The sequence below is a fragment of the Plecotus auritus genome (genome assembly GCF_963455305.1).
Source record: "Plecotus auritus genome assembly, chromosome: 1".
Taxonomy (NCBI): domain Eukaryota; kingdom Metazoa; phylum Chordata; class Mammalia; order Chiroptera; family Vespertilionidae; genus Plecotus; species Plecotus auritus.
In genome coordinates this window covers 188,461,460-188,581,223 of record NC_137770.1, presented here as the reverse complement: position 1 = coordinate 188,581,223, position 119,764 = coordinate 188,461,460, and the positions used below count along the sequence as shown (strand labels likewise).

The window sequence follows — 119,764 nt, the reverse complement described above, 5'->3', positions numbered from 1 at the left end:
TGGCTCTTTGTACAATAGACTACATTTGATTCTTGTTTCCTGCCTTGCTGATGCAAGCTACATTACAGATATATTTATTATTTAGGTATAGCTGCACTATAACTTGTGAGGACAGTTATTGCATGGACTCTATTGCATAGAGTGTGGTTGGGAAGACTTTTAGGGAAACCTGTGTAGGGGTCTCACTGTGGTAGTTCTATATCTCTTTGAATAGTCCTGTAGCTTCACTGGTATAGTAGATTCTCTAAGGAAAGGAACAGGTAGGGAAGAGAGAACTTGATTTACTGAGCACTTATATGTGCCAGATATCCTGCTAGAAGGACTGCATAAGGGTTTTTATACTTCTCTCCTTTTATGTCTAAGGCTCCTCATCTTCCTTCAGATCTCAAGTATTACTTTTTAAGTGGAGCTTTCCAAACTTGACCACATCTCCCTATCATAATTCTCAGAGCGTCAGAAACCTCCCTTCTTGACATTGATCATAGTTACAATAGGACATTTATTTGTGTGATTATTCCTACCAATGTTTTTCTCCCCAAACGGGCTGTAGATTCATGAGGGCAGTGCCCTTGATTGGTTTTGCTCATCATCGTATCTGCAGTACCTACCACAGCACTTACATGCATCAGGTGTTTAAAACATATTTATGTTTATTTGTCTGGTTAAGAATTTGAGTGTGTAGTCAGACAGACTTAAATTCGAGTCCTGATGGAGTAGGCTGAATAATGACCCCAAAGAAAATCAGGCCCTAAACCCTGGAACCTGTAATGCTACCTAACGTAGAAAGGGGTCTTTGCAGATGTAATTAAGGTCCTAGATTATATGATGATCATGAAGTGAAATCACAAGTATCCTTATAAGAGAGAGTCAGAGAGAATGGCCACAAGCAGAAACGGGGAAGGCAGTGTGACTGCTGGGAGGGATGCACAGCACTGAGGCCACAGCCATGGTACACCAGCGGCCACCGGAAGCTGCAGCAGGAAGGAGAGGATAGTCCCCAAGAGCCTCCAGGAGTGTGTGCCTGATGACAACCCGACTTGTCCTAATAAACTAAATTAAAACTTCTGGTCGCCGGAACTGTGAGAGAATAAATCTCTATTGTTTTTCACTACTAAGTTTGTGGCAATTTGTTACAGCAGCCCTGGGAAATACATGCACCTGACTTTACAAATTATTAGATAGGCTGTGTGTTCCTGGGCAAGTTATTTAACTTCTGGAGTCTGTATCCTCATCCCTAATGTAGGGACAATTACATGAGCCCTCAGGATTAAATGTGGTAATCCGTGTAAAGAATAATTGTTATAATTTTTGTTAAGACATTTAACCAAAGTTATCTTCTTTATTTCTCATAGCTCTAGGGTGTTGAGTACCCTATGTCCTCATTTTACAGGTGAGGAAAGAGGCACGGGAAGGTAAATAATTAGTCCAAGTTACATGGTCAAAGTTAAAAAAATATTATGAGGATAATACTTTTGAAATATTTTTAGATGTGTTTTTTTAATATTCTGTGTATCTTATTGCCCTGGGACACCCCACCCCTTGACATAATGGTTTCAGTGTTTCAAGGGGAAGAACAGATATGAATTAGAACAAAGAAGTGACTGTCAAATGGGAATTCTGCATCTCTGGCACAGGATTAATCTTGAAAGCTAGGCTTTGTCAAGGGAAACAGGGTTTTTAATTTTCCTTCAATATGCATTAGCTTATTAAGAAACAGAACTGGTGGGTATGAAGTCTCCTATGATTGAAAGAATACAAAACATATGAACAAAAGCCTTGCCATAAGGGAACAGAGAAGGAAGCTGGTTACTTCTGACCCAGAGGATTATGGGAAAGAAGTGAAGAGATGGCAGTAGTGGAGTAGTCAGAAGCTAGTTAACCTGACTTTCCATTCCAACCTCTGCCCCATTGTTGCTGTTTATCCAGTTCTAACTTAGAGTATCTACCTCTCTATGTTGTGAGGAATAAAGTTTGGTGGAGTTTTAATGGCTTTTCATTGCACTTGGGATAAACTCCTAATTCCTTACCATGGCCTTGAAGACCTTATATGATTTGGCTCTTGTGCCGAGATTTTTACATAAAATAAACCCAACCATAGTAGCGTAGCCAAATAGGGGCTCTCTTCCCACCTCTCATTAGCCCAGAAGCCATAAAAGACTCCAGGCGCCTTCTTGCACTCTATTCTGCCATCCATGTGTGTGGCTGGTCTTTATGGTCTCAATAGAGCTGCTCCTACTCTAGGAATTGTGCCCTCATTTCCAGCAGGAATAAAGGAGGGAGGGAAAATGGTAAAGGGTTAATAGTTTCTGCCAAATAAGCCAGTCTCTTTTCACCGGGAAAATAACAGCCTTTATAGAGACCCACACAGTAAGCTTCACCTTGCATTCAGGATGGTCAGCAAGGGTCATATGGCCCCTTGAGCTGCAGGGAGCACAGGGAGATAATTTTTTAACTGGACACATTTCTACATAGGACAGAGAAGAAGGGAGAATGGGTAAATGGGTATGGGGAAGCAGTGAATTGTGTCTGCCATGCTTCACAGATCATGCACCCAGCTTTCTACTGTGCTTTAGCATATTGACTTTCCCATTTCTTGATTATGGCCAAGCTCTTTCCAACCACAGCGATGTTGCACTTAGAGTCCTCTCTGCCTGGAATGTTCTTTCCCCAGCTTTTCCAGTGGCTGGCAGTGTCATGTCTTTAGGTATCTTTCAAATGGGACCTCCTCAGAAAAGCATTCTCTGACACCCCTCCCCTGTAATCCGCAGTCACTGCTGCCTGTTATTCTTTTCCATGGAAAGTTGTCTGTTTCCTTCATAGCACTTCTCCTAATATGCAATTCCTAGCATACTTACTTATAGTTGATGTCCCTCCCCTAGAAAGTAAGCTTCATGAGAGCAGGAAGGACCTTATCCATCTTGTTCACAACTGCATTCCTGGCACCTAGGGCAGTGCTTGGTAAACAATAAGTAATCAGTAAATATTTGTTGTATCCTATATAATAAAAGGCTAATATGCAAATTGTCCATTCGACTGGGAGTTCGACCAAGGGGCAGGACCAACCAACTGCCTGAGGCCCCTCCCCAATTGGGGGCAGGGCCGGCCAGCCAATCTCCCCCGTCCCCTCCCCTGGGCTGGTCTGGCTCTATTGGCCGCGATTGGGGCAGGCTGGCTGGACCCTACCCATGCACGAATTCGTGCACCGAGCCTTTAGTAATAAAATACTAGTAAATGGAAAAGAAGAACAGTTGGAATTCTTACCCTTGTTTTTAGTATACCTATCAATTCCAGTAATCACATACACTGCTTTCCTATTTAAAAATACCTATTTCTCAGCATTTTGCTTTTCTCAGCAACTATTATAAGATGCCCTTCTTAAAGTTGGTATGTGGCTTCTAAATAAAAAATAAAGTAAAAACAAAAGCCCTCACTTAAGTTCTGATGACACCCATTTAATTTGGGATGTGAATAAATGGACAGTTATATAAAACAGTAAATATTTGAGATGGCATTTTGGTTCTGCCCAAGAGTGGACTGCAGCAAATACTCACTGGATAAGTTCTAGCAGACCTGGGAGTACAGTCTCTGAGGGGAGGAATCCAGGAGACCCAGCTGTCTGAACCAATAGTGTTGCAGTTCTGTGCTATGGAGTTGGTTTTGTTTGCATAGTTATGTGGGTCTTTAAACAAAGTCCACTCCAACCTCCCTTAAGGAATGTAGAGTCAGAAGACCAGGATTCAAAGAAGTTCCCAGAACTCCTTTTCATTTTTCCCATTCTTTGAACAGATGTTTTGTAACTCACTGCCTTACCTCTCTCCTTCCTAATGTCAGCAGACTTTAAAATAAGCTGAACCTTTTATTTTAAAAAAATATATGTTTTTATTGATTTTAGAGAGAGATATAGGAAGGGAGAGACACCTCCTATACGGAGTGGGAATTGAACAGGTGACCTTTTGGTGCATGGGAGGACATTCAACCACCTGAGCCATAATGACCTGGGTGAAATGAGCTGATCTTTTTAAACAGAACCTACCTAATATCTTTCCATCTTAAGCAGAGGTTGATGGTTGTTGATAACACTGCCATCAACAGCTATCTGACCAGAGAAAGCCAAATCCAGATATTTTTTTTAAAAGCAAGCTTTTATTTTATATAAAAGTAAGTACATCTACACTAATAAAAGAGAAAAATGCTAATTGACCATACCTCCACTACGCCCACAGCCAATCAGGAGTATATGCAAATTAAGTCAACAAATATGGAGGGTAAATTTGCATATGCAGGAGGGGTGGGCAGCACCTGACGCCGCCCGCAGGGTCCAGGCAGCCATCGGGGTCGGGCAGGCCTGGCGAGCTGCGCCTGACGCTGCCCATGGGGTCCAGGCTGCCATCGGTAACAGGGAAGGCCTGGCAGGCAGCGCCTGATGCCCCCGCGGGGTCCAGGTTGTCATCAGGGACCTGGGTAAGCGGGGGTGGCCAGGATCTCTGGGATCACTGTCTGCCCCTGGGCCACCTGTGGACACCGGTGGAGCAGGCCCGGGTTGAACATTTTAATGAAAATGGGATGCCTGTACCCTGGCCCACAGCACCCCAGCCCTGGCGAGGAGAGGTTAGCAGGCACCAGGGCTTGGGAGGGACTGGGAGCAACCTGCAGGCATGCTACCAGGAAGATGTGCTGAACCATGATGACGCAGAGGGCTGGCTGATGGAGGCGCGCAAAGGTGCAGATGAGGCAGCTCTCGCTGGCACTGAGCTTGAAAAGTGCATTGACAGCCTGATGAACTAAATCGCCTTTCTGAAGAAGGTGCATGAAGAGGAGATCACTGAGCTGCAGGCGCAGATCCAGTACGCTCAGATCTCCGTGGAGATGGACATGTTTTCCAAGTCCGACCTCTCTGCCACACTCGAGGACATCCGCGCCCAGTAGGAGAAGCTGGCTGCCAAGAACATGCAGAATGCAGAAAAGTGGTACAAAAGCTCCTTCACCATGCTGACTGAGAGCACTGCCAAGAACACCTACGGGGTACACGCCACCAAGGAGGAAGTGTCTGAAAGCCGCCGCCTGCTCAAGGCCAAGACCCTGGAGATCAGAGCATGCTGGGGCATAAACTAAGCTCTGGGAAAGAAGCTGCGAGAGCTGGAGGATAAGCAGAACTCCGATGTTAGTGCTATGCAGGACACAATCGACAAATTAGAAAATGAGTTGAGAACTACAAAGAGTGAAATGGCATATTTAAAAGAATACCAGGACCTCCTCAATGTGGCTTTGGACATTGACATTGCAGCTTACAGGAAACTCTTGGAAGGTGAGGAGACCCAGATCAGTTTCACCAGCGTGGGAAGCATAGCCAGTGGCTACTCCCAGAGTTCCCAGATCTTTGGTCGATTTGCCTAAGGTGGTTTACAGACCAACTCCTACTTGATGTCCACTCGCTCCTTCCCTTCTTAAAACACCAGCCACGTCCAGGAAAAGCAGATCAAGGTGGAGGAGACCATTGAGGCTGCAAAAGCTGAGGAAGCTAAGGATGAACCCCCCCTCTGAAGGAGAAGCTGAAGAGGAGTAGAAGGAGAAGGAAAGGAGAAGGAAGTGGCTGACGAAGAGGAAGGAGAGAAAGAGGAAGAAGGTGCCAAGGTAGAATTTGAGGATCCAGAGGAGGAAGAGGAAGGAGGGTGAAGGTGAAGGAGAAGATGCCCAAGAAGCTGAAGATGAGAAGAAAGATGAAGGTGCTGGGGAGGAGCAATCAACCAAGAAAAGATTGAGCCACCCTTTCCTTAATTATTTCAGGAATAATCCTCCTGAAACCAGGACAACCCTGTCACCAACCGAGCAGTTGAGTTCCTGATACTATATGAATTAAGAAGTCAATATATGTAACATTCTGAGGTGACTCAGGTTGGACATTAAATGTTGTGCTATGACTTTTCTCCTTATGCAGAGTATCTGTTTGCTTGCAGAGTGTCTTCCTGCCAGCCTGTGCATGGTCCATGCTTATGAGTTCAGGATCTATGACAATGTGAATAATTCAGATGTTTACAATAAAAACACATGAATACATGAATTCACTGATGTTAATGTTAAACTTCATGGAAAAAATAGTCCTTTGAATCTTTGGTGGTTAGAAATTAAAGACCTCAAATCATGTGCAATAAACAGTAAATAAAGTTACACTGAATGACAAAAAAACCCCCACAAAACATTAGGGGCCAGGAAACGTTCAAAGAAATGGGGAACCATTCCCAAATCAGGAAGGGAAGTCACAGGGTGTATGTTATTGCTATGAATACGGTATTTCCTACTACTTACAACATATACAATGTAATGTATTAGATGCCTTCCTATCGCATGAAGTATGTATTCTCATAGAGTAATACTGGTACATATGTTATAGTTATGGCAGTATGTCATATCCTATCTATATTAATAAAAGGGTAATATGCTTCTTTTTTTAAAATATATTTTATTGATTTTTTTACAGAGAGGAAGGGAGAGGGATAGAGAATTAGAAACATCGATGAGAGAGGAACATGGATCAGTTGCCCCCTGCACACCTCCCACTGGGGATGTGCCCGCAACCAAGGTACATGCCCTTGACCGGAATCGAACCAGGGACCCTTGAGTCCGCAGGCCGGCGCTCTAGCCACTGAGCCAAACTGGCTAGGGCAAAGGGTAATATGCTAATTAGACCATGAGACCTTCCAAAAGTCCTTCCAGACAAAGCCATGGTGGTGGGGCCGAGGCAGAGGCAGTTAGGGGTGATCAGGCCAGGAGGGAAAGGCAGTTGGGGGTGATCAGGCCAGGAGGGGAGGGCAGTTGGGGGTGATCAGGACAGGAGGGGAGGGCAGTTGTGGGTGATCAGGCTGGTGGGGGGGGCAGTTAGGGGTGAGCAGGCCAGCAGAGGGGACCAGTTGGGGGTGAGCAGGCTGGCAGGGGGGTGCAGTTGGGGGCAATCAGGCCAGCAGGCAGAGTGGTTAGGGGTGATCAAGCAGGCAGGCAGGTGAGTGGTTAGGAGCCAGCAGTCCCGGATTGCGAGGGGGTTGTCTGACTGCCTGTTTAGGCCCAATCCCACAGGGATCTCAGATTAGAGAGGATGCAGGCCGGGCTGAGAGATACCTCCCCCCCCCAAGCACGAATTTTGTGCACTGGGCCACTAGTCATAATAATAAGAGGCCAAGAGGCATCACGACCAAAACTACCAAACGACGCGTCACCAGGAGGTGCATGGAGCACCTCTCGGCCATAGCGAACTAATAACCAGTTGCTATGATGCCCACTGTGGCCAGTGAACGGGATGGATCAGGGGTTGGGGCTGGTGGCCAACCTCGAGGCCCCTCCCCCTTGCCTGCCTGCCTGTCCCTGATCAACAGCCAGGCCTGCAAAAAAAAAAAAAAAAAAAAAAAAAAAGAGCAGGGCCTGCCAGCCAAATGTCTCCTCCCTTCCCTCCTCCCCCTCCTCCTGGCCAGCCGGTCCCCATCAGCTCGCCCCACCACGATAGGCCCGCAGCCCCTCCCACTGGCCGGCAGTCCCTGATCACACCCCCTCAACCCCAATAGAAGGCGGGGCTGGCCGGCCAACATCCTGCAGCCCCTCCCCCAGCTGGCCATGCCCCAGATGGGCCCCCACCACCCTAATCGGCCTGCAGCCCCTTCCCCTGGCCAGCCCCATCCCTGATCTCAACCCCACCTCAGTAGGAGGCAGGGCTGGCCAGCCAACCTCCTGCAGCTCCTCCCCACAGCCAGCCATGCCCCCTATGGGCCCCCACCACCCTGATCAGCCCACAGCCCCTCCCCCTGGCCAGCCACGCTCCTGATCACCCCCCAACCCCGATCAGGGGCTGGGTTGGCCAGCCAACCACCCATGGCCCCTCCCCCAGGCTGCTAGCCCCCAATTGGCACCCCCACCTACCCCATTCAGGGGCGGGGCCAGCCGGCCCAACACCCACAGCTCCTCCCCATGGCCGCCCTATCCCTAATCAGGGGCAGGGCCCACTGGCCACTAGCCAGAGGCCCCTTCCCCCAGCTGGCCCAGCCCTGATCGAGAGCCCTGTTCCAGGCAGGCCAGCCGGCCAACCTCCCACCATCTCCTCCTCCCCATAGGCTCAGCCCTGATCTGCTCTGATTGGAGCCGGGCTGGCCAGACCCCATCCGCACATGAATTCGTGCACTGGGCCTCTAGTTTAATAATAATAATAATAATACTTCACTACCCAAAAGAACTATCAAAGATAAAGCTGTTTGCTAGGTAAAGCTGTAAAGACACATTTAATTCAGTAATACTACTGCATGAACTGAATTCAACTTCCCTGAAACAGAAGGCTGGAGGCATTTGAAAGGGTGGAGTGTGCTAAAGGAAAGGCACTGAGGGGTGTTATGGGGGTGGGTGGATGACCTATGTGATAAGGTCATCTGGGTTTGTTAATTGGCGCTTATTGGTGGAGAAACAAATTTCTATTTTTAAAGCAGGAGGCAGTTGTGCAAGTTGAAGAAAGGTGCCACTTAAGTTGGGCCCTTATCCTTCCACCGGAGCTGGGAGGTAGTACAGAACCATATCCCCCTGAATGTTTGCTTTTCAAAGGGGCTCTCAGGTCCTTGAGAAAACAGTTCTGGGTGGTCGATTACAGCACAAAGGGCAGGGAAAGGATTTATAATAGCAAGCTTTCTAAGGAAAGGGGTCCTGGGCCTATCTGCCAATCGCCAGGTTTTGCATGGAATAAACAATAAATTCTGGCAGCGTTGAGATTTTTGAGGCTGGCATTTTAAGCGGGGACGTGGAGCGTGTGGGCGGGAGTTGTTGCTGGGATCCTCCTAGGACACCCTTAAGCTGCTAGAAGCCACAGCAGCGTTTGGTCAAGCCTCCAGGCGCAGTGGTTTAGATGGAGTCGCTAAGGACAAGAGTTCTGCAGTCTTCAGAGCTGTACTTCTTAAAGTTTGATTAATCTGGCTTTTAAAATAGTGAAGGTTTCATAATGTCTTTGTCTATGACACACCATTGTAACATCTCATTATGTACTTAAAAGTTAAATATTTGCCACATTCATAAGAAAAATCCTGGTTACTAGTTGTTTTTCCAAATTTCAGTTTGGCAGTTTTATCTGATTTTCTTTTTTAAGGGGATCTTTTTTATTCACTTTAGAGAGGGACGGAGGGAGAGGGAGAGAGAGCACCAGTCGGTTGCCTCCTGCGCGCACCCCGCCCGGGATGGAACCCGAAACCCAGGTGTGCATCCTGACCCGGATGGAGCCCGCGACCTTCCGGTGCTGGGACGACCGTCCAACTAACCGAGCCGCCGCCGGGCCATTTGTCTAATTCCTGCCTGGGCGTTGCCCCTTCGATCCTGCTCCGGGCTGAGTGCCTATTTCACAGATGGCTTACTCCTCCGGTTTGTCAGGATCGCCCCCGGCAATGCGTTGCCAAATGTAGCAATTGCAGCGAATAACTGGTTAAAAAAGTAAGAGAAGAGCGTCGGCTCCGCTGATTGCATCCCTTGCCTACCTCCCTTCCCTGTGACCGCTTACTCAGATAGGACTAGGACGCGCGTGATTCAGTACATCAGCTGTGTGTAATCCTTCCTGCCCCCCCCCCTCCAAAAGGACAACAAACTTCTCCTAACCCCCTCTCTCTCTTTCTCTCTTCCCCCTCCAGTTCCTCGCCTTCTTTCACTCTCACTATTCCCTTCCACCGCGCCCCCACCACGCCTGCGCGGAGTGGGAGATCTGAGAAGGCACGCGCGACGCAGCCCGGACGGTCTTTGCTTTGCGGCAAAGCCGTAAAGCGCCGTCACGCACCGGCGGTCCCGGTTCCGGCTTGCTGTTCCCGGACTGCGGGGGCTAGGAGCTTCGGCGTCCGCGGCCGGTCTGGCTACTCTCATCCAGTGGGGGAAGCGCTGGACTGTTATTTTGGGAGGGCTCCTGGTCCCCTTGTGTTTGTGAGATTAGACCTAGCTACTCCCTCTCGGGAACGGGAGGGCGGCCGGGTCCTAGTGCCCGCTGGCTCCCCGGGGCCCGGGGCTGTGGGGTGGGCGGAGGCTGCGGCCCACGCTAAGAGCGACCTCGCCGCGTGAAGCCGTCCGCGGGCGCTGATGGCCGGACGCCTCTTGGGGAAGACTTTAGCCACCGTGTCTCTCTCTGTGGCCTTGGCCTCTGTGACTGTCAAGTCCTCGGGCTTTTGCAGAATCCCGGAGTGCAGGTATCCCCCCCGCCCCCCCCCCCTCCTCGTGCTGGCTCCTCCCCAGTCCTTAGGTTGCCGGTGGGAACCAGCTTCCGGGCCGGCGGATTCTATAGGCTTTGCTTGCGTCTCGGATTTTTTTAGTCATATAGACACGCTTTCAAAAAGACTCAGAATGTTTTCATCTGCCCTTTGAAAGAAACTGGTGCCATCCTTCATAAGTCACCAACGTTGTTGTCCTCAGAGAGTTTAAATAGCACTTGTTCGGTTGTGGTGTTGTCCTGTGCTATTTTCTTCTGGTTAATACTTAAAACATTGTTATTAAAATGAATACATTCATATAGTCTAAATGTGTGGCCAGTATAATTGGTGTAAAATGAAAAGCGAAAGTTGTCATTCTTCCTCTGAACCTCATTGTAGATAATGTAAGTATTATCTACCTCTTTCTTGATTTGTCAACTCTGGATAAATTTAGGGATTTTTGTGTCTCACACTGCCTTCTACTTTTATTTTCCTCTTTTCAGGTTTTTATTCTTCGAGTCCATTGTTCAGGAAACACACAATGGCTACTGAATTATTCATTCAAACTTAAGATCTGTACATTCCGTTAGTCATCTCTATGGAATTGTAAATTTTGACAAGAACCTTTTCTTACTCTACTCTCTTTAATGGGAGCCTTTTCTTATTTTATGAACATAAAAACGTTTTGAAACTATAAAAATGATAAAAAAAATTGCCTTCTTTTTCCTGAATTATCTGTCTGTTTTGGGTAAGTGGTTCTGTTACCATTTGGTTCTTCCCCCTCCCCCCCTTTTTTTTTTCCCTCAAACATCTGGTGGACGCTGGTTATCCATCTATATTTACATGAATATTGAAAATATACAGTAAAATGTAGATAATAAGCATGGTTTTCTCTAAATGGGAGGACTGATTGAATATTGCCAGCATGTACCAGGGTGCCTAGACTGGCAGGTTTCAGTGTGTGTGAGCAGGTGGGTGGACAGGCTGGGAAACTTCCTCCTACCCCTTTTCCCTGGGCCTGGGGTCTAAGCTAGCGGAGCAACTTCTTTGCTGAGCATAGCTGCTTTAACTTTACTTCCTCAGTGTGTTGTAGAAATAGTAAGCCCAAGTTTCTATTGCGCTGACACCAATATTCACAATAAAAGAGTTCGTTCTTAATTTTCTTTAACTTTTGGCGTTATCCTCATGTAACTGTTGCTGACTTTTTGTTTGAAGGGTAGGGAGGGAAGGGGACTGATTTTCATGGTTACTGTCCACTTAGGACATTTGGACCCACTTATTTCAATCTTGAAACCTCTCAGGGTCCTCTTGTAGGAATGGCATCTTTTCCTCACCCTTTTGTGAATATTCTCAAACATAATTTGTTCTGCTTTGGTTTGTAGGTCAGTATCATTCCACCTACTTGGAATCTTTCTGAAATTGGTTGAAATCTCTCCTTCACTTGGTGGTGTCCTAGTCTCTCTTCTTGCTGTGGATGTTGTTGCCTTTTACCAGTATACATCTGTCTATCTCTTCAGTGGGATTTGGGGAGGGAAGGAATAAACATCTATGTTCTCTGGAAGTCACTAGTGCTGCTTTTTGATAGATGCCACTAGAATAATGTAAAATTGCTTGGCCGTTATTCTTCATTTTTATAATGCTGGGAATCCTAGGTGAAGCAGAGTATATCTAAAACCTGTGACTGCTTACTGGCTTGGAAGAAAAAGCCAAAAGTTAAGCCAACAAGTATGTGTTGAGTATCAGGTATCTTATATTGCAAGGCATCCTGGAAGAGACAGAAGAAATTTAGCATCTAGAATTTTACTGCCCTTTAATAATTTGGGTAAATCCAGAAAGTCATAGTTTTGTAGTTGGTTTTTAAAAAAGTACATTTTTTATTGATTTCAGACAGGAAGTGAGAGGGAGAGAGAGAAACATCAATGATGAGAGAGAAACATTCATTGGCTGCCTCCCCCCACTAGTGGAGTTTGAACCCGCAACCCCAGGCATGTGTCCTGAATGGGAATTGAACCATGACCTCCTGGTTCATAGGTTTACGCTCAACCGCTGAACCACACTGGCTGGGCTGTAGTTGGTTTTTGTGGTTTGACTAGAAAGTTGCAAATGCCTATTTTCTAGAAAAAAAAGATAGTATATAAAGATGTGAGTGCTTCCAAATTTTCCATCAATATTTATCAGCAATGTATGGAGAATGGTGTATATTTTATTCCTGTGAATACATGTAAACATATATGTGAGCTGAAAATGTCCAACTGCCTGTTTAGGCCTGATCCTACCAGGGTTGGTCCTAAACGGGCAGTCGACATCCCTCAAGGGGTACCAGATTGGAGAGGGTGCAGGCTGGGATGAGGGACACACCCCCTCTGTGCACGAATTTTGTGCACCGGGCCTCTAGTAGTGAATAATATGGTATTGCATATTAGAAAATGGCTAAGAGAATATATCTTAAAAGTTCCTATCACAAGAAAAAAATTTCTGTAACTGTGTATAGGAACAGGTGTTAGACTTATTGTGGTGATCATTTTGCAATATATATAAATATTGTATCATGTTGCACACCTAAAAGTGGTATGTTGTCTGTTGATTATACCTCAATAAAATACAATATAAATTTATTATTTTATCGTTATTTATAAGTCAGGCACAAGTCTCACTGGGTTAAAACCAACATAGCATACTGACTGCGCTGCATCCCTTCACAGAGATTCTAGAGGCCACCCATTCTGTGGCTCATGTTCCCCTTTCTTAGTCCTCAAAGCCAACAGCAACCAAATTTTTCTCTGACCCTTTTTCAGTAGTGATAGCCCTCTCTGTCCACTTGGGAACACTTCTCCATTTTTAAAGACTCATGGTTAAACTGGGCTCACCTAGATAACCCAGGATACTCATCCCTTCTCAAAGTCCTTACTCCTACTCACATCTATAAAGTCTTTTTGCCATGTAAGGCAACATATGCCCAGGTTTCAGGGATTGTGGACATCTTTGGGGAGCCATTATTCTGCCTACTACAAATGTCTATACTATTTATTATATGAGAATGAGAAAAATGTAAAAGGATCTATATCATCAGGTTCTAAATGTGGATTAGAGAATATAGTGCAGATATGAGACAAAGGAAAAGGGAAGAGGTGAGGAAAAGGGGAGGGAGTAGGAAAAGAAGAGGAAGGAAAAAGGGAGAAGAAAAAGGAAGGGAGACAGAAAAAGGAAGTTGAGGGGGAACAAAAGGTGAGGGGAAAGGGGGTGGCAGAAAAGGGGAAAAGGGGAGAGAAAAGGGAAAAAGGTTGGAAAAAGAGATACGAAAGAAAACAGAAGATAAAGAAAGGAGAAAAGCAAGCAGAGAGAGAGAGAGACTATTCAAACACACCAAAGAAAAGGTGAAATGAGGGATCATATTTATTTATGTATTTGGTCAATGTATGTCATTGTATTTGCATGAAGAAATATTAAAATTCTTAACCTGACCTTCAAGGACTCCCTACCACACTCCTCTTCAACTCTTTGTGATTTTGCCGTGCTGACCCCAGTACATAAAAACTCCCATGTTCCCTCCCAATGTGGAAAGCCACACGCTGTTATTTCTGCCATCCTTCAGATCAAGGTGCACTTCCTCAGGGTAGTCTTCCTCCCTAACTCCCTAGGAGAAGAAGTTTGTTTCCCCTGCTGTGTGCTATCAGAACTCCATTATACTTTTCATTGGATTACCACAATTGGGATTTTACATTTATTAGGGTTCCACCTGATTTTAAGCAAATGGAGAACAAGGAGCATGTCTGTTGTAGCTCAAGGTTATATGCTATGTCGAGACCAAAATTTTGTTTTAATTAGTGAAAAGGAGTTGATTAGGGCTTCATCTTTAAAAATAAAAATTTAAAATAGTTAAATAAGCTAGGTTATAACCATATACATATGTATATATACATATATATAGTAAGTTTTAGAACAGAATTAAATATTTTGTTTTCAACAAATTCGTATAACTTCATAATACAATCTTTTCTTTTTACCTTCACAAATCATAGGGGATAATTTTGGCCAAAATATTAGAAGCCTTCATCAAAATTTTCCCAAGACCTCCTGACAGAGCAAGTTCCTCCTTTATTCTTGCTGTGCCACTGTTGGAAGAACAGGTCCTGATCCTGCCCTACTACTAATAGTCGGGTCTGAGCCATTCTGCCAGGGGATGAACCTTCTTGAACCCTGGGTGGTAGACGAAGAAGCCATGAGAAGTTGTGGGTGTATAAGAGAATCTTTATTATAGAAGCCAGTGGCCGTGTAGCCCAAGTAGGCATTGCTACCAAGGAGCCGCTAGACAAAACAGTTGTTTAAGCAAAGTCCTATATAGTAGGTAGCTGAACACCGGCTAGGTAACAATACATCTTTCCTACATAGTAGCAGCAGCCTCTGTTCCTACAGCCATTATCTGAGCAGCCCCATGCTGCCTCTGTACCCAGCAGATAATGCAGCCTCATACTGGCTGGTCAGTAACAACTTCATACTACTTAAGACAAAAGAGGCTTCTTTCCAAATAGTGGCATCAGTCATCTGGGTTATAGAAGGGCACGCTTGCACAGTGCATAGAGTTTTGCATTCTTGCAACTGCGTATAGTCCTTGGACACCCTGATTATGATTCCCATGCTCAGAGTGGCCTTGAACATCTGGCGTACTCTGAATAGGGCCTCCACACTCTAATTGGCCTGGAGCATCTGGCATACTCTGAATAGGGTCCCTACACCTCCTTTAATCCTGTGATACTCAAATCATTCTTTCTGTAAACACTATCCTTTCTCAACCTTCTCATTTAACAAGATCAATTGTTTATTTTCCATGTACCTGTCTCTGAATTGAAGCAAGCAGCCAAGGACTTTATGTGATAGGAACTTTTAAGATATATTCTCTTAGCCACTTTCTAATATGCAATACCATATTATTCACTACTAGAGGCCCGGTGCACGAAATTCGTGCACAGAGGGGGTGTGTGTCCCTCAGCCCAGCCTGCACCCTCTCCAATCTGGTACCCCTTGAGGGATGTCCAACTGCCTGTTTAGGCCCGACCCTGGTAGGATCGGGCCTAAACGGGCAGTCGGACATCCCTCTCACAATCCAGGACTGCTGGCTCCCAATCACTTGCCTGCCTGCCTGCCTGATTGCCCCTAATCACTTCTGCCTGCCAGCCTGATCACCCCCTAACCACTCCCCTGCCAGCCTGATTGACGCCTAACTGCTCCTCTGCCGGTGTGATTGCCCCTAACTGCCCTCCCCTGCTGACCTGGTTCCACCTAACTGTCTTACCCTGCAGGCCTGGTTTCCCCCAACTGCCCTCCCCTGCTGGCCCAGTCATCCCTAACTGCCCTCCCTTGCCAGCCTGGATGCCCCTAACTGCCCTTCCCTGCCAGCCTGGTTCCCCCCAACTGCCCTCCCCTGCAGGCCTGGGTCCCCCCAACGGCCCTCCCTGCAGGCCTGGTCACCCCAAACGGCCCTCCCCTGCAGGCCTGGTGCCCCCAACTGCCCTCCCCTGCAGGCCTGGTCCCCCCCGACTACCCTCCCCTGCCAGCCTGGTTCCCCCCAGTTGCCCTCCCCTGCAGGCCTGGTACCCCCCAACTGCCCTCCCCTACAGGCCTGCTCCCCCCAACTGTCCTACCCTGCCGGCCTGGTCCCCCCCGACTACCCTCCCCTGCCAGCCTGGTTCCCCCCAGTTGCCCTCCCCTGCAGGCCTGGTACCCCCCAACTGCCCTCCCCTACAGGCCTCCCCCCAACTGCCCTCCCCTACAGGCCTGCTCCCCCCAACTGTCCTACCCTGCCGGCCTGGTCCCCCCCGACTACCCTCCCCTGCCAGCCTGGTTCCCCCCAGTTGCCCTCCCCTGCAGGCCTGGTACCCCCCAACTGCCCTCCCCTACAGGCCTCCCCCCAACCGCCCTCCCCTGCAGGCCTGGTCCCCCCCAACTGCCTTCCCTTGCAGGCCTGGTTCCCCCCCCCCCCACAACTGCCCTCCCCTGCAGGCCTGGGTCCCCCCCAACTGTCCTCCCTTGCCGGCCTGGTCACCCCCAACTGCCCTCCTCTGCAGGCCTAGTCACACCTGACTGCCCTCCCCTGCAGGCCTGGTCCCTTCCAACTGCTCTCCCCTGCTGGCCTGATCACCCCCAACTGCCCTCCCTTGCAGGCCTGGTCCCTCCCAACTGCCCTCCCCTCCTGGCCATCTTGTGGTGGCCATCTTGTGCCCACATGGGGGCAGGATCTTTGACCACATGGGGGTGGCCATCTTGTGTGTTGGAGTGATGGTCAGTTTGCATATTACTCTTTTATTAGATAGGATAGTCACCAAACTGTGTATTACATCCCCATGATATTTATTTTATAGCTGAAAGTTTGTACCTTATGACTCCTTTCACTCATTTTGTCCCCGCTCCCCATCACCAACCCTGCCTTTGTTCTCTGTTTGAATTTGGTTTTTGTTTTGTGTTTTAGATTCCACACATAAGTGAGATCGTATGGTATGTGTCTTTCTTGTCTGACTTATTTTACTTAGCAAAATGCCCTCAAGACCCATCCATATTGTCACACATGGCAAGATATCATTTTTTGATGGCTGAATGATACTCCATTGTGTGTGGAATATTTTCTTTATCCATTTATCTGTTGATGGACAGGCACTTAGGTTACCATATCTTGGCTATCCTATCTAATAAAAGAGTAATATGCAAATTGACCATCACTCCAACACACAAGATGGCTGCCCCCATGTGGACACAAGATGGCCGCCACAATATGGCCAGCAAGGGAGGGCAGTTGGGAGGGACCAGGCCTGCAAGGGAGGGCAGTTGTGGGCGATCAGACCAGCAGGGGAGGGCAGTTGGGGGGAACCAGGCTGGCAGAGGAGGGAAGTTGGGGGTGACTGGGTCTGCAGGGAAGGGCAGTTGGGGGAGACCCAGGCCTGCAGGGGAGGGAAGTTAGGGGAGACCAGGCCTGCAGGGGAGGGCAGTTAGGGGTGACCAGGCCTGAAGGGGAGGGCAGTTAGGGGTGACCAGGCCGGAAGGGGAGGGCAGTTAGGGGCAAACAGGCTGGCAGGGGAGTGGTTAGGGGCAATCAGGAAGGCAGGCAGAAGCGGTTAGGGGCAATCAGGAAGGCAGGCAGGCAAGCAGTTGGGAGCCAGCAGTCCTGGATTGTGAGAGGGATGTCCGACTGTCCATTTAGGTCCGATCCTACCGGGATCGGGCCTAAACGGGCAGTCGGACATCCCTCGAGGGGTCCCAGATTGGAGAGGGTACAGGCTGGGCTGAGGGACACAAACCCCCATGCACGAATTTCGTGCACCGGGCCTCTAGTTGTAAATAATGCAATAATGCTGCAATGAACATGGGGTTGCATACATATATATCTTTCAAATTAGTGTAAATACCTAGAAGTGAAATTGCTGGATTATATGGTAGTTCAGTTTTTTTTTTTTTTTTAAATTTAACATTGTTGAAAGTATGGTAGTTCTATTTTTAATTTCTTGAGGAACTTTCATATTGTTTTCCCTCCTGGCTGCACCAGTTTATATTCCCACTAACAATGCACAGCGTTTCCTTTTTTCCATATTCTTGACAACATACTTGTTATTTCTTGTCTGTTGATATTAGCCGTTCTGACATGAGTGAGGTGGTATCTCATTGTGATTTTGATTTGCATTTCCCTGGTTAGTGATGTTGAATACCTTACATGTATCTTGTCTATCTGTATGTCTTCTTTGGAAGAATACCATGAAATTTTTCCTGTGTTTTCTTCTGAGAGTTGTATTTTTAGATCTTATGTTTGGCTCTTTGACCCATTTTGAATTAATGTTTGTATATGCCGTCAAGTAAGGGTCCATCTTCAACCAGTTGCTTGTGGGATATCTAATTTCCCAGCACCACTTGTTGAAAAGACTGTCTTCCCGCACTGTATGTTTTTGGCATCCTTGTTGAAAAATCATATGACCATATGTGTGTGGGTTTATTTTTGGGCTTTTGGTTCTATTTCATGGGTCTGTATGTCTCTCTTTATGCCAATACTACACTGTTAGAATTACTGTAGCTTTGTAGTAAGTTTTAAATCAAGAAGTGTGAGACCTCCAACTTTGTTTTTCTTTTTTCAATATTGTTTTGGTTATTTAGGGACCCTTGTTCCTGATCTTAGAGGAAAAGCTTTCAGTCTTTAATCAATAAATCAAAAAACTGTGGGCATTTCATATATGGCCTTTATTATATTGAGATAATTTCCTTTTATTCCTAATTTGTTGAATGTATTTTTCATGAAAGGACATTCAATTTTGCAAAGGCTTTTTCTGCATCAGTTGAGATGGTCATGTGTTGTTGTTTTTTTCTTTATTCTGTTTAAGTGGTGTATTACATTGATTGATTTTTGTATGTTATACCATCCTTCCACTCCAGAAATAAATCCCATTTCCTCATGGTGTATAATCCTCTTAATGTGCTGTTGAATTCTGTTTGCTATTATTTTGTTGCAGATTTTTGCATTGATAATCATCATGGATATTGGTCTATAGTTTTCTGGTAGTGTCTTTGTCTATTTTTGATATCAAGGTAATATCTGGCCACATAGAATTTGGAAGTATTTTCTCCTCTTCAATATTCAGAAGAGTTTAAGGAGCATTGGTGTTAATTCTTCTTTAAATGTTTAATAGCATTCACCAGTGAAACTATGTGGTCCTAAGCTTTTGTTTGTTGGAAGTAAATAAATAAGGTTTTAGTATCACCTTTTAAAATTATTTATACAACCCCATTCACATTTCACCACTTGCCCTGCCATTTTATTTTCCTTTATGGTTTAGGAACTAACCCAGGATCAGTGACAGCACTTAGTTTTCACTTTAATGCTCTTTAGTCTCCATCTATCTGTAAGAGTTCCTCTGACTTTATCCTTCATGACTTTATCAATTTAAAGAGTAAAGATTTTTGTTCTATAAGATGTCCTTTAGGTTTGTTCTATATTCCTCATGTCTAGACTGGTCAAATATTCTTATAAGGAATACCTTGAAATGATCACTGTACACTTCTCAATCTATATTATCGAAGCACATGATGTCGACTTATTTTACTACCCCATCATGTCGGTGTTTGCTCATCAACTATTTGTTTCAGGAAGGACAGATTGGTATTATGAGAGCAGGGGAATGGAGTGTGATCACTTTACCATGTTCTCAAAATTCCCTTTTCCACTTCAGATCTCCTAATTTAGGGTCATTAGGAATTTTAATCTTTAAGAATAATGTGAAGGAGGACACATGAAACATTTTTATATATGCTGTGAAATAAAGGCTACAGTTGAGTTTTTGTCTATATTATCTAATTACTAGAGGCCTGGTGCACTAATTTATGCACAGGAGAGGGGTCCCTTGGGGTGGTCTGTGGGGATCAGGCTGAAACCCACAGACCAATGCCACATGCAGCTCCTACCTGTCCCTCCTACTCATCCCGGCCCCACTGCGCCAGCCGTGGGCTCACACTCTATCAGTCCCTATCTGAAGAGGCTTGCACTGCTGCAGCAGCACTTGCCAGCCCTGAGCCCTGCATCTGGTGCCCTCCTGAGGGGAGTGGCCAGCAGGATCAGGTTGAAACTGGCTCTCTGACATCCCCCGAGGGGTCCTGGATTATGAAAGGGTGTAGGCCAGGCCAAGAGACCCCACCAGTGCACAGTCGGGGCCAGGGAAGGACCGTGGGACAATTCCAGGGCGTGTCTGGTCCATCTCACTCAGTCCCAATCGGCCAGACCCCAGCAGCAAGCTAACCTACTGGTCTGAGAGTCTGCCCCCTGGTGGTCAGTGCACGTCATAGCGAGCAGTTGAGCTGCCTTAGCACATCATTAGCATATTACACTTTGGTTGAATAGTTGACTGGATGACCAGACACTTAGCATATTAGGTTTTTATTATATAGGATTTCAGATTTATACCTCTTAATTTTACTTTAAATTTTAGTCTAAAGTTTATAGTTTGTATAATTATCACAGTCTGACTTTAAGAATTATTATATTACTTCATGTACAATGTAGGAACCTTATTACAGTGTATTTATATTTTCTAGTTATTCCTCCTTTGTGCTATTTTTGCCATATATTTTACACATGTCTTAGATTGTAGACTGCTCCTAAAAAACTTATTTCTTCATGTATACTTAAACAATCTTTTACATTTGTTTTTATGGTTGTATTTTCATAATACTAGTGTGTGTAGAGGCCTGATGCATGAAATTCGTGCAAGGGGCTCGGTCCTCGCAGCTGCGACTTGCCTCGGCCCTCGCAGCCCTGGCTTTCTCTGGAAGTTCATCCGGAATGTCGTCTGGAAGGTCATTCGGCCATCTGGTCTAATTAGCATATTATGCTTTTATTATTATAGATACATATACATTTATTTATTTAAAATATTTTTCTTTTCCCCTCTCCCAGAAGCTCATTTTCATCGTGTGGGTTTCATCTTAACTCCAACATCATGTCTGGTTCTAATGGTGCCAAAGAGAATTCCCACAAGAAGGCTCGGACATCTCCTTACCCAGGTTCAAAAGTTCAACGCAGCCAGGTTCCTAATGAGAAAGTAGGCTGGCTTGTTGAGTGGCAAGACTATAATCCTGTGGAATACACTGCAGTCTCTGTCTTGGCTGGACCTAGGTGGGCAGATCCTCAGATAAGGTGAGCAAATTAGCTGGCATTAACTGGGTTGTAAGACTGTTAGAGAAAGTAATGGTTGTATTTGTAAATTATCATTTTGACAGCTGAACTATTTTTATCTAGTGCTTTATTTTATTATAACTTAGTTTCCACATTTGCTTGAATTCTTGCCAAAGCTAGATACTCCATGTTCATTTATTTTTTGGGGACTTTCTATGATGACCATTCTAAATGGGTCCATTTTGCTACTGAGTATTTTGTTTTATGAAATGACAAGTAGTGTCTGTTTTCATTTGTTCTGTCTTGGTTATCAATAGAACATCTCTTGTGGTTGTTTTCCAACATAGCTAGACTTGTATTTGAAGAGGTGAAAATATTTTTCAGAAATATTTTCCAAATTACTAAGAATGGGGTGATGATAAAATTAGAGCAGTGTTGAAAAAATAGAAAAGGGATTGATAAAGGAGAGAAGGAGGAAAGCAAAATAATTGAGCAAAAAATGCTTTGACTAAAGTCATTAAAGTGCTACATAGACTCATATTTTTATACTTATATGCCTTTTAATAAATACAATGATAAGTTTTAAAAAATTTGCTACCTGTGATCTAGGCACTGCACTAAATGTTTTATAAGCATTATTTTATTTTATTCTTATAAGTATTCTGGAAGGCAAACAGGGTTATTATTTCTACTTTATAGAAAAACAAGCTAGTTTTGGGACCCTTTTATATATTTGATTTAATGGGTGAATTTATTGTAAATCATAGTCTTCTTGAGACATCATTTAGTCAGTTAAGTAAAAAGTTTTGTTAGTTGGGTAGATCCAGTATTAGTTTATTAGGTTGTTAAACTTTACCACTGACTTATTGCTGTCATTTGATTTTGACCCACAGTTTCCTTATTTTATCCAAAGATGTGTTTGTAACTTTGTAATAGTACTTGGATTATGAATTAATTATGAAGCTCACCTGTGGAAAAATTATTAACTTTAAATAGTTCCATTTCCCGGATTTTAGAGGATGCACATATTTATATATGCACTATAAATACACATTATGCACAATTAAAATTAATGACATTGGCAGGGATGCTATATAGTATAAATAGAGGAAGATCGAATACATTTTCTTATTTTTCACTCAATTTTTTAACATTTGAATATATATCACCATCTAAATTGAGCTTTATAACTAACATTAATGCTTTAATAATAATTAAATTTGTGCTTTTTTAATTTTAATGGTATATTTCTGGAGTCCCAAGAGCATTGTAAATCTGGTTTTATAATTTTATAATTTTAACCACTTAATTCTTTTTATTTGTGTGTTAGATGGAAGATTGGTTAGAAGTCTTAAGAGAATGTTTGGATTATTCAAACTGGAAATTATTCCCCAACAGAGCACAAATATTCTGTGCTCACTTACGGAAATTAAAGCAAGAAAAAAGTGAAACTTATGTCAGAACTAGAGGCCCGGTGCATGAAATTTGTGCACTGGAGCGGGGGGTCACTCAGCCCAGCCTGCACCCTCTCCAATCTGGGACCCCTTGGGGGATGTCTGACTGCCGGTTTAGGCCCAATCCCCCAGCAGTTGGATATCCCTCTCACAATCCAGGACTGCTGGTTCCCAACCACTCGCCTGCCTGCCTGCCTGATTGCCTCTAACTGCTTCTGCCTGCCAGCCTGGTCACCCCCTAACTACTCCCCTGCCAGCCTGATCGATGCCTAACTGCTCCCCTGCCAGCCCGATTGCCCCCAACTGCCCTCCCCTGCCAGCCTGATGGCCCCCAACTGCCCTCCCCTGCAGGCCTGATCTCACCCCCAACTGCTCTCCCCTGCTGGCCTGATATCACCCCCAACTGCCCTCCCCTGCAGGCCTGATCTTGCTCCCAACTGCCCTCCTCTGCTGGCCAATTTGGTTCTGATTGGTCGGTTTCTATGCCAGTCAACATCAAAAGCTTCGCCCCCTAGGCAGCCATTGGCTCCTCACAGTTGACTCAGATTTGATTCTGATTGGTCAGTTTCTATGCCAGTCAGTGTCTCAGGGTCTATCAAGGGGGCCTGATCAGAAAGGCGGGGCTGATCAGCAGCCCCAGTGGAGGCCTGGAGAGAAATGGAGGCACAGCTGCTGACCAAGCCCGGAAAGAAAGAGAGAGGCAGGTGCTGATCAACAGCTGCCACAGAGGCTATGGATCAGACCCTACTTCTCTCTCAGGCCTCTCTCCAGGCCTGATTCGCAGCCCCCTCAGCAGTCAGTGCTGGGTCAGCGCACCTGCAGCCGCAGCAGTCAGTGCTGGGTTGCCACAGCAACCCAGTGCTGACTATAGGACTGACTTCCGGTTGGTCGAGCCTCCCGGTTGTTGTGGATGTGACGGACCCAGGGTTTTTATATATTAGGATTGTCCAGAAACTATCCACTGCTCTACAACTCTTCATTCACTGACAGTGCAATTATGTCAGTGATTTCATAATAGGGAGGAAAGTAGTTTACTTATATCTATTTTTAAAAGGTTTTTGTTGAGGTCTGGCATAAATGCAGTAAAGTACACATTTCTTTTTTTTTAAAATATATTTTATTGATTTCAGAGAGGAAGGGAGAGGGAGAGAGAGATAGAAACATCAATGATGAGAGAGAATCATTGATCGGCTGCCTCCTGCACGCCCCCTACTGGGGATCAAGCCCGCAACCCAGGCATGTGCCCTTGGCTGGAATCGAACCCAGGACCCTTCAGTCCGCAAGCTGACACTCTATCCATTGAGCCAAACCAGCTAGGGCAGTGCACATTGTTTAAGTGTGCAGGTGTAGGTCAGTCAAATTTTATCTTTATGTCGCTCTGTAACTAATACCCAGATTAAGATCTAGAACATTTTTAGCATCCCTATTTTAATTTACATTATATTTATTATGAAGCTTGTGGGGAAAATTCACTGTTTTGTGGGTTTACTTTGATAAAAATTACAGTCAGTGTACATTTGAGACATCAACATATCAGAAGGAATCTTACTTTTAGAACCACATAGAAATCATTAATTGCCATAATTTGCCCACAGACAATTCCTTCTTACTAATAGTAATATAGACTTTTTGTAGCACATGGGAGGAAGTCCAATTCTTCTGCCATGTGTCCTTCCCAGTTTGATTATGTTACACATCCTTGTATTGAAAAGTGTTTTGGTTAACAGATTTTTTTTCTCAGAAACTGTTTTGAAGGGGTCAGGTAGATTTATAAATAAAAACTAAGCCTTAAAACTTTTAATTTCAGGGATACTACTTATTATAAATAAATAACAGATTGGCATTATTAAGCTGTTGGTAGTACTGGACTATTATTTCTTATTTTGCATTGGTATTCTCGTTACAGTGAAAGTAATTTTTCTCCCAAGTTTAATGAAAAAGATGGGCATGTTGAGAGAAAGAGCCAGAATGGCCGGTATGAGATTGAAAATGGAAGACCTAGGTAGGTACTGGGAATGGAACTTTTTATAATAGTGGGTCTTCAAAAGGTAGAAAATATAGTGAACAGTTATGAAGTGCTTGCATGTGCCAGACATTGTACAAAAGAATTTATATATGTGATCTAATTAAATTGTCACAATAACTCTGTGAGTGGATATTTCTAGTTCCATTTACAGATAAAGAGAGAGAATGTAAGTGATTTGCATATAGTTCAGAAGTGGCAGAGGCAGGATCTGAGTGCATCTTTTTGTAACTCAACCTTGAATGTAGAAATAATTGAATAAGTTAACAGAGAAAGGATTGAAAATTGTATGTTAAGTAGTTATTTATTAAATGTGATAATGCCTTAAAGTAAGAATTATCCAAACATAAGAGTAAAAATAAAAATAACCCAATAATCAAATATCAAAAATCTTTGTATACTTTTAAAAAAGATTTTTCTACACAACTCCAAAAATTTCCATTTTCTTAAGAAGACATTATAAAAGTTTAGAAGAAATGTAAAAATTAGCATGCCCCAAATAAAACAAAGGGATGTTCACAGTTTTGTAATCTTGGTTCTCACGTCTTGCAAAAATGTTGCAATTTGTATTCTTAGTTTCTCTAGGACAAGGAAAGTAAGAGTGCTCCTCTTGCTGCAACCTGGTCCTTTAGTTTTGCTAAATTCTTTTTTTGGTCATAACTTATTCACCTTTGTATGTTACTGGATCTTTTTTAGGTCAAACTGTCCTTGTATTTGACTTATTCCTTAGGTTCTTTTCTTAGTAAAATATATCAAAAGATACGTACACATATAAAAGGATAGACAGCAAAGCCAAGTAGCATGTTGCTCTAGTCCAGACTCTTGGACTAATAGAAACCAACTCTAGTTTGCCTGGAGCAAAAAGTGAGATTTATCTTTAGTCTAGGCCCTATAGGATCATTTCAAGGGGCCCAAAGTAGAATTATTGTCACCTGGCCAGGTGTTTTGTCTTTCTGTCTTTATCTGCAAGTCTTGCTGAAATATTTCTAAGTCCACTACAAAATAATATAAAAATTCATTTAACTTTAATAACAGACCAGAATAAGAAGAGATGGTTGAAAGAAAAATTTTGGCAAGTTATTTGCTTTTATCTACTGGGAGGACAAAAGATACAATGTTACAGAGGTTAAGATTGTGAATTGGGGCATTTTATTCATACTAATAAAAGGGTAATATGCAAATTGGTCAGGATGCCCTCACAGTAATGACCGAGCAGCAGGCTGCGTGGGGCGACCAGGCTGGCAGGGGGGTTAGTGAGGGACAACAAAACAACTGAACAGCAGGCTGCGTGTGGCGACCAGGCCAGCAGGGGGATTAGTGAGAGACGACCAAATGACTGAACAGCACGTTGCTTGGGGTGACCAGGCTGGCAGGGGAGGCAGTGAGGGGCGACCAGACCGGCAGAGGGGGGCAGTGAGGGAGGACCAGGCTGGCAGGGGTGGCAGTTGGGTGCAACCAGGCCAGCAGGGGTGGCAGTTGGGGGTGACCAGGCAGGCAGGGGTGGCAGTTGGGGGCAACCAGGCCTGCAGGTGGGGGCACTTGGGGCAACCAGGCTGGTTGGGGGGCAGTCTGGGGTGACCAGGCCGGCAGGGGGGGACAGTTGGGGGCGACCAGGCTGGTGGGGGGGGGCAATTAGGCCAGCAGGCAGAGGCAGTTAGGGGTGATCAGGCTGGCGCGGGGCGGGGAGTCAGGGGCTATCAGGCATGCAGGCAGGTGAGCAGTTACGAGCCAGCAGTCCCAGATTGTGAGAGGGATCCCAGATTGGAGAGGGTGCAGGCTGGGCTGAGGGGACCCCTCCTCCGTGCATGAATTTCATGCACCAGGCCTCTAGTGAATACATAATGATGAAAGTTGAACATTTAAGGAATATTGATTGGAAGAAAAATGCTCAGGCATGAGTCTTCTTAGGTTTATCTGACAGACTTTGTAATATTGGGTTATGGCATTAGGTTAAATAGTAAGTTGGCATTTTTATAAAATAGGTTTCTTTAAAAATTGAATAATTGAAATACTTGAAATTTTGAGATGTTTAATACTACTACTTCATTTATGCTACAAAATACATGTTACTGGTGATAAAAATTCAGAACACACTGAGGGAAAAATGGACTTCAAAATGTAACAAAAAATATTTTAATGGAAAAGGTTGTAGGAGGGTGGAGTAGAAAGAGAGGCTGATGATAAAGTGAAGAGAAATTTGAGTGTCCTGAATAAATTGTCACTGCTGTAGAGATATACGTTTAGGTGCAGATCAGTTTATCCCCCAAGATTTAAGAGTCCAGTAACATTTTAGTTTGAATTTAGGAGTACAGGTGAAAACTAACAAATTCTTATATCATAGAACAGCTTTGGAAATGATCCTGCTCCTGGTTCAAGTCCAGAGCTGAAGACATGCACAAAGGAAAGTTAAATAACAATCCATGTAAGGCAATATATGTGCCTTCAGTACAGATATGTGATAGTGCTACTGAATTAGGGAGGGGATACTATTTTCCTTTTATTGATCTTACTACCTTCTATTAACTCATATCAAGTTAGGTTAAACAAGATGAACCCATTCAGTTGATTTTGTTCTGTGTTTTTTTTTAGAAATCCTGCAGGACGCACAGGGTTGGTTGGCCGAGGACTTTTGGGGCGATGGGGCCCAAATCATGCTGCAGATCCCATCATAACCAGGTAAGAACTAAAAAACATTTCAGTAGCAGAAAGCTAAGTGATTGGAAAAATACAGACTATAACCATGTGTTTACATAGACAGATATAGGTGTATGCACATATGTATACATGTATTATTTGTGTATACTAGTATACATGTTTATATGTGTTTGTGTGTACAAACATATATACATATGTACACACATAAAATCTATATGTTAAAAGGACTTTATGTAAAATTACAGTGATGTGATATAAGTGTGAAGCTGTAGTTAGTTGTATGACTAGGTTAGGCATTATCTAAACAAAGTTAATTCATCAAGATACTTATTGAGCATCTATCATTATTATATTATGACATATAATAATGATTTCATAATTTAACTCTAGGAAAGCAGCTTATTTTTCTTATTTTCACGTTACCGGAAAGGTTACCAATACTCACCCAATCTGATTCTTTTACTTGACTTTTCTATTCCTCTGCCAAAAGGGATCTTACTCTTAGTCCTTTATACTGCACCTCAGTTTTATCTTTCATCTATCCATTTATCTATCTTCCATCCATCCAGTTATTCATCCATCCATCCATCCATCCATCCATCCATCCACTCAGCCACCCACTCATCTAACTACCTACCTATCTACTCCTGGATCAAGTCCAGAGATGATTGAACCCAAAACCTGTCAACATACCTGTCTATTCATCTAATTTACTTTAGAAACTACAGTTTAAATGAGATAGGAAGAGTTAATATATTCTTATTAATGAATATAAATAAAACAATGTAAGTATTAATGGCAGTATCAGTTTCTTTCTAATTTTGGTGAGGCTTGCTAAAAGCAGGAAGGTGTCAAACATTTGAAGGAGGAATGCTGGTAAGGGGACAAGAAGCAGCAAAGGAAGCCAGAGAATTGAAAGTTAGCCTTTAATTAGCTTATCTTCATCTGTAGTAGACCAAATATGAGTTCTGATTAAACATGGCGATTGTATGTCATGTTTTTTGAAATGTAGACTTTATGAGCATAACTCCCTTATTACACAGATGAGAGAACTGAAGCCTTAGAGATGATGGTCCAGGCTATAAAAGAGCCCACAAGTGGTGGCATCTAGCTTTCAGCTGTACTCCTAGGTTGATGTTCTTTGCTGTGTCAGTAATGCATATATTAAATGATGAGTTCCTCTCTAGATAGAGGAGTGGTTGTGGGAAGGCAAGGAAGCAAAGAATGAAAGATGTTGAAAAATCAACAAGACTAAACAAATTACTAAAAATATAGCTCTACTCTAGGTATTTTGCTAGGTGTTACTAGTTTTTCCATTTGTTTCTCACAAAATTCCTCAAAGTAGGTATTAACACATCTGTTTTGTATACCTGAATGGAGACTCACTGAGGGTAAGTGACTTGCCTAAATCTTGTAGATAAGAAATTTGAATCGGGTATTTGGCTGTAAATATTGTGCTTTCTCTCTTTTTTTTAAATCCTCACCCGAGGATATGGTTGTTTTTTAATTTTTTTTTGAGAGAGAGGAAAGGAGAGAGAGAGACAGAGGGAGACATCGACGTGAGAAACACTGATCTGTTGCCTTCCGTAAGTGCCCCTACCAGTGATTGAACCCAAAACCTAGTTATGTGCCCTGATCCAGAATTGAACCTGAAACTTTTTGGTATACAGGACGACATTCTAACCAACTGAGCTACCTGGCCAGGACTACATTCAGTTTCTCAAACACATTTTATTTATTTTTTTTATCCAGTGAAAGATATTATAATTAAGTAATTTTTTTAAAAAAATCAACAGACTGGGGACTCTGTGTTGAACACATCATTTTATTTTACAACTTCATTTCTCCCTTGTGACTTGTCTGTCTGGCATCCTTAAAAACAGATGTTGTGACCTGGTGGTGTGGCTTAGTGGTTGAGTGTCAAACTATGAACCTGGAGGTCATAGTTTGATCCCCAGTGGGAGGTGTGCAGGAGGCAGCTGATCAGTGATTCTCATCATTGATGTTTCTATCTATCTTTCCCTCTCCCATCCTCTCTGAAATCAATAAAAATATATTTTAAAAAATGTTCTAACCCAGTGGTCGGCAAACAGCGGCTCGCGAGCCACATGCGGCTCTTTGGCCCCTTGAGTGTGGCTCTTCCAAAAAATACCATGGCCTGAGCGAGTCTATTTGGAAGAAGTGGCATTAGAAGAAGTTCAAGTTTAAAAAATTTGGCTCTCCAAAGAAGTTTCAATCGTTGTACTGTTGATATTTGGCTCTGTTGACTAATGAGTTTGCCGACCACTGTTCTAACCTGTAGAGCAGTGGTTCTCAACCTTTCTAATGCCGCGACCCTTTAATACAGTTCCTCATGTTGTGGTGACCCCCAACCATAAAATTATTTTCGTTGCTACTTCATAACTGTAATTTTGCTACTGTTATGAATCGTAATGTAAATAATCTGTGTTTTCCAATGGTCTTAAGCTCTACAGCAGCAGTTCTCAACCTGTGGGTCGCGACCCACAGGTTGAGAACCGCTATCAGGGTCGCCTAAGACCATCGGAAAACAGATATTTACGTTACGATTCATTAACGGTAGCAAAACGGCAGTTATGAAATAGCAACGAAAATAATTTTGTGGTTGGGGGTCACCACAACATGAGGAACTGTATTAAAGGGTCGCGGCATTAGAAAGGTTGAGAACCACTGCTGTAGAGAATTTAAAAAACAAAAAACAAAGGTTTTGTCTTCTTGTACCAATTATTCATTCATTTCTAGTTACTATACTTATCAAACTGTGACTGTGGCTTATACTTTATTCACTTACATGTATGAGGTGTACTGGTTAATGCAGATTTTGTTCAGTAGATGGAATTATACATATTTTGATATATATGCAATTTGATATGTATGCTATTTTGTATTAGACAACAAGCTTCAGAACTTCATTTGTCAAATTTGCTGAAGGTGTTAACATCATAGATATTTTTACGCTTAAAAATGTCGAATTTCGTGCCAAAAAAAGAGCATTTGCGGAAAGTTTTAATTCATTACTTTATCTTGAAGAAAAGTGCTGCTGAATACTTCGGGAATCTTATGGTGAACATGCTCCATCTCAAGATACTTGTGAACGCTGGTTTAAACGCTTTAAAAGTGATGATTTCGATGTGAAAGACAAAGAACAACCAGGTCAACCAAAAAAGTTTGAAGACCAACAATTACAAGCATTATTGGATGAAGATGCATGTCAGACTCAAAAACAACTTGCAGAAAGATTAAATGTTGCTCAGCAAATAATTTCTGATCATTTACAAGCAATGGGAAAGATTTTAAAGGAAGGAAAATGGGTGCCACATCAACTGAACGAAAGACAAATGGAAAACGGAAAAGTCATCCATAAAATGTTGCTTCAAAGGCACGAAAAAAAGTCTTTTTTGCATTGAATTGTGACTGGCGATGAAAAGTGGATTTATTTTGAAAATCCGAAATGCACCAATCATGGGTTGGTCCAGGTCAACCATCAACATCGACTGCAAGGCCAAATCGCTTCGGAAAGAAGACAATGCTCTGCGTTTGGTGGGATCGGGAAGGTGTGGTGTATTATGAGCTTCTAAAACCACGTGAAACCGTTACTACTGATCACTACCGACAACAAATAATCAATTTGAACCATGCTTTAATTGTGAAACGACCAGAATGTTCCAGAAGACATGGCATAGTAATTTTGCTTCGTGATGATGCACCATCACACACTTCAAAAACAGTTAAAGACACATTAAAAGATCTTGCTTGGCACCCCAGTAATTCAGATGTTGGTACACTTAAAATTGTCCCAAAGGCTTCTTATACTATCTACATATTTTTGGATTCTTTTTCCTTTTTGTTTTTCTGGTTGGGTGTTTTTTGTTTCCTCATATTTCAGATCTTTGGATTCTTGGTGTCCTTTGATCTACAGTTGAATTTCTGTATATTCTTTTTTTTTTTCAAATATATTTTACTGATATTTTACAGAGAGAAAGGGAGAGGGATAGAGAGTCAGAAACATCGATGAGAGAGAAACATCGACCAGCTGCCTCCTGCACACCTCCCACTGGGGATGTGCCCGCAACCAAGGTACATGCCCTTGACCGGAATCGAACCCGGGACCCTTCAGTCCGCAGGCTGACGCTCTATCCACTGAGCCAAACCGGTTTCGGCTCTGTATATTCTTTATTTCAGACAGTGTATGCTTAATTTCTGACTGGTCCTTTTCCATTTTTTTGGCATTCTCATTAAGGTCCTTGAAGGTCTCACTAAGCTCCTCGGAGGTCTCATCAAGTTTCTCAGCGGTTTTTAGAAGATTCTTGAGTAACCTTATAAATGTGGTTTTGAACTCTATGTCCAGTAGTTTGCTGTCCTCCATTTCTTTCATTCGTGACATGTTTCTTTGTCTCCACATTTTGCTTCTTCCCTATGTTGATGGAGTAGTTTTCTGTGGTAGGTGACCAGTGGTTCAGCCTCCCCTATCACCTGAGGTGGACACTCTTGGTGCACCCCTTTGTGGGCTGGGTGCAAAGTCTTGGTGTAATTAAGCCTTGATTGCTGTTGGTACACTGGGAGGAATTGACCTCCAGGCCAATTGGCTGTGAGGACCCACTGTGTCTATAATGGAAGAACTGCTGTGCTGGAGACATGCTTATGGGGCAGGACTTGCTTCAGTGGGGCTTTGGTGCTCACTGAGTCTGCCTCTTGAATGTGTCACTTATGGATGTGAGGAGTTGAAATCTGGTGTCGTGTCACACTGACCACTAGGTACACTGGCTTCTGGATCTCCAATGGGGTGCAGGTCAGCTACTGTCTGAGGCCACCCAGCAGGAGCTACAGCGAGAACTACAGTTTTCTCCTCTTTGCTTGGGGTTTGGAGGTTTTGGAGCTGTCTGACCAGAATTGCAGTTTGTTAAGTTAAGTTACAATAGGGCAGACCATTTATATGCAAAAGCCGCTGTGTGGAGCTTGGGTGGGTTTGTAGATTGTGCAGGGCGGGGTCTCAGGGAGTCACTAGGCTAGGGCGTGTCAAAGAGCGATGGCTGCCAGTCAGCCGTCTCTGCGTCTCCACGTTTCCAAGTCCCTGCGTTCCGTGCCCCGCGCCCCAGTGCAGTAAACAATGATTGCTGCGTGCACCTCTGGAAGAAAGCCACCCTCACTTTCTGACCCGATGGCAGACAGTCCAGCTTCTCCCCATAGGAGTTTGGGTCCCCAGCGTCTCCCCAGAAAATGGAGTTCAGAGTAATCAGGAGCTTGTCTTCCTTCAGGTTGAAAAAAGCAGCGCACCCAGTCGCCCACCACCAGCCTGATTCGCGCGCCTCCGTACCTCAGCTCTTCAACACTTGTGCATGTCTCAATGCTCTTTTCTCTTTCCTTCTAGTTGTAGAACTTCCACTCAGCCAGCTTTCCCATGGTTCTGGGTGATAGACATTTTGTCTTTTAGTTGTAGTTTTGAAATTGTTGTGTGAGGCAGCAGTTTAGGTATTTACCTATGCCGCTATCTTGGTTCTCTCGTACCAACATCCAAATTATTGGGGTGTCAGAAGAAGAGAGAGAGCAAAATATTGAAAACCTATTAGAAGAAATAATGACAGAAAACTTTCCCTACCTGGTGAAAGAAATAGACTTATAAGTACTGGAAGCACAGAGAACCCCAAACAAGAGGAATCTAAAGAGGACCACACCAAGACACATCATAATTAAAATGTTAAGGGCAAAAGACAAAGAGAGAATCTTGAAATCAGCAAGAGAAAAACAGTTAGTTACTTACAAGGGAGTACCCATACGACTGTCAGCTGATTTCTCAACAGAAACTATGCAGGCCAGACGGGAGTGGCAAGAAATATTCAAAGTGATGAACAGCAAGAACCTACAACCCAGATTACTCAACCCAGCAAAGCTATCATTCAGAATTGAAGGTCAGATAAAGAGCTTCACAGACAAGAGAAAACTGAAGGAGTTCATCACCACCAAACCAGGATTATATGAAATGCTGAAAGGTATTCTTTAAGAAAGAGGAAGAAGAAGAAAAAGGTAAAGCTAAAAATTATGAACAACAAAATGACAACTAATACATACCTACCAACAAGTGAATCTAAAAATCAAGTGAATAAAAAATCTGATGAACAGAATGGACTGATGAATATAATAGAATCAGGGACATAGAAAGGGAGTGGACTGACAATTCTCAGGGAGAAGGGGGTGTGAGGGGTCTGGGAAGAGATTGGACAAAAATCTTATACCTATGGATGACAGCGGGGGGTAAGGGCATGGGGTGGGGTGGGGAATCAGGTGGAGGGAGCTATGGGGGGAAAAAAAAGAGGAACACCTGTAATAATCTGAACAATAAAGGTTTATTTAAAAAAAAAAAGATCTTGCCTGGGAAGTATTAACCCACCTCCTGTATTCACCAGACCTTGCTCCTTCAGATTACCACTTGTTCCGATCGATGGCACATGCACTTTCTGAGCAGCACTTCAAAACAAACGAAGTGGAAAATTGGGTCTCTGAATGGTTTGCCTCAAAACAATAAAAGTTCTATTGGGACGGTATCCACAAATTACCTGAAAGATGGGGAAATGTGTAGCTAGCGATGGACATTACTTTAAAGCACTTTTGATATTTCTCTTGAAATTATCATGTTTTCCCATTTCTGGAAATGGGAAATTCCCATTTCTGGAAATTACAGTTTGTTGCAAAAAGTAGACATATTTCTAATACAAAATATTTTTTTGGTAAAATCTGTCATTACTAACTGGTACACCTAGTCCATTGCTGGACTATCAGTTCTTCCAGGGGAGGAATTATAGGTGAGATATGATAGTCAGCCACTATATAAAGAAATTTGGAAACATATCTAATCTAGTTTATTTCATTGAGTCTCCTGCAGAGCAATGATCAGATTGTAGGTTTTTTTTTTAGTTTAGTATTAGAAGTTCAGTATCTTTCTCTTTGCCTAAGAAAGTTATTAGAACAATTTTTGAAATTGGGTGGAGGGAGGTAAATGTGGTGGGGGTAGGACAGGGGAAGGGGGGAGATTTATCAATATCTCTGGGGAAGAGGCTGTGGCTAGAAAAAGTGCATTCCGAAATTAACATAGCCTTGATACTATTTAAAAACACCATATGCAAATCAATTCAAAACTTAAAATTAAACTAAGAATAGAGGGAGATATTTTTTAAATAAAAAAGGGGCATAAAGATTGAGAAGCACTACTTTTGAGAACAGCTAAATCTGTGTCGTATAATCTGTTTTTCTGATACCACAGAGTGAACTATAAAAAGCAAATATTACCAGATCTTTTACACTACTTGTAATTCTTAAAAAGGATCTGTGGACTTAAAAAAAAAAAAACACCCAAACTTCTGTAATCCTTCCTGTAATTTCTGTCTTGCTTTTAAACTTCTTTTTTTGGTTGTATTTTAGTACTGTAAAAACTGTTTATATTCTGAATATTCATTATGAAAGTAGACGTTTTTCTAATACAAAATGTTTTTTTGGTAAAAACTGATTTGAGGTAAATTTATATGTACTCTGTTATAAAGAGAAATACATCTTTATAACTTTGACTCAAGCTTGAGCTAGGACCTTGGCTTTTGTTCTAAATTAGTTACGATCTTACATTACTATTTACAGGTGGAAAAGGGATAAAAGTGGAAATAAAATCACCCACCCCATTTCTGGAAAAAACATCTTACAGTTTGTTGCAATCAAAAGGAAAGACTGTGGAGAATGGGCAATTCCAGGGGTGAGCATTAAAATTAAATCAAATTAATGATTTAAGTTCTGTTTAGTTTTATTTGCTTTATTTACCACAAGATCATTGTGTATGGACCTTTTCTACTCCACCTATCCTCCATTCCTCACCATTTCAATTAGTAATTCTTTTGTCATTCATCACTGCAATGAAGTGTCATTGTTGGTAACAACTCTAGGATAATCAATACAACAAGGCTGTTAGAATCTAAGTCTGAATCTGAACCCCTTGGGAAAGAACATGGACTGCGAAGTTAGACCTAGGCTCATATCCTGGTCTTTCCACTTTGAGCTGAGTGATAACGGAGTTTGGACCTCATCTTTATAATAAAGATCATCTTATCTACTTAATAGGATTACTAGAAATAGCAGGCAGAGCAGTGGTTGTAAAGTAGGTACTCACTAATGTTGGGTCCCATCTCAGAAATAAGATTTTTAGCATTTTTGTTGTTGAATTGTGATAACTTTAGAAATAGTAAACTAGATAATTTTTATTACTTAATAATTCTTACAGTATTAAAAATTTCCATATCAGCAGGAAGAGTGTACTTTGACTTCATATCAGTGGTATATATGTAAAAAAGAAATATATATATAAATATTTCTTTTAAAATATATTTTTATTGATTTTAGAGAGGAAGGGAGAGGGAAAGAGCGATAGAAACATCAAAGATGAGAGAGAATCATTGATTGGCTGCCTCCTGCACACCCCACACTGGGGATTGAGCCTGCAACCCAGGCATGTGCCCTGACCAGGAATTGAACCATGACATCCTGGTTAATAGGTTGACATTCAACCATTGAGCCATCCCGGCAGGGCCCAGTGGCATATTTTAAGTGGCTTTTAAGAAATGTATATATGTATGGCAGAAAGTTTTATATTTAATGCCCTAATGTTAAATGGAGATAGTTTTACAAGAGGATGTCTTTTTATACACATACCACTATTTGCAATGTTTTTTTCTTTGTAAGATAAAAATGGAATGGAAATGAATATCTCAGCTGACTGTGATGAAAGCCTAGGCTAATTATTACAAGCCAAGTAGTAAAACTTTGCTCATACTGAGTATAAAATGCAATAATGATTTCATCATAGGATTTTATATTTTTATTCTCATTTGAAATTCCAATTAGGGAATTATTATCACTGATATAATTTTGAGAGTCATTCATCTAATCTGTATATTTTGTCTAACAATGCAGACATTGAGGATGCAACAGAGCAACATGAACAAACATCCCTGTCCTCTTGGTGCTCACACTCTAGTGGGGGAGACAGATAATATAAGATAAATAACTAATTATACTGGTATCTTAGAAGGTGATACATTTTAAGGAAGGGGACCAGGACATGTTTGAGATTTTGCCATTTTAGAGAGGTTAGAGAAGACCTTTAGTAAAGATTTGAAGGAGGTGAATGCGTGAATTATGTGGATATCTGGGGAAAAGCATCTTGGACAGAAGTAATATAGCACGTGCAAAGTCCCTAAGATGAGAGTATGTCTGGCAATGTCTTAGGAACATTGAAGAGGTCAGTGTGGCTGGAATGGAATGAACGATGGGGAAAGTATCAACTTTCTGTATTCTTTCTTGCCTCCAGGCCTTCCTTCCTTAGCTGGAAAGGAGTCTGATTTGCTCAGTTTACCATAGGCTAACCTTGGGCCAATTACTCTAGTCAAATATATCTGTGATACCCTGATAGGCTGCTTCTGCTAGAAACACATGGTTTAGGGAAGAATATATGACAGAAGAATAGGGATCGTGTTTATGGGCAGATAGACCAGGAAAGGTACATGCATCACTCAGTAAATATTTGTTGGATAAATTAAAGCTTATTACTTTTCTTTCTTTTTTCTTTTTAAAATGTGGCCTTAGGGGATGGTGGACCCAGGAGAGAAGATTACTGCTACACTGAAGAGAGAATTTGGTGAGGAAGCTCTCAACTCCTTACAGAAATCCAGTGCTGAAAAAAGAAAATTAGAGGAACAGTTGCACAAACTCTTCAGCCAGGAACATCTAGTGGTAAGAAATGGTGGTTCCCAGGAAGGAATTAGATCTGTGCGTTAGTGAGAATTACTTAAAGTTCACCTAGAAATCTGGTAGATCATTCTCTGAATAAGGGGAAATATTGTATGTTTGTAATACCTGTTCATAAAACAACTTAAAATTGTAGTAGTTCTACACTGTAAATAGATTTCTTTTTATAGCCCAACTTTAGTTCGATTACATCATCTATATATATAAAAGGCTAATATGCAAAGTGTCCCTGAGGGAGTTCGACCAGGAGACCGGGAGTTCGATCGCTCTCTATGACGTGTGCTGACCACCACGGGGTGGCGTGGAATGAAGGAAGGCCCCAGTCAGCAGTCGGAAGGAAGGCCCCGGCTGGCAGCCAGAAGGAAGGCCCCAATTGGCCCTGATTGCTAGCCAGACCTAGGGACCCTACCTGTGACAAATTTTGTGCACTGGGCCTCTAGTTTATTATAATACATTTTTTTCTGTTAGTTTTTGTTCAGACTAGGTATGAGCTAATGTAATACAGAGCTCACCCATCCAACAGAAAACATTAAATTTTTTTTGCATGAATTCAGCTCTTTTGAAAGGACATTTACATTTGAAATTATGTTGTTCAGAGTTCCTCTGGTTTATAACCATTTAAATCACATGTCTGTTTTGTCTACATATCCTTTGTAAAAATTTAAAAATCACCTTATAAGGTATATGTACACTAATAATAAGGAAAAGGACCGATTTTCTTTTTTTTGGTTGGCTTTTTTTTTATTGCTTTGTTTTCTTTTTAGAATTAGGATTTCTTAATTATTTATCTTATCATCCAGTTCACATTTGTGTTAGATAGCTAGATCCAAATCTTTTCATGTATTAATAGTTTAAATATTAGTCTTTACTAACTTTACTTATATATCTCATTTAACAGATACTTAAATTATAAAGACATTTAAAAAAACCATATGGCCCAAATATTATTGTTACTAAATTTTGAAATTAGAATCTGAGATGTTGAGGGTTTTGTGAATTTTAAAGTTGCCTCAAAGGTTCTTGAGAATATTGTTCTTTGGGAAATTTAAAATAAGCATAAGGAATGCTATATTAAAGATGTTATGGTATTTATGTTTATTTTTTTATTGTGGTAAAAAACACATAATTTACCTTCTTAACCACTTTAAGTGAACAGTTATGTTAATTATATGCACATTTCTTTGGAACAGGATATTTACATTGCTGATTTTAATGACAGTAACACGCTTCTGCTCTACCCATTCCTGTTTCACCCTACACTATTTTTTTTGTCTGCCTCCTTTTAAAAATAGATATATAAGGGATATGTTGATGATCCTCGGAACACTGATAATGCATGGATGGAGACAGAAGCTGTGAACTACCATGATGAAACAGGTAATTTTACTTATGTTTATTAAACTGACTGGGTTAGAGGATCAGTCTAAGTCCAGCAGCCTACTAAGGCACAATTAAATCTGGAATATTTTAGTAACTTAAGCCAATCAACTACTAACTATGGGGTTATATTTAAAATAGTTGATATTAAAAGAATACATAGAAGAAAGCCTTGCCCCAGCTCGTTTGGCTCAGTGGATAGAGCATCAGCCTGCGGACTGAAGGGTCCCAGGTTTGATTCTGGTCAAGGGTACATACCTCAGTTGCAGGCTCTATCACCAGCCCTGGTGTGGGAGGCAGCCAATCAATGTGTCTCTCTCACATTGATGTTTCTCTCTCTTTGTCTCTCCCCCTCCCTTCCACTTTCCCTACAAAAAATAAGTCAATAGAAAAATATCCTCAGGTGAGGATTAGCAACAACAACAAAAAAGAAAGCCTTAAAAGTATTTTCTTTAATCCACTGATAGTACATAAAATTAAGATTGAATTTATGGACTAAAATTATGTGCCTTAAAGTTATTAAATTGTATAGTGTGAGTCTATTTGTATAAAATAAAAAACAAAAGCAACTGGAGATTTGGGTAGGAAGTATGGCTAAGATAAAAGAAATGGGATTTATATCTGTCTTATTGTTTGAAATAATTTTATAACAAGTGTGTGTCAACATAAACATTATTCAAACCTGTGGAGAATTTTTGTGAGTTTATCTGAGTCAAACTGTCAACAATTGCCAGGAAGCAAAGTCTCAGCGGGTTGAAAAAATGCTCTGGGAAAATGGCAGTTTTGCACTGTTTCATACATTACTATCAAAAGAGGAGTTGTAAGTGGATTACATGAAATTTGTTGGTTATAGATTAGGGATGTGGGAGAAAGCAAAGTGGGGGAAACCTCTAGGTGAGAGCACTTATTTTTAATTTATTAATGTAATTGATAAATATTTTCTTTTATGGTTTTTTATTTGGTGTCATACTTAGAAAAGTCCAGTTACCCTAAGACTATAAAACAAGTCACCAGTAATTTTTTTTTTTTTTACATTTAAATCCCTAATTTCTCTGGAATTTATTTTGATACAGGGTTTCATGCTTATTTAGTATGAATTTTATTTTAGGATAATACTCTTACTTTCTAAAGAGAAAAGCTATCTTACTGGTACCTCCCCTTAAAATTTAGAAACCTGTTTAAAATATGGGCATTTGGAAAATTTGGAATATCCTAGTTTTTAATTCACTTGGCCACTTAAGACGATGATTGTTTACTTACTTTTAGTAAGAATACTTGAAGATACAGTTATGCTGAAAAATAAATGAATTGCTTTTTCTTGGTGATGTTTTTTCTTTGGTAACCAGGTGAGATAATGGATAACCTCACCCTTGAAGCTGGAGATGATGCTGGAAAAGTGAAGTGGGTGGACATCAGTGATAAACTCAAGCTTTATGCTAGTCACTCTCAATTCATCAAACTTGTGGCAGAGAAACGAGATGCACACTGGAGTGAGGACTCTGAAACTGACTGCCATGGATTGTAGCTCACAGCCTCATGCAAGCCAAAGGCCAACAGAGGAGCATGTACTGCAAAGAAGGCAACATCCCAGAACCCAAATGAGCAAGCAGGGTTGGTAACGTGGAAATTATTTTATTCACTTTTAAAACGATTTTTTTTCATTTAGAATGTTTTACATCAGAATAAAATTAGTAAATATGGTGAAATATAACATGGTATTTTCTGCTTTCCAGTCAAAAGAAATATAAACAATCATATTTTATATATATTCTATTTAAGCATGCTTTTAGCCAAATTTAAACAGCTTTGATGCTCTGAAGAATTGTAATCTGAATAAAGATAAATTTCTGATGAGCCCTGACTTCTGCTTTCCATCTGGTTCTTGTTTGTCAGTTTTGTTTTGTTTTCCATTCCCCTTGCTCTTCTGTGGTCTGAAGGGTGTTCCTGCCAATCAAGCTCCTTTAGGAGGAGCACCACCATCATGCAATCTGAGTTACCTTTTAGTTATTGGCTTTACATCTTGCTTTACATGATCTTGCTGAAGCTGATTTTAAAAAATGGAAGCTTTATTCTTGTCTTTAGAGCCTTCAGTTTTATGAGGAAATTTCAGCCCTCTTTTAGTTAAGTAAGATCAATAAATAAGAGCTCATGTTCTCATTTTGAAAAATTTTGAAGTAAAAATATGTCCAGCCTGGCCAGTGTGGCTCAGTGGTTGAGCATCAACCTATGAACCAGGAGGTCAGGGTTTGATTCCCGGTCAGGGCACATGGCCCGCATTGCAGACTCAATCCCCAGTGTGGGCATACAGGAGGCAGCTGATCAATGATTCTCTCCCATCATTGATGTTTCTATCTCCCTCTCCCTTCCTCTCTGAAATCAATAAAAATGTATTTTAAAAAATATGTCCAGGACATTAGTAATTTGATTTAATATGTATATTTATTTTACTCTACTGTAACTGCATGTTATAAATGCATTAAAATAGATGTTAAAAAGGAACTGAAGTCAGACAGACAGAGGGAAGTCTTTGGGGGGTCAGTGCTTTTGCTAGGTTAGGCATATTAAGGATTGAAATAGGCTTTTGAGGGACTCAATGTTAATATAATTCCCAGAGAAAAGGAAAAGAGATGGTGTTTTGGATGCTCTTGGGAGCAGGGAGGAGGGAAGAAAACAACACTGCTTTGTCCCATGATACCAACTCCTGCCAACCTGAAGGGTCTGTCTCAATTCCATCTTCATTCCAGTTGGCTACAAATGGGCGTTTGACAGAAAGGAGGTTTAGGGGTAGAGACATGGTTGTTGTCTTTTCTTTAGACCAGGGGCGGGGAACCCTTTTTTTCTGCCAAAGTCCATTTGGATATTTATAACATCCTTTGCTTAATCTAAATTTATGTTGCTATGGAAAAAGCTCCTAGATTTATTGAATTTCAAGTCCCACCTGCGTTTGCCTTGGCAGGGCCAGACCAAATGATTTCGCAGGCCTTATGTGGCCCATGGGCCGGATACCCGCCCTCCCCCCACCCCCTGCTGCCTAAGACATTTGAAAACAGTATTAGGCTTACTCTGTAGCTAATGGACAGAACTAGGGCTCAGGTAAATCACAAGGTTTGGGATCCTCCCCCCTCCCCGATTTAGTGTCAAAACTCCTTTGGTGGTAAAACTGGACTGATCTGACTGACAGGAAGCTTTTTCTCCTCGAGTGTGACTGTCAGTTTTGCTGAGAAACATTAGAATGTTTGGTTTCCAGATGTTTGCCTTGCACCCCCCCTGGAAGAGTTATAAGGTTTATGTACGGTATTAATTTTCTAAAATCCATAAAATCCTGGTCACTGGGTATGTAATAAGGGTGAAAAGGATGACATTCTCATCGATGTGCCTGAAAAGGATGACATTCTCATCGATGAGGGATAGGATGACCTGCGCCCAGCATGAAAGAGTCTGATTCTTTTACTGTTTGGCAGGAAGGAATTGCTTCTTTCTGGCACTATATAGAATTCTCTAAATTGAAATGGCTTACAAAAGTTCTTGAGAAAGTTTGATCAATTTCCTCAAGAAATGGCATTTACTTATGTTTAATAGTGTTTTGTTGTTTTTAAAGATTTTTTTTTTTTTTTAGAGAAGAGAGGAAGGTAGAGCGAAATATCGATGTGAAAGCAAAACATCAATCCAGGCTTCTCAGCATGTCCCCCACTGAGGATAGAGCCTGCAACCCGCCCTGTGTGGGAATTGAACTGGCAACTTTTTAGTGCACAGGATGACACCCAGCCAAATGAGCCATACCAGCCAGGGCTATTAAACAGTTTTGATACATTTAAACTGACATTAGTAAAGATACTAGGTTATATTAAAACTTTATTTATTTAAAGAATTACTAAAGCACATGGTCTACAGAGAAATTCTTTGTGGCACTGTGGAGTTTTCACTGGAACATTTACAAAGTTTGAGAAAAGATAAAACTGCTACTATAAATTATAGATAGGTTCTAAGTAGATAATCTTCTGATAACTGAGTATCCAGCACCATCTATAGTAAAGACCAGATTAAAATTTTAGTTTAAGACATTTCTGAAGGAATATCTACTCCTATATTACTAAGCAATCTTGGCTGTGTATTTTGCTTTTTTAAATTTTAGATATAAGGAATATTTTTGTTTTTTAGAGACATTTAAATAAATAGTAATAGTAGATGCCAGTGATCGAATCTACACTATATCACTTAATCCTCACAACAGTCCTGTGAAGTTAGGTAATATTATTCCCATTTCACAGATGAAAATGGTATTTAGAAAGGGTGCCCCAGGTTTATTCACTAAGGGATAGAACTAGGATTTGAATCCTGGTCTGCCTGGTTCAAAACTTACTCTCTGTCTACCATATTCCCAACTAAGGTTAGGAAGCTTTTGTGATTTGTTACGTTAAGTATGCAGTTTGGAAGATTATCTGTTACCTAACAGTAATGTTACCCAGATGTAATATAGTTACGGTTTGTGACTTAAAATTAAAGGCCATATCTGATTTGACTAGCATTGTTGAAATGGGTTGCATAATTTGGCCCAAAAGCAATTTATTTCATAATATCTAAGGATTAACCTAAGGATAATTAGTGTTTGTCTTGCCAGCAGGTATTCTTGAGATTAGAAAGCATTTTAAACTCAAATGGAAGCATATGCTAAACTTACATAAGAGCATAACTATCTAAAAATCTAAATATTTGGTAGCTAAAGAGGGAACTTGAAAATTCTAACCACGTTTAGAGGCTAAATGCTACGTTGTCTTACAGTATAAGGACTTAGGTGATTGGCATATGTGAAGTTTTAACAAACTGATTTTAAAATACATACTTTGAAGAAATCATTTGTATTAATTTGATTTTTTACATCTACTTCTATTATATTATTAATTTACCAATACATCCACAATCTGAAGCTATTAAACTCTTAAGATAAAAATACTGAAAATGTATAATAATGCTAGAAAGGAGATTTCACTAACCTTATATAACTTTTGGTATAGTAGTGAGAGAATTATTACTGAAAAAATAAATGATACAGATTATAGTTATTATAATAGTTTTTGCCATAATTTCTTCTTCACCTCTACCCACGTCTCCCATATTAGGCTTATTTTATTGCTGATGGGTTAGTATTGGTATAATCTTGTATATTAGGAGGTAGAGAATAATGTGATTCTATTATACCTAAATGCTGATACATTGAGTCCTCAATTGTCTTTTCTGCAACACAGACTTAATTCCTCCCACTTGGCTCCTGATGGCCTGATAAGAATATTAAAAGTGGTAGGAGCCTTAGCCAGTTTGGCTCAGGGAATAGAACATTAAAAGTGGTAGGAGCCTTAGCCAGTTTGGCTCGGGATAGAACATCAGCTTGCTCAAGGACACGGACCTTGGTTGCATTGATCTCCAGTCCTGGTTAGGCCCAATCCATGAAGGAGGCAACCAATCCATGTGTCTCTCTCACATTGATGTTTCTCTCCCTCTCTGCCTCTCCCCCTGCCTTCCACTCTCTTTAAAAAAATCAATGAAAAAATATCCTCGGGTGAGGCTTAATGCCGGGAACCAATTCCAGCATGTAATAATTACAAGAGTTCCATCAAAAGGTTGGTGAAGCTTGGGCGGCTCAACAAGGGTGAGCCACATATGTAATTTACCTGTTGGAAACGGCTAAGCAGCACTTCCCCCAAACCTGAATAGGATTGTTAACTGCCAGACAGCTCAGGGCATTTTATTGCCTCCTGTTGGCCAAACACCTGAACAGCTGTAGGCTATTCCCCAAACTGACAATGCTTCTGTAACCTTACCCTTTGAAATGTATATCTCCACCTTGTCTTAGGACAAATTGTGTTTAATAAATACCATGGGTTCCTAGACAAGGAGAGTCTTTAGCTCAGGGGTGGGCAAACTTTTTGACTCGAGGGCCACAATGGGTTCTTAAACTGGACCGGAGGGCCGGAACAAAAGCATGGATGGAGTGTTTGTGTGAACTAATATAAATTCAAAGTAAAGGAGCGGAGGGGAGAGCAAGAGAACCCTCCGCTCTTTCGGCTCCACGGGCCGGATAGAACAGCCGAACGGGCCGGATCCGGCCCACGGGCCGTAGTTTGCCCATGGCTGCTTTAGCTCCTGATCCTCTGACCTCCCCAATGCCTTTCAAAATTATCTTTAGTCTCCGGACTCTTTAATCATCTACTCGCAGCCCCTTTCTCTAGAATGCTGAATCCTATGTAAGGCTGGGAAAAGAACCCCGGCATTATGACGCCCGAACGAGGGACACCGACACTTAACAACAACAAAAAAGTGGTAGGAAACAATAAGCACTCTAGGGCAGTGACACTTGTTAGAATAAAACTTGGGTGAAATCCAATTCCTTTCTCAAGATTGGAATTGAGCGTATTTTGACTCATAGAATTCTCTCTAGGTAGCTTAATACTGTATATAATTTTAATTAACATTAATTCAGATATTTACAAAAGGGATACACCTTTTTGGTCTCTGTTTTTTGTAAATATTTTAAATGAAGCAAACTTGGGTGAGACTCAAAGTGGAGTCTCAAGGTTTGCAGCCTTTCCACCCAGCGAGCTGATGCTCGTGTGTTAAGGAGAGGTGCTGCCTTGCCATCGGGCATTCCGAGGTTTGGTAATTTCACAGCAGGCTTTGCTTACTGCTGACTTAATTGTCCACAGGACAACAATATGCTTGAGGTAAAATTTACTGATTGAAATTGCTTTTTTTTTTTCTTTTTCACTGATTGAAATTTCTTAACCTAATATTGCATATATTTCTGTAAAAGGAAATTTTGTTAAATACCATGGGCATTATGAAAAGAATACCTTTTTAGTCCTGCAGAAATTAAGATCTAAAGATCTTGGAGGAAATTGAGTTTATAATTCATGAGCTCCAATTTGGGTAGATCAGTTGGGTTTGATTCTGCCATATGTTTTTATGGTTCTCAAGAATATGCTTACCTTTTCTGAGGTTAAATATAACTTACTTTTATCAGTATAATCATAGAAATGAAGCCTTACCCCAAGTAACCCCTAAAAATAAAAAAATAAGGAAATATTATCTTAAATGTATTAAGTAGATTTTTAGTTTATAATAGCTTAAAAATTAATATGAACTTACCAGGAGTTGGTTCAAAATAGAACTGATTAACTGTGAGAGAAAAAAAAATCAATGATCATTGCTATAATGGATTTATCTTTAACTTAGTATATATATAAGTTAAAATATTTTCTATATGAAAATGTTTTTAATGAAAAATTAATTCATTTTTACTGCTTAGTTTTTTATTTGCATGATGTAAGATTTTTAAATGAATATGCAATATCTAGGTTCAAATTATCTTAATTCTGTCAACTATAATAAAAAAGTGGAGAAATTGGTTTAAAAAAAAAAGTCACTTGTAATACCAGAAACAGTTTAATATCTTGGCTATCTAGTGACTTGCTTGTTTCACTTAATACTGTTGGTGCTAATAAACAGAAAAAAACCCTGAACAATAAAAAATAAATCTCCTTAATTCACAGAACTATTTTCCTGTAACTGCCTTGTAACTGTATTTACTATATCTAAAACATAGAAAATTGATGTGAATGGTTAATAAACTCACTGTGTACACTTCCATACAAGTGCTGACTTATATTACGCAAATTCCCTGTGTGAATGATACTGGAACCGACATTTTAGGACAACTCTGAGTACTTTGCACCAAGGGTTTGCTTAGACAACCAGTTTAACTGGAAAAGTATTGCTTTGTAGCTTTCACATGGTCCTTCTGTTTTAAGAGGCTGGCAGCTTGCTCAAAGACCATTGACCTTTTGACCAACAAGGCAACGCTGCCAGGTTCAGCACTGTCTTGACTTGTTCTTGACCTGAGTATCGTTTGTTCTCTTAGGATGCTTTTTCCTGCTCTCTGACTTAACTAGGATCACTGGGAGAAAAAAAAATTATGACCATGAAGATATGGCAGTTTCTTTAAATTATTCTGTCAGGATTCTTTCCAGGATGGGTTGTGGCCAGCAGTGCTTTAAAAAAATTCAGAAAAACAAAATATAAATAGGTATTAAGAGTTCAGATCTAGGTAAATTGAATGAGTCATGTGTCTGAGGAGTCAATATTTTCACTGGAGGGGACCTTGGAGCCAAATACATACTAGCACATTTATCCAAGGTCATGTAGATAATTGTAGCAATGAGATTAGAATTTAGACTTTCAGATCACAGGCCAGTGCTCTTTTAGACATGTTTTGATGGAAAGATGAACTTACTAATTTTTGTAATAACTTGCTGATTTTTGTAATTACCAATAATTAGTCATTGAAGGTAGTTTCTTAAAAACTTTTAGTTAGAAATATGCCAGAATTTTTTTTTTTTTCCTTTTGGAGTTAGACAGTAATAGTAATGCTGCTTAAATAGAATGGATTATGGGAAGAGCACTTAGGTATTTGAACTCAAAAGACTTAGGTTCTTATTGAGGTGGGCTCAGAACTACCTGTTTGACCTTAAAGTTTCTGGGACACTTCAATATTCTTCAAGATGGTAGACTTTAAATAGTCTATATTGAAGGATCCTGGAAATTTTATCTTATAATTTAGGCCCAACTTTCTGACATTATTACAAAATACTGCATGTCCCTGATTCTAAGGTACCATAATTGTAAAATGCACCATTTAGTTAATGAGAGCATTTTGAAGAAAAAGGAGATTCTAGATGAAATCTAGTATCTGCTGTGGGATGTGTCTTGATTTCAGAAAATGTTTAAGGGTGAAAAGTATTTTTTAGACCAGGACATAGAATTTTTTAATATCTTTTTTGTAATTATGTATTTATCCTGTGTATCTGTAAACTAAGATTTTGAATAACTTATTGTATCAATAAAAGGCCTCCTTAAAAAAGTTGAATGATGTGCAATTCAGTGAAAAAATTATCTGTTGGGATTTAGACTTGATAATCTTTAATGTATTTATGCTAATGCTTTGTTAGAAGAAGTCTGTTTTACCTCTTCTAAAGCAACTTATTCTGTAACTATTTAGTCTTAATGACTCTTCACTTTCACCCTCATCAATAAGAGATGAGATTGTTTTGTTGATTTATAGTTTGGATTAATTGAGTAAATGTAGAACTATTTGCAGGCATTGAGAATGTTTTTTTGTTTTTGAATTTAATAGTCATGCTTTATTTAATTTCCAAATGAATTGGAATATTAAAGATATTAATTTTCATGATGAAGTGGCTCATCATATGTAGGGTATTGAATGTAATCTATATATATACTAGGGGTCCGGTGCATGAAATTCGTGCACTGGGGGAGGGGGGGGAGTCCCTCAGCCCAGCCTGCCTACTCTCACATACTGGGAGCCCTCAGGGGATGTCCTACTGACGGGGAGCGGGCCTAAGCCGCAGTCTGGCCTCCCTTTGTGGGAGGCAACCGGGCTGATCAAGGAAAGGCACCAGCCCCATCACCCCGCTGCTACAGCCACTGCCAGTCACCGCAGCCACCAAGGTGTTTTCATCAACACGGACTCCAGTCCCTTCACCATGAAAAAATGACAACTTTCTTTAGGAATTTTCAAGATGTGTCTTTCATAGGATATGACGTTTCTTTCTTTGTTTTTTTTTTTTTTTCCTCACCTGAGGATATGTTTTCATTGATTTTTAGAGAATGTGGAAGAGAAAGGGAAAGACAGAGAGAAACATCAAAGTGAGAGGAACACTTTGATTGGTTGCCTCCTGCATGAGCCCTGACCTGGGCCCTAGCCAGGGAGAAGCCTGCAACCTAGGTACATGCCCTTGATCAGAATTGAACCTGGACTCTGCATTCGGCAAGCCTAGGCATTATCTACTGAGCCAAACCACCTAGGGCAGGATATGACATTTCTTAGCCCTCCAGTAGTGGACCTTCATTTTTTTCCCTAGGAGTGTGGTGGAAAAGCCCTAGATCACCTTTTTAGATTCTTATACCCAAGTTACTAAGAATATTACCAGTGGCATACAGGGAGCTTAGCCAATGAGTGGTCAGAAAAGGTGTTTCCTCTGTAGTTCACACCTATCGCCTCCGATCTCCGGCTCCACCCCTGCCAAGGCCTAAAGCCTCGGGCCTTGGCAGGGGCCCCCCAGCTCCCTCCGATCGCGGGCTCTGCCCCTGCCCAGGCCCCAAGCCTCTGGCCAAAGCTTGGAGCCTGGGCAGGGGCCCCCCAGCTTCCTCTGATCACCCGGCTCCGCCCCTGCCCAGGAGCCCCCTGGCTCAGGCCCTTCCCAGGTTGCTCAGGACCCACGCTAGGCCTACCTGGGTTCTGAGAAAGTTCCCAGGACCCAGGCTGCTGGGTGCCTGCATATGCAAATTAACTTCATCTTTGTTGGGTTAATTTGCATACTCTGATTGGCTGTGGGTGTAGCGGAGGTACGGTCAATTTACATGTTTGTCTATTATTAGGTATGATAACCCTAATATGCAAATAGACCAAACAGCAGAACAACTGAACAACCAGTCGTTACGATGTGCGCTGACCACGGGGTGCGCACGGAACGTGGTGGGCGTCAGCAGCAGGCGGCAGAGCACGGAACATGGCAGGCATTGGCCGCGGTGGGATGGTGGAGCAGGTGAGTGGGGGCGCCAGACCAAGGCTGGTTGCTGTCATTGGGGCAAGCCTCTGGTGGTTATTGGAAATTCTTTGCTCCCGCGTGCCGCGGTCCTGCTGGGTGCTCGCACCTGCTGCCATCGCTGGCCCCGCTCGCAACCACTGCCGGCGCCAGAGCCACCGCTCGCATCCACTGTGAGTGTCCCTGAGGGCTTCTCCACCTCCCCCTGCTCCTGAGGGGCAATTGGGGCAGCAGCCACCGCTTGCACTGCTGACGGCGCTGGCCCTAATTGCTCTGCGCTGTCAGCGGGTGCGAGCGGGGCTGGTGCTGTCAGCATGTGGGATTGGTGGTGGGAGCAGGGCTGCCGGCAGACGGGACCAGGGACTGCGGTGGGAGAGGCCAGGCAGGGGCATGGAGTATGGGCCAAGACCTGTGTCTGTGCCCACCACAGCCTTGTGGCCCACAGTTCCTTTCAAGGTGCACGAATTCGTGCACTGGGCCCCTGGTATTGTTATAAACTTTATGGATTAACAAGCTAGAATATATTTACCGCTATAATGATATTAGGTGGCAGGACCTAAAATAAAGGAAACAATCAAATAATTGAGGTGTAATTCAGCATTTTATCTTTTTTATGTTATACATTTTATATTAGCTTGATTAAATGAAAATATGCTTTTTAGAATTCTTAGCATTACTAAAATTATGTCATTGAAATTCATATTCACTAATATTTTAAGTAAATCCCCATAGCCAACTCCCCCATTTTCTTTTGTGAGCTCCAGATGTAGTAGGGACTTTTAGGGAAGATCATCTTACTGGGTTGGGAAAAGGCTATATTTTGGGATTACTTCTTTATGAAAGAAAACTTTAATGTCATTCCCTATGATTTTAGGAAAGATTGCTGTTATGTACACAACTTATTTTTTGATTTGTGAATGAGTCAGTCATCATTTGTAATTATTCCTCATTCAACACAATCCCTTCAAAAGTAAAATTTAAATAATCCTTTATACCATGACCATAACCTTAAATTTAGTTCAAAGGCTTCTAGAACATATTCCATTTTAATAAGAATGTATTTTCCTTCCACTAATGGCAAATGTAAGCATAAAATTTAAGAGGTAAAATGGACTTTATAAATAATTTTTACTATTTCAAGAAAGTAAGGCTCAAAGTGATATGGTTAGCTAGTTAATTATTAATAACAGGAAAGAGGCAAAAGGGATGTCAGATATTATAGGCGTGGTCATTTGGGCAGCTTCAACAGGGAGCTGCAACTTTACACTCCCCAGGAACCACCGCCCATTCCCGGCAGCTTCCTGGGGGAAGGGACTGGACAAAGGGGAAGATGGGCATAGTGCAGTGAGTTGGGGTAACATAGGGAAAGTACTTGCCTGTCAATCTAGCCTGGGGAACCATGGATTGGCCAGAGTGGGCAGGACCACTGCAAGCCTGCCAAAATTTGGGAATACATAACCCCTAGACCAGTGGTCGGCAAACTGCGGCTCGCAAGCCACATGTGGCTCTTTGGCCCCTTGAGTGTGGCTCTTCCACAAAATACCACGGCCTGGGCGAGTGTATTTTGAAGAAGTGGCGTTAGAAGAAGTGTAAGTTTAAAAAATTTGGCTCTCAAAAGAAATGTCAATCGTTGTACTGTTGATATTTGGCTCTGCTGACTAATGAGTTTGCCGACCACTGCCCCAGACAAAGGAACTAGTGCTCTTGGCTCTTGGTGCTTAGCTTTCTCTTGGTTCTCTGGTTCCTTTGGCTTTGCTCCTGCCTGTGTTTTCTTCATAGCCATGTGGCCCGAGGACCCTACATGCAATGGACTGATGGACTGCAGAGGGGAACAAACTCAGCTGGCCTGACGCCGGACTGGACCTGTGCTCCAACAGGGAGCGGAACTGTGGACTCTGGCTCTTAATTCTGCTGTGCTATAGCCACAGCTCCCCTTCTTCCTTGCAGGGGATGAAAGGAAATGAGACCTTCAAAACTCTGGGGTTTGATTCCACGGAAATAAAGCTTTCTACAAACCTCATCCTCCCGTACGAGTCTCAGAAAATTCCTTTTCTGGGGATATCCCAAGAAGCCCACTCCCACTAGCAACCGGTGGAGATGAAGACCTCTCCCCACCGGCAACAAAAGGAGTTTGAGATTACTCCAAGGTACTAAATGGCAGAGCTTGCATTCCCAGGTTGACTTCAAGTGCTTTTTCTACTGGTCTCCTAGTTCCCTCTACATCAAGAAAATGTCAGGTCTTAGATAGTTCAGTTTTCAAGAGTATGCGAGATTTGTACATTAAAGGACTCAAGTAAGACCAAGTATCAATAACTAATGATCCCTGTAAGAGAATAATAACCATTATTCCGGTATCAAATTCTCCTCTGATTAAATTGAAATAATTTTCAAGTTTTGTATTCATTTAAATACGTTTTAAAAGGGAACTTTAAGTATAATTACCTGATTTGGATTATATGGAAAAGGAAAAGGAAGAGGAATTGGAATCTACAAAAAAAAAAAAAAAAAAAAAAAGAAAAAAAAAAAGAAAAAAGTGAGTTGTGATAAAATAAAATGTGAACATTTTGTTTTGGCTTTTTTCTCACTTATGCATTTATTTACTCATCCATCCAGTCATCCATCCATCCAGTAATTATGGAGCAATTATGTGCTCTCAGAGAGCCCACCTTCTAATTGGTGGAGGTTAGATTCTAAATCTTCATAATTTTTTTCTTTCAAGAGGTATGCTTATTTTGCTTAGTCAAAGCTAAAGCCCAGAAATCTGTTCTACATGTTGATAATTCTTGCAAATCTATCAGTTTCTCTACAGTTCATTCTTTGCCTAATTTTTTTTCCTGTTCAGCCATTTCATATAGGAAGAGGACACAAATAAATCTTCCCTCTTCAAATCATGGCAATTTTAATCTACCCCATAAGCACAGCCACTAAAATCTATTATTAGGAGAAAATGTGGCAATGGGAAACTGCCTGATAGTTAATACTATTCTGCCACCTGGTGGAAGAAAGAGTTTCCATTTCAAATACTAGTGATTTTTTTTTATATAGATTTACACGTAATTTAATAATAGAGATTATATAGACATCATCTCTATAATTTTATATAGAGATTCCTATATTCTAAACCAAGACTTTAGAATTTTGTATTAATTTAAAACAAATCTGAATGTCAGCCCAGAAAGGGGAACAATGCACCTAGATTTGACTAGAATAAAAACAATTAGCAATTAATTAAAATGTAAGTACTTAGAAATTTAGTGGCTAAGATTCGGTTAGGACATGTGAAAATGTTTTAAAAGAATGTTCCAGTGAGGACTGTAACTTCGGTGGCAAATTTCCAAAAGCCTACTTGAAGTTGAGAAGTAAACCATTTGAGATTAAATACCAGCAAAGGGAAGGTGTTTGTTATATTTAGATATAAAAACAATTATACAAAATCGTATTTATGCTTTAAACATATTTTTAGGTGATAAACAAGATAGATGTTAAGCAAGATGCTATTTTAAAATTTGTGTGAACTTTCCAAAACATCATTGCTTAAATACTGTCCACATTTAACGTTTCCAACCTGTGTTGCAGCCCCATTGTACTGGACATTCTTTCCCCAAATTGAAAAGTCTTTCTTAGGTCTGTCCCAAGCCCTTGCGGTTCCCTCTGCCTCACCCACTTCTCATCCTGGCTCAGATACCATCTCCCTGTGAATGAAGTATTTGATCCACAGCCTAAGTCAGCTTTGCATTTGCATCTAGACGCACTTATCAAATCACAGTGTTTTTTTTCATTTATGAATTTCTCTTCCTCATCAGACTGTGAACTTATACTTTTTTTGTATTTTCAACCCTCACTATAGACCCCATTAGATAATAGACACTCAGTAAATATTAACTGAATGAATGCTGTTTGTGTCAATAAAAGTATTACATACAGAATAAAGGCAATTCTACTATGTATTTAGCATTGTTCTGACCTTTATTAAAAAGTGTTATAAGAATTCAGATATTAGAAAGATGAGAGAGGGTCAAATAAGAAGAGCAAACCAATTACATTGTTTGACCTGTGAGAAAAACTTAGGGAAAGCTGGAAAAACAACTTTGTAGCGGGGGGGGGGGGGGGGGGGGGAAGCAATAAGGTGATTAAGAAAAAGAATGGGTCTTATAGAAAGAGGTTAGTGTTCTCTTCGTGGAGAGTAACTAGCGTCTCAGGGGTCCTCAAACTATGGCCCGCGGGCCACATGGGCCCGCCGAGGACATTTATCCGGCCCGCTGGGTGCGGCTGCCTGTCCTGCTTAGCAGCTGACTCATCCCGGGCCCGCAGTGCGCATAGGAATTTGTTCATAGTTTGTTTTTTTTTAAACTATAGTCTGGCCCTCCAATGGTCTGAGGGACAGTGAACTGGCCCCCTGTTTAAAAAGTTTGAGGACCTCTGGTTCTTGATGGCAAGAGGAGGAGCCACTGAAGATTTGGGGGGAAGTTTGATGGTCCCTTGTCACACTCCATCACAAGCTATGTGGGGAGGGGAGTGTGAGTAGCTGATGCCTGGCAACCTTGAAAGCTTCACATTTCTCTATTAAAATTTGGAAATTTTTATCATGATCATCCAACTAATAAATATTCTTCACAATTTGAGATTTCCCAAATCCATACTTACTGGGGGCAGTTGTGGAGGTGGGAAAAAGGGGATCTGAGGAAAAAATGGTAGTCCTTGGGGTGGGTAAAAGCTAAATCTCTGTAAGAAGAAACATGATGTCAGTGATTGCAGACAATTGCAAACTTTTAAAATGATGAACATGTCCTTTGAAAATACGAGAAGTTTACCTGACCACTGGAACTGCCTCCAGATTGTTCGAGCTTGTAAAACAATAACAGCAATGAGGTGAATCAACATATGTGGCAAAACTTTACTCATTACAAAGAAATTTTATTCTAATTGAGGGTAGGTAACAAGCTGCTACTGAGCATTATGCTCAACAGTAATGTAGCTTCACCTCTGAAATAAAACATGGCTGAGTATCTAATAAGGAAAAGTTGAATTAATTCTGCCCAGTGATCAGAATGGAAATAAGTTTCCTCAGATTAATTAATACTACATGTCTCTTTTTCTTTGAATCAACAATGTTCTCAGCATTTGGAAGTTCAAAGTGAAGGAAGTATAAGTTTAAATTTGGTATCCCCAAACACAAATTTTGAAAGCTCCTTCACTTCTTCGAAAACCCCTCTGTTAAAAAAAAATGTGCAGGGAAGAGGGTTTGGTGTCGTACATATTCAGACTATAATAGACACAGGTTAGACTCATAGATCTCACTTGTATTGATGTAGAAAGCATGGCTATAGTCAACCTGAGACAGTTTGTGGTAAGGGTATCCTTCATAATAAAAGCGTAGTATACAAATTATCCCCTGGACAGGGAGGTTGTCCAGGAGTTTGACCAGAGGGCAGGGCCGGCCAGGAGAAGAGAGGGAGGCCCCACCTGGCAGCCGGCAGCTGCTAGGGACCCTACCAGTGCATGAATTTTGTGCACTGGGCCTCTAGTTATAAATGAAACTCAATTCAAACTGTGTAATTAAGACCTAGGTCATGCCCTAGCCCAGTGGTCGGCAAACTGCGACTCGTGAGCCGCGGTTTGCTGCTCTGTTGACAAATGAGTTTGCCAACCACTGACCAATAATTACAGGCTGTTGTTGTTCCTCGTGATTAAGCCCCTATCCCAGTGGTCGGCAAACTCATTAGTCAATAGAGTGGCAAACCGTGGTTTGTGAGCTGCATGTGGCTCGCGAGCCACAGTTTGCCGACCACTTTGGCTCAGTGGATAGAGCATTGGCCTGTGGACCAAAGGGTCCCAGGTTCGATTCTGGTCAAGGGCATGTACCTCAGTTGCAGGCTCCTCCCAGGCCCAGACCCTGGTCAGGGCTTGTGCAGGAGGCAATAATCGATGTATGTCTCTCACATGGATATTTCTCTCTCTGTCTTTCCCTCTCTCTTCCACTCTCCCTAAAAATCAATGCAAAGATATCCTTAAGTGAGAATTAAAAAAAAAAAAAAAGACCTAGGTCACTGCAGAATACTAATATTTGTTCTCTCTTGTTACGTTTATTTGAGAGTTTCCTGTGCTCCAATTAGAAATCTTCAGTGCTCCTGCATTTTTATCATTCTCTCCAGGTTCTGAGGTAGCTCTTATAGCTCACTTTACAGACAGGGAAGCCATGGGTTCCTTCCTTGCTCAAGGTCATGCACTTAGCAAATGGCACCATGCTGCTGGGATTTGTATTGGGAAGACCCTTAAGCTGAGGGAAAAATGGGATGTGTCTGGGTCTACAACACTGCAGGACTCCACGTTTCTCTTTTGTGAAATGAGAACATACAGGAAATGCTTTCTAGCCCAGAAATACTGTCTCTAGAATGGAAGCGGAGTGGACAACTGGTGGGGAGTACTCACAGGGATGGGCAGGGCAGTGGCAGCGCTCAAAAAGCCAGCCAGGATGAGAAATTTCATTCTGAGGGAGGAGTCTGGAATGGAAGGGTGAGATCATTTTCAGTTTTTTGTTTTTGTTTTTGCCTACCTCCTATTCCCATTGTAATGAATTAGTTAGAGGTGTTGAAATCGTGGTCAGGCTAACTTCTGCCTCTAGATTCAGGCTTTGTAAGCAGCCGTGGGCAAACTACGGCCGGCGGGCCGGATCCGGCTGTTCTATCCGGTTCTCTTGCTCTCCCCTCCGCTCCTTTACTTTGAATTTATATTAGTTCACACAAACACTCCATCCATGCTTTTATTCCGGCCCTCCAGTCCAGTTTAAGAACCCATTGTGGCCCTCGAGTCAAAAGGTTTGCCCACCCCTGGCCCTAGACCGTACTTTAAAATGCGTTGAATGGCTTTAGATGAGACACACATTCTCTGGTTCATAGCATTGCATTCATACTCTTCCTCATAATCTATCCTGTTCAGTCCCTGAAGTTATTTGAATTTGTTATCTCTACACACAGATCTTCAAACACCAGTGTTATATCATGCTTAGTATTGGGGATGTACCATTACTGGCTCAAATGAGATTCCTTATGTAATATATAAATAAATCCACCTTGAGCTTCTACGAACCCTGTGAGACTCACCAGGGTCTGGATGCTGTTACTGACAATTATAATTTCTCAAGAAGGAAAGGATCTGAAAAGAATCTTGTAAGGCATAATGGTTTGGCAGACAATAAGTACAATATGAGTAGATTCCATAAAGCAAATCAATGTTGTCTTTACTGGCTAGTTGATTCAGAAAGCAAACCTTTTTATGATCCTCAATCACACTAAATTTAAATAAACTTACCTTGTGAGTTTCCAGCCAAATCACTGAACTCTAGAATTGAATTTTGGAAGAAAAAGAAACTTCATCACGCTCTTATTAAGACTTATCCCCAGCATCTGAAGCAAGATATACCTCTTTATATATGTCACTCTTCAACTATTTTATATGTATTTGAAACTGAAATCAGATTTAACTTTGTGACATTTTATTTTGCCTGAATTTAAGCAACTTATCCCCCTTTCCCTCCTTTTCCACATCTCTCCTTTGTATTTTTCTTCCTTAGATTCAAACCCTTGAATTTCTTTTTTCCTTTGTCAACTGAAACTATTAGAAGTCATTAAATTCACCAACACAAGAATATCTTACATTCTTTTACCTAGTGCAATAGAATAAACCCAAATGACACTGTATGTCTTTTTAAAAAATTACCTTTGCTTCAAATGGTCCTCGGAGCAAGAATTCAAGGAGCAGTGTGATCTCCTAGTATCTCTATGCCCAACTAGTATTTAAGCTGTATTACTAATGCCTTCATGGGTATGGGCAATATGAGTCATAAAATTCAAAGCTAAAGTGAATAATTGTTTCCAGACTAGAAACTCCAACTCATAAAGTCTCTCAATTGCTTAGAGATAGGATTAAAGACTGATTACTGAGAAAATAACTTCATCCCCTTGGTTGGGATTTGGGATAATGTCTTTATCACAACCCACAATTAAAAACTGTGACCACCAAGAATATTAAAGTGCTTCTACAATATGTCATTTAGGGCAGTGATACACATGGGAGCCTGAACAGATAGAAAATGTTAAGCTTCTAAAATTTTATATTTTTAGATAATATTTTTCATTTCAAAATAAAACATTTTTAGTAAATATTTAGATAGTGTCTTCAGCATTAAAATCACTTTTCACTATTCCAAAACATGCAAAATGTTTAAAATGGTAATTTAGGTCTAATTAATACCACTAAATAAAATTTCACTGTTCCCAGCAAACTCACAAATAGAAACTTGTTTTGTAATTAGTTAAGATCTCTCATGACGTTTCTTTAGAGCTACATACAAAAACATTCTAAATTTGGGATAATTTCTAAAATTATTTCCCTCGTTGGAAAAATCTAATAAATAATAATTAAATGTTGACTAATCAAATTGAACTTAATTATTTAGACATGACATGGTGTGATGTGCTCTGGTTAAGAACAAGTGACTCATTGAGCTAAGAAGAGAGATACATAAAATTTTGAAGTTAATCAGAGAAGATTATTCTGATAAAAACAAACTCTGCCATAAGTATCCTTCAGATGAAGTTCTTAGGGGCACATACTCTCAGTGACTATCAGAGATAAAGCTCTTATCAACAACAAACTTCTGATTGTTGAAAGAAATAATCAGAGATCATTGCATTGATGTCTTTTCTTTCATGTAAGAAAATATGTAAAAAACCATTTTATTTTCTTTCAAATATTTAAAGTAGAGTAAGGGTGACAAGGTCTTTCAGATCCTAGAAAACTCTATTATGGTGTCTTTTATATTTTTGCAATCTAGATTTTACTGTTTTAATAGTTACCAGAAAAGAGCTCAAATGAGAACACACTTTTTCTTATGACAAATTTTCTTGCTTTCAATTTACAGTAGTGATATTTACCTCTGACTCTATTGGGCATCAAGGCAATTCAGGAATCTCTACTATTGGTGTTATCTTTACACTATTTTGAGGACATGAAATGTGTAGAATTTTTACAGGGCCACCCTCTCTCCCAACACACATGGACACCCGCATAAAAGCTAAAATTAGTTGCATCAAGCTGTGCATAATCGTCTACATTTTTAATTGAATTGATAAAGAACACTTGAATTCAATTGTTCCTCCTGTTTAAACTTACATTATGACAAAGAACATTCATGAGCAACTACCATTTAACAACTGAACATTTGTTTCCCATAGGAAACATCTCTCCCAACCACGTTCACACTTTTATTTATTTTTTTAAACTAATAGGGTCTAGGAAGCACAATTATAATTTGATATGTAGCATGAGCCCTGGTTGATCTTTCACATATAGTTGTTTAAATAAATGACTGGAAAAAAACTTGAACAAATACTTGGATTTCTATGGATTTTTATTAGGGTATTAAAACATGGAAAATAATACACATTCACAACAAAAGGGCATTGTTGCATTTTCTCCACATGCACATGATATTACAGACAAAAGGACGTATCTCATAAATTGACACAGTGTGATGAGTTAAACTCCTGCTTACAAATAGCATACAGTATTTTGCATATATCAACTTCACTTAATGTTAAAGTTTTATTTCCAACATCAATGTTAAATGGCTGGTACATATACAGTTATCAAGCAATTACTCTCATTGTCTTCTCAGACATGCAAACATTCTGCTAAATATAAATCTACACGTATCACAGCTGCATAGATTTCAGAAGTGGTCAGCATAGAGGAGGATGCTGGGAAGTTTGAGTTCTTTCAGATCTTAATTCAAAACAGGAGGTTTTCATCTATGTCTTCTGTAAAAAAGCAAAAACAAAACAAAGCACATTTTTAGGAAGTAGCCAGAGTAGTACTAGAAACAACGTTGGAGCTGAAGGATTAGAACAGTTATTAATAAGGCAGCACGATGGTTCTCAGCCCGGGGAAGGCATCAGTCACCTGTGACGCTTAAAAAAATTTATAATTTCAGGCTTCATGCCTGGCTTCCTGAATCAGAACCCCCAAGGGTGGGCCAGTGGTGTGTGTACATTTAGAAAGCTCTGCAGGTAGTTCTGATGGAGGGTTGAGAACCACTGATAGAGGATGTTGCAGGGAGGCCCAGCTAAGTATACTAATCTGTAAGGGTTGTTAAAATATAATGGAAATAAGTAGAGGTACAGTGACAAATCAGATTTCCAATCAAGTAATTGGAAAAGAACTTGTTGTTGCAACTATGGAAGAAGATAGCATCCTTAGGGGGCTATAATACTGCCCCTTACCAGTATGGTCCTCCCTCCCTCAGTAATTGTTGCAGACTAAGCTACTACCCTGTCTGGGGCACCAGGTAATTCTCCTGCCCAATATAAATCTTCCTCTCACTCCAAGAGTGGGAAAAATGATGAGGTTGGTATATTTCTTTCGAGCACTGGCTTCATTTGTAAAATTGGGATAATAGTCTCATTACTTATAAACTAATTTATATCCTATATAATAAAAGCCTAATATGCTAAGTGTCCAGTTGTCCGGTCGGCTGTTCAACCAATCAAAGCATAATATGCTAATGATATGCTAAAGCTGCTCAACTGCTCGCTATGACATGCACTGACCACCAGGGGGCAGACGCTCCAACCAGTAGGTTAGTTTGCTGCTGGGGTCTGGCCAATCAGGACTGAGCCAGATGGGCCGGACATGCCTTGGAGCCCTCCCACGTTCCCTCCCTAGCTGGCCAACCTCCCACGTCCCTCCTGCATCCCTCCCAGCCCGGTGGAGTCCCGCAGCCTGGCCTGTGCCCTCTCACAATCCGGGACCCCTCGGGGGATGTTGGAGAACCAGTTTTGGCCCAATCCCGCAGGCCAGGCCAAAGGACTCCACTGGTGCACGAATTCATACACCGGGCCTCTAGTTTGTTTATATTCTTGCATATATCTTTAATAGGTTTCTAATATACGTATAACTTGAATATATTTATTTTTTTTTCCCTAATGTAACTGCCCTAGTTCAAGGTCTCATCAACTCTTGCCTAAATCTACCACATCATCTTCTCAACTGTTCTTTGGCTTTTCCACAATGCAACCAAAAGAATCTTCCTTAAATATAAATCCAATGAAATCACTCCCTGTTTAAAACACTTTGGTGAGCCTCCAGGATTCCTAGGGTGATGTCTTTAACTGGCTTAGTAGGACCTGCATGAACTGAATGGTTACCCTATTAGTCCCACTAGGAAGGCTTTCCTAAAGATTAGTGTGGATATATGTCAATAAGTATACATACACATGTTATGTCCTGGGCAGTAAATAAGTAAGACTCCACCACCTCCTAAATGAACCCCTTTTTGGACATAGAAGGAAAATGAGACCTGCGGGGGATGAGTGGCATACCCTAATTCACATAGCCAGTTAATGACAGAGCTGGAATATTTGAGCACATTTAGTTCACATCAAAGGCCATTAAAATTCAGGAAAACCCTGGCTAAAATGATCGTGTCCTTCTGTTGATTTCTCAGCCCAGAGGGAAGGAAGGATATACTTACAAGCTAAGACATAACTGTTTTGCTTTCCCTATCTGTATCCCAAAGCAGTAACTTGTTTACTGGTTCTGACAATGTTTCATATCTGCTTTATTGGCTTACTGTGTGATAATTCTTTCCCTTCTTCATAATAACGTAATCACAGCCAAACCACACTGAACAAACAAGACCATTAGGAGCTTTGCAGCCACTGGACTTTAAGCTCTTCCTGCTCCTCCCAGACAACCGCCCAGCCCAGAGCCTGAGGGAGCCTACGTGCTGAACAGTGGCCACAGTTTCCTTAAATAAATGGTCTCTGTTCATATTCATCTTTTGCTTCCTCCTTCAAAACCAAGTGCCATCTAAAAGGGCATACACAAGTACGTCCTGCCCCAGCCACGTTATTCCCTCTCCAGAATGGTGGGGTGGCAGGGACACACACACACACACACACACACACACACACACACACCTCAATGTGAGAGAGAAACATCAGTTGGCTGTCTTTCACACGTGTCCCAACCGGAAATCAAACCTGGAACCTTTCGATGCACAGGACGATGTCAACTAACGAAGCCACTCTGGCCAGGCTAGGGTGATTTGTTATCCAGCAACCGACAACTAATACACAGAACTAGATGCTTACAAAAATATACATTCTTTGCTCATTATGGTTGTGCTTATTTCACAGAATAATATTGTAGAGAAAAAGAACTAATACTTTCTGCTTGCCTATTTATCAATAAACTAGAGGCCCGATGCACGAAATTCGTGCATGGGGGGGTATCCCTCAGCCTGGCCTGCACCTTCTCACAATCCGGGACCCCTCATTCCTAACTGCCTGCCTGCTTGCTCCTAACCCCCCACCTGCTCACTCCTTACCACTTGGCTCACCGCTCCTTAGCACTGCCACGGAGGCAGGAGAGGCTCCTGCTACTGCCGCTGCACTCACCAGCTGTGAGCCCAACTTCTGGCTGAGTGGTGCTTCCACTGTGGGAGCACACTGACCAACAGGGGGCAGCTTCTGCATTGAGCGCCTGCCTCCTGGTGGTCAGTGTGCATCATAGCGACCGGTTGTTCTGGTCGTTCCACCATAAGGGTCACTGGGCTTTTTTAAATATAGATAACTAATTCATCATATTCTCAGCTCTTTCTAATTTCAAGGCATTATACATGTGCATAAAGATTACTTTAAAAGTGAAGTTCACACAAGTTACCTGTTTTGGGGAATTTCAGACCTTTGAGGAACTTAATTTATTGCTTGGTCATATGTTATTCTACATGTATGTTGTGACTCTACACTAATAAAAGAGAAACATGCAAATTGACCGTACCTCTGCTACACCCACAAGCCACACCCATCAGCCAATTAGGAGCAAATATGCAAATTAACACAATCAAGATGGAGGCCAACCATGGAGCTGGAGCAAGCAGGAGGCTTGGGTTGCCCCGGTGATGGAGGAAGCCAAGCTTCCCGCCCACCCTAACCTCTGCTCAAGGCTACAAAGTTTCAATTATAGAAGATAAATAAATCCCAACAAAAATGGCGGTGGCCACAGAGCTGGAGTGAGTAGGAGACTTGGGTTGCCCCCGGCGATGGAGGAAGCCAAGCTTCCCGCCCGCCCTGGCCTCTGCTCAAGGCTACAAAGTTTCAATTATAGAAGATAAATAAATCCTAGATGCTTGCTTCCAGCTGGCCCTGGCCTCTGCTCAAGGAGGTACTGAAAAAAAGAAAAAAATAAGAAAAAAAGGAGGGGCTTGGACCTTGGGTTGCCAGGGGTGATCAGGCCAGGATGGGACAGCAGGGGCCATTGGGGGTAAGCAGACCAGTAGGGGGGCCAGTTGGGGGTGAGCAGACCATCAGTGGGAGTCAGTTGGAGGTGATCAGGACAGCGGGGAGGCAGTTTGGAGTGAGCAGGCCAGTGGGGGGGGGGCAGTTGAGGGTGAGCAAGCTGGCACGGGGGGCAGTTAGGGGTGATCAGGCTGGCAGCGGGGGGCAGTTGGGGGCAAGCAGGCCGGCAGGCAGAGTGGTTAGGGGCAATCAGGCAGGCAGGCAGGCAGGTGAGCGGCTGGAGCCAGCAGTCCCGGATTGTGAGAGGGGTGTCCGACTGCTGGTTTAGGCCCAATCCCTGTAAACTGGCAGTAGGACATCCTTCAAGGGGTCCCAGATTGGAGAGGGTGCAGGATGGGCTGAGGAACACCTGCCCCCCCCCCATGCATGAATTTCATGCACCAGGCCACTAGTATATGTATAAAACCTCAGCCTTAAAGATTTAATCTTCACTGTTTATTTACATTGTAAGCAGCTTTGATTTCCTATTTTTAAATACATCTTTCAGCCCTAGCCGGTTTGGCTCAGTGGATAGAGCTTCGGCCTGCAGACTGAAGGGTCTCGGGTTCGATTCCAGTCAAGGGCACATACCTCAGTTGCAGGCTCCTCCCCAGCCTGGGCCCTATTTAGGGCACTTGCAGGAGGCAACCCATCGATGAGTTTCTCTCACATCGATGTTTCTCTCTGTCTCTCCCTCTCTCTAAAAATCAATGGAAAAATATCCTCAGGTGAGGATTAACAACAACAACAAATTATTCAAATTTTGATTATTAAAAACATGCTTGCTCGTAAAAATCAACTCTAACTTAGGAAAAGAAAAAGAAGTAGATTAAGGCATAACCTAGCAAAACAAATGTCTAAATTTAAAGTCCTCCACTGTGGGAGTAAAGAAAAAACCCTCTTAATTTTATTTTTGTCACTGAAGATGAAGTAATGGGTCACTTTTGGATTAAAGGAATACTATTGGGATATAACTTGTGATGTAAGACCCAGCTCTTGGCGTGTTGGTAATGAATCCAGAGATTCTTCTGATGTCTCCCATCGGCAAAAGCAGGCTGGCTATTTTACTCTTCACATATGATTTTTTAAAAGTTTGGTCCAGCCTGGCTGGCATGGCTCAGTGGTGAGCATTGACGTATGAACCAGGAGGTCATGGTTTGATTTCCAGTCAGAGCATATGTGTGGGTTGTGGGCTCGATCCCCAGTGTGGGACGTGCAGGAGGCAGCTGATCAGTGATTCTCTCTTATCATTGATGTTTCTATCTCTCTCTCCCTCTCCTTTCTTCTCTAAAATCAATTATATATGTAACTAGAGGCTGGGTGCATGAAATTCGTACACTGGGGGGGGGGTGGTGTCCCTCAGCCCAACCTGCACCCTCTCTAATCTGGGACCCCTGGGGGGTTGACTGACTGCTTGTTTAGGCCCGATCCCTAAACAGGCCGTCAGACATCCCTTTCACAATCCAGGACTGCTGGCTCCCAACTGCTTGCCTGCCTGCCTGATTGCCCCTAACCACTTTTGCCTGCCAGCCTGATCACCCCTAACCACTCCCCTGCCAGCCTGATCGACACCTAACTGCTCCCCTGCCAGCCGAATTGTCCCCAACTGCCCTCCCCTGCATATTCCCTCTTTATTAGATAGGGTTTTTTCTTTAACATACTGGACAGCCCTAACCAGTTTGGCTCAGTGGATAGAGCGTTGGCCTGCAGACTCAAGGATCCCAGGTTCGATTCCAGTCAAGGGCATGTACCTTGGTTGGGGGCACATACCCAGTGGGGAGTGTGCAGGAGGCAGCTGATCAATGTTTCTCTCTCATATATGTTTCTAGCTCTCTATCCCTTTCCCTTCTTCTCTGTAAAAAATTAATAAAATATATTAAAAAAAAAAAGAAACATTTAAGGTTCCTCCATATCTGCCTGGCTGGTGTGACTCAGTGGTTGACACCCCAGGCTGCCACCGCTGGAAGGGGATCACGCCGTGGGGGTGTGCGCCTCTGCCAGGTTGAGATCCCAGTCCAGGCTGCCGCAGCTGGCAGGGGATCACACTGTGGGGGAGTGAATTTGTTTTTGTTTTTTTATAAAGGGTCAGGAGGGCCTCTGGGCAGCATTCCGCCAGGCCGCTTACTCTGCAGGTTCTCAGTGGCAGCCCTCCCTGAGACTGGGGGACTCCGGCAGGGCTGAGAGGACTGGGCACCACCATCTTGTGGCTATGGGCACCGCCATTTTGTTGCAGAGTGACGGTTAATTTGCATATTACTCTTTTATTAGATAGGATACCCAGGTTAAGGAAGGGTATAAAATCCTCTTCTCAGAAGGGTAGCCTTCTGAGATTCGCCACAACTCTTTGGATTCACATCATTTTCTTAGGCTTTACCAACTGCAGAGACCTCAAAGCAGGTATCCTCTAAATCAGTGGTTCTCAACCTTTCTAATGCCACGACCCTTTAATACAGTTCCTCATGTTGTGGTGATCCCCAACCATAAAATTATTTTCGTTGCTACTTCATAACTGTAATTTTGCTACTGTTATGAATCGTAATGTAAATATCTGTGTTTTCCGATGGTCTTAGGCTCTACAGCAGTGGTTCTCAACCTGTGGGTCGTGACCCATAGGTTAAGAACCGCTAGCAGCGTTGCCTAAGACCATCGGAAATATTTACATTACGATTCCTAACAGTAGCAAAATTACAGTTATGAAGTAGCAACGAAAATAATTTTGTGGTTGGGGGTCACCACAACATGAGGAACTGTGTTAAAGGGTCGCGGCATTAGGAAGGTGGAGAACCACTGCTCTAAATATTCACACTTGCTACTCTTTGGGTATCATAAAGGTAGTCAAAGAGAACCTTGCCGTGAGAGTTCTTTCTCTGAAGGAGTCCTGCCTGGGATGCTGCCACCTTGCAGTTTCTAGGTTTCGATTTGAACACACAGCAGGGCGTCTCTGTGAGGGTCACAGGGCTTAGGTTTGTCTAGAGAATGATGATGAACTCACCTTCTTTAATTCCGAAGCAGTGGCCCCACTCCTTCAGGGTGATGTGCTTGTCCTTGTTGGGGTCACACTCATCAAAGAAGCGAGTGATGCAGTGTTCCATGGGCACCAGAGATGCTCGCAAAGGAGCGAGCTCCGAATGTGTCAAGACTCTGCAATGAAGTTCATGGCAGCCTATTAGCTGAGTAGCTTGTGTGTGAAAGTTAACTCTTAGAATCACCAAGGGCATTTTTCTTCCATAAGATTGCTGACTATGCCAAATGAATAGTACGCTCATGAAAAGTTGCAAATGAAATAAACTATCTTTGGGTAAGATAGACAGCTTTTGGGGTGTCAATTCTTAAGGTTTTCTTTTTCATTGAAAACTGCCCTCCCACCATTCTAAATTTGTAGGGGTGCACCCTAGTGATCATGTTTCTGCAACCTGGCCATACCTAATTGTTCCAGATGTAGCACTTGACCCAAGTTGGGCCAATCAGATTATCTTGGGACTTTAGGATCAAGAATGAGAGAATCAGTAGAGTCTCAGTGGGAAACGTGGAAACTTAGGAGCTGGGGTGTGGCCATAATCTATTATTTTCAAAGCCGTTTTGTGTTTAAACACCAAACCACATTTATTTGACATTTCAGTCTTCTAGACTGGAACCGGGAAATTCCCTAAATCTGTTTAGAATTCTCTTTGTCAAGATAACTAGACATTATATCAGGAAAGTGACCTAGTCACGGGAAGGTAAAGAGTTTTTACCTGTCCATAGGATGTTGGTCGAGTTCACTAAACTGCCAGTGTACAGGATACACATACATGTGGTAGTTTTTCTTAAAGTCCCTTAAGAGAAGGTCAATGGAATGGTCCCCAGCCAAGAGTCTCTTTTCATCCAGGTAAATTTTCTTGACCTGGAATTAGGAAAGGAGAAAGATCATCAGAGAAATGTAATCAAATTACCACTTGCTAAAGCTTCCTTGAAGAACAATGTAATAACATGACAGGAAAACAAGCCCAGGCCATTGTATGAGACCAAATGAAATGCCTTCTCATCAACAACAGTCTTCCTTTTTTCTACAGAGAGTAACAGCCAACATTAAAACAATTTAAGTTTTCAGAAGAAATTTGTCCTTTTTGATTTTTCTCCTTTAACTAAGTAATGTTTACCGCATTCCTTAAAGCTATGAGAAAATTTTAATGAAAGGGCTAAACTGACTTAGGCAGGACTGTTGATTAGTGAGTGAAAAGCCCACTCTCCCCCCATTGGCATACTCCATTCTTAATCCTCAGGGTATTGCCATCCACTGCCTGCTCAGGCTCAGTTTAGCCCTAGTGTGATACTGTTTGTCCACCCTACCTGAAATTTCTGTTTTGTGTCTAATGCTCTCAAGGCTCTCTGTGATGATGTATTAATGAGAGAGGATAGAAGTTATTTTGGGGGCAATGCATGCAAAACTCCTAGCTTGTGGCGTTACCCATTATTTCACTGAGTGATTGGAAGCAATCAGAACAGAACTTCTGACCATTCCCATGACCACATCTACCACCTCCCCTCATTAGTGTGCGTGAACTTCTGTGCTCCTAATCTAAGCCCTCCCCTCACTGATGCCCGGAGGGGCCCCCCCCCCCCCTCACTCAACTACTCAACATAACCTATGGCAGTTGGGCATCTTTCCTTCTTCACTGGGTTATTTCCAGAAACACAGGAGATCCTCCACCATCTCCCACTGGGAGGTGGAACTCTTAAACTTACATCCCCCTCCAGCTTCCACCCTATTTCACTGTTTTCCTTTGCAGAAACATCTCTTGAAAATATTGTTTATACTTGCTGCTTCCATATCCTTCCTCTTATTCTATTTTGAACCCTGTCCACTAAAGCTTTTCTCCTCTCCATTCTGCATTAACAGCTCTTGTCAAGGTCAACTATGATTGCCACATGCCATATCAATGGCCAACTCTTAGTCCTCCTCTTACAACCTATAAACAGCTTTGACACAGTTTAGGCACACCCATCTTCTTGTTTTATTTTTTCTTCATAGCAAATTCCATCTCACCTGGCATATTTTATACATATGTTTATATATTTGCAAGTATGTTCATATTTGCATATGTAAATATATACATATGTGTGCACAAATCATATATTTAAATATACATGCACATATACAATTATTTGTTAAGAGTCTGTCTTTTTGCCTATAATGTAAGCTCATGAACGCAGATAGCTTTGTTTTGTTTATTGCTGTATCTCCAGCACATAAATCAATTCCAGCTACTGGAATACATTTTTCCTGGGAACTTCTGGAATCAATATTCTGCACATTTTAATCTTAATATATTACTGACATTGTGAGTAACGAATTCTCTTATACCATAAATCTATGTCTGGCCTATGAGGGCAAAAAGACATTCAGGTTTAAATAATATGTCTGGGCATGAATATATAAATGCTGAATTGAGGTTCAGCTTGCTTAAACAGAGGTTGCTCCAGGTCTGAGTTAGGAAGCTCTCCCTCAGGCTACGCCCTTTGCATAGGAATGGGGTGGTTTAGCATGTCCCACACCTTGTGGCATGAATGGTCACCGCTACTATTCCATACGTGCTAACCAGACTGGGGAGGCAAAGTGGGCTTTTGCTATCTGCCCAGGGAGGTCACCCCCTCCCCACCTCTTCCCTGACTCCTTTTTTCCTCAGGCCTTCTGGACAGACACGTAGGGAGCTGACCTGTGCATAACTTACTTTATTTCTCTGCTTCTCATTTAAATATCCAGCATGTTCAGGGTTAGGCTCATAAAGTTGCATGAGGATATTCTTGAGCCAGTCTCTCATTCTTAGAGGGAACTGAGTCACCTCAAAGTCCGTACAAGCAGGAATAGCTGTTTCAAGCAGAAAATAAATCGATGTTAACCTTTGGGTCTTACTCCTGTCCTATGGCAAGTCCTCATAACAGGAAGCGTGGTGACTGACAGCATCCTCGCGGCCCAACCACCACAACGTGGCCCTTAACCCTGGCGGCACAACAGCATTGCCCTGGGTGTTTAAAAAACATATCAGATGCCAGCTTCCATTCAAAGGAATTCTGATTTGATTGCTCTGGGGTGGAGCCTGGCATCAGGATGTTTCACAAGCTCCAAAGGTAACTTAGATGTGCAGCCAGGGCTGAGAAGCTCTTCTCCAGAACCGGAGAGCTGGGGTTTAGAGGTGGAGGACATGCGCTGTTTATTAGGGGAAAAGAGAAAAAGGTAGAAGTTAGCTCTTACTGTGGTCACAATGTGATACTTTGAAATCTCAGTGGCTTAAAGGAACCAACATTTGTTTTTTCAGTTCTGTTGAGATATAATTGACATACAACACTGCATAAATTTAAGGTGTGCAGAGGAACGACTTGATATACATATATTGTGAGATGATTCCACAATAAGTTTAGTTAATATCCATCATGATCTCACATAGTTACAAATATATATATATATATATATTTTTTTACTTGTGATGAGAACTTTCAGGATTTACTCTCTTAGCAAGTTTCAAATATACCAGCCAGTGGTATTAACTATATAGTCAACATCACACCGAAGGTTTATTGCTTGAGACTGCTGCAAGTCCAGCACAAGCTGGCAGGAGGGCTCTCTGCTCAGTGCAGTCTCTCTGGGCCTCAGCGCGATGGAGACTCCACCCTCTCAACACAGGGAAAAGGGACGTGGAGAACCACAGCAGTTCTGAAATGCTGCTGTCCAGAATGCACATGGATGATTTTTGCTCAAATTTCCTTGGACAAAGCAACCGATATGGGTACATCTAAAAAGCAAGGGGCCTGAGACGCTTAATTCTCTCCTGGGTCTAGAAGGAGAGGAGAACCGGAAATATTAGTGAGCACTGCTGATGTGGAGAATCACTTAGCGATGAGGAGATCCAAAGACAATTGAGAATATCCTGGGAAAGGAAGATGATTAAAAAAAAACATACAAAAAACTTCTGGAAGAATATGTTGTCATAAAAGTTCTTGGCAGGGGCTTAACTTGACTAGGGAAAAGGACAAATAATTTAGCAAAATTCCAATGATTCATCTCAGTTATTAAGTGGATAACATTGTATAGTGGTTCTGAACCGTAGCCACACATTAGAATTGTCTAGGTTACTTTAAAAAAAAAAAAAAAAAGCCATGGTTCCAACCCAGTTCAATAAAATTGAAATCTCTTATGGCTGGGCATTCTGCTTTCTCTTCTTCTTCTTCTCCTTCTTCTTCTCCTCCTTCTTCTTCTTCTTCTTCTTCTTCTTCTTCTTCTTCTTCTTCTTCTTCTTCTTCTTCTTCTTCTTCTTCTTCTTCTTCTTCTTCTTCGTACTCTCCCAGGTTGGTTTTAATGTGCAGTCTGGGTTCAGAACTATATTAGCTTTCTCCTGTTTGCATATGTATGAGCACATGTAAGTATGTTGTTCAGATATGCACAGATTCACCACCAACCCTCTCAGCAATGGTGGCTGGCAGCAGTGATGGACTCTTACATTTGCAGGCTCCGAAATAATCCAGCTGCAGTTGGTGCCCCTTTTTGGTCCCCTCCAGTCTGCACTTAGTAGCAAACAGATGGCAGGAGCTAGCATAGGTCTGATTGTCAGTGCCACAAACCTAGGAAAGACAAGCATGAGAAAAAACTCGTGTCTCTGAATGCTCATTGGGAAAACGCTCAGTTCCTTAACGCTCACTGGGCTGTGCCCACAGGTGGTCAGGTAGGTGAGGCTATTAAAATTATAACTATCCTAATTTGGCACAAAAATTTTAACTAAATTATACCAATGGTGATGACTATTTAACTTTAGATAAGCTCAGTAGAATGAAACTGAAGACGTTCCAAGGATAGAGTGAATTTTAAAGTGATTTCTATAGATCAGTGCCATTATTACCTTTCTAGGGCACAGTTGAAATTCTTTGATTTTGCTACCATTTGTTCCTATTTAATATGAATTCAAATATTAGATGATAACCTGGGCTTTTACCTTTTTTTTTTTTTTTTTTTTAAATTTCAATAGCTTCTTTCATTTAAATCCCTAGTTGGTGTGCCTTAAAGACCAGTTTGTAGAATACTTACTTGGTCAAGGAGTTTTGTAGGAGGACAAGTCATTGGATCTTGGCAAACACAGTGAGGTTTTCCCTGTTGGTCAGCCTTACACATGTGTCCTCTTTTACACTGGAAGTTCATGCAAGCATCTAAGAGAAAAGTTTGGACAGGGTAAGCTAAATTGAATATATAAATTCAAATTCACCCAGATAATTAGCTCCATTTTCATTAATAAGAGAAAATTTGGGAAAACTTCAGAAACCATTTTAATGTTAATTTTCAGGTCAGGTCCTCTGGTATAAACTATGTTACACAATAGTCTAGATTTTTCTATACACTTTGGCTCAGAAATTTAGGAAAAACAAACAGCTCTCTTGGCCCACCTGCAATAGTCATAGTCTGAAGTCTGAAGTGCAATTTTGTGCAAGTTGTTTAGAAGTTAAATAAGCCATGAGAATTTTGTTGTGTTGAAATTAAAAATATTTATGATTGGGAGAAACCAAGATGGCGGCATAGGTAAACACCTAAACTGCTGCCTCGCACAACAATTTCAAAACTGCAACTAAAAGACAAAATGGACATCATCCAGAACCACAGGAAGGCTGGCTGAGTGGAAATTCTACAACTAGAAGGAAAGAGAAAAGCACACTGAAACTCAGAGGAGCTACAGGAGGCAGAGGTACTGAGACACGCGCGTGGAGAGGACTGGCAACTGAGTGCGCGGCTGGCTTTCTCAAGCAGGAGGGAGACAAAAGCTCCCGACTGCGCTGAACTCCAGTTCCGGGTGAGACTCTGGGGACCCAGACTCATTCAGGGAGAAACTGGACTGTCTGGCAGCAGACGAAACTCGAGGGCAGCTTTCTCTCAGAGGTGCTTGCAACGATTACCACGAGACACTGAGACACAGGTGCCTCTTAGGGCAGGGCTGACGGGAAACCAATACTGTCTGCTCCGCCCTGAGACTCCGCCCCATCCAAGCTGAGCACAGAGGCTTTTGCAAGTCTTGTCTCATAAGGGTGTCTCCAGCACAGAAGTTCTCCCAGCATAGACACAGCTGATCCTCACAGCCAATTGGCCTGGAGGTCAATTCCTCCCAGTGACACCAACAACAATCAAGACTTAACTACAACAAGACTGTGCACACAGCCCACAAAGGGGTACACCAAGAGTGTCCACCTCAGGTAACTGGGGAGGCTGAGCCACTGGGCCCTATAGAACACCTAGCACCCAAAGCCATTCTATCAACTCAAGGAAGCAGCCAAAATGTGGAGACAAAGAAACATATCACAAATGAAAGAAATGGAGGAAAGCAAACGACTGGATATAGAGTTCAAAACCACGGTTATAAGGTTTTTTAAGAATTTTCTAGAAAAGGCCGATAAATTTAGCGAGACCCTCGAGGATATGAAAAAGGACCAACTAGAAATTAAGCATACACTGACTGAAATAAAATATATTATACAGAGATCTAACAGCAGACTAGAGGATCGCAAGAATCAAGTCAAAGATTTGAAATACAAAGTAGCAAAAAACACTCAACTGGAAAAGCAAAAAGAATCCAAAAATATGAAGATAGTGTAAGGAGCCTCTGGGACAACTTCAAGCGTACCAACATCCGAATTATGGGGGTGCCAGAAGAAGAGAGAGAACAAGATACTGAAAACCTATTTGAAGAAATAATGACAGAAAACTTCCCCCACCTGGTGAAAGAAATAGACTTACAAGTCCAGGAAGCACAGAGAACCCCAAACAAAAGGAATCCAAAAAGGACCACACCAAGACACATCATAATTAAAAAGCCAAGAGCAAAAGACAAAGAGAGAATATTAAAAGCAGCAAGAGAAAAACAGTTAGTTACCTACAAGGGAGCACCCATATGACTGTCAGCTGAATTCTCAACAGAAACTATGCAGGCCAGATGGGAGTGGCAAGAAATATACAAAGTGATGAATAGCAAGAACCTACAACCAAGATTACTCTGCCCAGCAAAGCTATCATTCAGAATTGAAGGGCAGATAAAGAGCTTCACAGATAAGAAAAAGCTAAAGGAGTTCATCACCACCAAACCAGTATTATATGAAATGCTGAAAGGTATTCTTTAAGAAGAAGAAGGAGAAGAAGAAGAAGAAGAAGAAGAAGAAGAAGAAGGAGGAGGAGGAGGAGGAGGAGGAGGAGGAGGAGGAGGAGGAGGAGGAGAAGAAGAAGAAGAAGAAGAAGAAGAAGAAGAAGAAGAAGAAGAAGAAGAAGAAGAAGAGGAAGAAGAGGAAAAAGAAGAAGAAAAAGGTAAAGATAAAAATTATGAACAACAAATACATATCTATCAACAAGTGAATCTAAAAATCAAATGAATAAAAAAAATGATGAACAGAATAAGCTGGTGAATATAATAGAATCAGGGGCATAGAAAGGGAGTGGACTGACAATTCTCGGGGGAAAGGGGAGTGGGGGGTGTGGGAAGAGACTGGACAAAAATCTTACACCTATGGATGAGGACAGTGGCGGGGGCGGGGGGGGATAAGGGCAGAGGGTGGGGTGGGAACCTGGTGGAGGGGAGCTATGGGGGAAAAAAGAGAAACAATTGTAATAATCTGAACAATAAAGATTTATTAAATTAAATTAAAAAAAACAAAAAACAAAAATAAAAATATTTATGATTGGGAATTAGGTTTTAATTAAATATGGGATCTAAATTTCCTAGTAAGTTATGGATTTCAGAATCAAGAAGGTAGAATTAATTCCTCTCAGAAGCAAAAGGATTTCAATAAAATGAATTCTAGCTTTCGCAGTAATATTGCAACAGGACTTCCATTTGGTAAACACATGTACTCATAGCTGTACAGTAGTCCCTCTCATCTGCAGAGGATACCTTCCAAGACCCTCAGTGGATGCCTGAAACCATGGATAGTACTAAACACATTATACTATGTTTTTTTTCCTATACATACGTACCTATGGTAAAGTATAATTTATAAACTAAGCATTGTGAAGTAGCTTTAAGCTACTATTGACCTTCTGATGATATGCCTGGGGGAAGATCATTGGTTTTGGGAGAGCTGGGATCATCATGATGCTATTGATGGGTGGATGTCAAGAGCAGATGTTAATAATTGGAAAAATTTAATATTTTTGGACTGATGTTGACTGCAGATAGCTGAAACGGTGGAAAGCAAAACTGTGAATGGGGTAGACTACTGTATCTCAAATGTGGGCAAGAGAATGTCTACAACAGGCCCTGACCAGGTAGTTCAGTTGGTTAGAGCATTACCTGCCTAATATGCCAAGGTTTTGGGTTAGATCCCTGATATGCACATACAAGAAGCAACCAATAAATGCATAAATAAGTGGAACAACAAATTGATGTTTCTCTCTCTCTTCATCTCTCTCTCTCTCTCAAATCAATTTTTAAAAAGAGAGAAATAATGTCTACAATTTATGAGAGCATTTCCTTGGGGAGAACTGGGGAGAGGAGAATTCTGTGCAGTAGTCACAAATTAAGGGATGGGGATAGCCCAATGTAGCTGATTCCATCTCTTCCTTGATATAGTCACAAACAGCCCATACTCACCAACATCGTATATCCTAATGTTGCCTTCAGTTGAACTTTCATCTTCATTCAGTGAGCTCTCTGCTTTTTTGGCCTTTATAATAACAAGAGGAGAAGTTTAAGTCTATTGGAAAGCTGTTACCTATTTTATATTTCTGATGTGCATACATTCACTGAGCTTTTCATATCCAAATCACGTCAGATCTCAAAAAGAGACACCAATCACAACTGTGGAAATAGACAGCAATCCTTTGAGAACAGGAGCTATTTCTATCTTCCTCAACTGGATTCAAGCTCTATCTCTGGGGATTATGCAATAAAAGTTGGAACTAACTAACATCAGGAGCAAAGTTGGAACCTCCCCTTGGGATTTGGGAAAACAGTAGAAATATAATAGCATCGTGCAATTCTGTGGGCAAGACATGTTACCTCAGTAATCTCTGTGAAGCTGCTGGTAAAGGTTTCTTACAGCTTCTAAAGTGTAAGAAAATTCCTCTCCTAGAATGACAGCAGAGTTCTCAGAAATCGAGGTTATTGACCTTGCCCACCAAAAGCTGTCAAAACTTCCTTGTGGATGGCTGCCAAGGTTTTGCACGGAAGCTCCAAATGATTAAACAACCAAATAACAATATGCTTCCCCCTACCCCACTCTCACTCTGCTGTCTCCCAATTATCATTTTGTGCCTGTTTGCTTCATAAAGTTGTAGCTGAAGTCTTTGTTCTTCATCTTTATAATTAAAGTAGAGGCCTGGTGCATGATATTTGTGCACGGGGTGGGGGAGGGGTCTCCTCAGTCCAGCCTGCACCCTCTCCAATCTGGGACCCCTCAGGGGATGTCTGACTGCCTGTTTTGGCCTGATATGACCTGACACCTACCTGCCCTCAAGGCATTAGAGCAGCAGTTGTCAGTGTCTCCCACCCCTCATATCTGTCAGAGTTTACCATTCTAGTTAGCTTCAGGGACTTTCAACAGCCGGCATCTGTGTCTTTGTGGCTTCAAAACCATGGAATTCTATTTAGCCTGCTCAAAGAACAGACTGCAAGTTTTAGGGAATTAACACCCCTCCTGGCAATTCTAAGCCTGTATAAATCAGGTACCTTTGATTAGCTTCCTTTCCTTCCCTGTGTCACTTCTCCACTCCTCTTTGTTCCCTGAACTTCTAGAAAAACAAAACAAAACAAAAACAACAACCCCTGCTCCCCCATCCCCCCGCCACACACACACACACACACACACACACACACACACACACACACACAAACTGCACTAAGATTCAAGGTCTGCTTCTAGGGGAACCAAAATAAAATAGTCATTTTCAGCCTAATAATGGAGATGCAGAGAAAAATAAGAAACTGCAATATACTTAGTAATGTACTGATAGCGATAAGCATAGGAGACTGAGAAAGCACAGAGAAAGGTCATGGCTGTTTCTTGATAAAGCTAACTGCTTTATCAGACAAGCATCACTGTAAATAATCTCACCACTTGGGATTCTCCAGGTTCACTGGCATCTACATTCTCATTCTCACGAGCTCTTTCTCTTTGCTCCTCATGTTTGATGTGATAGTTATTGGAAGTAGCTCTTTCAGCCTCCTGGAAGGCCTCGCTTGGGATGAAGTAGTCCTCACTTGCACTGTGCCTGGGGCCATCATCACCACCATCAACAGCAGGCTCTACAAGTGAAGCCTCAGAAACAGTCTTTTTTTCCATCTCCTCAGGTTTGCTGATAACTTCAAGGCTAGCTTTTCCCTCTGGGTTCTGCCATTCAGTATCTGGATTGTGCTTATTGATTTTTGATGCAGTTCCCTCTTCCATTTCTTCTTTGGTGTTATCCTCTTCTTGTTCTTGGTGACCCTGCTCAAATTCATCTTTCTGCATCTTGCTTAGTTGAGTTGGTTGACTGGACTCTTCCAAAATATCATCAGATTGGGTAGTGTCTTCTTCCTGCTTGCTGTTAGAATGCTCCTGGGGAAATTCTCCCTCCCTTTCTTGGTTATCATTGTGGGAACCAACTTCACTTGGCTCTATTCTCGTCCCTTCCTCTTCTCTATTTGGAATGTTTTGATCCTGCTCTTGGTTTTCTTCATCACCTAGGTCTTCACCATGTTTGCTGCTCCTGTTTAACTGAGAATGTGAATCAGTTATAAGCTGTTCTTGGTTTTCCTCTGTTTTTGTGATACTTTCTTGTCGGTTAGAATCTACAGTGGAACTAACATCAGGAGCAAGGAAATCAATATTTTCTGGGAGTTTTTCCTTTTGAGGCTCACTCATATCTTCTTTTAGGTCCAATGCACCTTCAGTGAGTGCATCCTCTAAATTCTCACTTAAGTCACTTTCACTTTCCTCTTGATCCTGTAATCCCTGATCTGCTGACTGGTCATGATTTTTCTCCTTTAACTTTTGTTCTGAAGATTTTTCAGCCTTAAAAGAAAAATGTTTATTTTGAAACCAATGATAATTTATTATATACATCACATTTACAATTCATAAAGCCAACATTTAATATTTATTATTCTTTGTTAATATAATGACATGTAAACTTACATTTATAATGTTCTTCATATTCTATAGCTACAAGTTTTACCTGAATTTGAATTTTATGAAATGAAACAATTATATAGCACCTCAATTGAAGGAGTAAAACTCATTAATTATCACAATTTTTTCTAGTGATCAGAGGCAATTGATATGATATAAAAAATTAAACTGAGATGAGAATGAAATAATCCCTTTGGCCATGCTTTGAAATGGAAACCTTTGGAGAATTTGGAAATTATCTTAGCATAACTATGTGACTTTTACCTTATTGTTGGGTTGCTCTTCTACAGATACTATAGTTTCCTTTTCATCTTCTGCATCTTCAACCCCTAAAATGGGCACCGTAGTGTCGCCAGGTGTTACTAACAGTTCAGCCTGTTGAATGGAACTCAAGGATTCAGCAGTTGGTTGGGAATGGTCAGATAGGAACCTTGCATTTGTCTGAAAATTAAAAAATTGGTTTGTATTATTCATGTACAGATGTTAATGTTTAAAATTTTTAGTTAGTCTTTTATTGTCATCACTAGAGGCCCGGTGCACAGGATTCATGCACTGGTGGTGGGGGGGGAGGGATGTGGCCTGCAGGGATTGGCCCACTGTGGGAGCACCGCTCATCCCAGTCAGCCGAGTGGCTGTGGACCGCCACCCCCCCCCCCCCCGCCCACTCTGAGCAGCTGCTCCCTCTGTGGGAGCACACTGACCACCAGGGGGCAGCTCCTGTGTTGAGTGTCTGTCCCCTGGTGATCAGTGTGCATCATAGTGACTGGTTGACCAGTCGTTCTGGTCATTTCATTGTTCTGTCACTGGGCTTTTTTTTTTTCTTAAATATTTTTTAATTGATTTTAGAGAGAAAGGGAGAGGGAGAGAGAGATAGAAACATCAATGATGAGAGAGAATCTTTGATCAGCTGCCTCCTGCATGCCCCCTACTGGGGATCCAGCTGCAACCCAGAGCATGTGCCCTTGACCGGAATTGAACCTGGTGCCCTTCAGTCTGCAGGCCAACGCTCTATCCACTGAGCCAAACTGGCTAAGGCTAGGCTTTTATTATATAGGATTATCAGTACCAATACACTTCATTTTAAAAATAAATTAAAAGATATTCTCTAGAATTTATAAGGATACAAGCAAATGTCCAGAATATAATCTTAAGTGAAAACAGAAGCCCAATCATGTTTAAGAAAAAATTATATATGCAGAGACTGGGTGACAATAGAGTTTCAATAATAACCAATTTTGAGTTTTGGAATTACTTTCTGTGTTTTTCAAACTTTTACAAAGCAATTGTACTTTATAATTTCGAAAAATATTGTTTGTTTAGCAGAAAGTTGAGGTTAAATTAAATTAACCATAGGGTATAGCATTGTACATTTGCTTAAGTTAATACTCACTGATAATTAGCAGAAAGGCTATAAACCTTTTATTCAATATTTGTTTACTTCCTTAACATTATCAGCCTATATCCATCAAGAAATCCTTTAATAAAAATAATGTAATGTCAACTAATTAAAAAACTGTGGAACAGAACACCAAATCTAGTAGGGAAGAGTAGCTAAGGCATATTATTTCCACTAGATGGATGGCTCTGTCTACTTCTAGCAAGACTAGAGGCATGCTCTGGCCAGTGTGCACAGTGGTTAGAGCACTGGCACAGGCACTGAAGGATTTAGGTTCAATTCCTGGTCAAGGCCATGTACCTGGGTTGCAAGTTTTATCCCTGGCCCTGGTAGAAGTGCATGCAGGAGGCAGCCAATGGATGTGTCTCTCTTACATCAGTGTTTCTCTCTCTCTCTCTCCCTCCCTCTCTACCTTCCACTCTCTCTAAAAATCAATGGAAAAATATCATTGGGTGAGAATCAACAATAGTAACAAAAACAGATCAGAGGTCAGAAGCCTGATTGGAGAAGCTGAGATAAGACACCTCCCTTCAAGTCTTGACGCACCTATTTACTATCTATCTATGGTTTTGTTCCTCTTTAACCTGTCATTTCTCAAGGTGAAGTGAGCAGAAATATCAGGATAAGGTCAAGTGCCCATCAGTAGATGAATGGATGAAAAAGCTGTGGGACATTTATTCTATGGAATACCATGCAGCTGTAAAAAAGAGGGATCTTTTACCCTTTAGGACAGCATGGATGGACCTGGAAAATATTATGCTAGGTGAAATAAGTCAAACTGAGAAAGGAAAATATCACATGATCTCACTTATTTGTGGAATCTAATGAACAAAATGAATTGACCAACAAAATAAGACCTGAAGCAGGGAGGCATGGAACAGACTGATATACCTCGATGTGGGGTTGAGGGGATGAGAAGAGATAAACCAAAGAACTTATATACTTACTAGAGGCCCAGTGCACAAAATTCGTGCATGGGGGGCGGAATCCCTTAGCCTGGTCTGCATGCTCTCACAATCTGGGACCCCTCTGGGGATGTCTGACTGCTGGTTTAGGCCCGATCCCTGGATTGAGCCTAAACCGGCAGTCGGACATCCCCCTTGCAATCCGGGACTGCTGACTCCTAACTGCTGGCCTGCCTGCCTGATTGTTCCTAACCACTTGCCTGCCTGCCTAATCACCCCTTACTGCCTCTGCCTCGGCCCCTGCCACCACAGCTTCATCCGGAAGGATGTCTGGAATGACATCCAGAAGGTCGTTTGGCTGTCCAGTCTAATTAGCATATTATGTTTTTATTATTATAGCTATGCATAGCCCATAGATACGGGCAATAGGGTAGTGAAGACATGAAGGGAGGGTAGGGGCTGGGAAGAGGGGGGCAAGAGGGAGGAAATGGGGGATATCTGTAATACTATCAACAATAAAAAATACATAAAAAGATAAGGTCATGTACATTAAAATATTTTATAAATTTTAAGGAGTTACCTAGGTGAAAAATTACTATGGCTAGTAGCAATAGCATGCAGTGGTAATAATACAAAGTGTCTGATATCTTAGGTAGGTAGTCGCCATGAGTCTTTATTAAAGAGATGCTGTGGACACTCAGATGTCAGGTTAGGTGTAAGTATAAGACTCAGATTCCATTTGCATGGACTCATCTTTATTCCATTAGCAGGTCCTGCAGTGCTGATTGTGCAATATAAAGAAAGGGTGGGAGTACAGGGTTTATCTTAGACTTGGTTTGCTCTCCTGCTTCTTATTATCTTTTCAACTAAGAAGAAGGATAATATGTTTTAAAATTTCCAAAGAAGCTTTTTGTAAGAGGGAAAAGGAGAAAGAATGGCAGCCAGTTGGCAAGTTGCCGGCAGGGGCATGAGGTAAGCCAAGGCCGGAGGAGATTTTAGGCTTATTAGAAGAGGACTGTTCCTCCTCTCAGCTCCCTTCCTCTTCAATCTCCCTTCTCAAAATGGAAGAGATGCACAAGAACACGGCAGCTTATTTTCTTTCAGAAGTTTCTTGAAAATGAAGTTGTTTTTTCCTTATGCTCACATCTACATTTTAAACAACGTACTCTCTGGATATGTGCACGGAATCTTGTAACCACCCAGAATCTACCCACTGACTTCTGGAGAACTCAGGCAGCAGCGGGAAATGATACAAGATTTCTAACAGATAGAGCTATGAGAAGGTATTTTGAGCGTTTCATAGGTCTGTGTGATAAACAAAATTGTCCTAAAAAAGAAACATCTGGAATGTGTCTCTATGCAGGCAGGTCATTCAAACACTTCTTTCAAAGACGCTTTTGATGCCTTTCTGCACAGCAGCAACCGCTTCAAGAGCAAAACACATTTTCAGGGGAAAACAATGGTTCTGTGGAGCCCCTCTCTGTGCTGAACGTAATTTATCCCTTGTTTGTAATTTCCGAGGACAATGTGTAATTTCGGCTGGAGTGGCTCCACACTATTTAAACACGATTCTTGGCAGTGGTCATAAATTCTGTTTCCTCAGAACTGCCTGGTCCGGTGGCATGGCATTTGTCTTTGCTGACACATCTGTCAGTCAGAAGCTATCTACCAGCTGGGATCGCATCTGAGAGGGAGGGACAGCAGGGACAACAGATAAACTGCTTTGTCTATTTAAAGGAGCCCTATTCCTCCATTTGGTGAAAAAGAAAAAAAAAAATACACAAATCCTTTCATTTGGTTAAGGATGGATGATATGGCTTTTTGGGGACATTCAAATTGTCACCAGCCATGGAGATATATATCTTTTGTTTTTCACATTATTTTGAGGCTGCTGATATGTCTCAAAGGATTTGATTTGTACAGCTGATTTATTGCTTTGTGAATGGTGGGGCCAGTATATGTGACTGAAAAAAAAGATGTTTTAGTCCTGTCTATTTTCAGTGTTTATTTGAACAAACCCCTAAGGACGAGTTAAGAACTGATTTGTGGTTACCGTACCATTTCCTGTCCCTAACCCCTTGGTTCCTGTTTTTATTACAGACTCAGCATTTCTCATCCAGGTTGTATTTGACCTTGAAGAAAATGCTGCTGGAGAGCGTGGCTGTGCCCTCCATCATTTCTCATACAAATTCCTTAAATTTCTCATGCTAATGTGATAAGCTTCCTTAGGAGAATTTATTTCTTCCTGTGCTCTTTCGTATTTGGGCATATTTCCTGACTAATAAACTGATAATCAGCATTTTCAGCTACATACCAGTATATAAGGCATCTTATAGAATCTGTTAGTTCTGAAAGAAATATGTATTTTTAAAGTACCATATCTCAATTTTCCTAAGCATCCATTCCTCACTTGGGCAAAAAATATGTAATGTGACTAAATCAAACAAAAAAGTTGTAAGCTACTACATAAGAACATTTTCTTTTAAAAAAATTGCCTTTATTTATTTATTTATTTATTTATTTATTTAGAGAAATTGATGTGAAAGAGAAACATCAATCAGCTGCCTCCTGCCCCTTGCCAGGGACAGAGCCCGAAACCCGGGCATATGTCCTGATCAGAAATTGAACTGGTGACCTCTCGGGGTGTGGGATGACCCTCAAACAACTGAGCCACATTGGCCAGGGAAAGAACATTTTCTTTTAAATGGAGGATTTCTAAACTAATATCAGGAGGGAGAGATGTAATAACAGAAAAAAAAAATTTACCGGGATTGCTGCTGCAGTTCCCAAAATGTACAGGAAAAAAAGCACAGTCTTCATGCTTCCAAGACCTGTGAACCAAGAAGAGAATTAGTAGTGGTGGGTAAAGTTTACTTATGTGTGAAAGGCTAAAAGATAATCTTAGCAAATATTGAGCTTGATACCGTCCTTTGTATTTACAGGTGATTGCTGTCTTTGTGGACTAACACGTCTGCAAGGACAGATTAATGACAGTTTTGACCCACCTGTGTCCCTGTGAGGACTCCTTGAGTTTTTGGCCCAGCTGTATTGGTGGAAACTGTGCTTATGACTGCATGTTCTTGAATGAAAGCTCTACGCAAATCTTGGACCTTAAGACTTGCAAGTATTCAGAGTGAAGTTATCAGTCACAAAGTGAAGTAATAGGGTGTAAAAAAAAAAGTCTCTTTGGTGGTAAAGAAACCCACACATTCAGGGAAGAGTTTTAAGCATGAGACATTGTACTGCACTCAAGGAGCCACCAATGTTCACCTAATTTAGAGGTTTCACATTGTGAGTTGGTGGTGGCCTGCAAATGGGTTTGGTTTGGTAGACACTGTGTGTTTTAAATTCACATTTAAAACGCTGGAGATTTCATGTGAAAGATCCACCTACGCCATTTCTCTTGAACCACTGGCCCTCTTGGCGACAGCAGGCTCTCATGGCGACAGTTGGCTAGATCGGAGTAGAGACTGTCCTGTATAAGGGATGCTGGCATTTGTATCTGGTCTGTTTCACTTTGGTTATTTGCTTGCATTTTTGAGTTCTGCTAGTTCCAAACTAACATTTTCAGTTTAGAGATGAGACAAGTGAAACAAACAGGCTAAGTAAATTGGCCTCTAGGTGAACTCTCTTAAAAGGAGTGGGCTGTCTACAATTTCTTGCACAGTATCCTTAAACCTGGTAATCTGAACTCTGACTGAGATTAACGATACAGTTTTTAATCACTAACAGAGATTTTCTATCTCCGAAACTCCCAGAAATAGTAGGTAACTCTTTTAAATTACTTCTTGCAATCATAGTTTTATACATACATGCATTACAGAGCTTTAAATGACACTTTGAGGTTTAAAAAGAAAGTGAGTAGTTTGCTAGTTACCTCAATATTTTAAGCTAACATGCTTAAATGGATATTTACAAGAAGGTGTGCGGGATGGGAGTGGGGTGGAGGGGATCGATGGGGGAAAATAAGGGGACATCTGTAATACTTTCAACAATAAAGATAAATTAAAAAATATATGCATATGTTTTATCTATCCCATTTAATCAACAGAGATTTTGGTTTCTTCATCTGATTTATATTTTTCTTACTTATTATTTGTATTTATTTATTTTTTTAGGAAGCATAGGAATTACTACAGGTATTTGGTTCTAACTTCATTAGCAAATAATGTTTAAAAAATGTATTTTTATTGCCCTACCTGGTTGGCTCAGTGGATAGAGTATCAACCCACAGACTGAAGGGTCCTGGGTTTGATTCCGGTTTTATCTCGGTTACAGACTTGATCCCTGGTCCTGGTCAGGGCATGTGCAGGAGGCAACCAATTGATGTGTCTTTCTCACATTGATGTTTCTCTATCTCTGTTTCCCTTTCTCTCTTCCACTCTCTCTGAAAATCAGTGGAAAAATATCCTTGGATGCGGATTAACAACAACAACAACAACAACAACAACAACAACAACAACAAAATATGTACTTTTTATTGATTTCAGAGAGGAAAGGAGAGGGGAAAGAGATAGAAACATCAATGATGAGAGAGAATCATTGATCAACTACCTCTTGCACGCCCCTGACTGGGGATTGAGCCTGCAACCCACGCATGTGCTCTGACCAGGAATTGAACCATGACCTCTGGTTCATAAGTTGATGCTCAACCATTAAGCCACACAAGCCAGGCAGCAAATAAAGTTCTTATTGAAGAAAAGGAGGTTGTAGGTGTGAGCACAGACTTTTTATCACGTTAGAAACAAATTAGAACTCATTTTCACCTATCCCACTATTTGAACATCACGAGGTAGACCTGGAGTAGGGAACAGTGCTTTGGAAGGATGGAGAGAAAAGCTGCACATAGAAGGTAATTTGGGATAGAGTATGGAGGAAAAACTCAAATCATGTATAACCTTAAATAATAATCCATTCTAGTTTTAATAAAAATAGCATGTATTCCGCTTGGGGATTTTAATTCCTCTAAGGGCCACATCTGAAAATATCTATTCATTACTTAAATAGAAATTCAGAGTACTAACATTGAAATGTGTGTTACATTATTTATACCTTTAAATAAACATTATGTGGAGCTAGTAATGGTGTATAACAGATACCAGATTATATTATCAAAGTGCCTGGGGCTTATCAAACAGATTTATAACTGGGATATTATCTTATTTGATCATTTAAACAACTTCATTGATATAGTAGATGAACAGGCTTAGAAAGGTTATGATAGGTCACACTCAAGGTCAAAGAGCTGTTAAGAAGAGGAATTGGACTGGAACCCAGCTTTCCTGGCTCCTGTTCTGGTACTCACCCCGCTAACTTGTAAATAAAGATCTCCATTTACCTCTTACAGAAAGATGTTGGGAAGGAGAAAAACAACAAACAAATACCCCCAAACCAGTATTGGAAGAAATTCAGAGTTCACTTTGAATTAAGGAGTTCCAAGCATTTTAAGGTTTACGGTTTTTGCCTATGTGGCAAATAAATATTTTTCTGTGTTGGGGAAAAAAAGGCTGATCATAGAAGATTGGCTGGGTTATTTGATAGCAAAAGTCCCTTTCAATAATGCTTTTTAGTCTAAACAAGGTCTTTGCATAGAAATTAAATTTCCCTTGAATGAAGAACATGTCTAAATAAAAGCTTGTAGCATGTTAGAAATGGTCTTTGGGAAAGTTATGTACGAGGATAGGCCAGTGAAAGACTTAATAGAAGGAAATGGCAATATTAAGGTGAGAGGTGGTCAGAGCATTGAATTTTGGCTGTGGTCTTGGAAATGGAGAAGAGAAAAATAGATTCAGTTTGTACTGGTCTCCGAGAGCCAATTGTTAAATTTTCAGGAATTTAGTTGACTATTAAATAAAGCCATTATTAAAAACTAGAGGCCTGGTGCATGAAATTCATGCATGGGGAGGAGGTGTCCCTTAGCCTGGCCTGCACCCTCTCCAATCTTGGACCCTTCGGGGGATGTCTGACTGCCCGAAGGAATTGGGCCTAAACCGGCAGTCAGACATCCCTCTCGCAATCCGGAACCGCTGGCTCCTAACTGCTCACCTGCCTGCCTGCCTGATCACTCCTAACCACTCTGCCTGCCAGCCTGCTTGCCCCCAACTGCCTCCCCCACCGCTGGCCTTCTTGCCCCCAACTGCCCCCCCCAGCTCACCTGCTCACCCCAACTGCCCCCCGTGCCGGCCTGTTCGCCCCCAACTGCCCCCCCGCCCCCGCTGGCCTGCTTGCCCCCAACTGGCCCCCCTGCCAGCCTGCTCACCCCCAACTGCCACCCCCTGCCCCGCCAGCCTGATAACCCCCAACTGCCCTTCCCTTCTGGCCTGATTGCCCCTAACCACCTCTGCCTCGGCCCCGCCACCATGGCTTTGTCTGGAAGGTCTCCTGGTCTAATTAGCATATTACCCTTTTATTAGTATAGATTAAATTATACACACATATACTTAATAATATCAAACAAAAGAAATAAATACTCAAAACACATCACTTCACACTTATGCTGCATTTTACTGTTACTTACTCTCTTATGGTTATTTATGCCTGTTGAATCTGTAGGTGGAAATACTATATAATGTGCTACTGGGCATCTGTTCCCAATTTTGCTCAGTGATGTCATGCTAGTAGTTTGAAATTACCCATAGTGGGAGGATTATACCATGGAAATCATCAAATGCTGCTCAATTTCTCTCCATCCTTCCCCAAAGCTGATTGCTAAACATTTATCAGCATATTGAGTTGTACACTTGAAATCTGTTTGGTTTTGTTAACTAAGGTCACTCAAATAATCTCAATTAAAAATATTTACCAGCATATCGCTGGAAAATATTTAAAAGTAGAACAGATAAGATTTAATAACCAATTGGATATTGTTGGAAGAAGAGAAGGAATTCTTAGGCTATCACATTTCTAATTTGGGCAAATGGGTAAATGATAGTATTAATCACTAAGATAAGGAATTATAAGAGGAGGATCAGGTTTTAGAAGAAAGGTGATGAATTAGTTTTGGACTTCTTGAATTTCAGTAGAGATATACTTGAATAAGTGAGTCTTTAGGTAAGCATCGAGCTGGGGGTTAAAGATATACTTTGGGTGCTATGGGCATGAGAAGCTATATAATGAGTAGAGCAGAGGGCAGGGGCCAGAAGGCTGGTGAGTAAAGACCATTAGGTCCATTAGAGGATGGGAAGAGCTAAAGATACAAAGGATGAGAGACAGGAGTTTCACATAAGAAAAAGAGTGTAAAATGTCCCAGAGAGGTCAAAGTAAACAAGGCCAGGAAATTATCCACTGCCTTGGGAATTACAGAGGTTATTGGAGAGTTGTGGGAGAGTAGTTTTGGTGCAGTAGTGTTGGTGTAACCAATCTGTAGTGACTGAGGAGTAGATAGTGATGAAGTAAAGACAGTGGGTGTGAAGATGGTTGTCTATGAAAGAAAGGAGAGTAAGGGGAAAGTGTGATCACAGGCAAATTTTATTTGTATTAAAATGTAGTCATCCAAGTGTTTTTTATGCTTAAGGGAAAGCAAAAGAAACCCAAATGAGCCCAGCTGGCATGGCTCAGTGGTTAAACATCAACCTATGAACCAGGAGGTCAGGGTTCGATTCCCCATCAGGGCACATGCCCCGGGTTGCGGGCTCCATCCCCAGTGTGGGGTGTGCAGGAGGCAGCCATTCAGTGATTCTCTCTCATTACTGATGTTTCTATCTCTCTCTCCTTCTCCTTTCATCAATAAAAATATATTAAAAACAAGAAAAAAAGAAACCTAAATGAGAAGATAGAGGAGAAGATAGGAAATGTGGTAAGCAATGATTGCCCCAGTGACCCACAACTCCTGGGCTGCATGCCCTGGACTTTGGCCTTGGCCTTGTGACTTGTTTCGGCCAATGGGACATTAGCAAGCATGGTGCCAGCAGAGGCTTGGCAAGCACTTGCACACTAGAATTTGTCCTCCTGTGAAAGCCATCCACCATGCTATAAAAAAGCTTGGACTACCGACTAGCTCAATCATTTAATGATAAGCAACCATGCAGAGAGAACCTTGGAGGATGAGAGACCATCTGGGATAGCTCAGCCTCAGCCTCAGCTGAGCTCCCAGCTTGCTGCAGCCACATGAGTAATTCCAGACAAAATCAACAGAAGAACCACCCAGTTGAGTCCAGTACAGACTACAGAATCATGTGCAAATAAGGGAGATGGTTTTAAGCCATTTAACTTTGGGGTGGATTGTTATGCAGGAATAGATATCTGAAATAGGGGAAAACAGAGAAGTTGCCTGAATCATTGTGTAGCTAATACTGCACAGCAATTCATGACATAGGCTCTGAAACAGGACTTCCTAGACGCTCATACTTTATTTGCATAATCCTGAGTAAATTATTTAGCTCTTTTTTAAGCCTCAGTTCTTTACCTGTACAGTGAGGATGAAGATAAAGTGAGGTGATAGAATCTCAGTAAGCCCTTGCTAAATATTTGCTGGTCTAATGTTAAAGCACAGGTGGAAGGTTTAACTCTGAAGAAAAGGAAGATTCTTTCTTTTTTTCTTTTCTTTTTTCAGAAAAATATAGAGAAAAGCTTAACTGTAAGGATGTGTTGAGACAAGGCCCCAGGGATATAAATTCATTCAGTCAGACATGGCTATTCCTGCCTTATATTTATACAGCATTTTATAGTTTATAAAATATTTTCTTATATGCTGTCTCATTTGATCCAATAAGAAAAAAAGCGTAGATAACATTTAACTATAAGAAACTGAAGTTTGGAGAATGTAAATTTTTACTTGGCTCAGTGTGCTAGGGTACGAGGTGAGCAAGAACCAGACACCACACTTTGGACTCAGAGCCCAGGGTTCTCACATGGTTCAGCAGAACAAGCTGCAGACTAGAACTCAGAGGTTTTGGCTTTGGGCCCTAGCTTTACTAAGTACTAAATGCTACTTTGAGCAATTACTTAATGTCTCCAAACCTCATCTATAGAAAAGGAATGACAATTCCTTCTAGTGTCTAAGGAGCCGTTGAGATGGGGAAGCTCTTTGTAAACTCTGAAGCAACATAAACATATAAGTGATGATTATTCCATTGCTCTGCCTGGTGCCTCTTATCAGTATTATCACTATAGTCATCTATGCCGTGTATTAAGTGATAAGGGAAATGAATCTTTAGTGTTCCCTTACTTTTTCTCCTCTCTCCTTTCATGTCTTCTTCCCCTTTTGGGATTTCAAGTCTGCCTAGGCCTCCTAGTTATATAATATTTTCACATTTAATCCATTCATTAAACAAACTCACTTGTCTTATATTTCATGCATTTAAATTCCGTTTTTTTATATGCATCTCATCTATACTTAGAAGATAAGAATGTTCCTGAATTAATGTCTTTCTAGTCTCAGGTAAGAGGTACTTTCACCGTGGCTTTAGCCCAAAGGAACTACTAGATAGAATGCTGAGAATCTTGGCATAGCCGTGGGAGAGACATACAAAAAGTATAGGGTTTGTCCCATGACCTTCAGCGGCCAGATATGCAGGGTTTTTTGAGAGTCAACCCCAACATTTTCTGCATGGTCCCTGATCATTTACTGTGTCCCAGGACGGAACTATTTTCAGGGACCTCATGTTTGTTTATATTTCCCTCTGGCAACTGAAAACAAGACTTAAAGACAGAATATGGTTGTCATTTAGAATGATCCAAGTGGGAAACTACCTCAAGGTTTCAACTGTAAAGCAGATGCCTGTATTGCATTTTTGAAGATAAGACCCTGTGGAACAATCCAGTACCTAGAATGTAGAAGGCCTTGAGTTTCACATTGTCCTTCAAAGCTGGGCATTTGTGCCTCATGAGCTAATTGTATTTGCCACACACACTGATATAATTAATTTCCAGGCCTTTAGCTTCTTATTTTAAGAATTGAACAAATGTGCTGGGAAACAAGAGATATTTTGAAAACAACTGTTATACTGAAGTCTACAAGGAGGCTTAATTAGCTGATGCTTGCAAAGTACTTTGAAAATGAAATCCATGATGTTCTTGCTATGTATGATATAATTTATTCTTGGATTAGTAAAAAGTCATATACAGCATGTCCCCCCAAATGTATACACACTTTAACAGCTGATAGCTCAATTTTGAAAATGAAATGTATTTTAATAAACACTGCATTTATACTTTTTTTGGGGACACCCTATATTTCAAGATATTCAAATTTGGTGTGCACTTTCTACAAAAGCAGATTGTTATTTCTACAGAAAGAGCATATAAACCCTAGCCAATTTGGCTCAGTGGATAGAGCATCAGCCTGTGGACTAAAGGGTCCCAGGTTCGATTCAGGTTAAGGGCATGTGCTCAGGTTGTGGGCTTGATCCCCAGTAGGGGGCATGCAGGAGGCAGCCAACCAGTGATTCTCTCTCATCATTGATTTTTCTATCTCTCTCCCTCTCCCTTCCTTTCTGAAAGCAATAAAAATATTTAAAAAATAATAATAAATAAATTACCTTAAAAAAAAAAAGAAAGAGCAAATAAAATTCTAGGAGAAAAATGCAAAAATTAGACTTATTTATTTATTTATTTATTTATTTTTGGTTAATTCTCACCTGAGGATGTTTTTCCATTGATCTTTTAGAGAGAGTGGAAAAGAGGGAAAGACAGAGAGAAACATAAATGTGAGAGGAACACATCAACTGGTTGCCTCCTGCATATGCCCTGGCCAGGGCCCAGGCCGGGGAGGAGCCTGCAACCATAGTACATGCCCTTGACTGGAATTGAACCCGTGACCCTTCAGTCTGTAAGCTGATGCTCTACCCACTGAGCCAAACCGGCTAGGGCAAAAATTAGATACATTTCAAAATACGGAGTTATTATTCTTAAAAGCTTAAATATGAAGTGTTTATGTGAAATTAGATAAATATTATTTTGTCCAAATGTATGAGCTTATTCAAAGGCAGCAGCATAGCTGAAAGAACACTTGGTATAGAACTGGAAGATCTAAGTTCCAGACAGGAGCTACCTTTAGTCAGCCAAGAGACTTTGATCAAGTGACTGGTTTCTTTACCCACAAAAAGGAAAATGATAGTACATTTCCTATTTATTTTTAGGGTTGTTTTGAGATCCAAATGTGATCATATAGTCATTTGGTAATTTTGCCAACTGTAAAAATGAACTGAAAGATATCATTTATTTGAGACACTCATACAGCAAAAAATGGTTTAATAACCTGAATAATTACTACTTCGCAGAGACTTGAATTGATCTCTTTACTTAGTTATTTAGTTATTTCTTTCTTTCCTCTGCACTACTATTTCTTTTCATGGGTAGAGAGAGGTTAAAGGTGAGAGACGGTGGGGAGATTTGAAGAGAGCCTTTTCCTTCTGTTAAGAGCAGAGTGCCAAGTACCAAACTTTCAGGAGAACCTCACCTGGAATTCTGAAAGATGACAGCTAAATCGCCTTTCTTCAGTATGGCCTTCCTGGGGAAACCCAAGATTTGGAATTTCAAATGCCGTGAGTTCTTCAATTGGCTGGAACCATATACCACCAAAACAAATGTCCAGATGAAATATTTGGCATGGCAGAAATAGTTTTCCCATTAAGAATCAAACATCCATGGCCATCAGCTCTATTCAAGTCATGTGGGTAGCTGTCTGGAGACAATTTTGAACATTTCCCCTTTAATATGTATAAACTCTCTGGTATAGTAAAGATGGCTGTAAGTTCTTTGCTACTCTTGTGTGGAGGTGGAGTTGAATTTTCCTCCCTTTCAACCTGGATGGGTCTTAGTGACTTAGTCTATCAAATCATTGCGACAGAAGTGATTTCAAAGGTTAGTTCAGAAGAAGCCTTTGAGTTTTGACCTGGATCACTTGGAACCCTCATTTTGGGAGCCACAAGCCACTTTGTAAGAGACTGGCAATGCCACAGAAGACACTGTTCAACAGTCCCACAGACCCCAGCTTCCCATCTGTCCTCACAAAGACACAGGATATATGAGTGGAGCCACTTCAACCCTCTAGAGCAGCTCAGCACCTCTGAGTGACCTGCCCAAACTCTTGACTCACAAAATCCTGAGACATTATGAAAGGGTTGTTGTTCTTAGTCACTGAGTTTGTAAGCAGCAATAAAGAATTGGAATAAACATTAAATATCTTGAGTGAAGTAGCACTCAAGTACAGTATATTCATTAGTAGTAGAATCACTTATGTTCATCAAAGTCTTATTTTATTGAAAAAGTAGATTGTTATCATTGACTGTTTAATATAGTAGCTAATGTGATGGCTTATAGTGTTTGAGATTTTATTATATGTCAGGTACAATGCTAAGCACTTCACCTGTGTACACACGTGTATTCCCACCTGTCACCTGATCTCCACATCATGTCCATCCCGTGAGAGCTTCCTGAACATCCCTCTGTGCCACCGTGCCCAGTCGTGAGTGACAAGGATGTGAGAATTTCAAACGGGTGGCTTTTCAGGGACACTCTCAAACATCTCTCTTTCTCTAGCTCAGGGGAAATTCATACATTCTCCTCTTCTATAACGTGTAATTGAAGGATTGCTTTAATTATAATTAGAGGATCCCCATGACTTATCTTTGGCAAGATTGTGCAATAGCCATGTTTCCACACTTCTTCATCATGCCTTTCAGAATTCCTCATCTTAGTGTACTGCTCTCCACTATTGACCTCGCTGGGTCCCATTTCACAACTCCGTATGGAATGTGTCCATGGAGGCATACTCTGTTCTCTCCCTCAGGCATTTGCTAACCCTTCAGAAAGTCTCCGCCACACCCTGCCCTGTGGTGTAGAGGAAGAAATTATTTTGGTTATATTTATTTTTCTTTGCTCAAATCGTATTATGGTATATGTCCTCTCATTTCCCCTTTATCTGTGAAGGCAGGGTTTTCTCATATTTACATTTATTTATTCCTCCCCCTCTCCTTTTTGCGTATTCTTTGGGGTACAGACATTTGAGTATGGCCAGACATGGATGTACTACGAAACTAAAAAGTTTCAGGTCTCACTTGGTACAAGCTCTTTACAAAGCCCTGTACTTGATTTTGATTTTTTCCTGTTTTTTAAAAAAGAGGACCCCACACATTGTGTAAATGTCCTGTTTATAAATGCCGAGTCCACTCCTGAGTAAGGCTCACCTGAAGGCCTGTAGCATTTGCTGCAGGACTTAATATCTGAATGATTTTCTGCATAGTATTAATAGCATGACAACTCACTGCTTGAAGCCTACCTTATCACTGAAATGACCAGAAACAGGAATCTTATTCTTTTTCTGCCATTAGCTTTCCTCTCTATCCCTAATTTATTTTATTCTCTACCTCCCTGGAATTTCTTTTCCCTGAATACCAGGTTCTTAGCTTTCTCCTCTGACTGCTCTTATTTGAATTTCCCTTATTTCTTAAACTCTGCCAACATAAAATAAAACCTCTTTGGATTTGGTGGAAATTGTCTCTCTTCTTCTTCTTCTTCTTCTTCTTCTTCTTCTTCTTCTTCTTCTTCTTCTTCTTCTTCTTCTTCTTCTTCTTCTTCTTTAATTAAATATATTTTTATTGGTTTCAGAGAGGAAGGGAGAGGGAGGGAGAGAGATAGAAACATCAATGATGAGAGAGAATCATTTATGGGCTGCCTCCCCCACTGGGGATCAAGCCCGAAACCCTGGTATGTGTCCTTGACCAGAATCAAACCCTGGACCCTTCAGTACACAGGCTGACGCTCTATCCACTGAGCCAAACCAGCCAGGGCACCTCTTCTTTTGTTAATAGAGCAAGTTGGTTGTTAAGTTCTGCTAAAGTTGGGAGAGGAATCTCAAGTGCTTTCAGCTCTTTGAATGCACGAAGAATTATTTACTGGGGTAGTTGTCTCCCAGGATTAAGAAAAACAGCAAATCATTCCTAAGAACAGTTCCAAGTAGCCTCATTCTCATGGTGTTGGGAACCATGGGGAACAATGGTGGGCTTTGATGAGTAGTTCTTGTGTGAACCACTAATGAAAGCACTCAGTCCAGGCAACAGTCCCTCCAGGATTCAGCACGTGATGGGCACTTCTCATTTGCATTGTTGAAGGGAAACACATTGAAGAAGAGAAACAATCGGGTGCCCCAGTGGTGCAATGTTACTCATTACCTGCCTTTTCCGAAAGAAGCAGAAACAATAAACCCTAATGGATTTCGTGGCTGGGAATTGAAGAATTCTTTGAAAATAGGTTGGCAAACCTAAGCTTATTTATGCCTCAGAGGGTTAGTGCTAGAAAATTCATTAGCGCAAGGAGAGGACACAGCTGGCCTGCAGCTGGGAATCCTATCTCTCCCACATGGGGAAGAGAGTTTTTTCTCTGAATATCTAGATATTTTTCATTTGTTCTCCCAGATTCACTCCACATCCACTCTCCAGCCTTATCCATCCTGAGCTGTCCCAGGGCCTGTGTGAATTGCATAATCAGGTTCTCATGCCTGAAGGTTTATGTTGGGCTTGGCCAATGGGGAGATATTTGAGGAAAGGAGGAGATTAAATTAAAATATGTATTTTCCCAGCTCCTTCTCTGTGACTGAGTCCCTCTCCTGAAGGTCACAGCCCCTCTCAGTGACCTCCACACAACATTTTCTGTCTAGGTTCAGAAAATGCTCCCATCCCTGGATCCTACAAGCTTAACTCTTACTAGCCTGTTCCTACAGCCCCTTGTAGCTGCTCCATATCCTGCCTACACCTTGGTAAATAATCCTTTAATTACACTCTCTTCCAATCCCTAAATTTTTTTTTTTTTTTTTTTTGCCCAGATCTATCATTTCCTTGTTGAGACCTGGACCAATACCACCCTTGATTCAAAGTTTAAGATTCATGAGTTTGAATATTTTCAGATCTCCTGCCAACAAAGCTGCCCCCTGCTCCTCAGTGCTGCCCTGTTTCAAGTCTTTTTATAGTTGCTGTGGGACCTACTTGGAACCTTAGAGACGGTATCAAAATTATTTTAAGACAAAGACATTTGAGATTCAACAGATGCAAAAGGAAGTTTTTTGGAGCTTCCCTTATCCGACTAAAAGTAGGAACTTCTGAGAAGTGAGAACTGCCATAAATTTCCTTTGGAATGACATCTACTCCCAGGAACGAGTACACACGAGTAAACCTACTATGAATCTTTTTACAGGGGAACTTTATGACTCAGAACAAGACAGAAAGACCATTTATACCTCTGTAGAAAAACATCACAGACTCTATTATCTTCAATTTGGTCTAAACATCCATTTGTATTTCCTAAAGAAATATTTTGTTCTTCCCACAGAAGCTGTTTCTCCTCCCTCCCTTTCCTCTACTAAGTTAGATATATAAGAATCTAACTTTAACAGTTTAGAGAGTTAGTGCTTTTGTTGGCTCCTATGGGCATATGAGTAAGTCATTTTCTTCTGTTAACCTGTCTCTTGTCAGTTTAATTTGCAGGGCCCAATTACTGAACATAAGAGGGTAGAGGAGAATGTTACCCCTTACCTACATTGCCTTAGTGGGTGCACATTTTTCTTTTTCAATGGAGCATACCAGGCCTCATCATTGGGGAAATAAAAAGCTGTAAGTTATTAAAATGTGATCAGCACTCAGTGAAGATGATTTCACTGATATAATCACAGGATTTGAAGGTGCTTGGAATTAAAGAGATTTAGAAGGAAAGATGGGCAACAGCTCTGAGAGCATTTTGTGTTGGAACAAGGCGTGCTTCACTCTGTGGTACTCCCATTTCTCCTTTCATGCAGTCCTCTGTAGTATGAGAAAATAACTCAGCACAGAATGTTATGACACTGGATTAATCTGGAACATTGGGAAGTAAATTAGTCTCTCTGTTCTTTTCTCTTCCCACCCCAGAGGGAACCCAATTCATTAGCTCAATTTGACTGAACATTTTAAACATTGTTCTAAAAGTACTGGGTTTGGGTGGTTAGTCTTAGAACATGTAGAAATTTGTATCTAATCAAAAGTAGTCTAACTAGCTAAATTGAAACAAATCTGTATTTTGGGTAAATAATACTATGCAAGGCAATCTGTTGTTAATTCTTTTTGGACAATGACTAATTTATTTTCATGGCACTAAAATGTGCACACCACATTTAAAAACTAGGCTATGGATCCCTAGAGATATCAGCCCTGTTATCAAAATGCTGGGAAGCTTAAGGGGAGTCAGCCACTTCCAGCCATGACCACAACCTCAGACCTTACTGTGGCTATCATCCACACACATAGGATTTGAGAAAAATAAAACAACAAAGAACCAAACATAGAGTAAGCATGGGCTAGAAATTGTTTTCAGATCATAACAAGATATTAATTAGATGTTTTTATCAGTGAGCTGATGCTGGTACTCCACCTCTTACTTCTCCAATGCCTTTCTAAGAAGCTACTAAATGCAAGATCACTAGGATTACCAAGCTTTAACCCAAAACCTTCCCCAATTAAAACAAATCTTCTAGTATTCCTCTACCTATATTTTAAGAAATTACTGAAGGGGGATTCCAAAATGGCGGTGGGGTAAGTGGAAGCTACACTGACACATTCCCAAGCCCAAACTGGAATTACAGCTAAAATACAGAGAAAGCATCCTGAATAATCAACTGAAGACTAGCTGGAAAGAACCCTGATAACCAAGGAGGGAAAGTGGAGACCACATAGAGACTGGTAGGGAGGGCAGAGGCATGAAAGGCCTGGCTGGACTCCCACAGATAGCAGCTCAGGTTCTGTAGGGATATCTCAGCTGTGGGGGGTTCCCACTGAGAACTCTGGGGTCTAAACCCCAACCTAGGTTTCCCAGCCCAGAGCACCAGAACTAAGAAAGGTGCCCACAGAACATCTGGTTATGAAAAGCAGCGAAGTTGCAGTCTGCCAGAGAGAGATGGCTGGAAATGTATGTGCCCTCTTAAAGGGCCAAAGCAGAAAATTTCATGTGAAGCCACTCACCTTGGGTCCAGCAGAGAGAGGACAGAGTGAACTGGAGCTGTGTGAGCGGAAGCCAGGGTTGCAGGCTCTGGGGTTAGAGCTTGGAAGGTGGACACACTGGTCTACTGTGCCAAATCATTTCCTCATACTGCAGAGGACATCTCTCTGATCTTTACCATCTAGGCAGCTTTTGCCTGGGGGTTAGGGGAAAGCAATTGCCCACCCTATTGGAAAAACCCTTGTCCCACTCTGTGGAGTTTCTGAGGCCCATTAAGAGACTGGGAATAACAATCAGCCAGCAGGCAGAAGCAATTGCCCTACCCTGTTGGGAAACCTCCCACTCCATTCTGTGGTTGATAGCCTGAGGCTAATCAGGACTGAATAACAACCAGACTATAGGCAGATGCAGATCTCTGGAGGCTTTGAATCTTTGCCTGATATAATCTGGGGCCCAGGGCTAGGACAAGCAGACCTTGGTGCACATCTTGGTCCTTTCCAAAGGCACTCAGCCCCAGCAGAGGGAGCCAAGAGCTGTGGATTGCTGATTGCCCCAAACAGGGTACTCAGGGCCAGCATCTGACATTGGGAATCAGAGAAGATCTACCTAATATATAGACACAAACCCAAACAGGCAGCCAAAATGGGGAGATAAAAAAACAATCCCAAAATGAAAGAACAAGAGACTTCTCCAGAAGAAGAGCTAAATGAAATGGAGATAAGAACTTTATCAGACAAAGAGTTCAGAATAATGATGGCAAGGATGCTCAACAGCATGAGAAAAGATATAGTAACTATGAAGAATGACATAGCACTAATAAAAAACAATGGAAGGAATACACAGAAGATTAGGGGAAGCCAAGGATTGGATCAATGAATTAAAAGACAGGATAGAAAAAAATCACTCAATCAGAGAACCAAAAAAAGAAAATAACAATTAAAAACAGGACAACTTAAGGAAGCTGTGGGACAAGATGAAATATAACAATAATTGCATCAAAGGAGTACTAGAAGGAGAAGAAAGTTAGCAAAGAATAGAGAATGTGTTTGAAGAAATAATGGTAGAAAACATTTCTAACCTGGTGAAAGAAAAGGTCACACAAGTTCAGGAGGCATAGAGAGTTCCAAGAAAGAAGAACTCAAACAGGCCCACACCCAGACACTTCATAATTAAAATGCCAAAAATTAAAGATAAAGAGATAATCTTAAAGGCAGCAAGAGAAAGCAGTCTGTTACCTACAAAAGAGCTCCCATAGTCTATCAGCTGATTGTTCATCAGAAACTCTTCAGGCCAAAAGGGAATGATATAAAGTATTCAAGGAAATGAAAAAAACAAGAATTTGAAACCAATATTACTATATCCAGCAAGGTTATCATTCAAAATAGATGGCGAAATAAGAGCTTCCCAGGCAAAAAAAGCTAAATGAGTTCATCACCACCAAACCAGCACTGCAAGAAATGCTAAGAGACTGCTGTAATGAGAAGAGAGAGAGAGAGAGAGAGAGAGAGAGAGAGAGAGAGAGAGAGAGACCTACAGAATTAAAATGGCAATAAATAAATACCCATCAATAATAACCTTAAATGTAAATGGATTAAATACTCCAATCAAAAGACATAGTGTAGTTGAATGGATACAAAATCATGACCCAAATATCTATGTGTCTACAAGAGAACCATCTCAGAACAAAAGACTCACACAGGATGAGAGTGAAGGGATGGAAAAATGTTTTCCATGCAAATGGAAATGAAAAAAATAAGAAAGCTGGGGTAGCAATACTCATATCTGGCAAAATAGACTTAAAAATGAAGGCCATCACAAGAGACAATAAAGGTCACTACATAATACTAAAGGGATTGATCCAACAAGAGGACATAACCCTGGTAAATATATATGCGCCCAATATAGGAAAATCTAAATATATTTAAAAAAAGCATCTGGAGGACATTAAGGGAGAGATAAACAGCAATACAGTCATAGTAGGGAACTTTATCACCCCACTGACTTCACTGGATAGATCTTCCAGACAAAAAGTTAAAAGGAAACAGTGACTCTAAATGACACACTGGATCAGATGGATTTAATTGACATTTATAGAACATTTCACCCCAAAGCTGCAGAAAATACATTCTTCTCAAGTGCACATGGGTCATTCACAAAGATAGACCACGTGTTAGGACACAAAACAAGTCTCTACAAATTCAAGAAGACTGAAATCATATCAAGCATCTTCTTAGATTACAATGGAATAAAATTAAAAATCAAATACAGTAAAAACACTTAAAAACATTAAAACACATGGAGGCTAAATAGCATGTTCTGAAACAATGAATGGGTTACCACTGAGATCAAGAAAAAAATTTAAAAATTACTGCAAACAAATAAAGATGAACACACAACAACCCCAAATCTCTGGGATACAGTAAAAGCAGTCCTGAGAGGGAAGTTCATAGCACTACAAGCCTACCTCAAAAAACAAGAAAAATTAATAATAAACTATTTAACCCTACAATTTAAAGACTTAGAAGAGAACAATAAAAAAAGCCCAGAGTGTCCAGCCAGTGTGGCCCAGAAGTTGGACCAGGAAGTCACGGTTTAATTCTCAGTCAGGGCACACGCCTGGGTTGTGGGCTCAATCCTCAATGTGGGGCAAGCAGGAGGCAGCCTATTCTCTCTCATCATTGATATTTCTATCTCTCTCTCCCTCTACCTTACTCTCTGAAATAAATAAAAATATATATTTAAAAAACAAAAGAAAGAAAAGCCCAGAATAAGTAGAAGGAAGGAAATAATAAAGATTAGAACAGAAATAAATGAACTAGAGACTAAAAAGACAATACATAAGATCAATGAAACCAAAACCTGACTCTTTGAAAAGATAAACAAGATTAATGAACTGTTAGCTAAGCTCATCAAGAAACAAGCAGAGAAGACCCAAATAAATAAAATGAGAATGAAAGCAGAGAAGTAACAACTGACACTACAGAAATACAAAGAATTGTAAGAAAATACTGTGAGCAACTATATGCCAACAAATTGGACAATGTGGGTGAAATGAACAAATTCCTAGAAAAATACAATCTTCCTAAACTGAATCAGGAAGAATCAGAAAACCTGAATAGGCCAATAACAATAGATAAAATTGAAGCAGTAATAAAAAAACTCCCAGCAAACAAAAACTCTAGTTTGGACAGTTCCACAGGGGAGTTTTACCAAACATTCAATAAACTAACACCTATCCTCCTGAAACTATCCCAAAAAATCCAAGAAGAAGAAACACTTCCAACCTCTATTTATGAGGCCAGGATTATTCAAATTCCAAAACCAGATAAACACACTACAAATAAAGAGAATTACAAGCCAATATCCCTGATGAACATAGATGTTAACATCCTCAACAAAACATTAGCAAATAGGATCCAGCAATATATTAAAAAGATCATATACCATGACCAAATGGGATTTATTCCAGGGATGCAAGGCTAATACAATATTTGCAAATCAATAAATGTGATATATCACATAAACAAACTGAAAGACAAAAATAACATTATCATATCAATAGATGCAGAAAAAGTAAACAAAATCCAACAACCATTTTTGATAAAAAGCATCAGCAAAGTGGGAATAGAAGGAACATATCTCAATATAATAAAGGCCATATATGACAAACCCACAGCAAACATTATACTCAATGGGCAAAAACTAAAACCACTTCCTCTAAGGACAGGAACAAGACAGGGATGTCCACTTTTAACACTCTTATTCAACATAGCACTGGAAGTGCTAGCCATAGCGACCAGACAGGAAAAATACATAAAAGGCATCCAAATTGAAAAGGAGAAAGTAAAATTCTCATTATTTGCAGATGACATGATATTGTACATAGAAAACCCTAAAGAAGCTACCAAAAGACTAGATATTATGCAATATAGCAGGATACAAAATTAACACCCAGAAATCGATGGCATTTTTATACACCAGTGATGAATTCTCAGAAAGAGAAACTAAACAAATAATCCCATTTATCATTGCAACAACAACAAAAAAATTAAGATACTTAGGAATAAACTTAACCAAGGAGGCAAAAGACCTGTACTCAGAAAACTACAGGACATTGAAAAAAGAGACAGAGGAAGATATAAACAAGTGGAAGAACATACCACGTTCATGGATTGCTAGAATTAACATCATTAAAATGTCCATACTACTCAAAACAATGTACGGATTCCATGCAATCCCTATAAAATTACCAAAACCATATTTCACAGATCTAAACTCCAAAAATTTATATGGAACCAAAAAAATCCCCAAATAGCCGCAACAATCTTGAGAAAGAAGAACAAAATTGGAGGGATCACAGTACCAGATATTAAGTTATACTACAAAGCCACTGTAATCACAACAGCCTGGTACTAGCACAAGAACAGGCATATAGATCAATAGAACAGAAGAGAGACTCCAGAAATTGACCTAAGCCATTACGGACAATTAATATTTGACAAAGGAGGCAAGAGCATACAATGGAGTCAATATAGTCTCTTCAATAAATGGTGCTGGGAAAATTAGACATATACATGTAAAAAAATGAAACTAGACCACCAACTTACACCAAACACAAGAATAAACTAAAAATAGATGAAAGACTTAAATGTAAGACATGAAACCATAAAAACCCTAGAAGAAACCATAGGCAGTAAAATCTCAGATATCTCTCATAGCAATATGTTTTCAGATACATCTCCTAGGGCAAAGGAAACTAAGGAGAAAATAAACAAATGGGACTACCTGAAAATACAAGGCTTCTGTACAGCAAAAGAAACCATCAACAAAAACGAAAAGGGGCTTCATTGTATGGGAGAACATATTTGTCAAAACATATCTTATAAAGGGTTAATATTCAAAATATGTAAGGAACTCATACAACTTAACAAAAGGAAGACAAGCAATCCAATTAAAAAATGGGCAAAGGACCTAAATAGACACTTCTCCAAAGTGGACATATAGATAGCCAAGAGACTTATGAAAAAATGCTCAAAGTCACTGATCATCAGAGTGATGCAAATTAAAATTACAATGAGGTAAATACCATCTCACACCTGTCAGAATGGCTACCTTCAAGAAATCAACAGGAATGCAGACTGATGCAGCCACTGTGGAGAACAGTTTGGAGTTTCCTCAAAAAACTAAAAATGGAACTCACATTTGACCCAGTAATCCCACTTCTAGGAATATACCCCAAGAAACTAGAAACACCAATCAGAAAGGACATATACACTCCTATGTTCATAGCAGCACAATTTACAACAGTTAAGATTTGGAAACAGTCTAAGTGCCCATCAGCAGATGAGTGGATTAAAAAACTGTGGTACATCTACACAATGGAATACTATGCTGCTGTAAAAAGGAAGGAACTTCTACCATTTGCAACAGCATGGATGGACCTGGAGAGCATTATGCTAAGTGAAATAACTCAGTCAGAGAAAGATAAATATCACATGATCTCACTCATTTGGGGAATATAATGAACAACATAAACTGGTGAACAAAAACAGATCCAGAGATAGAGAAGCATCGATCAGACCGTCAAACCTCAGAAGGAAGGCTGGGGAGGGTGGGGAGAATGGGGAGAGATCAACCAAAGGACTTGAATTCATGCATAACTGATGGATACAGACACTGGGGGTGGGGGTGAGGGCACAAGTGGAGATGGGTTGGGGGGGGGGCAATGGGGGAATCAGGACACATATGTAATACCTTAATCAATAAAGAAGAAAAAATATATATGAAAAGAAATAAACCAACAAATGATAAGTGCTGTTAAGGATGTGGAGAAAAGGGAACCCTAGTACACTGCTGGTGGGAATGCAGACTGGTGCAGCCACTATGCAAATCATTATGGAGTTCCCTCAAAATGTTAAAAATAGCTAAGATCTGGAAACAACCCAAGTGCTCAATAGTAGATGAGTGGACAAAAAATCTGTGGTACATTTACATGGAATACTATGCAGCTGTAAAAAAGAAGGATCTCTTACCCTTTGAGATAGCATGAGGGACCTGGAGAGTATTGTGCTAAGCAAAATAGGCCAGTCAGAAAAAGACAGGTATCATATGATCTCACTCGCATGTGGAATCTAATGAACAAAAGAAACTGATGGACAAAATAGATCCAGAGATAGAAGCACGGAACAGACTGTCAAATCTCAGAGGAAAGGTGGGGGTAGGTGGGTGTGCAGAGATCAATCAAAGAACTTGTATGCATATATGTATAACACATGGACACAGACAATAGGGTGGTGAAGGCCTAAGGCAGGGGTTGGGGTGGGCTAGAAGCAAAGGGGGGAAGGGGGGCATAGATCATATTGTCTACAATAAAGCTTTTTTTAAAAAAAGAAATTACTGAAAAGTTTTCCTAGAAAGAGCTTACATTGCACCCCACTATGAAGTCCTCATTGTGTGCTAGAATTGGGGATCGGGAAAGAAAAAAGAGGGAAAGAAGACACCTGGGGTTTAGCCTTTGTGTTTTGTTTCTTCTGAATTCCAATAGAATGCTGTGTTGCTTTAAAGTTAGCTCAAAGTTGTTTGATCTCTATAAAAGGTTGGGGAATTCTCTTGATTTAACTTGAGAGTTAAAAATGATTCCAATGGATTAATCTGGGAGGAAAACCAAGATGGCGGCATAGGTAAACACCTGTACCTGCTGCCTCTCACAACCACATCAAAACTACAACTAAAAGACAAAACAACAATCATCCAAAACCATGGGAAAACTGGCTGAGTGGAAGTTCTACAACTAGAAGGAAAGAAAAAAGTGTATTGAGACTATTAGGAGGTGCGGAGGTGTGGAGGTGCAGAGGCATGTGCGAAAAGGGCTGACAACTGGGTCCGCTGTTGTTGCTTTTTTCAATCAAGAGGGAAATACAAACTCCCGATTGCTCTGAACTTCAGTTCCAGGTGAGACTCTGGGGACCCAGACTCATACAGGGATAAACTGGACTGTCTGGCATGGGGACAGGAACACGAAGGTGGCTTTCTCTCAGAAATGCTTGCAGTGGTCATTGTTCCTGCGCAGGGGTGTAGGACACGGAGATGTGGGGACCTCTCTGCTATGGGGCTGACTGGCAGCCACTGCTGTTTGCTCCACCCTGGTGATTCCCTGAGACCCTACCCCACCCAATTTACAACCCCACCCAAGCTGTGCACAGCGGCTTTTGCATATGAATGGCCTGTCCTTTTGCAGCTTAAAACCTAACAAACTGCAGCTGGGTCAGAGTGCTCCAAAGCTTCCAAAAGAAGGCCCAAGGCCTGGCAGCAGCAGCCTGCCTTGATTCACAGCTGGTCCTCATCTGGGCACTTCCAAACACCAAACAAAGAGGAGGAATCTGCAGATCTCTCTGTAGCTCCTGCTGGGTGGCTGACTTTGCACCTCCTTGGAGATCCAAGAGTCAGTGTACCCAGTGGTCAGTGTGAGACCATACCAGAGTACAACTCTTCACATCCATAAGCAACACAATCAAGGGGCAGACTCAGTGAGCACCAAAGCCCCACTGAAGCAAGTCTTGGCCCATAAGGGTGTCTCCTACACAGCAGCTCTTCCATTGTAGACACAGCTGATCCTCACAGCTAATTGGCCTGGAGATCAATTCCTCCCAGTGATACTGACAGCAATCAAGGCTTAACTACAACAGGACTGTGCACACAGCCCACAAAGGGGTATACCAAGAGGGTCCACCTCAGGTAATGGGGGAGGCTGAGCCACTGGGCCCTATAGGACACCTACCACACAGGCCACTCTATCAACACAGGGAAGCAGCCAAAATGCGGAAACAAAGAAACGTGTCCCAAATGAAAGAAATGGAGGAAAACAAACTACTGGATATAGAGTTCAAAACCACAGTTATAACATTACTCAAAAATCTTCTAGAAATCTCAGAGGAACTTAGTGAGACCTTCAAGGATCTTAGTGAGAATGCCAAAAAAGTGGAAAAGGACCAGTCAGAAATTAAGCATACACTGACTGAAATAAAGAATGATATACAGAAATTCAACAGTAGACTAGAGGATCCCAAGAATCAAGTCAAAGATTTGAAATATGAGGAAGCAAAACACACCCAACCAGAAGAGCAAAAAGAAATAAGAATAAAAAAATATGAAGATAGTGTAAGGAGCCTCTGGGACAACTTCAAAGTGATGAATAGCAAGAACCTACAACCAAGAATACTCTACCCAGCAAAGCTATCATGTAGAATTGAAGGTCAGATAAAGAGCTTCACAGACAAGAAAAAGCTAAAGGAGTTCATCACCACCAAACCAGTATTATATGAAATGCTGAAGGGTTTTCTTTAAGAAGAGGAAGAAGAATAAAAAGATAAAGATAAAATTATGAACAACGAAGTGACAACAAATACATATCTATCAACAAGTGTATGTAAAAATCAAGTGAATAAAAAATTTGATGAACAGAATAAACTGGTGAATATAATAGAATCAGGGGCAAAGAAAGGGAGTGGACTGACAATTCTCGGGGGGAAGGGAGTGTGGGGAGTGTGGGAAGAAATTGGACAAAAATCTTACACTTATGGATGAGGACAGTGGAGGGGGGGGCGGTAAGGGCATGGGGTGGGGTGGGAACTGGGTGGAGGGGAGCTATGGGGGAAAAAAAGGAACATTTGTAATAATCTGAACAATAAAGATTTATTTAAAAAAATGATTCCAATGTGCTAAGAGAGTGTGAAGATCTGACCACATCATGTCTTCAAAGCAGTCACAGGTTTTCATTGACCCCTAATCAAGATTTGACTTTTGTAGATCTCAGGCCACCTTCCGACTGGCTCCCTATCGTTTTATATGAATGATTAGGTAACTCAAATTGAATCAAGTATTTAAAAATGCTTTGCTTTCAGAGCTATGTGAAGGTCACTCTCAATGGCAGATTCTTATCCCTCTTTGTTTACTTTTATTTTTAACAGTACAGGCATAGCACTTCTATTAAACCTAGGATAAACTTCATCCTATTAAAAAAACAACAATAATAAAGTAAAACATTTAGCATTTCTCACTCTACTCATAAATACTGTAATATATTTAGTTGACTGAATGCACCTTCTAAAATTTTTGCCCACTTTTTTTGGGATAAGCTGCAACTCTGGGTTTCATATCTATTCAGTGGATTACAATGATTGCATAGCAGTGACAGAGATTTGATTAGAATGCAGTTAGTAACTTTATTGCTTCAGCAATTATAGACTTATGCTATGTCCTTGTAAAATATGTTTCCATAAATGACTATTTTGATAACTGTCTCCATTTTTCTCAATTCAGTGTTAGAGATTTTGGGAGACACCTCTCCTAGCAGCACTGCATTTCTTCATTATCCTCAAGCAAACAGATTGGCTGAGAGGGTGGCTCAGAACATTAAAGATGTCAGAAACAGATTATAGGAGGCTTAAATAACTCACTACTTTTTTTTCTTGTCTAACACTACATTCCAACATCAATAAAAGAAGTTATTTGACTAAATAGAAAAATCCCGCATTAGATATGAAAAAATTTTTCCTTCTTATGGGAGTGGGGGTAGTAATAGATCATGACCATTGTTTCCAAGCCAAGCAAGCCAAGGTCACGACAACCTTTGTGTCTAGTTGCCTCAGAGGGAAGGTAGAACACAGGCACATCCCCTGCTTGAAACCTCTTTGTTTTGCTTCCTTTTACATCAAAAGGATTGGCTCTCACCACGGGAGAGGTTGTAATTGGGTTTCACCATGACAGGAGGTTGTAATTAGATCTCTCAGCAGGCCTACAAGTTCTGTCCCTGGAAAAACAAGGAAAGGGGCCTGGATATTTTTCCTGGAGCTGGAGAGGTAGCACAGGCAAGCCTGCAGAGATCTGTCTGAAAGGCACATGCAGAAAGGGCTATGCGTGTGTCCAGCACCTCCAAGACGGAGTGCATGGCCCTTCAGGTGGGGGTAGAAAGCCGTGCACGTAAGAGCAAATATTCCTTGGACATTGCATTTGGTAGGGAACATAGGATATTTCTGTGAATGAAACCCTCTGATTCCTGGTGTCCTAAAATTTCTATCTCCCTGAGAAAGGGAGGGCATTTAAAGTTTGGAACACCCTAGAGCATCACTCTTCATGTAGAGTTAGAAGTGAATTTGCACACAAAAACCCAGAATAGGCTTTGCGTAATCTGGTTCATTTTGAGTTCTTTTTTGTCATTGGTTCCATTTTAGTTTTTATAATAGTTTCTAGAAGTTTAAATTAGAATAAGATTAGGCCAGAGTAGATTTTTGTTTTTGATTTTTAGTCAGTTTCTATAGCTTTTAAAGAACATTAATATAATTAATTTAGACCATTAATTTAAGTTTACATTTAATATGGTAAATGTTATTTTTGAAGTTCTGCGTGTTACCTTGCTACTTAAATCTACTTACCCTAACCATCTGTCTCCACTGAGCACTTTGTATCTCACTATACCTCTCCTCTCTCTTTACCTTCCTTCTCTTTTCCTTTTCTCTCAAGCATTTAACAAGCAGTCTGACCATTGAACTTGAGTGGCCATCCATGCCTCCAAAGGGAGGAACAGGCTTGGGGACTATTGTTTCCCTCTCTGTATTGGCCATATCAATGACTCCAGGACATTTTAGTGCTGGGGGGTTATCTCTCCAAGTCCTTCTAATTGAATTTTCCTCATTTTGCCTAAGTTCCTCTCCAGTCATGGGCTCCTTGGTGGGCAACCTCAGCTAAACTTAACAAGCCCTCCTCCTTTCCTTCTGGACCAAGGAAACTTGCTTCTGCATGTTTGGTTTTCAAGGCAGATGGGTAGTACTTGATTGTTCATCCTATCTGGTCTCAAGGTGAAAGACATACCACATACCCTAGAAGGAGAGGTTTCCCTCATTATTTTATTTTTCTTCTTACTATTGGCATATCACTTCCTGGAGTACGTACATTCACACTTCCAAATAAAGACAGGTATCTTCTGTTGAATTCGTTTATATCAGAGAAAGCCTGTAGGCTTCTATTTTTAGCAATTATTATAACTATGAAAAAATTTCCTTTCAGGGAAATGTAGTAAACAAAATGATTATTGTAAGTGCTTCATAGTCAGACTCAAACAGACCATTCTCCTTCACCCAGTCTTTATATGATAGCCAAAGCCTTTGGTATCAGAGAGAAAATCCTTTAATCTTATTTTGGTTAACATATACCTGTTATTACCTGATCCGGAGTTAACACTCCGGGCTTTTAGAATATTAATGAGTCTCCTGGGAGAGCTCTACAGCTTGGGGTTAAAGTCATCTGAAGGATTAAAAAAGATGCTCTTCTATTTTGAGTTCTCAGCTGAGTCACCATTGTCTGACATCAAGATGTCCAGCCCTGTGCATGTATATAATATACTCAGTCTCAAAGTACAGACTTTTCTGGAGCTCTGACCTTCATCCTTCCTAACTGAACTTTTCACCATGTGGGTCTGAGCTAGTGTTAAACATGGGTCATGCCTATAGGAACTTTAACTCTAACCAGAATTCAACAAAGATGTTAAAGATACCCATCAAATCAAGGAGAGGATAAATACCTATAGTACTCAGGTAAGAGGACATTATGAGGAGTTGCTTGGGATCTGCATTTCTCACTGTTCTGCCCCTTGTGCAGAGGAGCTGACCTTCTTCTGTTTGTTCCTAGAATAGGCCATGACCCCTCCTGCTGCAGGGTCTTTGTGCAAAGTGTTTGCCCTCTCGGAATCCTCCTGCCAGCATCCACTCACCCCAACTACCACCATCCAACATACCCACACATCTACACCACAGAGTTAACCTTGTTTAACCTTTGGATCAAGGAAAGTCATCACTGACCTGGAGCAGAGGTCAGGCTCTTCATACACTTTCTTAAAACAAAAGTGCTTTGCCTTCTTAGCACTTACTTCAGTGTATAATTATATACAATGCACATTAAATATAATTGAAAATTTTCACCCCCTAAAATCATGCTATAAAAAAGAGGGATTTGTTTTATATTTCAGTAATCCCGAGGTCTCTCACATTAAAGGCCATTTTCTCAATTATTTCATTTTGAACAACAAAGTACCATTTCATGAAAACAGCCTAAGATGATCTCTAATAATGCTTATTTTTGTTCTTAAGATGGTCACCATGACAATAAAAAAGGAGATAAAGATATTAAAAGCAGATTAGTAATTATTCTTGAGGTATGACTTCATTGCAAATGTTGAAACTGAACAATTTTAGAAAGCCACACTTTACAGACTATAGTGGATTCAAATAAGCCCTTTTAAAGAGCACTGGTAAAAGCAACAGAGTAAGCAATTACATGTAGAGATCCTCACCAGAGAATGAGAATTCCTGCTTGGGGATCCAGTGTGCGGCATCAGCAGCTTTTTAAGACATATATTCTATAAATAACATTCAGAGGATTGATGACACCTTTGTGTGAATCAAGTACAGAGTGGATCCAGTGAACAAGGCACTGATTTAGAGATGCGTATAAAGCCTTAACGAAATTATTTTATGAAATATGAGAATGTTAATCAGGATGAGAAGAATCTTCTTTACTCTTTATAAATGTAAATAAAAATCGTTTCTTTTTTTTCTCTTTGGGAATTCAGCGGTTCACATTTATACAATAACTAGAGGCCTGGTGCATGAAATTCATGCATGGGAGGCAGGGTGTTCCCTCAGCCCAGCCTGCACGCTCTCCAATCTGAGACCCCTCGGGGGATGTCCGACTGCCGGTTTAGATGGGATTGGGCTTAAACTGGCAGTTGGACATCCCTCTCGCAATCCAGGACCACTGGCTCCTAACTGCTCACCTGTCTGCCTGCCTGATCACCCCTAACTGCCTCTGCCTGCCTGCCTGATCGCCCCTAACCCCTCTGCCTGCCGACTTGATTGCCCCTAACTGCTCTCCCCTGCTGGCCTGATCACCCCTAACTGCTCTCCCCTGCCAGCCTGAACGCTCCTAACCACTTCTCCTGCTGGCCTGATTGCCCCTAACCACTCTCCCCTGCTGGCCTGATTGCTTCTAACTGCCTCTGCCTGCCTGCCTGATCGCCCCTAACCACCTCTGCCTGGGCCACACCACCATGGCTTTGTCTGGAAGGATGTCCAGAAGACATCCGGTCTATCCAATCTAATTAACATATTATCCATTTATTAGCATAGATACTTATGAGGCATTCCTTTATTACTGGGAGATTCCAACTTGAAAAAAGCCATTCTTTTTTTAAAAAATATATTTTATTGATTTTTTACAGAGAGGAAGGGAGAAGGATAGAGTTAGAAAAATTGATGAGAGAGAAACATCGATCAGCTGCCTCCTGCACACCTCCCACTGGGGATGTGCCCACAACCAAGGTACATGCCCGTGACTGGAATTGAACCTGGGACCCTTCAGTCCGCAGGCCAACGCTCTATCCACTGAGCCAAACTGGTCATGATGAAAAATATTAAAAGAACTACTACACTCTGAGCAGTTAAAGTCATTATTTCAGTTAATCCTATAGTCTTAAGAATTTCCTGTTATCTCCATTTAATAATTAAGGGGAACTTAAGCTTGTCAAGCTTAACAGCCAACCATTACCACTGGTCAGATACTGTAATAAGAGCCTTACATACACTATCTCATTCAATTCCCAAGATAATTGTATAACTGTTGTTATCATCTCTATCCTATCTAATAAAAGAGAAACATGCAAATTGACTGTACCTCCGCTACGCCGACAAGCCACGCCCACCCGCCAATCAGGAGTGAGTATGCAAATTAACCCAATCAAGATGGCGGTTAATTTGCGTATCCAGGTGCAGAGCAAAGACTGAAGACAGCGTAGAAAGAAGCCAAGCTCTGCAGAAGGGAGTGAAGCTGCAGAGAAGCAAGCAAGCGGGGCAGCGGAGACCGCCACAGGAAGCCCTATTCTTGCAGGAATCTTCCTGCAATGGGCCTCTAGTTTTACATATTAGAAAATGGAGGCAAAGAGTGGATATGATAAGCAAACTAGAAAGTATGAGTGCCAGGATTCGAGTCCAGGCTGCCTGCCTCAGAATCCCCCTAGATAACCACCATACTATTACACATCGTGAAGTTGGGAGGAGGCAGTGGGAACTGGGAAAATGGATTTATTCCGGGTGTGAAGTATGTGCTATGAAGTGAGGTCATTTTTCTTTCTCTTTCATTGCCTTCCCAGTTGTTTTTCCCTTGCACTCCACAGTTAACTGGTCACTGTTTTAGTAGTTTCCTTGTTCATTTTCTTAACATCTATTCATTGAATCTTTAAAGGAAACATTTAACTACTGCAATTGGTATACACAACATGGTTGCATAATAGGAAGGAAACAAGCCAGGACTAGAGACTACATTTCTAAAGAAGGATTTTAAAGCAGGCAAAGAGTTATTTCACAGAGTGGTCACGAAACTCGAGTCTCTCCATACCCTTTCATTGCTATGACAACAGGCTGCTCCTACTACATGTAGCCAGAAAAAGCAGCTGACATTTCAATGATAGGAACATAGGAGAGAGGTTTACAAAAACAAAAACCAAACCCTCTGGTTTGAATTTCAGTTAGAGAGGAAAACTACCCCCTAGAGCAAGTCAAAACCCCTATTCTTGCCTTTAGAAAAGATAAGAAAGGAGAAATGCTGGGGGCCTTCTCCCCTGTCCAAGTAGGCCAATAAAAGAGAATTAACTGCAAAGTAGCATTTCTTCTCACTCTCCCTAATGGCAATCTGAAACAGAAAACTCTCTTTGGTTTCATTTGACTTGGCCATTAAGAATCAACTAACTGATGAAGCATAAAGACTCACAGTTATACATGCTTCATGTTGAGGCCCCCAGGGGAAGACAGTAGTGTCAGATTCTTTTTTTTTCATTTCTTTGGGTAAAAAAAAGATAATTAATTTAAAGAATACTTCTTTCTTGACCCCCAGTTTTACTACCAGAAAAATCATTGCAAGTGCATCACCAAACACTGTGTGTTTAGTACTCTGCCAGGAGCTATATTTAGCATTAAAAAAAAAAATCATTTAATTCCTACAACAACCCAAGTTGTGGGTTGTATTATCACTATTTGCTTCATAAATGGGCAACCTGCATCTTGGAGGTGTGATGTGACTGCCAAGCTCACATCACAACCTGTAACAGGCAGAATCAGGATTCAAATTCAAGAGTGTTAGACTCTAAACCCATGCTCTGTCCACGCTGCTGTGCTGACTCTGAGGCAGAGACTTGGCATTGACATTTTATTACACAGCAAAGCTTGTCCGTATAAGGAAGAAACCCTGAGGGAAAACCTGGTGCAAATTCCCTTTCCACAGAGTTCCAATCAGGACATGTAGGTAGGCTAGTGCTTTAATAATAGTTATGATCAATTGATTACTTCATATGTACCAGGAGTAGCTGTTTTCTTCACTAAATTATTACAACATGTTTCTGAGGTGGCAGCTAATGTTATGATCTCCATTTCCACAAATGAGGGAACTGAGGTGCAAAGAGTCCTTTGTCCAGAGCCTGGTAAAGTCCAGATGTAAACCAGGTTAGTATGCTCCCAGAGTCCATGATCTTATCCACTTTATTATACCACCTACCTACAGTCACTCTATTCTCCAGAATTCTGTCTACCTTAAAAAAAAATTTATATATATATTTCAGAGAGGAAGGGAGAGGGAAAGAGAGATAGAAACATCAATGGTGACAGGGAATCATTGATTGGCTGCCTCCTGCATGCCTCCTACTGGGGATTGATCCCGTAACCCGGGCCTGTGCCCTTGACCAGAATCAAACCCAGGACCCTTCCATCCGCAGGCCGACACTCTATCTACTGAGCCAAACCGGCTAGGGCTGTCTACCTTTTGATGCCCAGAACAAAAATGAGGGTAGCCCCAGGTGGACCATCTTTGCAGACTCAGCTTTTGGGGGAAGATGCCTTGTGGGCCCTGCATGAATGAGACTCTGGCCTAGTTAGGCACCTCTTGGACAGCCAGGTCTACTGGGGAAATTCTCCTGGATTTATGGGGCCCCCTTCTCCTTCGCTAAGGGTTGTTGCAGAATGATATGTGAGGTTAAAGGGCACCTGAAGTCTTTTAACACTTGTTTATGTTCTTGGTGAAGAAAGATTCCCAACATGTTCTGAACATTGTGCTAAACTTCACTAAAATAGCAGTGTTTGCGCAGTCTTACAAATCAACTGAATAAAAATAACAGCCAGTCAAGAGGAAAAGAAAATGAATATTTTTTTTTGGAGTCGTCCAGATACATCACTATTCATTATTTTTTTCATCGCTACTTATTATTTTTACTTAGTTGATAAGTGAAACTGCTCCTGAGAAACTATTGGGGATTATATCCCAAAGGACCTGGAAAGGAAATCCAATACTCTAATTGCTAAATGGCTGCATAGACATTTCCTGAAAGAAAAAAGGCAAGATTTATTGATAACATGTACATATTCTTTTCCAAAATGTGGAAAGCAGCATTAGTTGATTGGATGATAAGTAGATGAAACCCTTGGCTTTGCTTTGCTAGATCTTGTTGAATGAAGAGAAATATGTACTTAAATCTTTCCTGAGATGGGTGTCCTTTTTTTTTAATAGTCCTAGTTAACTGTTCACAACCATCAAGGTTTAGCTGTGAACCGAAAAAGCTGGTATCCATGAGAAAGGGGCAATTAAAAAGAAAAAAGACTTCTGCTGCGTTGGACCGAGGGAGCATTTCTATTCAGTGTACTTCGGCCCTGGGCCAGAGGAGAGCTCAGCTACAATGCCAAGGTGACATATTTAACCTCTTTGCAGATTAATGGCCGTATGAGAGAGATACTCTTTCTGCAGTACCTCTTGGTTATACTATCAGCAGTATCGATCGGCAGCTGAGAGCATGGTTTTCTCCAGCAGGGTGACCTCTAATACCCATACGGGAGGAATGAATGAGCATGACTTGCATTTTAATTTTTATTTTAGAAGATAGAGCCAGAAATGATAGTACCTTACAATATAAGAGTTATAATAATCTCTTTAGCTCTTTAAGTCCCCTCCCTCTTTTCCCCCTTCTTAAATAAGACAGCATTGGGAATTAGAGAAATTTTATGTTATGTGTGTAAACATCTTAAAATTGAGAGGAGACAGACAATTTGTCATAAAACTATAAGAGTGAATCAGGAAAGGAAAAATAGTCACAATAACTAAAAAATAATCAAGGATGAATATAGTATTAGGGATTTTTCTACCTTTTGGAAAAGCAAAATGTTCCATTTCTACATTGCTGTTAAGTACAGACTGGGACAATGTGGTGATGAGTAACTTCACATGTTTTAGATATGGAAAATGCACAAATTGCTTTGATTTGAAAGTTTTTAAAAAGACTTTCATTATAATTTATTTAGTATAATTAGTGAAGTATTTCTACAAAACACAGCTCAGGGTTCAGACTTAACCAAGATCTGAATGCAATTCTAGCTGACAATAATTCTACATTTGTATTCTTGCTCTATACTAAAACCATCATTTATTAGTACTTGCTGTTTAATCTTGGAGACGAAAAGGAAACATGAATACAAGAGTTAAAATTCCCTATTAAGTAGCTTTTCTATAAATCAAACAAAAGTTTTAAAAAAATAAATGAATGACTTTGTATTAGGCAAAAATCTGAGATATCTTCATCAGATCATGCAAATCAGTTAAGCACATGCAATTAGATGATACAGTAAACTCATTAAAATTTACCTTCAGGTAGGCGGCTGGACTCAGAGCCTTGGCAGAAAATGGAAGTTGAATCCCCTCTTTGCACACAGCCAGGGAATAAAAGTTTGACAAATTTCCAATACTCTTTAAATCTCTTCCCTCATTAGCTTTGCTTCTTTGCACAGAAACACATTTGAGACTATTGGAGTTGAAATTCTGCTGCTCTGTCAGCTAGTCAGGGTCTGAGGTGACGGACCAGTTAGGAGGGTGGCACCAGGCAGGCGTATTTCAGACTGTCATCGTTTTTGTTGCAGATTCCTGCAGTTCTCTGGCAGGCTGGCCTCTCGCGAGGGAGCGATGAGCTTTATGAGCAGTGCAAACCAACGGGGAGAGAGTTAACAGTCTTCCCCTCAAGCTCTTGTTCTCAGAAGCTCATAACTTGGCCAGAATATAAGCGCTTGGCTCTTTATGCAACCCCCCCCACCTCCCCCCACCCCCGCTCCAAACAACTCTAAAAGGTTTTATAAGCAGGATCCCTTTTTAGGGGATTTTTATTTTAAGACTTTGAAAAGAAACTCCATGCTGTTTTTTCTTCCTAAAGGAAATTAAGGGTGGGGGTTAAGGAAGGAGAGAAGAATTGTAGCAGATGCATTTCCACATTGCTTAATTGGAAATTATTCTCAGGAAAACAGTCTGAATTTTAATAATAGCAGGGTACTTGAGATACTTTAACCTTTCTGTAAATGACCTTCAGAAATTTACGTATGAATAGAGCACCACTCCTTCATATTACAGATAGCTTGTATGCCGATCCACAAATGTTGCCTGTCATAAACTATTCTTCCCCAACACAACTCCCTACTGAAACCCCTTCTTATAATGATTGGTTTATAAGAAGGATTTTTCCCATAAATAGTCATGCATTTATTTTTGATTTGACGTTCTTGTTATTTATATGAGTCTGATCTCCTCTACTGCTACCTCTACATTTATTGCACATTTATAATGCTCTATGCACTGTGCTAACATTTTTGTTGTTGTTAATCCTCAACAGAGGATATTTCCCATTGATTTTTAGTGAAAGTGGAATGAAAGGGGAGAGACAGAAAGAAACATTGGTGTGAGAGAGACGCATCGATTGGTTGTCTCATGTACTCACCCAACCAGGGCCAGGGGATGGAGCCTGCAATTGAGGTATGTGCCCTTGAATGAAATTGAACCTGGGACCCTTTGGTCTGTGGGCCGACACTCTATTCACTGAGCCAAACCAGTTAGGGCTGTGCTAACATTTTTTAAAAAATATATTTTTATTGATTTCAGAGAGGAAGGGAGAGGGAGAGAGAAATAGAAACATCAATGATGAGAGAAAATCATTGATTGGCTGCCTCTTCCATGCCCCCTACTGGGGACTGAGCCCTAAACCCGGGAATATGTTCTTGACCAGAATCGAACCTGGGACCCTTCAGTCTGCAGGCCACCGCTCTATCCACTGAACCAAATCGGATGGGGCTGCTAACATTTTTTTAATGCATTATTGCAGTTGGTCCTCACAATCTATATGAGGTGAACATTAGTATGTTCCCACTTGAGGGAAGTGTGTATAGTGGTAAATAAAGTACGCACGCTTTGAGGCCACGCATCCTGGGTTTGCATCCTGGCTTAACCACTTCCTAACTGTATGACCTCAGACAAGGTATATAACCTTTCTAAGCTTTAGCAACCATATCTATAGCATGGGGCTGTGTTGAGTTATTCAACCTCCAGGCTATAATACCTCCTGAGTGAGCTCATTGAGTGTAGAAATGTGCCCCCTCTCTATTCTCCATGTGCCTAGCACAGTGCTTTGCATACTGTAAGTGCTTCATCAACATGGAGTGAATGATTGTTATGTAATTTAATTTAGATTTTCTGCATTTATGCCAAAGTCAGGCCAAAAGCAAACCAACAATAAAAATAAATAAAAATCCCACCTCTAGTTCTAGGTAAATCTGCCTTCAACAATTGCCTCCAAGCACGTTACAAACCTTTGCCCTGTTTAGTTTTCAGAACACCACAAGAGAAAGGTAACAAGAATTATCTCTCTTTTGCAGTTGGGGAAATTTGGGAGCAGAGGAAACTGGGCAATTTGCCCAGGAACTGAAAACAAGTCATGGCGCAGCTGGGAAGAGCTCACGTCTCTAGAATCAGGATGACTTGTTTCAAGCTGCCTTTCCAGGCACAGGATGAAATGACGCGATGTCCTTTTGCCTCAGACAATGGGATGTTTTTCCTCAGCCAAGGTCTGAGGTGTGGACACTCTAAGTCTCCTTAGAGAAAAGATCAAAGGGGTAGGCTGTATTTGACTTTGTTTCTCTGCCTCTGTGCACATCTGGAAGTGTGGGAGACACAGACACCATTTCTCCAACACTCCTGAGGGCCACGGGTGTGGTGGGACTATTGCAGGGTATGCAGGACAAGTATTTCTCAAGATTTTGCCCCGTTTAGCTAAAGAAAATGTTTTCTTGGACCCACAATGTCAACTCCTTATTCCAATACCATTCCCCACTTATCTGAGATAGTTCTATGAGATTTATTTTAGGTCAATGAGAATATAGAGAAAGTTTTAGCTAGAGGGCAATGGAAAAAAAGATTTGACTGACAATATTTTTTTCTAATACAAAAATTGGTATTTTATGTTTCTATGAAGTGATCAAAATGAAATTTCTTATCGAAATTTATGTTAACATAAAAAAGAATTTGGTTAGAGCAAACTGGATTTATCTCTTAAATGTAAATATGTACCTAGAGAGTTCATTTGTAGGTGGCAAAGCTTGAGAATTTCAACTCTGTTATACTGAATGTTTTCTACCTACAACCATGATGAAAATGATCCACTGTATTTCTTTTTTTCACTGTATTGTTTATAAATAGAAAATAGGATATTTTTTAAAATCCTAACCCCAGTATATGTTTTTCATCACATAGAGAGAGAGAAAAGGGGAGAGAGAGAGAGAGAGAGAGAGAGAGAGAGAGAGAGAGAGAGAGAGAAACATAGATGAGAGAGAAGCATCGATCAGAACCAAACCCACAACCTTTTTGTGTATGGGATGATGAGCCACCTGGCCAGGGCAAAGCAATTTTGAAACAATAAAAGGACCTTGAATCCACAACGTCTTTTAAGTATGGTTTTATTTTGGGAATGTTCATGGGCAAATATCCAAACTCTTATTGTTTCTTGCAGCTGTCCTTTATAAAATACAGCTCATGAAGCTGAGGACAATAAACCTACAACAATACTCACTTAACAAATAAAGTTGTAGCTCAGATTTAGAAGCTTATCCAGTGTCTAAATGTGATGGGAGAACTTTGACTAATAAAGAACTTGTTACATTACTGCATGTGAACTGACCTATATAACATCAGTATTGGGGAGAAGGGTTTAATAAAAGTCAGTGTCAAAGCTTACATATTTTTTAACCTTCTAGTGCTATGAGTGCCCTTGAGAGTTTGTTGAAAGCTGTGGGAAAGCTCCTAAAGCCCAGCTATGAACTCCTGCATTCACGGGTTCCATGAAGTTAAGATCTTCTGATTCAAGTGAAGAACTAGAGAACTCAAGAATCAATCCTCCAGCATCAAATGAGGCTCTTTGTTATACGTAGCACAAGTTTCTGGGTGACATGAGAGAAATACCATTATTCCTGTCTGTTAAGGGTGTAAGTGACAAGGCGTATATTCCTTGTCAGAAGGAGGCATGGCTCCCTGGGAGTAATGGAAAGCCCCAGGAGGTAGTGAGTATAGAGGAAGGACAGTTGCAATGAAAATAGTGTTGATAATTATCTTGGCCATGAGCCGGCATGTAGGACCCTCCTTGCTTACACCTTGTATTAGTTTTCTATGGATACCATAATAAAATACCGCACAGTGGGTGGCTAACATAACAGAAATTATTTTCTCACAGTTCTAGAGGCTAGAAGTCCAAGATCAAAATGCTAGCTGAGTTGGTTTCTTCCCAGACTTCTTTCCTCTGCTTGCAGGTGGCTGTCTTCTCACATGGCCTTTTCTCTGTGCTCATGCATCCCTGGTGTCTCTTCCTCTTCTTATAAGAACACAAGTCTTATTAGATTAGAGCTCCAATTTATGACCTAATTTAATCTTAATTACATCCTTAAAGGCTCTATCTCCAAATTCAGTAACATTGGGGGTTAAGGCTTCAATATATAGGATTTTGGGGTGGTGGTGGGGGACACACAATTCAGTTCATAAACCTATAGGAAACGACCCTCCTCCTCGCTTACACCATGGGCTAGTTTGCTAGGGCTACTATAAAAAAATACCGCTCACTGCTAACTTAGAGAACAGACATTTATTTTTCACAGTTCTGTAGGTTAGAAGTTCAACATCAAGATGTTGGCAGGTTTGGTTTCTTCTGAGGCCTCTCTCCTTGGTTTGTAGATGACTGCCTTCTCCATGTTTTCATATGGTCTTTATTCTGTCTGTGACTGTAGGCTAAGCTCTTCTAAGGACATCAGTCATATCTGTTGACTTAATTTAAAGGTCCTATCTCCAAATATAGTCAAATTCTGAGATACTGGGATTAGGATTTTAAGATATGAATTTTGGGGAAACACAATTCAGTCTATAACAGGAATCATTCTTCCTTTTCCTTGAAGAATAACACATGTTTGTAGCCATAATAAATTTTGGAAGTCTGACAGCCTTTATTTCATTCTGTCTCTCTTCCTGCTGGTATAACATTCTGAAGAAACTTGTGGGTCTCCTGTGCACTCTATAGGGGTCCAAACCATTAGAAAAGAGGGTTCTCCGCAGCTCTTTCTAGATAAATCCATTTGTATTCCTGGCTTCTGTTGAGAAGGTTGACTGGATCCATGGGTCACATTCACAAGCCTAGGTAGCAGAAGGTTGTCCAGCTATACCCTTGATGTTCTTCCCAGAGCATTTTTTTTTTTTTTTTTTTTGCTATCTGAAGGCTGAGAATTTTCAAAATCATTAAGTTCTGGTTCATTTTTGCTTAGTAGCTTCTTCCTCCACTTACCTCTTCCCTCTCACATCTACACTAATAAAAGAGAAACATGCAATTGACCTTACCTCCGCTACACCCACCAGCCAATCAGTGAGAGTATGCAAATTAACCCAACAAAGATGGCAGCGGCCACGGAGCTGGAGCGAGCAGGAGGCTTGGGTTGCCCCTGGCGATGGAGGAAGCCAAGTTTCCCGCCCACCCTGGCTGGCCCTGGCCTCTGCTCAAGGTTACAGAGTTTCAATTATAGAAGATAAATAAATCCCAGATACCTGCTTCCAGCCAGCCCTGGCCTCCACTCAAGGAAGGAGGCACTGAAAAAAAAAAAAAAAAAAAGGAGGGGCTGGGAGCCATCAGCCCCTCACCCAGGCTGGCCAGGCACCCCAGTGGCAACCCCCACCCTGAAGGGGGTGTGGCCAGTCTGAAAACAGCCATCAGCCCCTCACCCAGGCTGACCAGGCACCCCAGCAGGGACTCTTACTCCATGGGGGAGTGGCCAGCCTGCAAACAATCATCAGGCCCTCATCCAGGCTGGCCAGGCACCCCAGTGGGGACCCCCACCCTGAAGGGAGTGTGGCCAGCTTGAAAACGGCCCTCAGCCCCTCACCCAGGCTGGCCAGGCACCCAAGTGGTACTCCCCCCACCCTGAAAGGGCTGTGGCCAGCCTGAAAACGGCCCTCAGCCCCTTACCAGGGCTGGCCACCCCCCATGAAGTAAGAGTCCCTGCTGGGGGGCATGGCCAGCCTGCAAACAACCATCAGCCCTTCATCCAGGCTGGCCAGGCACCCAGCAGGGACCTCCACCCTGAAGGGGGTGTGGACAGCTTGAAAACAGCTATCAGCCCCTCACCCAGGTTGGCCACACCCCACCAGTGGGGACCCTCACCCCATGGGGGTGTGGCCAGCCTGCAAACTACCACAGGCCCCTCACCCAGGCCACCCCACCCACCCAAGGGAACCCCCACCTTGATCCAGGACACCCTTCAAGGCAAACCAGCCGGCCCCCACCCGTGCACCAGGCCTCTATCTATACTAATAAAAGGGTAATATGCTAATTAGACTGGGAGACCTTCCAGGAGACCTTCCGGATGTTCTTCTGGACAAAGCCATGGTGGCAGGGCTGAGGTAGAGGCTGTTAGAGGCCAAGAGGGAAGGGCAGTTGTAGGTGATCAGGCCAGGATGGGATGGCAGTTGTGAGTGATCAGGCTGGTGGGGGGCAGGGCCATTGGGGATAAGCAGACCAACAGGGGGGCCAGTTGGGGGTGAGCAGGATGTCAGTGGGGGTCATTTGGAGGTGATCAGGACAGAGGGGGGCAGTTTGGAGTGAGCAGGCTAGCAGGGGGGCAGTTGGGGGCAAGCAGGCCAGTGGGGAGGGAGGTGGGGGTGAGCAGGCCAGCAGGGGGGGCAGTTGGGGGTGATCAGGCTGGCAGAGGGGCAGTTGGGGGCTAGCAGGCCGGCAGGCAGAGTGGTTAGGGGCAATCAGGCAGGCAGGCAGGCAGGTGAGCGGTTAGGAGCCAGCAGTCGCAGATTGCAAGAGGGATGTCCAACTGCCAGTTTAGGCCCGATCCCTGTAAACTGGCAGTAGGAAATCCTTCAAGAGGTCCCAGATTGGAGAGGGTGCAGGCCAGGCTGAGGGACACCCCCTACCCCCATGTATGAATTTCATGCACCGGGCCT

At 41.4% G+C, this 119,764-nt stretch overlaps 3 protein-coding genes across 10 annotated transcripts; 1 reads left to right on the top strand and 2 right to left on the bottom strand.

Moving 5' to 3' along the window:
• The first annotated feature begins 9,245 nt into the window (after positions 1–9,245).
• Positions 9,246–39,988, top strand: NUDT9 (nudix hydrolase 9). Of its 5 annotated transcripts, none has more exons than XM_080662680.1 (8): positions 9,246–9,444; positions 20,602–20,841; positions 24,181–24,276; positions 26,887–26,973; positions 34,594–34,705; positions 36,589–36,735; positions 38,043–38,127; positions 39,474–39,988. In XM_080662680.1, the coding sequence occupies exons 2-8, from the start codon at positions 20,645–20,647 to the stop codon at positions 39,650–39,652; spliced, it is 903 nt and encodes a 300-aa protein (XP_080518806.1). In that variant the 5' UTR covers positions 9,246–9,444; positions 20,602–20,644; the 3' UTR covers positions 39,653–39,988. The 5 variants fall into 5 exon arrangements, with proteins under 5 accessions (XP_080518806.1, XP_080518803.1, XP_080518807.1 ...); XM_080662677.1 differs by lacking the exon at positions 9,246–9,444 and adding an exon at positions 9,760–10,181; XM_080662681.1 differs by lacking the exon at positions 9,246–9,444 and adding an exon at positions 9,773–9,848.
• Positions 39,989–53,354: 13,366 nt separating this feature from the next.
• SCPPPQ1 (secretory calcium-binding phosphoprotein proline-glutamine rich 1) lies at positions 53,355–55,229 on the bottom strand (the record flags this gene model as incomplete). The annotated part of the gene is made up of 3 exons (XM_080655511.1): positions 53,355–53,465; positions 53,555–53,587; positions 55,173–55,229. 3 exons carry the CDS (start codon positions 55,227–55,229, stop codon positions 53,355–53,357), a joined length of 201 nt encoding a protein of 66 aa, XP_080511637.1.
• Positions 55,230–58,134: 2,905 nt separating this feature from the next.
• On the bottom strand, positions 58,135–113,684 carry SPARCL1 (SPARC like 1). Of its 4 annotated transcripts, none has more exons than XM_080661365.1 (12): positions 113,114–113,497; positions 89,889–90,113; positions 81,257–81,321; positions 76,454–76,630; positions 75,134–76,072; positions 73,672–73,744; positions 70,137–70,255; positions 69,556–69,676; positions 67,792–67,928; positions 65,815–65,963; positions 65,073–65,221; positions 58,135–58,561 (listed from the first exon to the last, which is right to left on the bottom strand). In XM_080661365.1, the coding sequence occupies exons 3-12, from the start codon at positions 81,308–81,310 to the stop codon at positions 58,533–58,535; spliced, it is 1,947 nt and encodes a 648-aa protein (XP_080517491.1). In that variant the 5' UTR covers positions 81,311–81,321; positions 89,889–90,113; positions 113,114–113,497; the 3' UTR covers positions 58,135–58,532. The 4 variants fall into 4 exon arrangements, with proteins under 4 accessions (XP_080517491.1, XP_080517492.1, XP_080517493.1 ...); XM_080661366.1 differs by lacking the exon at positions 113,114–113,497 and adding an exon at positions 91,905–92,007; XM_080661367.1 differs by lacking the exon at positions 113,114–113,497 and adding an exon at positions 91,905–92,002 and having other exon boundaries at positions 89,889–89,990.
• Between the last annotated feature and the right edge of the window lie 6,080 nt (positions 113,685–119,764).

Bases quoted from the DNA above. Each gene is read 5' to 3' on its own strand.
- NUDT9 (XM_080662677.1), top strand. From the start codon at position 10,075: ATGGCCGGACGCCTCTTGGGGAAGACTTTAGCCACCGTGTCTCTCTCT. The intron at 20,842-24,180 runs GTGAGCAAATTA...TTCTCGTTACAG, and splicing joins TGGGCAGATCCTCAGATAAG to TGAAAGTAATTTTTCTCCCA. The intron at 24,277-26,886 runs GTAGGTACTGGG...GTTTTTTTTTAG, and splicing joins ATTGAAAATGGAAGACCTAG to AAATCCTGCAGGACGCACAG.
- SPARCL1 (XM_080661364.1), bottom strand. From the start codon at position 81,310: ATGAAGACTGTGCTTTTTTTCCTGTACATTTTGGGAACTGCAGCAGCA. The intron at 69,677-70,136 runs GTAAGTATTCTA...TGTCTTTCCTAG, and splicing joins CTACAAAACTCCTTGACCAA to GTTTGTGGCACTGACAATCA. The intron at 67,929-69,555 runs GTAAGAGTCCAT...TGCTTGAAACAG, and splicing joins TTATTTCGGAGCCTGCAAAT to CTATTCCTGCTTGTACGGAC.